At 35.7% G+C, this 144,179-nt stretch overlaps 2 pseudogenes across 2 annotated transcripts; one reads left to right on the top strand and one right to left on the bottom strand.

Annotated features, from left to right (window-relative positions):
- Positions 1-25,529: 25,529 nt before the first annotated feature.
- LOC309624351 (zinc finger CCHC domain-containing protein 17 pseudogene) lies at positions 25,530-94,733 on the bottom strand (annotated as a pseudogene). The gene is made up of 2 exons (XR_014249926.1): positions 73,671-94,733; positions 25,530-34,788 (listed from the first exon to the last, which is right to left on the bottom strand). The product of XR_014249926.1 is annotated as a zinc finger CCHC domain-containing protein 17 pseudogene (transcript).
- On the top strand, positions 71,225-72,930 carry LOC309624341 (mortality factor 4-like protein 1 pseudogene; annotated as a pseudogene). The gene has a single exon. The product of its transcript is annotated as a mortality factor 4-like protein 1 pseudogene (transcript).
- Positions 94,734-144,179: the final 49,446 nt, after the last annotated feature.

The following is a 144,179-nucleotide window of genomic DNA, read 5'->3' as shown; positions in this document are numbered from 1 at the left end:
CTAATATTACAACTACTACTATTATTCTGTAGGATTCTTGTGAGGATTAAATAAGTTTTACATGTGGATAACTTGATACAATGTTTGGAACAAAAAAATTGCTAAATAAACAATAGCTGTTATTTTTTGCTTTTATGCCTACAAGGGCCTTCTACCTCCGATATTTTTAAAAATTTAGAGTATCTTCCCATCATTTTATTGTTTTGTGTTTTATATTCAGTTCTTAAATTCATGTCCAATTATTTTGGTATATGCTCTGAAGGAAAGATTTCACCTAATTTTATTTGGTGTCCAAACGACCCCAACACTATTTAGAGAAGAATTATCCCTGCTCCACTAATTTGGAATTCCACCATTTTAACACTATAATCTATTAAGTATATCTGAGTCTATTTGAGAGCACTTTATTATATTCCATTTTTTGACAAATACTACCCTGTTGTAAAACAATAAGTATTTCTCTAAGTATTCATTGTCATCTCATACAGTGAGTTTTCTCTCATTTTTCTTCTTATTCTTTGTTGACTACTTTTACCAATTTATTTTTCCACATTAGTTTCACTTTATAAAATTATCTTTCCCTCACCCCCAAATATACCTAAGAAATTTTTTTACATAACTTCTATTATGATGATTTTATGTCTTTATGATATTGTCTTTTCATCCAAAAACATCTATTGACATTTTTTTCTTTTTATATGTCTGTGATTGCAATTTCCTCCAGGGAAAAATAGTCTTTCCTTACTTTCTACCCTCTAAATCTCACCTGAGTGCTTCCCATTTGCATTTTCTAATGCAGACCCATGTGGAAAAGGTGTTCAGGGATTTGTAGTTCCTGACTTCTCCTTGGCAACGTGCAAAAGCGACCTCAGAAGGGAGTTGGGGTAGCTGCCAAGTTGTTTTTAGATAATTCAGCACATGAGGCACCTTCCTATGATTAATGATTTACAGGATTAACTCAAATATTTTCTTGAGCATGAATTTTGGTCACTCTTGGTTTGATACAGATATCACTATTATGTTACAAAAGCTTCATTCTAATCTTTACTTCCAAGTTTGCTAAGACATTTTTTACCAGAAATAAATGTTGAATTATACCAAATTTCTCCCTTCTTGAAACTCTCTCCTCCTGTGGTTACAATGACTCCACTCTCTCCTTTTTCCTTCCTATTTCTTAATCCATTCTTTCTCACTACCTTTTGTTTGCTCTTCATTCTTCATTTTCCTTTTTGCTATCTGTGTTAGCAAGGATTCCACGCTTGGTTTGCTTTTCATGTATTTGCTCACCATTATTATAGTTTCTGTATCCCCAGCCCAGGTTTACTGAATTCTAAACATATTTCCAACTCTCTATGAAGCTTCTTTTCAAACTCTGTCACAGAATGAAGACCTTATTTTTTTGCTACAAATGACTTACTCTTCATTTATTTCCTGGCTCTGCTAACACCAAGAATTCACCTTTTTCGTAGCTCAGTTAAGGACAAAACCACCTACTCAATGGCTGGAAACATCAGCATAACCTTCATTCCCTTCTGTATCCATAAATCACAATTTTACCTTACAAATGTAGTCTAAATATGCTTTCGCTACTATCTTTATGTTCAAAATCTCATTGTCTCTACTTAAGGTTTATTGCAGCAATCTCCTAAGAGCTCTGTCTTCTCTCCACATCACTCTCACCCACCCAATACGTATCTCATACCAGGGTTATCTTTCACACATGCAAAAGAGATCCTGTGTTTTCCTTATTCAAAAACTTTCTTGACTTGTTATCAGTATCAGGATAAAATTCAAGCTTATTAACTACATATAAAAGGCCTGAAGAATTTGAATCCTTCCATAATTGACAATAGCTCTCCCTGGTCTATAGCCATTGCTCCACACTGACTCACATTCTATTTCACATTTCAATAATGTGCCCCTCCCTTTTTTCTCCATATGGAAACTTCTTATCGCTCCTTCAAGACTGTGTTAAAAATCAACTCCTCTCTGAAGTCTTTCTGAGTCTCTAGGTATAGTCTTTCCCAAATTCCTTTTTCCACTTACCTAATTTTACTATAATCATTTCTTTACATGTTTGACTTCTTCATTAGACTATAAGTTCTAAGGCCATTAGAAGTCTAATGCTTCTCTATGCCTCTAGGACATGGCAAAATTTAAGGGCTCGATAAGCATTTGACAACTAAACATACCTGATATACGTATGCCTTAAAGATCTACAACCTATTTCAAATATTAAGTTTAGTTAATAAAATGTATAGAAGGAAAATTCATAAAAGATTGATAAAAGAAAGACTGCAATTTTTCCAAGGGCTATCACCTGTGGCCACATGACTTTAGCCATGTGATGGAATAATTAAATTGGAATTGAAATGTCCAAATAAGTTATACAGTCTTTTTCCATCGCTAACCTCCCTGAACTTGAGTTTTCATCTATGTAATAAACATAACATTCTTCCTATTCGTCAGAATTGTTCTGGCAATTAAATGAGGCTGTGTGTAGGAAAGCTCCTTTAAATTTGGAAAAGATGTGTAGATGCAAAGTGTTTTTATTATCCATATTGAGTCATGTAAGTAAATCTTTTATTTTTAAAAAATTCTTTAGTTAAATCAAAGTTTTTATATAAAAAAATTATTGGCCCTCATCTGTTGGTACTCCCTCAGCTCATAGCCTAATAAATAAGAAATAATCACATATTCACATGAGATATGGAAAGAACATATCCTCAGTTTCAGTTTAATTAAATCATATTTAATGAGAAACAGAATATCTGTATTCTAGACCCTTTCCAGATAACATAACAAACTCCCTAATGCCAGATCCCTCAAAAAAATTTTAAGAAATAATTTATTTACTATTGGTCTGGGATATATGGCCAATGTAATAAAACATTAGACATACATGAGATGTAAATATTAAAATAAAGGATGTTTATCATTATCTAAATTAATATATTTGTATCCTAGAAAGGCAAGGAAAATCTGCTCAAAATCTATTACAATCAGTAAGAGACTCAACAAAATGGCTGGATATAACATAAATACCTTGAAAAAAATGGAAGTTTATTTATCGGCAATGACAATAGATAATACATGGGAAAGGACTCATTTTATACTTTAAACCAAACGGTTAGCATACATTTGGTCCATACCAAAAGGTCCTTGATATTTGGTCCTATACAAAACAACCATAAGAAATTTGGTCCATAAGACAATCTGTCCACACCAAAAGGTCCTTGATATTTGCAGGACCATTTGGTCCTGTCCAGACATCCATGGAGACATTTGGCCCACACCATAAGGTCCTTGATATTTGGTCCTGTCTAAAACCATTTGGCATGGACCAAATATGCTCATGGACATTTTAGATAGGACCAAGTTTCAAGGACCTTTTGGTTTGGACCACATGTCTTTTGGACCAAATGTCTTATAGACGTTTTGAACAGGACCAAATGCGCTATAGGAAACCAAGTGTATAAAATAGTTAGAAATAAGCCTACTTAGTAAGAGAAACAAAAAAATTCTACAAAACTTTTAAGAAGGGAAATATGCAGTGTTCTTAAATGGCGTACTGAATAAAAGAGGTGACTTTTTTAAATAAACAAAATTATAACAATCTATTCTAAACAAAATCTCAATTTTGAGGGATTGGGAAGAGGCTGAACTTAATAAAATAACTCTAAAATTCTTCTGAAAGGATACTGAACAAGACTAACCATGAATCATTTATTTTAAAAAGAGATTTGATGAATTTTCTTTAGCAGGTATTAAAACATAAAAGTACAATTAATAAAGTAAAGTGGTACTTCTGTAAGAATAGACTAATCTTAGTTGAGAACAGTGGAAAAAGTGTCACACAGATAACTGCTTAAATAATACATTCTCTCAGGAACAAGACAAGGTTGTCCACTCTTACCACTGTTATTCAACATAGTTTTGGAATATTTAGCCACAGCAATCAGAGAAGAAAAAGAAATAAAAGGAATCCAAATTGGAAAAGAAGAAGTAAAGCTGTCACTGTTTGCAGATGACATGATACTATACATAGAGAATCCTAAAGATGCTACCAGAAAACTACTAGAGCTAATCAATGAATTTGGTAAAGTAGCAGGATACAAAATTAATGCACAGAAATCTCTTGCATTCCTATACACTAATGATGAAAAATCTGAAAATCAAGGAAACACTCCCATTTACCACTGCAACAAAAAGAATAAAATACCTAGGAATAAACCTGCCTAAGGAGACAAAAGACCTGTATGCAGAAAACTATAAGACACTGATGAAAGAAATTAAAGATGATACAAAGAGATGGAGAGATATACCATGTTCTTGGATTGGAAGAATCAACAGTGTGAAAATGACTATACTACTCAAAGCAATCTACAGATTCAATGCAATCCCTATCAAACTACCAATGGCATTTTTCACAGAACTAGAACAAAACATTTCACAATTGGTATGGAAACACAAAAGACCCTGAAAAGCCAAAGCAATCTTGAGAAAGAAAAACAGAGCTGGAGGAATCAGGCTCCCAGACTTCAGACTATACTACAAAGCTACAGTAATCAAGACAGCATGGTACTGGCACAAAAACAGAAATATAGATCAATGGAACAGGATAGAAAGGCCAGAGATAAACCCACGCACATATGGTCACCTTATTTTTGATAAAGGAGGCAAGAGTATACAATGGAGAAAAGACAGCCCCTTCAATAAGTGGTGCTGGGAAAACTGGACAGCTACATGGAAAAGAATGAAATTAGAACCCTCCCTACACAATACACAAAAATAAACTCAAAATGGATTAAAGACCTAAATGTAAGGCCAGACACTATAAAACTCTTAGAGGAAAACATAAGCAGAACACTCTATGACATAAATCACAGCAAGACCCTTTTTGACCCACCTCCAAGAGAAATGGAAATAAAAACGAAAATAAACAAATGGGACCTAATGAAACTTAAAAGCTTTTGCACAGCAAAGGAAACCATAACAAGATGAAAAGACAACCCTCAGAATGGGAGAAAATATTTGCAAATGAAGCATCTGACAAAGGATTAATCTCCAAAATTTACAAGCAGCTCTTGCAGCTCAATATTAAAAAAACAAACAACCCATTCCAAAAGTGGGCAGAAGACCTAAAGAGACATTTCTCCAAAGGAGATATGCAGATTGCCAACAAACACATGAAAGGATGCTCAACATCACTAATCATTAGAGAAATGCAAATCAAAACTACAATGAGGTATCACCTCACACCAGTCAGAATGGCCATCATCAAAAAATCTACAAACAATAAATGCTGGAGAGGGTTTGGAGAAAAGGGAACCCTCTTGCACTGTTGGTAGGAATGTAAATTGATACAGCCATTATGGAGAACAGTATGGAGGTTCCTTAAAAAACTAGAAATAGAACTACCATACGACCCAGCAATCCCACTACTGGGCATATACCCCAAGAAAACCATAATTCAAAAAGAGTCATGCACCACAATGTTCATTGCAGCTCTATTTACAATAGCCAGTACATGGAAGCAACCTAAGTGTCCATCAGCAGATGAATGGATAAAGATGTGGCACATATATACAATGGAATATTACTCAGCCATAAAAGGAAATGAAATTGAGTTATTTGTAGTGAAGTGGTAGAGTCTGTCATACAGAGTGAAGTAAGTCAGAAAGAGAAAAACAAATACCATATGCTAACACATATATATGGAATCTAAAAAAAAAAAATGGTTCTGAAGAACCTAGGGGCAGGACAGGAATAAAGACGCAGATGTAGAGAATGGACTTGAGGACACGGGGAGGGGGAGGGGGAAGGGTAAGCTGGGACGAACTGAGAGAGTGTCATGGACTTATATATACTACCAAATGTAAAATAGATAGCTAGCGGGAAGCAGCCGCATAGCACAGGGAGATCAGCTTGGTGCTTTGTGACCATCTAGAGGGGTGGGATAGGGAGGATGGGAGGGAGACGCAAGAGGGAGGAGATATGGGGATATATGTATATGTATAGCTGATTCACTTTGTTATACAGCAGAAACTAACACACCACTATAAAGCAATTATACTCCAATAAAGATGTTAAAAAAATAATAATCATAATAATAATACATTCTCTCTGAAACTTCAATTTCCTCATGCAACTTTCTCTCACCTTCTTCTGTGTTGTTTTATTATTTTGTATTTGGCTGGTTCACATAATATTATCAATATTCAATCAGTTTTACCACAAAAAAAAAAGGCAAATTTATGTATCTATTGCATCCCTTCATGCTTGGGTATTGCAATTTGTGTTTTACATGTCTGTGTCACACTGTGCTTTCCTTAAAGTCAGAAAACTTTAGAAAATTTATCCATGTATCCCTATCACCTAGGCAGTGCCCAGCCCATTATAAAAGCATAAAAAACATTTAATTAAGTAAATACTTTTTAAAATATTTTTTTAAACTGTGTGACTCTAGCATGTAAGCACACCATTTCTTAATACAAACAAACTTTTCCTAGAAATCAAGATTGCCACTGACCCAAATCTGTCTTGAGTATGTTCACTATAGATTAAATATCCTATAGAAATATGATGACAGTGAGAAATCAGGGAAACCAAACCAGTAAGAAAAATCAGAAATAGAAACTAGGCTTTTCATCTATAACCAGTCTAGCAATATCAGTGTTTAGAAACCAGAGCCCTTCACATGTATTTCATATGACAAATATTTTATCTGGAAACTTCAGAGTTTCAATTAAAATATAGGTTTACTGTTAAAGAAATTAGGAGTTATTAGCAAAATCTGTAATTAATTTGGATGGTTTTAAGTGTGGATCATCACCACTGCTATATCTTTCATTTGGAAAAACATAAACTCCATTACCATTCCTATTAAAGAAAGGAATTTAAACCTCAAAAACCTAATTGTATTTAAGCAATGTTAAGGAAAGGAATTTTTTTTTAAATTTTTATTGGAGTATAATTGATTTACAGTGTTGTCTTAGTTTCAGGTGTACAGCAAAGTGAATCAGTTATACATATACACGTATCCCCATGTCTCTTCTCTCTTGCGTCTCCCTCCCTCCCAGGAAAGGAATTTTGACCTAACAAACATGAAGACAATAAAACTTAATTTTATAGAGCTATGTTTGGCCTTGACTCTTATTACATCAAAGAAAATGAAAAACTAATAAGACATTACAATAAAATCTACATGATTATAGACAACATTTTGCCAGGAAACAATTGTGCATGTTTGTTTAGGCAACACCAACATAATAGCAAAATGGTATCCCTATGGCTATTACCCCAATTAAATTTTTTTAACTCTGTCTTTTAAATTAAAAAATTATCATATGCTAATGGAAGTTCTTCTAACCAAATTCTCATTTGCCTTGGAAAGCACAAAGCAGTTAGCCAAAATACGTTACAAAAACCAGAAAGAGTGTAAAGGAATTTATAATAATGCTGCAAATAAGGTTAACTGTCATTGAAAATGGTTACTTTTTCCTTTGATAATAGGATCCTAAGAAATAACTTCCTTTCACTGTGAAATTCATAGGATTTAATAATTGTTAACACAGAAAATTACAAATTGTACTAAATGAGTCAGTTTGTTAAAGATGCATCTAGAACAGAAGTGAAATTTTAGAGCCCAAACTTGGATCGCAAATTCCCACAAATATGTCTGGATACCAGTTTGATACGTTACATAACAAAATGTGTAAGTCTTTTCATCCTAAATATTACATTTTTTAAAAAACAGGAGAGGATCTTAAGAGTTATTTACTGATCACAGCATAAAATAAGTGATCTCTCTGAAAGTACCTGAAATGAACTGGTCAATAAAATGAAATGCCAATGTGGAAAAGATACACTACCTGATGTACCATCTTGCTGGCCATTCTTTCTATTCTGACAAGTTTTAAAGTTAGTTACAGGCTCCATTAAAAAAGGCAAGACTCCTGGGGACACTGGGTGACAGAGTTTCACAAGGCCACTAGTTACAACCCCAGTCTTTGGTTAGAAAGGGTTGTTTTCTTTAGCTTTCTTATATATGTGCCCAACCAGTGCTGTGGACTTGAGGATGTTTCATGATGTGTTCAGGGCAACAGTGAGCAAAATTAAGCTGTGAAATGTTTTTCGTCTTCTGTAGTTCAGTTTTTATACATAAATTATTTTTAGAAGAAATTTTAAAACCTTAGCCAATATTTTGTTTCCATTTTAACTAATTTATCTTTTTTGTATAATGCAGGTGTAAAGTGATCTTCGGAGTATAAATGATACATTCTATAATAAGTGCCACATTTATAGGTGAAAAGTTTCTTTCTGTGACCATTTGGAGACCTTGAATGAGGCAGATTCTAAGCTTCAGCCTTACTCTCAAACTATGTTACTATTAAAAATTCTTTTCAGAGTCAAAAAGTCAACCTTATAACCTCAAACTCTATGTCTCCCTCCCTATTTTAACTCTAATATTCTGATGCTCACAGTACTTCTGTCTTCTGGAAGGCAAAAGGGAGTTGTTGAAGAGGAAATTCTTAAAATTAACAACCCCCAAACCCTAGACCTTGAGCCTATGAATATGAAAGAACACTGTTGCCAAATTGACACCAGTCACAAAAGACTTTGAAAATTAATTCAAAAAGAGTTTGCACATGTTGTCAAATCCCTGAATAATACTGCCCTGATCCAAGTGAGCCATTATGGAGGAGTGGGAAATCTCCTATAACAAGCAAATGATTATGGGTGGAATGAGCTGAATTGATTGAAGCAGACATTTGACATCTGGGCATATTTCCTCAGGCCTTGAATAAAGAGATAGTTCATGTTTTTTTAAAAGTCCAACTACTATTTCCTGCAAGAACTTTCCCTCCAGCAGATTTACCATGGAGGGTGGGCAGCCTAAGACCATCTCTATCCAGCAGGATACAAGGTAAAGTCACACTGTGAATTCTCCCACATCCACATTTTTAAAGTGTATATAAAATCATATACAGGCAATCTGAAGATCAGAGGACAGTTATATGCCTGCTTCTTCATTGTCTGGAAGATGATAGCAGTGGTTTACACACTAACTGCCCATACATAAAACTCAGGTCTTCTTTTAGCACATGCTGATTGAACATGTGCTTTCTCCTTCTCAACCACTCCCAGAACATAGGCACAAAAATGATTTTTGTCATCAGCCATATTCCACGTGTGTTTCTGTCAACATACATACAACTTTTCAGAGATTTATCTCATCATCCACTGAAAAGTGGAGCAAAAGATAAAATAAAACCTTACTCAAATATCTGGCAAGCCAACAGTGGCCAACCTGTGGCCCTCTCCTATGATCTTTGCATGATCAGTAAAGAGTAATGTAGTCAATAAGGCCAAAAAAAGAAAAAATATGCTTGGGCTCTGAAATTCAGATAAGATGGTTTTATGGTTTTAATTATATTGTAATAACTACATAGAAGTAAATATACTCTTCCTGTTTTAAGTTAGGTGAACATCTGTCGTAAATAACTCCAATGCTCTTTCTTTTGTAAACTAATTACACAATAGACCCTATAAATTCATGGAGTGTTAGGATGCAGAATTTAATTATATAATTCACTTAACCAAAGTTTTACTCTTGCTTCAGCGCAGTTCACAATTCTCCACTTTCACAGAATGTAGCAGGAGTGCATTACATAATGCCCATGTTGATTTCAGGTTAGAAAGGAAGGTAAAGAAAAGCTTTGTGACTGTACTTTTCTACCTCTCTCTCTTAACCTGAACAAGGTGAACTAATGCCATTTATTCTGAACAGAAGCTAAAGTATTCAATTTAAAAATATAGGTGCACTATTTTTAAGTCACTTAACTTGTGACAGTCCTTTTCTGAGTTCTGTAGGAAGAATAAGCAAGAATTCATTCATTTATTACTCATAAATCAGTACTCATTCATCACCTGCTCTATGTCAGAGAATAGATTATGTGCTAGAACTATAAAGAAGGATGGAAATTCTCATTATGTTGGGACAAATAATAGAGATTATTAGAATATGTTCTATAAGGGATATATATACAAAGTATTCTGGGACCCCAAAGAAGCTACTCCTAGGAAGAGTCAGAAGAGCACTCTGAAAGGTAACATATGAGGCACATCTTCAAGTTGGTTGCAAGGAGCAGAGGCTCAGTACTGTGTTGAGCCTCAGAGATTTTTTTTTTTTTTTTTTTTTTTTGGTACGGAGTACATTAACTACAAAGATAACTAGAAAGTCACCTGGAACCAAAAAAGGCCCAGATGCCAACTACCTTCTCTGTCCTTTTCCAAGGGATTCGTAGCCTGAGGACTTTGCTTTGTATTCCTGTTTCATGGCCATCTCCATACTCTCAGTTCTTTTACTATAGATTGACCACTTACTACTGATAGACAATCCTATCCATATTTTCTAGTCCAGATCCTAGAAGCCACTAGAGTATTGGACAGAACCCTTCACACAAATCCACTTCATAATCATTAGCCAATCTGAAGATGTATTGTTTTGGATTTTAGTTCACCCTTGATCCAGTCAATAGTATAACCTATACAAGAACCATTCATATTGTGTCAGTGAGTAAAGTACTAAGGAACAAGGTAATTTTTCAAGAAGGGCAAGTTGAAGAGAATAGGCATTGAGAACTGTGTAATTCTAAAGTATGAATATGAATTTGCCCGGTAAATAAGGTTAGAAATGTCATGTCTAAGCAACATTGTTGATATGGATATGAAGATACAATAACAATGATGATAACTACCACTTATGAAAACTCTACTATGCTCCAGTTACTGTGATAAGTACTGTACATATATCAACCCTAATACTCAAAGTAATTATGTGAATCATGACTATCATTCCCATTGAATAGAGGATAAAACAGATGTTCAGAGAGTTTAGGTAGTTTGTTCAAGGTCAAGTAGCTCATAATTGTCAAGTACAGGATTTGAATCTAGATATACCTGATCCCCAAAATCTGTGCCTTTCCACTGCTCCATGCTGATTCTTTGGAGCCTTGAAAGAACCTGATACACATTTATATGATTGCAGACTTGGCTTTGATGAGTATAGCAGAAAGTTAAACTAGGAAGTAAAAGTGGGTCACTTTTAGAACAACTTTGATAATTACACTAGTAGTTTGCACTTGTCCTATACAAGAGCTCCCTGGAAAGTGACAGAACAACAAGATGAACAGAGATTCAAAGCAGAGAGACTTAGGAGGCAAGTGAATTATAGTCTCAGGGAGCAACTTGAATGTCTGAAGTAAAGCCACTGCCATGGGGCAACTGAAGGGGGGGAAAAGATTTGGAAATTTTGGAAGTGAAGGGAAGCAACGGAAAGTGGGTGAAATGTTAACACTGATGGGGCGGGGACAGGAAGACAAGCAAATGAAAGAACTTGAGTAAGAGTATCTAGCAAGACAGGAAAGAATAGTATCATGGAACCCATGAGGGGACAACGTTTCAAGACAGTGGGAGTGGCCAAGAGTGTTAAATGATGCAGAGTGGTCCATCGTAATAAGGACCAAATGGAAAGCTCATAACAAAATCTACTTCCCATGGGGCTGATTAGAAAGCATTAAGCAAAAGAAATGCTAAAAGTACTTGTAATGATCCCTTTCACATAGTATTCAGGAAAATTTCCTTCTCAAAGTCAAGGTTATTTGTGTAGCTATTACTGATTCTTCAGAGACGGAAACCTTTCTCCAGAGCAACAGAACCACAGGTTACACTACTGAAGGAAAGTTCCATGAAGGGAGTCCAATAAGACACAGCTTCAAGACCAGTTTATCCCATTCCAGGCTGAGGGTCATTCAGGTCCAAATATCACATATTTTCTCTCCAAAAGCTATTGTATGTTAACCCCTCAAATTAATTGTAAATATAATCTACCTTTTAGTTCCAAAAGCTTCCAGAATATCATCCAGATGATGGAATACTTGGAATGACTTGAGAAACTGATATTGTTATTTTATTGATTAAAAAGACAAATGGCTATTTCAGTGTATTATTCTTTGTTATTCTTATCATATAGAGTAAAACCATAGGATATTTTTAAGTTTCAAATCTTTCATACATTTATATCCCTTCATGCAGGGTGTTTGGAGGGTGAAGGGGGACTGAGGTAGTCTTTAGTGCTGGTCACCAAATACTTATGTCTCTCCCTCCAGAAACATGGAGGATTGCAATTGTCTGCTTCCTTACAGCTGTGTGTGGCCATATGACTTACCTCAGCAAATGAAATGTGGCAAATGGCAGTCTGGGTGTATATATGAACTAGTACATGATTCACCATGCTCTTGCTTTGCTGTGCCACACCAACTGGCCAGTTTCCAGAGATTTACTCTCTCGGTCTAGGATCCGAGTGAGAATAACACGGATCAGCATCTCTAGTCCATCCATGATGGACACATAACATGAGCAAGAATAACTTTTGTTGTTTAAAGCTGCGAGATGTGGGTGTTTGTTACTACAGAGTAATCTATATAGCTTGTCTGAATGGATATACATAGTGTGTATAGTTTGTGCAATGGTGAGAAAGATGTGGCAGAAGAGCAAGAAGGAAGGTTTGGTAGAATTCACCATCACAAACAAAACAATTAGTGCTGACTTTATTCTATTCATGATGAATAGCCACATGGGATGGGAGAGAAAAACACACAGGCTAGGCCAGTATAAGAGACTCAGGCAAGGCTACCTATAATCATTCACCTTGGGTAGCCATCACAGCACCCAAATACTAACTATGTTGGAAGAAACTCATCATATAGTTTCTTACAACCACAAGAAAACAAGAACCAAATTCTTCATCTTGCTTAAGATAACACATGGTAAAACCATGGAGAAGTAGCAGCCCTCATAATCTTTATGGTGTGGATCTGGAACACCAGGGATTGCTTAGGGCCTGTTAAGTCTCCCGAGTTCAATTGATTTTTATCAGCTAGTAAGCATAAAGCTTTACTCTGTGGCCTCAAAACTGGCAAGAATAGTTTCAGCCAAAGGCAACGTTTTCTCACCACATGGTTAAAAATATACATATTGGTTTGGCAATTTCTTAGTTGCATATGGGTAGAATGTATTTTAAAATTTTGTGAATTTTGAAGGCTAATATCTTTTAAAACTCTGGAAGAAATTGTGAATTTAGAAAATTTCATGTTAATGTTAAAGGAAGTTAATATATTTAATCTTAAAGAATAATGAAGTAAATGTTCAATAAGTTATTAAATAGTATATACATGTCACACAATATTTTAAATGATTCCAACACTTACATACATTAAAAGAACTTCTGCAAACAAAACATTGGCCTCCAGCAATACAAGATTTTTGTTTTCTTATTGTTTATCTATTTTCTGAACATAAATTGCCTGTGAAAAAATCAGATTTCCTTAAAGAATGAAATAGTATAAATGGGCTATCAATAGTATTTTAGTTAGAGAAAACTACTTACTCTTTTAGAATAATTGAATATGAGATGTATTGCTGGTACAAGGGAAACAAAATGTAATAATATGTGAAAAATTTATAGGCTAATTTGTAATTAATTCTAGAGCAACTACTAATGTTTTACAGGCAGGTGTTCTAAATTCACTTAGAATTTAGCCTTATTAATCCTGTAGTATATTGCAAGAGCGGCAGTATGTCTAAGTAGTGAAATACTTGGTTCATATTTGATAGAATTATCCATAATTACCTTTAAACCCCCATGTACTATGTAAAGGAAACTTGCCTTGAGTTGTTTCATACATTGAACCTTGAGGCTAAAAAGCCCCTGAAACAGAAATAGTTTTCCCCAGAATTTATAGCCCTAATTCTTATAATCTTCTCCTTCTCTTTACTAGCCCCCACCTTCCAAGTTCTTCAGTCTGTACCTCAAATGTTGACATGATTTTATTTGAGAGGATAAGAACAAAATACTTTACAGTACCAAGGGAATTCATGAGTCCTGAGTTGAACAGCCAAAAGTCCATTTTCCTACTGCTACAGAAATGTATCTATGTACCATATATATAGATTTAAATCTACATTTCATTTATATATACTTAACATATTATTTATACTGGATATGTATAAATATAAAGAAATACCAGATATTAAATATTATATTAAATATTTACTAAATACATATCAATAACATATCATACTAAACAAATATTTAACATTAGAATATATGTAAGCATGATAGATCACAACTAACCTAGAACAATGTTTGGTATATAACAGGCATCCAATAAATATTTGTTGAATGTGTAGCTAAGAAACTTCAAATTCATGAATTAATTCATATCTATGAAAAAGTAAGCCTTTGATGTCAAATAGCTATCGGAAGATATCTAAAAGATAAAACTATTACTGCCTGTGAGCCATTATTAAAACAATATGGAGGGACTACCCATATGTTACAGCAAACATGGGAGATTCCTTTTAATTTTAAAGGACTGTGGGAACAGACATTCAAAATAGAAATTTTTTTTTTTTTTTTAAGTGTGATTTGACTAGATTTGAAGTAGCTAAGCTGGGTGTAGCATCAATTTAAAAAAAATCACAAATCTTTCACAGTTCTTAGAAGTGGGCCCTGAACTTGTGCTCACTGAATAAATTTTTATTATACCATATAGATCAATCCCAATCTAAGAATGAAAGTATGGAATCAACATTTCTGATGCTATTCGCATAATGAATAATCACTCATACATGATTAGAAATGATTTAGTTATTGGAATTTCTGGATCTCTGTATTGAGATTTCTCATTTCCAATATTAGGCATACAACACATCTACATGTATCAAATCATCATGTTGTACACCTTAAACTTACACAATGTTATATGTCCATTATATTTCAATAAAACTGGGAAAATAAGAAAAAAGTCTCACTTAACTAAACAGAATCTTCAATTAGCCACATTTTTTGCTTTCCCCATTCAAATCAGAGAGACAAGAAAACAAGCTTATGTCTGTTTTTTATTTTTTTTAATGTAAATTTCAGTGTATATTCTGAAGTCAATGTAGGTTTGAATCAAGTCTTTATGACTTCTACATCCACAATAATATCAAGATATGCAATGACAACTGAAGTTTATAGAAATGACCCTGGATCCTGTAGGATCAAGGAAATTTCAATCCAAGGTCATTGTGCTCTGTTTATTAAGACAAAAAAATAGATTTTTATATCTTATTAAGATTTACAGCATCAAATAGTTAAAAAAACATTTTTCCTCAATTAATCAAAAAATGCCAGTATCAAGATATCCAATTCCCTAGCCATTCTGATTAGCTGAATTTGCAACAATCAGATCTTTGCATTAAAGTTTTAACTCTTCCTATCAGTGTTTTCTTTCTAGAAGAGCATATGCTGCTGCTTAATTCCATCACCAGACCACCTTCTAGGTTTTCTTCTAATAGTACTGACTTAACAGAGACCATAGCAAATGCTCTTGGACTGGGTTCTGAAAAATCTCTCAAAATCATAAAATTACCACCATACATAGAAATATGAACTTTTTTGCAATAGATGCACCTTTTTTTAGAAAGCTGAATTTTCTAGGATTAAGGCAGAGAAGGAGATGCCATCAATGAAGATTTTGCTTTTTAAATTGTTTAATTTTTTAATGAACAACATAGTGCAGGTACACAACTTTCAGTTTTGCTGAGCACATTTCCAAACAGCCATAATTTCACAGAATATAAGAAATAAAATAGCTTTAGTAATTATCTAATACTACCAAATTTAAACAGGTTAATACTGACAGAACTAGAAAAGAGTAATTTAGAATGAAAAATATACTAATATACTTATCTAAAAAAAAACATCAAATGTATCACTAATACAGAAATCTCGTGATCTAACAATGATTAATTTCTCCACAGAGTAAGTCATGATTCAAGATATCATATTAGCCTTAAAGATGACAAATTCTACATTAAATGAAATGTTATCCCATTCAAAAACCTAAAAGTGATCCTTGATTCCTTTTTCTCACCCTACATATCACAAAGGCCTGATGATTTTACCTTCTAAATCTCTCTCCTTGCCATCACTTTCTCTATTCCACCCACTCCCTCCATTGCCATCTACCTAGTTCATCTTCCCTGACATCTCCACTCCTGCTCTGCTGAGAGAGAGCTGAGTGGTTTACATAAATCTACTCTTACCCATCCAGAGTGATCTGTAAAATATGGTAATTTGATTGTCATCTACTTCATGCTTGACCCGCTCCCTTGCTTCAATTATTTTAATTGTTTCCTATTGCACTTATAATAAGGATAAACATTCTTTGCATAGTCTAGGAGGATGACTATTTCTAAAGTTTCATCATCTTTTCCTTCCTCTCTATACTTTGGCCACACTAGTATCTTTTAGGTCTCATTTATGTGTTGCATGGACTCTCACATTGAGGACTTGGTGCGTGTTGTTCTCTCTATTAGGATTCCATTTCCACCTCTATTTATGTAAATAGCTCCTACTGAGTTGTCATTTATCAGCTCAATCATCAGCTCCTCACTTTCCTCATCTTCCTAACTATGTCAAAACCTTCTATTATATGCACTCAAAGCACCAGTCATCTGTCATTAATGGTGCCTCTCACAATTGCAATTTTATATTTAATTTTATGACTATTTGGTTAATATCTCTCTCACTATTACAGTAAATTCCATTAGAGCAAGGACCATGTTTGGTTTCTTCACCACTGGGTCTTTGACTTACTATGCACTAGGTATGCAATTAATATTTGTTGAAGAAATTAAAACTGAAGGAAAGTCTCCATCTCAACAGATTCCAGTGATGCCAACTGCTCAGAACATTTTTCAAACTCTTCCTTTATTTACAGAATGTACACATTCATATGATTTTCTTGTTCACTTACCTGCCATAACTCTCTAGAAAAACATAACACATTATGCTATTAAATCAGAAACACACACACACACAAATAATTGCATCTGCCAAAATTAACATTCAACTGCTAAACTACTGAAGTTTTAATGTGGAAAAAATGAATGATATTTTAAACAAGATTATTTTGCCATGCTTAACTGGAAGGAGAGAAGACATGAACTTTGAGTTCATACAAATTGCCAGATATTGTGCCAGGTTTCGTATATTTTCTTACATTTAATTGTGCCAAATATATAGAATTTTCACAATTTTATAGATGAGGAAACTGAAGCTCAGAGAATTTAAGCATCTTGTTCAAAGTTGTATGACCAGTAACTGATCAGTTCACATTGCTAATTAGAATTATGTAATTCTATAGTTCTTCCTCTTAAAAAAAATAAGATTTTCCGACAAGACACAATCAAAGCAACTCTGAAACAATGAGGATTACAGGACTACCATCATCACTTCGTCTTCAAAACATAATATGTTATTTTTCATTTGGATCATTTCATCTGGCAAAATATATTAAGCAATTACAACATATTTGGAGTCAGGAGACCTATTTAGCAAACAGAAAGGAGGAGTAAGAATGGCCACTGAATTTTGGCTTATGAGCAATATCCTTTCTGTGATCTGTATTCCTATTCATTAACATATGGTTTAAATTTTGGCTTTCCAGTGAGTTGTAGTCAAAGTACGTTCAATACATTTGAAGTGAAAATTAGTGTCTTCAATATTCAAATGCATCAATGGGGAGAAAGTGTTTTGATGAAATCCAAGCAAATTGACTGAATTTTCTATTTTCATAAACTGTGGCACTTTTATGTATGTAAATGCTTAGGGCTAGGGTCAGTTTCAGGAAAACTGGCATTTTCTTCCTGCTATTTTCCAAAACTTTGTTTCTGGTAAAAATTTAAAATGAGTTATGCAAGAAAAATATTAAATAACAGAATTCTCTTAGATATCTGAAAGCTTTACCATATTTATTACTAAATACATTTAATAATTTATGGAATAACTCTTCAGAAAATAAGGTGGTAATTGGATTTTGTCAAAAGTAGAATGTTTATTTTGAAATACAGGTCAGAACTAGTCTTACTCAACTTAGAAAATATCTAGAAAAATAATTATTTGTCTGATGCCTCTCAACACCAAAGGCATGTCCACTACACTAAAAGGAAAAGTTTTGAACCAAGTCATGCAATACTTTCAACATTTTCACATTTTAAAAATGATAAATTATTTGTACCATAGAGCAAATACTAAGTCATGATATTTAGTCAATATAGAACATTAACTTTTGAGTTCAAAGATAAATATTTTTTCTCATTCTCACTTTTTTTTAAACTATAAACCATATATGAACAATGAAAGATGGAAAATATAAGCTGTACTTGTAAAGGGATTACAGCAAATAAATTCTAGGGAAGATCCACTTTGATAATGATGGTGTGAGGAGCTCTTTTGACCCTCTCCCTAGTAAAACAACCAAAACTGGCCAAAGTTATTTTTAAATATCATTTAAGTTTGCATTTTAATGGAACTTTTTCCATTCCTAACTCCATCTCAGAGTCTGCTTCCAGGAGAACTCAAAACTGTGACAGTTCGCACCAGAGGTAATCCAGAAAAGCAGGTGGTAAAATGGAATTTGTGGACTAGTTCACTCAGTATCTGCTTAATAATGAGAACTCCAGCCCCAAGAGTAAATTATGCTCAGTTGACCCCTTGCATGAGGTGGCCATCCAATTGTTGACCTGCCTACGGAGGGGAATTCAGTGGCAAGTTGCTGAAATGAAGGAGTTAGAAATACATGGAAGAAATGATAAATCCAAGAATACTAAGATGATTGTTACTAAGTTAAAGGCTTGATCTTGAAAAGCTGAGAGGAATAAACAGACAACTGAGAATTAACTATGAAAGCCAGAGAATTTTTTCTGGTGACCTGCCAAATTAAGGGGGCCAGAACATTAGACTATATAAGGAACATTTTATTGGTATGGTGGTAGTTTCCTCAATTAAAAGATTTAACACCATAGTAAGAACCTCAGGGGATGGTACAAATGTTCTGCTAGGATGTCTCCTAGTCTGAAAAAATCAATGGCCCATGCTGGAAAAGTTGAAATGCCAGAATTACTGTGGCAGACAGTAAACAGGATTAAAAGAATCAAGGACATTAGCATGCTAGAGTGGACATGTTTCTTAAGGCCAAAGACTCACCAAAGGATTACATTCCACAGGAGGAACCATAAATCTGAGGTCACACCATTCAGTAAGGCCACATGAATGCACTGGTGAGAAAGGCACCAACATCACTAAGAAACTGAGTGGTGGCTCTTCTCTGTAGGCCAGGGCTAATGGTAGGGAAGGCTGTCACAGAACTGGGCTCACTGATAGCCATGAAGCAACCAGCACCCCAAAGCAACAGCAGTCAAGTAAAGTGGGCTTAACTACCAGCCGCCAGTGGGTTGTAATTATGGTAAGGACCAACAACTCTGAGTGGCAGCCAAGAGGGCCTTACCTGTAGAGAATAATAGAGTTAATAGAATACAGCATTCTAGGGGCAAACTAGATGGGTAATTAACAAAGGAACTAAGTATATATAATCCAGAGAACCCAAGAGCCAATGAGCAGTTGTCCCAATAAAAGTTCTTAATTCCTTACCCCATTTCTGGACCTGAGTTAGTTTTCAAACCCAGGATTCGTTGATAAAAGATCCAATCCCCAGATCCCCAAGAGAAAGGGTCATAGAACACCATGGCAAGTAAACATTAATGGATTTTTCCAGTTCTTCTTCAAGGGGACCTAGAGCCATTTATCTGTGTGATTGTACACTGAAAAAGGTAATACCCTGACATTTAGAAGACATTTGGCACAGGGTCCAAGGTGACATTGAAACCTGGAGACCCAAAATGTCACTATTTTGCATCTGGTAGAGTCAGGGCTTTGGGGAGCTAGGAAATAAATAGGATACTGGCCAAAGTCTGGTATTCAGTGGGTCTATTGGGGTTCACAGACCCACCCAGGGGTATTTCTCCAAACCCCAAATATGTAGTTGAGATTGAGGTACAAGAATGCACTGGGTCCTGAGCTTATGGGATGAGAGTCATTACTATGCATAAGGCCAAGTAGAAGATTTTGAATGTGCCCATGCACATACTTGAGCTTAAAGAGTAAATTCAAAGCAGTATCACAACCTGGGAAGATGGTGAAGATTTATGCCACCTTTAAATATCTAAAGGATGCAGAGTAATAGTCATTTAATATTCACATTTAATTCACCAGTCTGGACCCTGCAGAAACAAGATAGGTCCTGGAGAATGATTTTGTGCTACTGCAAGCTCAACCAAGTAGAAGTTAGTTCTGATTGCAGCTGCCAAGCAGACATGGTATTGTTGCTAGGGCAAATTAATATGGTCCCAACACATGGTATGTGGCCACTGATATCAGGAATGCATTCTTTCTATCTAAATCAAGAAAGGGGATTATGGGACTTCCCTGGTGGCGCAGTGGTTGAGAATCCGCCTGCCAATGCAGGGCACACGGGTTCGAGCCCTGGTCCGGGAGGATCCCACATGTCGCGGAGCAGCTAAGCCCGTGTGCCACAACTACTGAGCCTGCGCTCTGGAGCCCATGAGCCACAACTACTGAGGCCACGTGCCACAACTACTGAAGCCTGCGTGCCTAGAGCCCGAGCTCTGCAACAAGAGAAGCCACTGCAATGAGAAGCCCGCGCACCGCAACAAGGAGTAGCCCCTGCTCACTGCAACTAGAGAAAGCTTGTGCGCAGCCATGAAGACCCAACATCGAAAACCCAATGCAGCCAAAAAATAAATAAACAAATAAATAAATGAATTTATTTTTTTAAAAAGGGGGATTAGAAATAGTTTCCATATGTAGGTAATTAACAAGACTATTTATTTACAGTTTGGCCTATACTGTCCTCTGTCATAATTTTATCCAAAGAGATATGGAGCCTATAGACAGACATCCATCAGCATGTCAATCCCACAGATTATATTGATCCATTATATCAGTGAGGTTGTTAGCATGTTGGAGGCCTTAATGAGATACACGTATTCCAGATAGTAGGGACAAATTTTGTGGAGATTTAGGCCTCTGTAATTTCAATATATTTTAGGGCTCCACTGTGTAAGGATGCCATGATATCCCCTCCAAAGTAAGAGACAAAATTGCTTCACCTTCCATTCCCTATCATGAAGAAGGAAGCACAAGACCTGGAGGCAGCACAGTCCACACTTAGAAATATTGCTCTAGCCCATATATGGGTATCATAGAGGACTACTAGCTTTGAGTGGGGTCTGTAGCAGGAAGGAGCTCTGCACAAAGTCTGACTACAATGAAAGCAGCCCTGCCACTTGGACCAATACTATCCAGCAGACACTATGGTGCTGGAGGTAGCAGTGAAGGAAAAAAAATTTAGTGTGGATTTTATGGCAAGCCCCAGTGAGAGAATGACAAAGTAAGCTCCTGGGGTTTTGGAGGAGGTCCGTGACATCTGCAGTGGAGAGTTACACACTATTAGAAAAATAGCCTCTGGCATGCTACTGGACGCTGGTAATAATGGAATGCTAGAACACTTAGACAGAAGTGACCATGCATCTGGAACTGTCCTATGGACCAAGTCGTAAAGTCAGGCAGGCCAAGCATATTCCATCATAATACAGAAATGGTACATCCAGGACCAAGCATGAGCAGGACCCTGCAAGAGTAGGGTAGTCCAGACCTCATGTCACCCATCACAGTTGCATCAACGCCTTTGTCTCAGTTCACAGTGACAGATTAAGGGGGACTACTATGAAATCACCCTAAGGAGCATGAGGAAAACTAAACTTGGATTATGGGTAGATATGTCTGGTAAGTAGGTGAAAGCCAGAAATTATTAGAATCTGCATCACAGTCCCACTCAGGAGTGGTGTTTTTTGTTTTTTAATTTTTATTTATTTTTGGCTGTGTTGGGTCTTCATGGCTGTGCGCGGGCTTTCTCTCGGTGCCGTGAGTGGGGGCTACTCATTGTTGCGGTGCGTGGGCTTCTCATTGCGGTGGCTTCTCTTGTAGCAGAGCACGGGCTCTAGGCGTGTGGGCTTCAGCAGTTGTGGCACGTGGGCTCAGTAGTTGTTACTCACACTCTCTAGAGTGCAGGCTCAGTAGTTGTGGCGCACGGGCTTAGGTGCTTCGCGGCATGTGGGATCTTTCCAGACGAGGTCTCAAACCCGTGTCCTCTGCATTGGCAGGCAGATTCTTAACCAATGCACCACCAGGGAAGTCCCTCAGGAGTGGTTTTGAAGGACAGTGGCAAGGGAAAAATCCTAATACACAGAGATTTGGGTGGTGGACCTGGTCATCTCCTTTATATGCATAAAACAGTGCTGTCCAATAAAAATTTAATGTGAGCCACAAATGTAGTTTTCAATTTTCTATACCCACATGTAAAAAAGATTTCTTTAACCCAATGTATCTAAAATGTTATCGTTTAACATATAATCAATATTTTTAAATTAGTGAGATATTTTATTTTCATAATAAGTTTCTACATCTGGTCTGTATTCCGCATTTACAGTACGTCTCAATTTGGACGGTCACATTTCAAGAGCTCAATAGCAATTAGATATGTGGACTAGTGGCTACCCTATCAGACAGTGTAGGGTTAGAATAAACATAGACATGTGGGCAGCAGCAAGTGACCTGGCCAGCAAGTCAGGGACCTAGAAGCAAAAAGCCTGGAAGATTAGAGGTAAGAAGGTCTGGCGTAGAGGCATGTGGACCAACATCTGAAAAATGGGCACAAAGGGAAAAGATCCTTGTATTACATATTAATGCCAACCAGAAACTACTCACTATGGAAGAGGCACTATACACTTTGTATACTAGTAGACAAAATGTCTTGACCATTTGATGTTGGCCAGCCTTTGTCTACAACCACCCAGTGCTAATACAATTAGCACATGAACCAGCTATTCAGTGGTAGAGCTGAAGGCTATACATGTGCCCAGTGACCATGACTCCCACTAACCAAGGTTGATCTAACTTGCCAGCAACAGAGACCAATGTGAACCCTTGGTATGGCACTATTCCTAGAAGTGTCCTACCACTTGATGACATTTGGTGGTTCATGATCATGGAATAAACACCTATTACAGTAGATTTGCTTTTCCTGCTCACAAGGCCTCACTATACCACGTGATATAGCACTGACCCCTCTCTTCTAAGTTTAGCCTCATGCTTAAAAAAATAAACTAGTTAATATATGGTATTTAATATATATTCATGTACAGTTTCATATATATATATATATATATATATATATATATCTCACCATACTATGATGAGACATTTATGTGTAATTTACAGACATCACAAAAGCTTGGATTAGGAGGAAGTAAAGAAAATTATTGGGGTTATGTGTTAAAAATTCCTTTCTCCAAATTCTACATGAAGTTTTAAATTTGATTATATTTTTACAAAAATGAAATTTTGTGAATCTTTGTTCCAATGTGAAATATGGTTAGTGCATTATTTATAGAGAAAGCCATCACCTTTCAACTTTTATTCTCAGCATACCAGTATCAGGGCACTTTTGCTCTCAGTGCCAGAACTCAATTGTGTCTCCCTCAAATAATCTGTCATGCAAGATGGTAGGCAGAGCTCCAAAAGGACAGAAATCAAGGATTTCATCAAACTTGTGGAATAAGGTGTATAAACTATTTTTTGCTTGCTTACTAATAACTGTGAGCTTAATAAATTTCTGTATATGTTACAGATTTTTGTCTAAAACTTACTTTATTTAAACCAGGGAAGGAGTGGTAGGGAAGTAGCTAAAACTTACTCTAAAATTTTCAGACTACCATTATATACCCACCTCCACAAAACTAAGAGTTGTTCATGAAAAGATTTGCAGTTTGTAATTTAAGTCTTCTAGCACCTTTTTACATAAATCTAAGATGACTGGAGAAGGAAGAAACACTTGATACAATTCATTCCAATGATACAAAATAGAGACCAAATAAAAGATCCAAAAGTTGCATTGAAAAATATTAATGGGCTTGCGGTTTTCTCTTTGAGTTGGGGAATATTAAATACTTTAAATAAAAATCTCCTTAAGTCCATATAAACATATGACTTATGCAGAATAATTTTAGAGAAATTTGCCAAACTTAAATACGTAATTTTTACCCAAACAGATATAAATTGGGTTAGTCTATTGAGGCAGTGTTTTTTTGTTTGTTTGTTTTTTTAACATCTTTATTGGAGTATAATTGCTTTACAATGGTGTGTTAGTTTCTGCTTTATAACAAAGTGAATCAGTTATACATATACATATGTCCCCATATCTCTTCCCTCTTGTGTCTCCCTCCCTCCCACCCTCCCTATCCCACCCTTCTAGGTGGTCACAAAGCACTGAGCTGATCTCCCTGTGCTATGCGGCTGCTTCCCACTAGCTACTTATTTTATGTTTGGTAGTGTATACATGTCCAAGAGGCAGTGTTTGTTGACTTTAAAAGTGAGTATAGTCAAATCCTGATGTATAGGTACAATATGTTTTACGTATACTTCTAGAATAATTTTGATATCTAATTGCTAATCTTAAGGTTAATCTTTAAAAATAACTAAGTAACATGTCTTTCAATTCAGAAAATAGATATTGAAGAGCACATCTGCAAACTCTCATAGATTTACAACGAAATTAATTTCTGTAATCTTCTTTGATGTCTCAGAAATGGGACACAGTTTAACCTGCTGGGGTCATAAATACTCTAACAGGAGGGGCTCATTCAATAACCCTTTAACAGATCCTAAATTCCTGTAGTCTATGGTGGGAACACTGTAATGATTAGGCCATATGCAAAGCAGTTACATCCTAGTTAAAAGTTTGTAAGGCTGTGAACAATGAAAATATTAACAGACCTAGAGGAAAGCTCTAAGTTTAAGGAGTACATAATAAGGCAGTTAGAAGGTTCCCGAGGGATATATTTTGAACAGAGTTTTATTGTAAGTCTGAAAATAAACAATTGATAAACACTGAGAAAATAACATCAAATACTTATTTTTTAACAATATCACATTTTTGGTAACTACTGTATATTTTAATAAAATTCTGGACAATATGTACAGTTGATCCTTGAATAATGCAGGGGTTAAGTGTGCCCATCCACCCAACAGCTGAAAATCTGCCAATAACTCTACAGTCAGCCCTCCATATTCATGACTGTGCATCCGTGGATTCAACCAAGTGCAGATTGTGTAGTACAGTAGTAGGTACTTACTGAAAAAAATCCATGTATAAGTGAACCCATGCAATTCAAACCCATGTTGTTCAAGGGTTAATTGTAATTTCAAATTAAAGTGTACTCAATTTTACAAAGACAAGGTTAAAAAACATTGTGAGGCATGTATACGTATATGTGTGTGTTTAATTAACCCACTGTTCAAATATAAAGCAATTATAATGGACTGAGAAATTGACAATGAATGTTATAAAAGTCTTCAAAGTTATGTTATTGCTTAGCCTCTGAGCATGAAAATGTTTGCTAGAAGCAACAGAACTCTATAGGAAGCTTTAATCTTTTGTAGATTGTTGGAGGACAGCTTAGTTTTCTGTTAATATATTTATGATACATATAGTATATATATTATATTTATGATGTTTATATTTATGATACATGAATATTTATGATGTCTATTCAGTTAATTGAGTATATGTATAATATAGTATATTATGATAAACAATAAAGTAAGTTGTTTATTCAGAGGGGTTTGGAACCAGAGACCTTGCTCTAGTCTGAGCTCTACCACTTACTAAATAGGTGATGTTGAGGAAGCTCTTTAACTCCTTTAATTCTGTTTTCTCAACTCTAATGCAGAGATGATAGTAGTAACATCATAAGGTTCTTATGGAGATAAGATTAATAAAGTACTTTCATAGAGTGCTTTATAAAATACTACTTTAATAAATGTGACATTATTCACCACTATCATCATTATCATTCTCAACTGAAACCCACTCCATGCAGAGCACAAGATACAGAAAGTTAGAAGGAGGAGATTTGGCTCATGCCATCGAAATGTTTTAAAAATCAACTCAGCAGGCTCTGGCAGCACATTTATTAAAGTGGAACAATATAGAGTAAACTGGCATGGCCTAGCCTAAAGATGCCACCAAACTTCATGAAGCATTTTATATATGTCAGAACCCTGACAGATTTAACTGCGAAGACATAAACTAGAAATTTTGTCTTAAAACCAGAATATGGGACATAAGATTGAAAGCAGAGGTAATTTGAAATACATATACAACAGTGACTGAACAAATTCTTCAAAAAGTATCTCTAAGATGTTAACTATCCTTTAGAAATTACAATTTAATAAAGCACAATTAACTGGCTCTTTGGATTAGCTGTCAGTTGTGAATATGTATATAGTATTGAAAAATGCAAATTTTTGGCATCTGATAATACAAAAATTGTTGACAATACAGCTTAAAAAATAAATTTAAATATAAATATTCCTGATTTTGAAACTGGTATAATGGTTTCGGCTAAATGTCAGTTTTGTTGCCCTGATGATTATGCGGAAATGCATTAGTGCATTTTGCTTTTTCGATCAGGAATGTTTATATCAAATGCAGTTGTTCAGTTCAGACAAGCACATTTAGATTTTGACACAGGAGATGCATTTCTTCCATCACTGCATAAAGAACACAGAACACAAACAAAAATTAATGAAGTCATTATAGCTGTCCCAGCAATTATTGCTGATCCAAAGACAAACCACAGGCTGGAAAAAGTTGGAAGATGAACATTTAGGATTTCAGCTTTTCATCTAACTAGTATAGTGAGAGCCTACGCACAATTCTGGCATGTGTAAGAAAATCAAATGTTATTTTTTCAGGAAATGAAACCCCATAAATTTGACCAGATACTCTGCCATTTGGGTTTTTTTCCCTCTAGTAAGTACTGAGGAAAATGAGAAGTTAAATTAAGAGAAGGAAAATACTATGTATACAAAGATATTCACTTTAATTTATCTGCAGTAGCTAAAGTTGGGAGAAATTCAATGCCCAACAGAGTGAAATAATGTAAGCATAGGACAATAACGGCTCATTGAACTGCCTGTACCCCAGTTCTGACCTCTTGTAAAATGCCAATAATACAGAGAAAACTATCTACTCGACTATCTAATATTCCACTGCACCTTATACCCAAAAGTACTAAGTACTTTTATATATTCTAAATCATAATCCTCAGAACAATTCTTTGAGACAACTACTATTAACATCATTTTAACATATGATGAGTGAATTTAGAAAGACTTGGTGAGGTTATACAATGTACTCAATACAGCTCTTAAGTGATGAAACTGGAACTGCAGCCACATCTACCAAGCCCAAACACTTCCCCTAGCACATTCCTAAACTAAATATTCTCCCCCTAAACGTTCTTTTTCCCTAACTTCCTTTTTCTGCTACCTGGACAACTACATTCAAATTCTTGGCTTCATTTCCTTCCCCTAACAGTAAACTGAAATAACTCTTGTATCTTTCCTCCTCCATCATTCTCCCACTTCAAAAATCCTTATTACCTCTGTGCTTGGAAATTGAAATTGTTCTGTTTCCTGTCTCGTTGACCCCAGTCTCTGCATGTCTTCAATCCATTCTATGACTATCTCATCTTCTTCCAGCTGATCCCCTCCACTGGCTTTGTTCCCTAAACCCTAACATGTAGAGGCTGAAGTGACTTGTTTGCTGTTCAAACCCCTCTTTAGTCTGTCCTCAAACAACATGGCAAAATTTATCACCTACTGCTTTCATTTATACATTCTAATTTCCAAGTAAATTTGAAAAGGCATTGTTTTATTTACATCCTAAGTTTTTCTTCTTGTATGCTTTATTCTATTTCCTCATTCTGGAATTCTTCCTCATTTTACCCAATTCCTAATTTTCTCAGGTAAATGTAAATACCCTATAGAATAAAGATTTAAACAAATTGCAATCAAAGTCACAGTGGGTGTCTCCAAATGGTGGGTAGGATTATGTTTATTTTAAATTTTCTTTTTTATATTCTAAGTTGTATATAATGAGCATTTATTTTCATCATTTGAAAATTATGTTATTAATGACTGTCAATATACAGTGAACTGAGTAGAAATTAAAGGGAAAGGTTGACTGGAGCCATACATGTCTTCTTTTAAAAGACTTCAATGAAATCTAAAGCATATCTAAAGGCATATGTCAGTCGAGAAAGATGTGTTATAGATGTTACAATAGATCATCCTGTTGAGAGGCTCTGGAATGTAAGAAGGAAGAGTAATTGGTTTGCTTGCTTGTTGTTTGGAAGAATGCATCATGGGATACTTAGTGTGGTTAGACGGCAGGTCTAAGAATGTAGTCTGGGCACAGTGAGTTCATACATAGACTTGAGAGTAATCCAAGTGGAATAGATTTGGTTGTTCAATTATGGACACAGAAAATAATAGTGCAATTTGATTTGCACTTTATAAAATCAATAGAAAGGTGTTAGATGACATCAGAAAAGAGATGGAAGTGATGATAAACTGTGCAGTAGCACAAGGCCATTCTTGCTGCTGTGCCCTCCTGAATACAGAGCAGGGACATTTGCCTAATTATAATAGATTAAATTCACATTTGCAAATGTGGAATGAGAAACACCACGTACGGCTATCAAAAATAAATACTAGCCATTAGACTTCATAAATGATCTAGAGTAGCATATTCAAATATAAGTTTGAAATGAACAGAGGAAAGGCCACATGAGCTTTAATATCAAATTATAGACCTCTAAGAACTTCAGGAATAAGGACTGCCACTTTCATTACATGATATGGGGAGGAGCAAATCATACCTCTGAGGATAATAGGCCTTTCTCACTGGTTACTTAGTTATTTGAAAGAAGTGTAAGGAAAAGAGGACTTTCTGCATAGATGTATATACAATATATCAGAGAACAAATATATTACAATGCATTATACATTCATGAAGTTGTACCTAAAATTTTTCATTTTGTTCTCTCTACTGGTCATGGGCTCAGAAGAAAGTGGCAATATTGAATTCTATTCAGATAGTGAGTCAAGCAATTAATGTAAGAGCTAATATTGTAAAATTTATTTTAAAAACATAGGAGATAAAAAATATAAAAATCTTAGAGAAAAATACATTAGAACACAAGTAATAGTAACCATGAAAGCAAAAAGGATACATTTAATTTTATCCAAGCTTGAAACTATTCATCAAAAATTATCATTAATAAAATGAAATGGTAAGCTAGACACTGATGAAAATATTTATAATAGATACACTTGTCAAAGAGCTCTTATAAATTAATAACAAAAAGACAAACCCACACTCAGTAAATCTCACCCTTCTGTAAGTAGGAAAGAAAAAAAAAAAAAAAAAAGGCAAACCCAATTTTTCAAAATGGGCAAAACCTTGAATAGACATTCACAGAAAAACCTAAATGAATGAATGGCCAATCAGCATATAAAAAGGTACCCAACATCATTAGTCATGAGGGAAATGCAAATCAAAACCACAGTGAGATCTCACTACATACCAACCAGAAGGTCCAAAATTAAGACTAACAATATCAAGTTAGGGCAAAAATGTGGAGCAATGGAAGCATTCATATATTGTTGGTGGGAGTTTAAAAAGGTACAACCACTTTGGAAAACTGTGTGGCAGTGTCTAAGAAAGTTAAGCATCACCTATGTTATGACTCAGCAATTCCATTCCTAGGTATATTCCCAAGATCAATAAATGTATATGTCAGTCATAAGCCCTATACAAAAATATTCACAGCAACTTTATTCATAATAAGCCCAAAATGAAAACAACACAGATGTTTATCAGCAGGAGAATGGATAAACAAATGGTGGTGTAATTTACACAAAGGATATTATGGAGAAAATAAAAGGAAAAAACTACTGATACAACTGCTACTTGAAAAATCTCAAAATATTTTGTCAAGCAAAAGCAGCAACAAAAGAGTACATAGTGTATGATTTCATTTATGTGAATTCTGGAAACAAGCAAAAACATCTATGATGATAGAAATCAGAATAGTGATGGCCTCTGGTGGGGGTAAAAGATGTGGACTGACAGCAAAGAGGCACAGGAAACCTTCTGCGGCGATGGGTGTTCCATATCTTGATTTGGCTGATGAATGCATGGATGTATATATTTATACAAATTTCAGATATATACTTAAGATCTGTGCATTTTGCTGTATTTACATTGTCCCTCAACAACAACAAAATCAGAAAAAACTACTGAAGAGTGAACTTTAAGTAAACCAAGGCTTGTAAAAAAATACTAAAACAAACAAACAAACAAAAAAGATTTTAAATCCATGATCTAAATGAGAATAATGAATAGTTATACCTCACTACTTGGCCTATTTCCACCTGCTCACCACTTTTGCTTCCATCTGTTCGGCAAACTTGAACAACCCTTACACAGTGGAACAGACATTAGTAAGAGGGAACTGAAGCCCAAGGGAACAGATTATTAAGTGCTGGCTTTGCCACTAACATGTTTCGTGATCTTGGGCAAGTCACTTCCTCTGGACCTCTGCTTCCTCATCAGTAATATGAGGACCAGACTAGGTAATTTCTAAGGCTACTTCCAGCTCTAACTTTCTGTATATAACTCCAAATGTGAGTTCTGCTTCTTAATACAAAGAACAGCACCAGAGTTCTATGGTGACCTAATGAAAACATTTGGCAGCATCAGCAGACCTGAAATCTGGCAGATATTTCAAAATGTTGGGCTGCCAAGAAAAGCTTACCAAGGTCAGAAGCCTATTCCACAATGATATATTGGTCATGCTAGTGTTGACAGCATCTCATATGATCCCGTCCCAAATGCTGGTAAAGTAAAGCAAGGCTATGAATGAGATCCAGGGATACCTAATTCTTTGTATGTAACCCTGTTAAGAGATTCAAGAAAAGATTTGGAAGCTGATATTAAGATCTGTTCCCAGTCCTTTGGAAAACCTTTTCAACTCATCTGAGCAAGCACTCAAGAAGGAACAAGCAACCAATGTTCTAAATAAAAGTATTCCTGTGGGCTTAAAAAAGTTAAAATACCATTAAATAAAACTCCTTTTTTTTAGGTTAGCCATTTAATTTCCAATAGTAATAATAGGTTTGAGTGTCTTGAATGACTATATAAGATGCTGATTATTCTTCTCATTTACCAGATACTAATGTCTTCTATAGATTGGAAAAGGGATAGCTTGCCCACCTCCCAAAGCTATATGAAACCAATACAAAAGTACACTGAGTTCTGAAGACAAGACACATATTTATTCATTCCTCAAGGGCATTATTTAGTACATTTCAAAAATTGACTGTCCCTGGGTAGTCTACATAATTTATCACTCATCTCCCAGATCCCTTTTAGTCCAAGGAATAACAGGACCTTCTCATTCCTAAGGCTTTCATGGTTAATGACTAAAGAATAAAGAACATTTTTAAAGCAAATCCAAAAGCGATTTCATAAAGGGCAAAGAACTGGATTTCATATTTTTCTGCTAATCACATACATTCATCCTGGAGGCATCCTAAGTGTAATAAATAATACATATATCATTTTCTGCAAGGGCTGTTTGTTTGTCTATTCATTTGTTTTGTAGTGAAAATAGCTTTCATTTTCTGGAGTATACCCTAACATCCCACTAATAAAAATGACTCCAAATGTATGAGAAAGAATAGGAGAATGGAAAAACTTAAGACAAACACCTGATGATATTTCAATGCTGTGATGCAGAAATGATGGAGAGGCACAAAACTAGATCAAAATGTGCCAAGTAAATCTGATGGTTCTTGAAGCAGGATGTATTTCAAATTTAGACTTAAGTGCAGTCACTGAACAATAAAAATTATTTTGAAAAGAAGATATTTGGGGGTCTTCTCATAATTAAGCTCAAAGAAGAATGAATTCTCACCAAATAAAATATTTCCATTTCATATATCACAATATGGAATTATAACTGAGAGCCACCTTAGGAAGATGAACTGTTTTAAGTACATCCTAGTTCTATTCCCTTTGTATTACATGGAACTTTTCTTGGCTACTTCCAACTAACTTTAGAGGCTTTTGCAAATATACATTGCTTTATTCAAAAAACATGTCTAAAAACCTTACTAAAGCAGGAACTCATTCAAAGCAAATTTCTTTAAGGACTGTTTTGTTTGTCTTTTCCCCATCCTGAAGGCTGTGGGCAGTGGAAGGAAAATCTGTGTCACTTCAGAATTTAAGCGAGGTTCAAAAGCATTCTTAACACTGTCTTCCAATTGTACGCATGTGTACAAGGAAGCTTGTATAACTTCCAGGCTTCAATCGCAAAGACTTGAATTTTTTTTCCAGAAATTATAAGATTCTCTACAAAGCCAGTGTTAGTAACAGGATAGAGATGATGAATCCTAGGAAAGTGATTGGGGCAGTAGAAGGATACCAAAAACAAGATAGCTTATTATGACTCTTAGAACAAGTAAGACTAATATGATAACAACTGCACTGATTATAATTTGCTAGCTGTTGAGGCCCCCAGAAGAACCTGAATAACAGGATGTATCATGGAGTTTTCATAGTATAGCTTATTCTCATTATTTGGGGATTCCATATCTGCACATTCACCTACTCACTAAAAAGTACTTATAAACCCCAACACCAATACCTGTGATGCTTTTGTAGTACTTTGTGGACATACACAGAGCTGTGAAAAATTTGAGGCATCCTACATCACATTCTCAGCTGAGGTCAACAAGACAATACTCTGCCTTCTCGTTTTAGGTGCAATGTAAACAAATATCTCTTTCATTGTCTATTTAGTACAACTTTTTTGCATTTTTGTCCTTTTTGTTGGTGATATTACTTTTTTTTTGTTTTGTGTGCCAGGAATTTAAGCAGAGACCTAAAATGGAACCAACTGACTAACACTGTAGTAAAAAGAAAATAAAGCAATGATCTTGGCTTGAGCTGTCTGGTTCAGTGGTCTGGAGGAACGTCACACACAAGCTCAGTCACTACAATCAATGGTTTTCTGGCTGTCACTTCTAACATAGTAGAATCATGTTAAGGGGAATGGAAAAAGTGAGCACCACTTCTTCCCATGTTCTCCCTCCTACTGCCAGTCTCCCTCTGTCCCTGTGTTGGATGCAGCAGAGATCACCCACCAATCAGCCCAGGGCAGGCCAACAGGGAAGGGCTAATCACTCTGTTCTGCAACTACAGCCAGACTCACCTCCAAAGCAGTACCTGTGGCTCTAGCCTGGACTCCTGTACAGGAATCTGGCTCTGGCAGTGGCAGCTAGAGAGGGTAATAGGACTCCTGCTGAATGAAGGAAGTTGGATGAATAAATGGGTGAGCTGCAGGGGTCACTTGCAAAGGGACCAGGAGTGATAAGAAAACAACTCGTTCAGGCAGATGCTTTTGATATCTATCTCCCAAACCTGTCTGCGTCACGAAGGGAAGCCATCTCCCATGGGAGAGAAGTCAGTGGGGTGGGAGGCCATATTCTCACGACTGAGTCTTTCCAGGAGCCAGGGCTTCAAGGTACAAGGCTCCTGGTTCCTTCTCTCGACCAACCCCTCTACTCTTTCCACTCTCCCTCATTGTACTTCTTCTTCTTTTTCTTCTTCTTTGCTGCCTTGCTGTCTTTTGACGCATGCCTTGCCCTCTTGCTTATATCATTCTCAGAGTCTGAGCTGTCAGAGTCAGATGACTTCCTGTCTATATGTTTCTTTTTTTTCTTTTCTTTCTTTTTCTAGAATAATTTCTCATGGGGTCAGGCTTTTCAAACTCTGCTAACTTTGCCTCTTCCTTCTCCTTTTCCTCATCAGGTATCAGAGAGTACTTGGTCCCACCTCGTTGCATGAAATAATCCTTTGCAAAGTGGCCTTTACAGCCACACTTCTTGAAGGTAGTGTTCAGGACAGCCTCAAGGGTGATCTTCTGCCCAGTGTAATCCTGGAAGGCCACCTCTCTTCTTGCTCAGTGATAACACTGTTGGGGGTCAAGGTCCTTCCCAGTCCCTTGGTTGACAACCTTCATGGAGAAGAATACTTTTATCCTATCATTTTTCATCTCTCAGCCACTAAGCTTCACCCACACTTTGTCTCCAACATCTACTATCTCAGAGGGCTTACCTATGTGACAGGATGACATGTGAGCTCCATGGACCAGACCTTGCTCCCAACAGCCTGGGATTTTGATAAAGTCTCCATAGTCTGTCACCATAGCAACCTCTCCTTGGAAAATAGTGTAGGGAGAAGGCAAGTTCTCCATGGTCTTGGGTCTTCTTGAATTCATCCTTAATGTTCTGTGGTTCCTCCATTTCTCTTCTGCTAAAGCTAATTCAAGTGTCTTGGTGTCAGCGTCAGGTCTCCCAGCTGCAGCACTGCTCAAAACACCCTGATATTGCTTCTTAAAATGCCTTCCAAGCATGTGCTGAAGTGTCGTCTGGTGCTCCTAAGCACAAGAAGGCTGTTATATGCCTTACAGAGAAAATAAGTGTGTTAAATAAGCTTCATAAAGACATGAGTTATAGTTCTATAGCCAGTGAGTTCAATGTTAATGAAATAACAATATATATTAAATTAGGGACAGGACAGGAATAAAGATGCAGATGTAGAGAATGGACTTGAGGACACAGGGAGGGGGAAGGGTAAGGTGGGACGAAGTGAGAGAGTGACATGGACTAATATATACTACCAAATGTAAAATAGATAGCTAGTGGGAAGCAGCCACATAGCACAGGGAGATCAGCTTGGTACTTTGTGAGCACCTAGAGGGGTGGGATAGGGAGGGTGGGAGGGAGACGCAAGAGGGAGGAGATATGGGGATATATGTATATGTATAGCTGTTTCACTTTGTTATAAAGCAGAAACTAACATACCTTTGTAAAGCAATTATACTCCAATAAAGATGGTTAAAAAAATTAGGTATTTTTATATAGAAACATACATAAAACAATGATATGTATTGCTTATTTGATGAAAATGTTGAGAGCAGAAGCTCACAGGAACTTACTCCCATATTTCTCCTAGGAGCAATGATTGAGTATTCATTAATTCAGTGTTTGCAAACACTTTTTATAAAATATGACTACAGCAAATAATGAGATCAACTGTAAATATATCCATTACAATAAAAATAATAATAGTGTAAAAATTATTCTCATGCCTAGAAGGCTTAGTCAACTGTTGATAGAAACTAAAATTATTTTTAAATATTGTTATTTTATTGTATAATAAAATTATGCCCATAGTAAAAAATATTTAAAATGGAGATAAACAACAAAAGATCAGAAAGAGAAATTAAGGAAACAATCCCATTTACCATCTCAACAAAAAGAATAAAATACCTAGGAATAAACCTACCTAAGGAGGCAAAACACCTGTACCCAGAAAACTATAAGATACTGATGAAAGAAATCAAAGATGACACAAACAGATGGAGAGATATACCATGTTCTTGGATTGGAAGAATCAATATTGTGAAAATGACTATACTACCCAAAGCAATCTACAGAATCAATGTAATCCCTATCAAATTACCAATAGCATTTTTCACAGAATTAGAAAAAAAATTTTTACAATTTATATGGAAGCACAAAAGACCCTGAATAGCCAAAGCAATCTTGAGAAAGAAGAATGGACCTGGAGGAATCAGGCTCCCTGGCTTCAGACTATACTACAAAGCTACAATAATCAAGACAGTATGGCACTGGCACAAAAATAGAAATATAGACCACGGGTACAGGATAGAAAGCCCAGAGATAAACCCACACACCTATGGTCACCTAATCTATGACAAAGGAGGCAAGAATATACAACAGAGAAAAGACAGTCTTGTCAGTAAGTGGTGCTGGGAAAACTGGACAGCTACATGGAAAAGAATGAAATTAGAACACTCCCTAACACCACACACAAAAATAAACTCAAAGTGGATTAAAGACCTAAATGTAAGGCCAGACACCATAAAACTCTTAGAGAAAAACATAGGCAGAACACTCTTTGACATAAATCGCAGCAAGAGCTTTTTTATCCACCTCCTACAGTAATGAAAATAAAAACAAAAATAAACAAATGGGAACTAATTAAACTTAAAAGCTTTTGTACAGCAAAGGAAACCATAAACAAAACAAAAAGACAACCCTCAGAATGGGAGAAAATATTTGCAAACGAAGCAACCAACAAGGGATTAATCTCTAGAATATACAAACACTCATGCAGTTTAATATCAAAAAACAAAAACAAAGAAAACAAATAACCCAATCAAAAATTGGGGAAAGATCTAAATAGACATTTCTCCGAAGAAGACATACAGATGGCCAAAAGGCACATGAAAAGATTCTCAACATCACTAATTATTAGAGAAATGCAAATTAAAACTACAGTGAGGTATCACCTCACACTGGTCAGAATGGCCACCATCAAAAATCTACAAACAATAAATGCTGGAGAGGCTGTGGAGAAAAGGGAACCTTCCTACACTGTTGGTGGGAACGTAAACTGGTATGGACACTATGGAGAACAGTATGGAGGTTCCTTAAAAAACTAAAAATAGAACGACCATATGACCCAGAAATCCCAGTCCTGGGCATATATCTAGAGAAAACCACAATTCAAAAAAAGATACATGCACCCCAACGTTCATTGCAGCACTATTTACAATAGCCAGGTCATGGAAACAATCTAAATGTGCATCAACAGAGAACTAGACAAAGAAGATGTAGTACATATATACAATGGAATATTACTCAGCTTTAAAAAAAGAACAAAATAATGCCATTTGCAGCAACATGGATAGACCTAGAGATTGTCATCCTGAGTGAAGTAAGTTAGACACAGAAAGACAAATATCACATGATATCATTTATATGTGGAATCTAAAAAAAGAGGGAATACAAATGAACTTATTTACAAAACAGAAGTAGAGTGATGGATGTAGAAAACAAACACGATTATGAGGGGATTGGGGGGAGGGAGGGATAAATTGGGAGACTGGGACTGACATATACACACTACTATATATAAATAGATAACTAATAATAACCTGCTGTATAGCACAGGGAACTCTATTCAATACTCCGTAATTTCCTACATGGGAAAAGAATCTTAAAAAAAAAAGAGTGGATATTTGCATATGTATAACTGATTCACTTTACTGCACACCTGAAACTAACACAACATTGTAAATCAACCATACCACTAAAAATTAAGAAAATTAACTTTAAAAAATAAACTGTTGTTTTAAATAACTTTAAAACAACAAAATAAATGGAAAAGTTTTCATAATGCTACCATCAGAGAAAACTACTGCTAACGTTTTGATGTTTAAATTTAGAGAAGAGTTTACATGTATATATATATATACACACACACACATACACATACATATGCATATAGTGATATAGCTGATATTTTCACTTAACTTCTTGTGTATCTTTCTATCAATAAATAGTTTAATGGTTACCTGGTATTTTACATAGTTTATTTTACTATTCTTCATACTATATGTATTTAAGTGGTTTCACAGAGCAATACACACACCCTTTTTGTTATTATAAATAAGACATTATAATAAAGGTACTTGTTTATATAATTTGGTAAACTTGTACAATTGTTTGCTTGGGGGGAAAATTAGAAATGAACTTGTTAGGTTGTTTCAGAGGTTTTGATAGTTGTCAAAATATACTCAATGTCAGACCAAACTCATTCCCACTTCAGTGCGTAAAAGTGGCTTCCCTACACTGTAACTAAATCTATACATTGAAATTAATGTTTTCTTATATACCCTGATGGACAAAAATGTGGCTCTAATTTGAAGATTAATTCTATTAATTTGAACATATTTCCATACTTATTTGGACACTTTTACATTCCTGTTAAACGTGTTTTCACGAATTTCTACTAGTCAGCTGTTGAATTCATCTTTTGTTCATTAGTTTGTAAGAAATCATTTTATATTAGTGGATATTCTTACCATATATGTTGCAAGCATTTTTTTTCAGTGTAGTGGTTAACTTACTTTAATAATACCTGTATTTTGTTTATTTATATTTGGTGGTAAAGAATTAAATTATCATATAGTCAAAATCATTTAAACTTTTTTGTTGTTACTTTTGACATCATGTTTCCCAAATTATACAAATATCTCACTACATATTTCTGGTACTTTTGTGATTTAAATTTTTATATTTAATAACTTGTAACTAACATTAATTCATCTGCAAGTAACTACTGAGTAAAATACGTAATGTTGAGAATCTAGGGTTTCATCAAGAGTTTATTTCCGGGTTAATAAGAGTTTTAATTAGGAATTAAATCAATTTAGTTAACTTAAAGATTATTAAATGCATTTTCAGCATCTGTCATTGGATCACAAGGGGTTTCTTCCTCTCATTTATATTTATGTGATGACTTATTTAAATACTTTTTCTCAAACTATTCCAAAAAACTGCAGAGGAAAAAACCAAATAAGTCCAAATTTATTCTACAAGGCCATCATCACCCTGATACCAAAAGCAGAAAGAGAGAAGGAAGAAAGGAAGGAAGAAAGGGAGGGAGGGAGGGAGGGGGGGGAGGAAAAAAAGAAAAGATGTTCTAGAATATAGTGACCAATCCTCTTCACAAGGGTCAAGACCATAAAATACAAAGTAAGACTGAGAAACTTATACATTGTAGGAGACTAGGGAAACATGATAATTATTTGCAATATGAGATGCTGGGTTGGATCCTGAACCAGAAAAACAGAAATAAATGAAATATCTGGTGAAATCTGAATAAATTTTGTAGTTTATCTAATAATATCGTACCATGGTTAATTTCTTATCTTTGATAGAGTCTTGTGATTATATAAGATGTTAACATAAGGGGAAACTGGGTGAAAAGTTTCAGAAACTCTATTACTTTTGTAATTCTTCCATTAATCTAAAATTATCTCAAAATTTAAAAATTTAAAATCACCTTAATTTGATAAAAATATAAATTTCACATAGATATATATACCTAATAAAATACTAATCTAATAACAAATCTACATTCAATTAGTCCTCAACATTCTAACCACTCAAAATTCTAAAATTTCTCTCAGCCATAAAGATTTGTTCCTGATCTGGAATGCATGAAAACAGAATCTGTATGTAGGTCAGATTTTATTCAATATCATACACAAATCACCCTGTAGGAATTTGGGTTCACAGAATTGGTAAAAGAAAATGCTGATACTGTAGCTACTGCTATTAATAAAGTCCTTTGTCTTTGACCCAAGAGTCTCGTGTCTTCTGCCAGCATTCGTAAAACTGCAGCAAGCCTAACTTGCTAGCTTGCAAGTTGAGTAAAAATATCATCCTCTTAAGAGTTCTTAACATGTTCAGTTCTACTTTCTTGCACACAAAGAACAGTAATACAGGTGCTAAAATAATCAAATGCCTAAAGGTGCTTAGCAAGTAATGTAAATAAATGAAGAAGGCCAGATGGAGATGGTGACAAACTAGAGAGTTCACTGCTTTTTAAAAGGCACAATTGCCTTTTCAATTAATTATTGTGGACCCAGTGCTACCAAATTGTCCGATATTTTTATGAGAAGACAAACCTTTTATATAAGTAACACCTAAGTTTCAAATGTTGATAAACTAATTTTAAAAATTCTAAATCATGTCGTGGACTCAACAAATAGGTCTATAGATCAATGCTGCCATAGATATTTCTACCTTGGTCTACATGTTAGATGTCAAAAGACAAAGGTCTAGTTTCTTCTGCTTATGGACTACAAAAGGTAATCCATTTACAAACTTTCTATATTTTCCCTCATTTCAAATCAGTTCCATATTGATAGAATATGCAGAAGAGGTCCTTTCACAATTTGTTCATTAGACTCACCCTACTTTTGGTAGAGAAAATGACAGAAACATACAGGATAGTAGAGAAATTCAGGAAAAAGAAATTAAACAATCAAATTCTCAGGATAGACATATTTTTTGCCTTCATGATCTGTCTTTGCAAAAATAAGGCCTGCAGTTTCAGGGAAAATGAAACACTGTATTTTGTTTATTGGTTATTCAATCAGATATGCACCACTGAGTCTTTAATGTTGTATTTTAGCTGCTCTACATTTGCTGGCTAAAGATACAGTATATTAAAATAAGATGCTGGTAAGAACATCAAAGATTGAATGAAAATTTGGGCTGCTCCATTTTGCAGTATAAAAATGCCTAAGTCTAGAATTTTCTCACAATTTGGATATCTGATTTTGTATTGATGCTTTTTATATAATATAGTAATCTCCCATAACAAATGGAAATATTGTCTAAGATTTTCTAAGATTTTCATAAAAACTATTCCACACTAAATCTGTGGGATTTCAAAGAAGATATGATATCATTCAAGTATTATTTATTTCAAACGCTTTAAACCCAAAAGCAATACTTACAAAGAAATAACAAATTATAATAACAAAGTCATATCCAAGGAAACCAAATTTTGCATTTTAAAAACAAACTTACATTCTGAGTTATTGGGTAGCTCAATGGGTCAGCAAAACAAGCCTCTTTTTTATTTGTCAAGTGTACTCTGCTCTCTTCAACCACAGATCTGCTGCTATTCTACTCCATCAGATACTCTCTCCACCCCTCCCTACCTGTGCTTGGTCTTCCATCAGAACTCAGCTCACTTGCCATTGTCACAAGAAAGCCTTCTATGACTTCCCTCTGCTGTCAAATTACTTTCACTCTATCACAGCACTGCCAGTCCACTCTTTATAACACTCACCACAGTTGTGGTTATTAGAATACTGTCCTTATTCCCACTGGACTGTAATACCCAAGAAGACAGGATCCATTTCTGTTTTTATTTTCCACTGAATCCTCAATTCCAAGTAGAGTTTTTTTACATATAGTAGACAGTCAAGTCAAAATTAAGTATATAAATAAACCAAGTCCAAATTCTAAGATGCTAGTCCTAAGTCTCTCATTATCAACTGATCTCAGGAAAATCACTTAGTTTCTTCATCTGACGAAAGAAGAGTAAAATAATAGCGTTGTTTTGATGAATATAAAAATTTTAGACTGTGGATGACAGTTGCCATCTTTTTAGCCTCATGTTGGTATTTAAATTATTTTGCTTTGGGTGAATATTTTCAATATAATCCTAATGCATTTAGAGGGATCATATACGACTAGTAAAAATACAATCCATACATTTATAAACTGTACAATGTTTTTTAGTATATTCAAGATGTGTAGAACTGCCACCACAACTTTAGAACATTTTTAACACTAAAGCCTATTTTGTCTGATATTAAGGTAGCCAGCGCACTTTTCTTATGGTTGCAGTTTGCATGATAAATCTTTTTCCCTTTCTTTTACTTTTAATCTGTTTGTATCTTTGAAGCTAAAGTGTTTCTCCTGTAGATAACATACAGTTGGATCTCAATTTAATTAAACTGTCCTTGCAAGAATGGTTTTTGATTTCAGTATTTGAGATTTGTTCTAATCCAAAGTGAGTTTTTCTTTTAGACATATCTGGAATAACATTAAGCATATCAACATTTACATTAGCCAGGGTCCCAGAAGGAGAAGAGAGAGAAGAGCATCAAAAAAGTATTTTATGAAATTGTGGCTGAAAACTCTCCAAACCTGAAGAAGGAAACAGATATCCGGCTACAGGAAGCACAGATGGTCCCAAACAAGATGAACCCAAGGCATTTAATTAAAATAGCAAACATTAAAAAATAAAGAGAATTCTAAAGGCAACAAGAGAAAAAGTCATATAAAAGGGAACCCCCTAAAGCTATCTTTTCTGCAGAAACTTTGCAGGCCAGAAGAGAGTAGCATGATATATTTAAAGGGCTGAAAGGGAAAAACCTGAAACCTAGGATGCTCTACCCAGCAAGATATTCACTTAGAATTGAAGGAGAGATAAAGGCACTTCTCAGACAAGCAAAAACTGAAAGAGTTCATCAATAATAAACCTACCCTAAAAGAAATGTTAAAGGAGCTTCTTGAAGTGAAAAAGAAGAAAGAATCTACAGGAAAGGAAAAACCTCACCGGAAGAGGCAAATATATAGTAAGGACAGAGGATCAACCATTTAAATAAGTTAGTAGAAAGATAAAAAGTCAAAAAAAATTGTCAAAGCAACTATAACTACAACAAACAGTTAAGAAATAAACACGAAAGTGTAAAATATGACATAAAAAACACAAAATGTGGGGAGCAGGGTAAAAAATGTTAATCTTTTAGAATGTGTCTGAACTTAAATGACAACCAGTTTAAAACAAAAAGATATAGGTCAACATATATGAACACTATGGTAACCACAAATCAAAAACCTACAATAGATACAAAAAAAAAAAAAACTAAAAAGAAAAACATAAGCATACGACCAAAGAAAATCATCAAACCACAAGGGAAGAAACAGAAATGAACAGAGAAGAACTTCAAGAACAACTGGAAAACAAGTAATAACATGGCAGTAAGTACATACCTATCAGTAATTACTTTAAACATCAATGGACTAAATGCACCAATCAAAAGACATAGGTTGGCTGATTGGATAAAATACAAGACCCATCTATATGCTGCTTACAAGAGACTCATTTCAGAGCTAAAGAGACACAGAGACAAAGTGAGGGGATGGAAAAAGACATTTCATCCAAAAGGAAATGACAAGAAAGTGAGCATAGCAATACTCATATCAGACAAAGTAGACTTTGAAACAAAGGTTATATCAAAAGAAAAGAAGGGCATTATTTAATAATAAAGGGATCAATACAAGAGGAGGATATTATACTCATTAACAAATACACACAATATAAGAACACCTAAATATATAAAACAAATATTAACAGACATGAAGGGAGAAATTGAAAATAATACAATAATAGTAAAGGACTTTAGCACTCCACTTACATCAATGGACAAAACATCCAGACAGAAAATCAATAAGGAAACAGAAGCTTTAAATGACACAATAGACCAGTTGGACTTAATGGATATCTACAGGACATTCCATCTAAAAACAGCAGAATACACATTCTTTTCAAGTGCACATGAAATATTCTCTAGGACAGATCACATGCTAGGCCACAAAACAAGTCTCAACAAATTTAAGAAGACAGAAATTATATTAAGCATTTTTTCCATCCACAAGGGTATGAAACTAGAAATCAATTACAGAAATAAAAATGGAAAAAGAACAAACATATGGAGACCAAACATGATACTAAGGAACCAATGTGTCAATGAAAAAAATCAAAGAGGAAATCCAAAAAAAACTTGACACAAATGAAAATGGAAACACAATTTTCAAAAATTGATGGGATACAGCAAAAGCAGTGATAAGAGGGAAGTTTATAGCAGTACAGGTCTTTCTCAAAAAACAAGAATAATCTCACATAAACAACCTAATCTACCATCTAAAGGAATTCAAAAAAGAAGAACAAAGCCCCAGCAGAAGGAAGGAAAAAATAAAGATCAGAGAAGAAATAAACAGAGGCAAAAATAACAATAGAAAATATCAATGAAACTAAGAGCTGCATTTTTGAAAATAAAATTGATAAATATTTAGCCAGGCTTACCAAGGAGAAAAGAGAGAGGACCCAAAAAACAAAGTAAGAAATAAAAAGAGTAGAAATAAAAACTACTACCACAGACATACAAAAAAAAATCATTAGAGAATGCTACAAAAAGTTATGTACAAACAAACTGGACAACCTATAAGAAATGGACAAATTTCTAGAAACATACAACCTGCCAAGACTGAATCAAGAAGAAACAGACAATCTGAACAGACCAATTACTAATAGAAAAATTGAATTTGTAATAATAATTTTTTAAAAAACTCCCAGCAAACAAAAGTCCAGGACCAAACAGCTTCACAGGAGAATTCTACCAAACATATAAAGGAGAGCTAACACCTATTCTTCTAAAACTATTGCAAAAAATTTGAAGAGGATGAAATACTCCCAAATTCATTCTACAAAACCACCATTATCCTGATACCAAAATCAGACAAAGATAATACAAAGAAAGAAAATTACAGGCCAGTATCTTTGATTAATATAGATTCAAAAATTCTCAACAAAATATTAGCAAATCAGATCCAAATATATATAAAAACACACTATATTCTAAAAGATATATGTACCCCAATGTTCATAGCAGCACTATTTACAATAGCCAAGATATGAAAGCAGACTAAGGGTCCATCAACAGATGAATGGATACAGAAGATGTGGTGTGTGTGTGTGTGTGTATAAACACACACACACACACACACACAGAGGAATATTACTGAGCCATAAAAAAAGAATAAAATTTTGCTATTTGCAACAACATGGATGGATTTGGAGCGTTATTATGCTAAGTGAAATAAGTCAGAGAAAGACAAATTCTGTATAATATCACTTATATGTGTAATCTAAAAAATAAAACAAACAAATGTATATAGCAAAACAGAAACAGACTCAGATATAGAAAACAAACTAGTGGTTACCACAGAGGAGAGGGAAGGGGGGAGGGGCATGATAGGGGTATGGGATTAAGAGGTACACACTATCAATACTATGTATAAAATAGATAAGAAACAAGGATATATTGTACAGCACAGGAAATTATAGTCATTATTTTGTAATAACCTTTAATGGAGTATAGTCTGTAAAAATACTGAAGCACTATGCCATATACCTGAAACTAATATAATATTGTAAATCAACTATGCTTTAATACAAATTTTTTTTACAGTGCCCAACCTTCTGCCTCTATCACATGAGTGGGGGCTATGTGGAAGAAGAAAGACCATACCTCTTCGTGGCGCTATCTATGAACTTAGCCTCTAGAGCAGGTTGGAGAATGGGTTAAGAAATGCTGATGCCCTGCCTTGCCTTGCCCTTCCCAGGAATACACTGTAGCCCTCAACTGAGAGCCTGAGGAAAAGGGAGCCTTGTGTTCTTGGCCACACCCACTTGGAGTGGAGTTTCCTCTCACTAGATTCAGAGGAAATGGGTTGTGGTTCAAATGCCAGAAATTCGGTATTCTGAGTTTTAGTAGATTTTCTTGAATAAAGTTACTTCATTTGCTGTATGTCCATAGGACCATTTCCAGAGACTTTAATTGGTTGAGGTTTTTTAATAATTTTTGAGTAAGTCTATGAACTGCTCATATTGTCATAACATAAATGGAACTTGCAATCAATTTCTCTATAACCCACAATATCTGTGGTTCTCCTTGTCACTGCTTTTCTACCATCAGTAAAGAATGTTTTTAACTTAAACACTAAGAATTTTATTGTCTTCACATTCGTTTCTGTGGAAATTTCATACCACGCAAATTTGAAAGACAGTAGCCAGACATTAATATTTCAGATAATTTCATTCTTCAATACATCAAATATAGATGTGTATTTTTGGATTCTTTGACTATATTATCCTATGTATTATGCAATGGTAATGATTACACTTATGTAGAAGTTTATACATTTAAAATACCCGTGGCAAAGTCAGCTTTGGGTTTAACAGGTTGATCTCTCCTCATAGCCTGTCCTTCTTCCATATATGACTTATTTTTAATTATTTTTTAAAAATATTATTTTTATAATATAATTTAAAATAAATATAAAATTAATTATAATATTTTTTAAAATGTTTTTTAAACATTTCATTGCCATATTTAAATATTTTACAGACATTTTTTATTTATTTATTTATTTATTTATTTATTTATTTATTTATTTATTTATGGCTGTGTTGGGTCTTCATTTCTGTGCGAGGGCTTTCTCCAGTTGTGGCAAGCAGGGGCCACTCTTCATCGTGGTGTGCGGGCCTCTCACTATCATGGCCTCTCCTGTTGCGGAGCAACAGGCTCCAGACGCGCAGTCTCAGTAGTTGTGGCTCACGGGCCTAGTTGCTCCGCGGCATGTGGGATCTTCCTGGACCAGGGCTCGAACCCGTGTCCCCTGCATTAGCAGGCAGATTCTCAACCACTGCGCCACCAGGGAAGCCCAGGAATTCTTGATATTAGTAAGCTGTTCCATTTACAAAGAAGGTAGGAAACCTATTTTTGTACTTTGTTTTGTGTCCAATCAAAATTGCAGTTTTAGAGCGAGTAACCTCAGAATTATTTTGCAAAATTTTGCTGCATAAAATATAGTGAGGAATTTTTTTTAATCAACAAAATGAACCCCACAGAAATGAAAGTCACCTACCATTGTAATTTCTTACCTTTGACTTTTGCATGATACTTATTTTTAATGGAAGGAATGGTGGCTTGGTTGGTTGTTGATTGGTTTGGAGTTGTTATGTATTGCTTTTGTCTTGTTTTGGCATAGTGATTTCATTCCTACCATTGCTGTTAGTTTGGTCCACACTAACTGAAGAATCAGTTTATCTTGAGCTATTCAATCTCATCACATCCAATTCTAAATTTTCAAAATTCCTGTTTTTAATCATTTGTCTACAGGTTTTAGAGTATTTTGTCTCTCCTTAAATAAAATATAACATGCATTTTAAAAAGCAGATAAAATATAACATGCACACACACACACACACACACACACACATATTAAAGTCAAAGAATGAGCAAAAGACTTAAATAGGAATCTCACAAGGGAAGATATACAATTGGCCAATATGGTCATATGAAAATGCTCAACATTATTAGCCAGAAAGAAATGCAAGTTAAAACCATGATGAAATACCACTACACACCCTCAGAAATAGCTACAATCAAAAAGACTGATACCATAAAGTGCTGGTTAGGCTGTGGAATCATCAGAATCTTTGTATATTACTGGTGGGAGTATAAAGTTAATTTTAACCCATGTTTACTTGAAAAAAAATATCAACATATATTTATTTAGCACAAATTCTGTACCAAACATAATCCTGGTTATTGATGATACATAGTTAAAAGGTTGGCTTCAGGGTAGTAGATGAGAGATGTGAAAACAGACAGTAATAACATAGAATAATAAGTTCTGTGATGTACTGAGTGTAGGAGATTGTGAAAGCATTTTTTTGGGAAAAAATATTTAAAATTTTGTGCCAACTATCCCTTAAATGTTTGATAGACTTCATAAGCGAAGCTATCTTGGGTTTGGAGTTTTCTTTGTGGGAAGGTTTTTAATCTTAAGGTTAATTTCTTTTAAAATATAGGGCTATTCAGATGTTTCTTATTATGTCAGTTTTGGTTATTGTATATTTTAAGGAATTTATTCATTTCATCCAAGTTAGCAAATGTATTTATATAAAATTGTTCATTATGTTTCTTATTAACCTACTATGCTAGTAGATTCTAGAGTGATGTCTCTTATTCCTGATATAGTAATTTCTATTTCCTTTATTTTTATCTAGATCAGTCTAGATAGGAGCTCCCTAATGATTTATTCTTTGATCAGTGGGTTATTTAGAAGTATGCTGCTTAATTTCCAAATATTTAGGGATTCTCTACATCTTTTGTTATTAATTTTCAACAACATAATTGTTGTCAGAGAACATACTATATATAATTTCAATCCTTTCAAATTTAGACACATTGGTAATGTTTTGCATACATGGAAAAAAATGTATATTCTGCAGTTGTGGGGCCATAGTGTTCTATGGTGATTGGTTTGAGTATATTAATGGTATTATTCAAGTTTTTATAATTATATTCTTTCTACTTCTCCATCAATTACTTAAAGAAGAATGTTGAAATATCCAACTGTAACTTTTCTATTTATTCCTTCAGTTTTGTCTTCCCTGTGTGTATTTTGAAGCCCTGTTATTAAGGAAATATACATCTAGGGTTGTTATATCTTCTGGATGAATTAATACAGCCAGTCCCACATTTTTATGATTAGTGTTTTCATGGTATGTGTTTTTCTATCCTTTACTTTTAACCCAAGTTTTATGCGTAATGTGTTTCTCTTATAAATAGCAAATAATTAGGTTTTGTTTTTTTCCCAAACTGAAAATGTCTTTTAGTAGTAGTGGCTAGATTATTAACATTTAATGTAGTAATTTATATTAAGTAATACCATCTTGCAATTTGATTTTTATTGTTCCATCTACTCTTTATTCCTTTTCCTTCTTTCCTACCTTTAGATAAATTGAATAATTTTTACATTTCATTTTATGTTCTCTATTGGCTTTTAACCTGTCCTGTTTTGTTTTTTTTAGTGGTTGTGCTGAAATGCACAATATGCATCTTAAACTTTCATAATTATATCATTCTATATGTAAACTTTATATTTCCATTTATAACCCCCAATGCTTTGTAGTGATGTTTTTATAATTTTTTTCCACATATGGTAAATCGTATAATACATTGTTACTGTTCTGCATTAAAGTCAATTGTCTCTTAAATAAATTAGTAACTAGGAAAAAATATTTCATTGTCTGCATATTACCTATTTCTGGAACCCTTTATTCCTTCTTCTAATACAAATTTTCATCTGGTATCATTTTTCTTCTGCCAGAAGAACTTCCTTTAACATTTCTTTTAGCACAGGCCTACAAGAAACAAATCCTTGGAGGTTTTGTGTGTGTGACTATGTCCTTATTTCACTCTTGTTTTTGAAAAATATTTTTACAGAATATAGAATTCTAGGTTGACCTTTTTTCTGTTAGGACTTTGAAAAGTCATTGTTGTCTTTTGGCTTGCATAGTTCCTGATGAGATGTCAGTGGTTATCTTTAATTGTTGTTCTACTATGTGCAGTGCATCTTATTTCCCTGACTGCTTTTAAGATTATGTCACTGATTTCCAGCAATTTGATTATGATGTTTCTTGTATTTCACTTTGTGTCAATGCTACTTGGGGCTTGCTGAGCTTCTTGGATTAGTGAGTTTATAGTTTTCACCAAACATGGAAAACGTTTATTATTTCTTGAAAATTTTTCAATTTATCTCCTCATTTTCTGTTGCTGCAATTACACATATGATAGATGTACTGATATTGCCCATGGGTCACTGAGGCACTAAGATTTGTTTTCAGACTTTTCCTGTCATTCATTTTGAACAGTTTCTATTGCCCACCTGCACATTAAATGTTTTCTTCTGCAATGTTTAATCTAGTGAAAATTTCAATTCAGATATTGTGTTTTAAGTTCTAGAATTATCAGTTGGTATTTTATATATATACATATATGTATATATGTGTATATATATTTATTCCAATTCTCTATTGAGATTTCCTATTTGTTCTGTCATTTTCATATTTTTCCTTAAATCCTTGAAGAAATTTATAATAACTTTTCTAAAGCCTTATCTTTTCTTCTCATTCTCTCTCATTACAACTGAATCAATCTTTATTGAATGGTTTTAATCCTGATCAGGAGTCATAATTTTCTGCGTATGTCTAGTGAATTTTTAGTAGTCATTTCATGTCGTGGATGCTACATTGTTGAGTGTCTGGATATTTTGCGTTCCTTAACAAAGTACTGAGTTTTGTTCCAAGAGGTTATCAATTTACTTGCACATCAGTTTGATCCTTTCAAGGCTTGCATTTTAACTTGGTTAGTGAGAGTCTAGTATAGATTTTACTTTAGAGATATGTTAGCTCTACTCTTTATGTATGGTTTTTCTGCAGATGCTACTAAATGCTGAGAGTTTTCAATGATTACTCTTCAGTCAGAGTGAAGTCTGGTCTGAACTTGATCATCCAGCCTTGTGTGAGCTCCAAACATTGTTTTTACTACTCCCTCGTGGTTGTTTCCTCCCAACAGTTGGCATTTTGCCTGGCTTCACAGGGTCTCAGTCTGTACATGCACAGGTAAGTCCTCAGCCAAAGCCCCCGCAGATTGCCCGACACAGAATTCTGGAGCTTCCTCTTAGCAAAGCTCCTTTATTCCCAGTACCCTACTCTGCAAATTCTAAATGCCTCTGTAGCCTGGAACTCTGATATCTCTTGGTGACAGTACCATGCTCTGTTTCAGCCCCACTCCCAGGAAGACCCTCCAGACAGAAAACCAGATGATCATAGTGCTCAGCTCATTTGTTTCCCTTCTCAGAGATTTCAGTCCCTCACTGCATATTGCCCAGTATCTTAAAAACAGTTAAAGATTCTGTCTAGTTTTCTAGTCATGAAGACAAGGGCATTGTTGGGTACTCCCTTAGGCCCAAAGCAGAATCGTGTTTTAAAAGGAATACAGGACATAAACCATCCATGCAGGGCCTGGTGAACCAGCTAAGAAGTCTGGATTTCACTATGAGCTACAGAAGGGTTCCAGGTAGAGAAGAGACATGAAATTATCTACATGTTCTATTTAGTTAAATATAACTGTTAATAAGGAATGGATTGTAGATAAGAATGGGAGCAAGTAGATCAGTTAGTAGACTAGTTCAATATTCCAGATAATATATTGTAGTGGCTTAGACTTCCTACCAGTAGTAGTAATGAAGAGAAGCAATGGCATTCGAGAAATATTTGGTAATAGTTTGGATAAGAGTAAAAAAAAAAAAAAATGGGTAACGTAAACACCAGAAATTTATTGTCTCAGTTCTGGAGGCAAGAAGTATAAAATCAAGGTGTCAGCAGGATTAGTTCCTGCTAAGAGCTATGAGAAAAGGTAATGTTCCAGGCCTTTCTCCTTGGCTTATAGATAGTCGTCTTCTCCTTATGTCTCTTCAATTATCTTTCTGAGTGTCTGTGTCCAAATTTTCCCTTTCTCTAAGAACATCAGTCATATTGGATTAGGGCCCACCCCAATGACCTCATTTTAACTTGAATTACCTCTGTAAAGATCTTATCTCTAAATAAAGTCACTTTCTGACTGGAGGTTAGGACTTCAACATATGAGTTTGAGGAGACACAATTTAACCCATAACAATAGAAAAGTCTGAAAGAAAAGCAAAGACCCAAGGCTAAGATTTCTCTAATAAATTACACATTTATAAAATCTTCAAACATATGCACAGAGATGGCAATACAAGTTTTATTCCAAGGTCTGCAGGAGACATAGTATAATATATGCATTAATATTCACCAAAATGTCAAAACTTTGTAGATGATTTGGTATATGATTGTGTGGTGCTTCTAATGTGCTGTATATGTATGTGTATTAATTGACTCAAATAATATCTCAGTAACACTTGGTGCCTCTTTAAAAAACCACATTTTTAAAATCATCTTAGTAAGAGGTTTGTACTGGGAAGTATAGAGAACTAAGATTGCATAATTGGGGTGGGGATAGGCAAAAATAAAAGGTCTTGAATACAAAGGGAAAATAATTTTATGTGATTAAACTAATTCCTTGTTTTCTGTTTCATGAACAATGTCTTTGCATAATGAAAATAGTTGTACAAACTCAAGTAGGAAAAAAAATCTTTCATACTTGGTAGTATTAATAAAATACATGGGAATGAAGAACATTGAGGAAAAGAGACCACACAAGTAAAAATGTCACTAAGTGAAATTGTGTCTCCCAATAGTCAATGAGATGGTCTCTGAACTAAAAAAAAAAGATGATTTGCCCTATGAATTTTCCTTATACGATGAGGCTATCTATAATATGATTATCTTGAGAACAGAAAATATCCTAAGATGTTTTACACGCGTTCTAATTTTTGAGTTATTATAGATAATAACTTTGTGTAGTTAAAGCCCCTCATAATTATCAGTTTATTATTCACTGAGCTACAAATATTGTGAGATATTCTACCTTAAAGAGAAAATCAAGACAGGAAAAGATAAATTTATCCCTAAATCAAATACAGAAATCAGGTCTCTAAACTGCCAAGCCTTATGTCTGAGAGTCTCATTTTGAAATTTAGGCCACCCAGACCATGTTTTCAAGCAACTTATATTAATCATGCTTTCTTGAAAACATTATTACGGCACTATATAGTGAGTTCTATATGTTTTTAAGTCTATTTAGCATTTATTCTGAAAACAATGAAGTATCTGTGGTTTGTTACTCAAAAATCCAGCTCTTAGGAACAAGAAGGAAGATCTAGCTTGTGTTATACTTATTCCACGAGTTTAAATTTTTTCTCCCAAAATTATTAAACTTCATGTATTATTGCACTTGATTCCCACAACTACCCTTGAAGACATGTTATTCTTATTTTATAATTGAACAAATTTACAGAATAAGTAACTTGCCCAAGGGAAATCAGATCAACTAGAACTTAAATTAAACCAGTGTATCAGTTAGCATATGGTAATGCTGCTAAGACAAAGAGAGTCACTTCTCTTTTCTTCCTTCTACTCCCCAAACAAAACAAGTAACCTAAAGAAGGTCAAATCTGTTTCTCATGTAGTAATCCAGAGATGTCTGGTTCAGGGCTAGCAGGATGGATTGCATCCTCAAAACCAAACTTCCAACTCTTGGTTCAATACTCCAGTTGTCTCCATTTCCCAGCCATCAGGAAGAAAGAAAAAAAAAGGAGGTGCTGTCAATTGCTTTCTTTTAAGAGAACCTCACTCCTAATCATATTCCAAGGACCAGAACTTAATCAGCTATACCAAGCTATAAGGGAAACAAAAAGTCTAGCTGGGAGGCCATGCACTGGCGGTGGAATATTATCAGGGTTGATTATTAGAAGCAGAATATGTCAAGTGAAAGAATTCAGAGAAACTCAAAGATCAGCCAGACAATGCAGGAAAAGAGATATGGTAATAAGGAGACTAAATAATACCTATTTTCTTAAAAAATGTAAGTGACATGAACCAAGAACTCAATTGAGAGTCTATGAAGTAAAAATAGGATAAAGACTGTCCTACACTTGCACCATCCCCAGTCACCTAGGTACAATGTCCGTTTCTTGTGTTAATATTATATTCAGAACTTTCTATGCAAATAGGTTAATAGTAATCAGAAGAGGATTAGCACAAGGCTGGTTAATTCCTGCTTGGAGTGGCAGAGGGCTATTGAGATTGCTTTAGCATCTTGCAAAGGGTATAATAGATAATAAGGGACTTGAATTGTAGATAAAAGATTTCAATTAAGGCTGTGACTTTGTGACCTTCATGAGTTCTGCAAAACTCCCTCTGAATGGGTAAGGGTCAAAGTAGATATAGATTTGCATTGTCATTGCTGCATGGCAGGAAGTCCTAGCTGGAGCACATTTAAGAGAGTCACATAAGTGCTTTTGTTTAAAGAGAAAAACAAACAAACAAACAAAAAACCTCTGCCAGGTAGATCATTAAATAGAGCATTTATATATCAGAAACAAAGAACATGCACCCTTGAGGTAACAACACACGCTCAAGACAACTGAAGTCCAGGAGTATATTCTGAAGCAATAAGGATATAGTTCAAATGGAGAGGAGATATTTGGTGGAAGAACTTAAATATTATTAGGTATAGATGAAACTCAATAGGTAATAGAGAATCTCAATAGGTTTGGATAGAAGTATTGCTTGAAGCTGATGATTTTGGTAGCTGCATATGTTATGGATTTAAATAAAAATATATCACGTGTAACTGTAATTCAAAAAAAGTCCCTTCTACCTCCACCCCAATTTTTGTTTCTTTAAAACTCTCCATTTTCATCTTCAAGGTTCTTCAGTGATATTCACAGAGAAGCACTTTCCTTGTGTTCCCATATTACTCACATCTCCTACTCTGTTGTTCTCATGGAAGATGTACTCATTACCAATTTTCTTTCCTGGTATATATTCCATTTATCCAGTTAAGTCAAATTTTACATTGGAAAGATTCTAGATTCTCAAACTCTTTCATTTCTTTACTTCCAAGAGCTCCTGGATAGTCCTCCCATGAGCTCAGGTAAGCAGTGTCCATCGAGTGATAGAAGTTAGGAAGAGAAAGTTTTGCAAAGAGGTAAGTGGTAGGAGTGGGTAGACAAAGAAGCAGACACTCAAGCTGGTGTTAGCATGATCTTTGCAACCTGTCAGGGAACAAATATATAGAGAATACAGTATGTGTCATGTGTTTGTACCTAAACGTTCTTCTCTTCCACGAGTTTAAAATAGATGTATCAGGCAGTGATGTCTCATTGCCTATCTAATATCTACCCTTCACTTTTTCATTACTAACAGAAATGAAGTATATTCAGGGTGGTAATATTCTAAGCCTCACTTGCAATGAAGGATGGCTTTGTGACTAAGTTCTGGCCCATGATATGTAAGTAGAAGTTTACCTTGGTTTTCTAGGGAAGCATCTTTAAAGGACAACTGACAACTGGTACATCCCACTTTTGCCCAGCCACCTTTCTTCCTGTTGGCTAGCTAGAAAGCTTATGTGAAAGATGGACTTCCTTAAAACTATAGCAAACTCAGGAATGGAATTCACATGTTAAATAAGGTGGATAGAAAGATAGGAGGAGACTTTAGACTCTGATAAGCTGTCATGCCAATTCTAAACTATCCGCAGCTTTCTGTTACTTGAGAGAGAACTAATTCTCTAGCTTGATCAAGTCACTTTGAGGTTACTCTTAAATGCAGAACTTAATTGTATCTGATACAATCGAGTTAAATTCTTTTCATTAAATGATCATGGAGTGGGAGGGGGCAATAATATTAACAAAGATTCCACCAAGCCACTATAATGTTTTAAGAGTTTAACAAAGTTCACATTATAATCTGTAATATTTTCTAGACCTTAGTTGTGTGGTATGTTGTCAAGATTACTGAAGCACCAATTTTATCTTAAGTTGCCTTGAAAGGATAATTCTCACTCTTCAGAGCATTATTACTATATATACTTTTCAGCACCATTACACAAATAAGATATTAATGGGAAAGAAAAATGTTCAAAAATATTTTTGCATTGAGAATATCTCATTTTCCTTGTTTGTTATTGTTGTGGGGAGGGAGTTACTTGCTGCTTTGTTTGAGGAACATTTGAGCAACCAACCTTATCAGGTTAAAAAGTAATGTAAAACTGAAGTTTCCTAACAGAATTATTTTACTCAAAAAAATAATTTGAAGGAGTTATATCATTTTCTTTACAAGAACATATTCAGAATGCAGTGATCACAATTTTAGTCACTATTGTGTGACCAAAGATTCCAGTTGGATTCTCCTTGTCCAAATGTGACATTCACATCTTAAACAACTTGGGGTCCTCAAAGTAAAAAATGAAATAACGTGACATTGTTATATCCAGAAAATACAATACCTGTAACATTTATAGAACAGAAGGGGGGAAAAAGCATATGATCTCCAGGGGCATACGGCCTGAATTATAGCACATGAATTAAATGTTTGCAAACAATTTTGAGTAAGTAAAAGACACCATGGAATGAAAATATAATATACACTGTAAAGCCATATGTACCCTAAGGCTGAAGTCCTTTTAGTTTTCCTTTATGGGACCATAGCAGAAATATTAGATGTGGGAGGTGAGTCTTTTGCCATTGGTTTTTTGTTCCTTGCTAAATTCTCACAAGTGGTTTATTTTCTACAATATACATCCTTTCTCACTGCAAGAGTCACAATCAGTGTATTTCAACAGCTTGATGAAATTACCTCCTCTCCTTCATTCAGTTCAAAATCTTCTTTGTCTTCTTTCTGCCCTTTTCTATTAAAAGTCACGTGTTATAAAATTACCAACTGCTAATGAGGGATAAGCATCTATCTAGGCATTTTAGGTCTAAAAATTAGTCAGAGTCACTTGAGTTTAAATTGTTCCCCCACATCATCAGCCCCAACCAGAAGCGCATCCAGTAGTGCTTCCAATAGCTTCTCTCCTCTGTTTTGCTTTTGTTATATGCCTGTCCTCAAAACATCTTCTCAAGCTCCGCTTCAAAAACATTTTGAAAAGCTACTTTATGCAATTATTTAGAAGTCAGGAAGTGCAAAAGTTAAGGTCTTCACAACAACCAAAACTCTCACACTGCATAGATTGTATAGATTAAGCTTGAAATTTTAATCACCTAACCTATGATGGAAAATATATGAATCCAGCATATGGGGAGTTGTTTTTATGACATTCTATGACATCTAATGCTTCTATTAAAACTTGATCACGATGAAGTAACAAAATCAATTAAAATCAAAATTCTAGGATTTGCAGTGTTAATAAGTTAATATTTCCCCAACACACACACACACAAAACATAAATTTTGTGTCACTCTGATATTCTCCTAAGTATTTGCTTAAAGGTGGGTATTTTGAGTCTGACACCTAAAAGAACCTTTTCTCCTTCTAGATGACCTCGAAAACAAATTTTTAAAGATTCAGATTTTTATGTTACCATAGTATCTTGGCATCTAGTTTCAATCTCTATTTTTTTTAAATATATGTTTTTTGAGCATGAAATGTTTTTAAATTTCTCACAGTTGCACTTACTATTACAGGATGCAAAGACTGAAGGCAAAGTATGTGGTTTTCCTATTATAAAAATAAAACCATATTTAAAACATCTTCCACCTCAAGTTTATCTTTTATATAAATTTTTATTTCAATTTAAAAATTTCTAAAAAATAGCTAATGGCTTACAAGAGAAAATGCTACCTTATTTTTTAAATGTTTAATGTTTGAGACAATAAAAATTATAAATTTGAATATATACCTTTTTACCTATCAAATTGACAAAGATTTCCAAATTGTATATAAGCCTGGGTCCATGAAATGGTAGTAAATTTGATATTCTCAGACACTGCTCCCGATAATATAATTGCTTCAATTTTTCTGGCGAGTAGTTAGGCAATCTTTATCAAGAGCTTCAAGATTATTTATATAAATCAATCCAGTAATATGCACCAAAATCAAAGATTGAGTTTTTTTCTTTTTAGAATAGAGAAATATTAAAAGTCACCTAGCATTTTTAGTAGGGAAGTACATAAATTATAGTACAACCACATATTTTAATATTATGCAACCATTAAGAATATTTCTGAAGAATATTTAATAGAAAAATTACAGTATGAAAACTTACCTAAGTGGAAACTGTAAGACACAATGCTGAATATAAATTATGACCCAAATGTCTTTTTATGTTATTTGTAAAACTGGCCACAGTAAGTGCCTTTCCAATTGACTACTCTTCAGTAATATCATCTCATCTGACTCCCAACCTGGCCACAAGACTTCCTTTAGCCAATTAGGCATTGGTTAATGTGAAACAAGCAGAGGCTTAATAAGTGCTCACATGTGGGACTTTGCCCTCATGTTACTTTCTGGAACACTGAGACTGCCATGTAAAGAAGCCTGGGATAGTGGGAGGAAAGTGGGAGGCCACATGAAACAGAGACAAGCCATCCCAGCTAAGGCCCCCTAAACCAACCAGCCAGCCAACTGCCAGACATATGAATGAGGTTACCCAAGATCAGCCATCACACGCCAAACTTCCAGCTGACCACTTCAGCCCAGAACAGAAATATAACCAGCCATCCCACAGAATTATGAATTAAATAAATGGGGATTTTTTAAGCCATTAAATTTTGGATTTGTTTTTTCACAAAGCAAAAACTAACAGACACAGTAAGATGACTATAGACTTTGATAGTTTCCTTTAAAGCCTTCCAAGTTTTCTAAATGCAGTAAAATCAGTATGAGCTTCTTTTATAATCAGAAGATCATCCTGTTTTATAATAAGAAAAATAGATATAAATCAGAAAAACAGTAAAACCAGCTGAAGAAAAATTAGGAAAAATGAGTTGTATTCTTTATGTGCAACCTTCAGTTATCAGCTTTCCCTGTAAAAAAAAGTTGGACAGTATCATCTCTGGGAATGCTTTTTTACGAAACTTTTGTTCATATCTTTTCTTTTTGGTTGCATTCCAGTGAATCTGGTTTCATCATAGCTCATTTCTGTAGTTTTGGTGTCCTTTCCTAATGCCTACCACTTTTTAATAATTGGAAAGCACCCAGTCAGTAACACATAAGTTGGAAGTCACCCTTTGAAAGTTTCATTATGGGAGTGAGGTCAGCACAATGGCAGTGTGAAACACTCCCGTTGTCTCTCCTCTTCAATCCACACCTAGTTAAACATGCAGAACTCAAAGGTTCCTCTGCCCAGCATACCAGGATACCAGAGTGATTCACACATCTGTACATCTGAAGGCAGGTGAATTGGAACACATAGAGGAGACAGCAGCCATGATTCTGGTCTCCTGGCTTCAGCAGCACCCACAGCCACAGGAAACAGGGCAGCAGAAGCTGAGGCACACACAACCCTCCCCTAACTTCTCCCTCCTCACTTCTACAACAGCAACACTGGCAGCAGCAAAGCACCAGCAACTCTGAAGACACTGGGAACACCTCCGGCAGAGGCGGTGGAGGGTGGAAAGTGCCAATTCTCAAATATAGCCAGAGGCAGCTCAGACAAGAGAAATCAGAAAATTATGCTGTAGTGCTACCTACTGATAAAACAAATTCCTCTAATTACCAACCTGCTGAATTATGAGAAGCAAAGTAAACAAAGCTTTACCTAAGTAAGAAAGGTTTTCACTACTTCAAATGCCCTAGCAGAGAAACAACCCATCAAGCACCATGAAAAGCTATGGTAATATGGTATCACAAAGAGAAAGTGACAGTTCTCCAGAAATCAAACTTAAAGTCACAGAAAATTGTGATATAGCTGATAGAGAATTCAAAATAACTGTCACAAAGAAACTCAATGAGCTACAAGAAAACTCAAAAAGGCAGTTCAATGAACTCAGGAATAAAATTAATGGACAAAACTAATACTTTACCAAAGAGACTGAAACTCTAAAAAAGAATCAAAATGGAATTCTGGAGCTTAAGAACTCAATAAATGAAGGATGCATTAGAAAGCACTGGAAATAGAGCAGACCATATATATGGAAGAGAAAATTACCAAGCTCAAAGATAGAAATCTAGAAAATATTCAAGTAGGAGAGAGAACTATGATGTTTTAAAAATAAAGAAACTCTATGAAAACTATATGACTCCATTAGATAAGGCAACATAAGGATAACAAGTATCCCAGAGGAGAAGAGACGTAGAAGGAAACAGAGAGCTTATTTAAAGAAATAATAGCTGAGAACTTCTCTAACCTAGGGAAGAACTGGATATTCAAGTCCACAAAGCTAATAGAACACCTAATAATCCCAAAGCAAAAAAACCTCTCCAAGACACATTATTTTAAAACTGTCAAAACTCAGTGATAAAGAATTTTAAAGGCAGCTAGGGAAAAAGGACAGTAACCTACAAAGGTAGCCCCACTAGGCTATCAGCAGATTTCTCAGCATCAACTTGATAGGCCAGGAGAGAGTGAATGACATACTCATAATATTGAAAGGTTAAAAGCTGTCAGCCAAGAATGCTCTGCCCAGCAAAGTTATCCATTAGATATAAAGGAGAAATAAAGGCTTTCTCAGAAAACCAAAGCTGAAGGAGATTACCACCACTAGACCTGCCTTACAAGAAATGTTCAAAGGAGCACTTCTACCTGAAATGAAAAAACAAAAGTACACAAAACTTTGACTAGGGCGATAAGTACACAGAATCAGAAAATTCCAACTCCGTATCAGAATAGATTGTCAAACAATTATAACTTAAATGGTGGGGGAGCATTATGAATAACTATAGCTACTTTAATTCGGTAACAAACTCACAACATAAAAACAGACAATGTGACAAAAAAAACATAGAGGGGGGAAGGGGAAAAGAAGAGAACCTGTAAAGGCAAATGAAGAAAAGATGCTATCAGCAGAAAAAGGACTATTTTATCTATGAGACATTTCATACAAAGCCCATGATAATAACAAAAATCTAAAGCAGCAACAAAAAAGAGGAAACTGAGAAAAAAAATCATAGAAAACCACAAAACTAAAATGGTAGACAGAAACACAAGGAAAAAGAAATGATATAGCAATCAGAAAACAAAATATAAAACAGCAGCACTAAGTCCTCAAACATCAATAGTCACCCTAAATGTAAGTGTGTATTGATTTCACCAATCAAAAGACAGAGTGGCTGGATGGATTAAAAACAAGACCCAACTATATGCTGTCACCAGGAGATTCATCTCAGCTCTAAAGAAAACACAGGCTCAAAGTGAAGGGATGGAAGATGATACTCCAGGCAAATGGCAGCCAAAAGAAATTGGGTGTAGCCATACTTATTAGACAAAACAGATTTCAAACCCCAAAAAGGTAACAAGAGACAAAGATGGGCATTATTTAATGATAAGGGGAACAATCCATTAATAAGACAATGTAACATTTATTAATATATATGCACCTAACATGAGAACACCAAAATATATAAAGGACTTGTTAACAGACCTAAAGTGAGAAATCATCAGCAAGACAATAATAGCAGGGGATTTTAACACCCCACTTATATCAATGGATATATCAGACAAAGTCAACAACAACAAAAATGAGCCTTAAATGAAACATTAGATCAGATAGTCTCAATAGATATCTAAAGAACATTCCATCCAAAAGCAGTAGAATACATATTCTTCAAGTGTACATGGAACATTCTCAAGGATAGACCATATTTTGGGACACAAAACAAGTCTCAAATTTAAGACCAAAATCATATCAAGTATCTTTTCTAACCACAAGGGTATAAAACTAGAAACCAACTACAAGAAAGCTGGAAAAATTACAAACATGTGAAGACTAAATAACATGCTACTGAACAACTATTGGGTAAAAAGCAATCAAAGGAGAAATCCAAAAATACCTGAAGACAAAAGAAAATGAAAATATGACATACTAAAACCTACGGAATGCAGCAAAAGCAGTACCAAGAGTGAAGTTTATAGCTACACAGGCCAACTCAAGAAACAAGAAAAACCTCAGTCTAACCTTACAACTAAAGGAACAAGAAAAAGAAGAATAAAGCCCAAAGTCAGAAGGAAGGAAGGAAATAATAAAAATCAGAGCAGAAATAAATGAAAGAGCCTAAAAAGACAATAGAAAAGATAAGTGAAACTAAGAACTGGTTCTTTGAAAATTTTAACGAAATTGACAAACCTTTACCTAGACTAAGAAAAAGAGAGAGAAGACTCAAATAAAACAATCAAAAATGAAAGAGGAGAAGTAACAGATATAACAGAAATGCAAAGGATTATAAGAGACTATTAACAGCTATACACCAACAAATTGGACAATCTAGAAGAAATGGATAAATTCTTAGAATCATACAACCTTCCAAGACTGAATCATAAACAGAAAATCTGAATAGACTGATCACTAGTAAGGAGATTGAAACATCAATAGAAACCTGTCAAAAAAACAACAGTCCAGGATCAGACAGCTTCACTGGTAAGTTCTACCAAATATTCAAAGAAGATTTGATACCTATTCTCAAATTCTTCCTAAAAAATGAAGATGAGGGAACTCTTCTGAACTCATTTTATAATGCCATAATATATCCTAACACCAAAACCAGGCAAGGACAAAACAACAACAACAAAAAAAGGAATTATAGGCCAGTATCTCTGATGAACATAAATGCAAAAATCCTCAACAAAATATCAGCAAACTGAATTCAACAATACTTTAAAAGGATTATACACCATGATCAAGCGAGATTCATTCCAAGGATGCAAAGATGGTTCAACACCCCTAAATCAATGTGATATACCACATTAACAAAGGATAAAAATTATATGATCATCTCAATAAATGTGGACAAAGCATTTGACAATATTCAACGTCAATTTATGATAAAAACTCTCAAAAAAATGGGTATAGAAGGGACATACTTGAACATAAAAAAGACCACATATGAAAAAACCCTCAGCTAACATCGTACTCAATGGTGAAAAACTGAAAGCTATCCCTCTAAGATGAGGAACAAAATAAGGATGCCCACTCTCACCACTCTTATTAAACATTGCATTGAAGTCCTAGCCAGAGAAATTAGGTAAGAAAAAGAAAAAGCATTCAAATTGAAAACAAAGAAAAACCGTCCGTTCTTGCAGATAACATGATTTTAAATAGAAAGAACTCTAAAGACTCCACCAAAAAAACTATTGGAACTAATATATACAGTAAAGTTGCAGGGCACAAAATAAATATGCAAAAATCTGTTGTGTTTCTATACACTAACAATGGCCTATCAGAAAGAGAAACTAAGAAAAACGATCCCATTTACAACTGCAACAAAAAGAATACCTGGAAATAAATCTAACAAAGGAGGTGAAAAACATGTACACTAAAAACTGTAAGACACTGCTGAAAGAAATTAAAGGCACAAAGAAAAGGAAAGATATTCTGTGTTCACAGATTGGAAGAATTAATATTTTTAAAATATCCACATTACCTAAAGCAATCTACAGATTCAATGCAATCTTGCACCAAAATCCCAACAATATTTTTCACAGAAATAGAACAAAAATGCTAAAATTTATATGGAACCACAAAAGACGCCAAATAGCCAAAACAATCTTGAGAAAAACAAAGCTGGAGGTATCACAGTCTCTGATTTTGAATTATAGTACAGAGCTATAGTAACGAAAATAGCATGGTATTGGCAGAAAACATACACGTAGCAGTAGAACAGAATTGAGAGTCCAGAAATAAACCTACACATATATGGAAAACTAATTTACAACAAAAAAGCCAAGAACAATATAATGAGAATGAAAAGTCCCTTCAGTAAAAGGCATTGGGAAAACTGGATAGCCACATGCAAAATAAACAAATGGAACGATGTCAAACTAAAACTCTTCTGCACATCAAATGAAACTCAAAACAAAAAGACAACCTACTGGATGGGAGAAGATATTTGCAAATCATATCCAATAAGGGGTTAATATCCAAAATATATAAAGAATTCATACAACAACAACAAAAAAGAAACCTGATGAAAAATGGTCAGAGGAACTGAATAGATAATTTTCCAAAGACTTACAGATGGCTAACAGGTACATGGAAATGTGCTCAACATTACTAATCATCGTGGAAATACAAATCAAAACCATGATGAGCTATCACCTCACACCTGTTAGAATTGCTCTTATCAAAAAAGATAAGAAATAACACTTGTGGAAGAGGATGTGGAGAAAAGGGAACACTTGTACACGCTTGGTGAGAATGTAAATTAGTGGAGCCACTATGGAAAACAATGTGAAGATGCCTCAAAAAATTAAGAATGGAACTTTCAAATGATCCAGCTATTCCACTTCTGGGTATCCAAAGAATACAACACTAATTCAAAAAGCATCTCCATACTGATTACAGCATTATTTACAATAGCCAAGATATGGAAATAACCTCAGTGGCCATTGATGGATGAATGGATAAAGATGTGGTATACACATATACACACAAACACTGGAATATTACTCAACCATACGATGAAATATTGCCATTTGCTACAACATGGATGGATTTTAAGGGTACTATGCTAAGTGAAACAAGTCAGACAGAGAAAAACAAATACTGTATGATTTCACTCACATGTGGAATATAAAAGAAGTAAATGAAGAAACAAGAGCAAAAACACAGATACAGAAAACATCAATGGTTATCAGAGGGGAAGGAGGGAGGGAAGGGGGAAGGCAAAATGGGTAAAAGAGGTCAACTGTATGGTAACAAATGGAAACTAGACTTTTAGTAGTATATACAGAAGTCGAATTATGATGTTGTACACATGAAACTTGTATAAAGTTATAAACCAATGTTACCCCAATAAATAAAATCTCATTATAATAGCCAGTAAAAGACTAACTTATTATCTTCTTTTTAAACAAACTAACATTTCTATCATTTTATACTAGCATTTAATTACAGAATATTTAAGAAAACACCATCAGGAAATCAACTATTACATCATTTTTATCATTCATCCTATACTCAGTGTAGATTTTATAGGAGTTGAATTTAACTTATGATTACGGCCAAATAGTCACTAATCTGAAATACATTCTGTGTGATATGTACGTTAAAAGATACACCATCTTTTTGTAAAGGTAAGTGGCTAGAAAAATTTTTACTTAAAAGAACTTTAGCCAGCAAAGGAAACCATAAACAAGACGAAAAGACAACCCTCAGAATCGGAGAAAATATTTGCAAACGAAACAATTAACAAAGGATTAATCTCCAAAATATACAAGCAGCTCATGCAGCTCAATATCACACACAAAAAAACAACCCAATCCGAAAGTGGGCAGAAGACCTAAATAGACATTTCTCCAAAGAAGACATACAGATGGCCAAGAAGCACATGAAAAGATGCTCAGCATCACTAATCATTAGAGAAATGCAAATCAAAACCACAATGAGGTATCACCTCACACCTGTCAGAATGGCCATCATCAAAAAATCTACAAACAATTAATGCTGGAGAGGGTGTGGAAAAAAGGGAACCCTTCTGCACTGTTGGTGGGAATGTAAATTGATAAAGCCACTATGGAGAACAGTATGGAGGTTCCTCAAAAAACTAAAAATAGAACTACCATATGACCCAGAAATCCCACTCCTGGGCATATACCCTGAGAAAACCATAATTCAAAAAGAGTCATGTACCACAGTGTTCACTGCAGCACTATTTACAATAGCCAGGACATGGAAGCAACCTAAATGTCCATCAACAGATAAATGGATAAAGAAGATGTGGCACATATATACAATGGAATATTACTCAGCCATAAAAAGAAATGAAATTGAGTTATTTGTAATGAGGTGGATGGACCTAGAGTCTGTCATACAGAGTGAAGTAAGTCAGAAAGAGAAAAACAAATACCATATGCTAACGCACATATATGGAATCTGAAAAAACGGTACTGATGAACCTAAGGAAAGGACAGGAATAAAGATGCAGATGTAGAGAATGGACTTGAGGACATGGAGGCAGGGGGGTGGGAAGGGGAAGCTGGGACGAAATGAGAGAGTAGCACTGACATAGATACACTACCAAATGTAAAATCGATGGCTAGTGGGAAGCTGCTGTATAGCACAAGTTCAGCTTGATGCTTTGTGACGACCTAGAGGGGTGGAACAGGGAGGATGGGAGGGAGGCTCAAGAGGGAGGGGATATGGGGATATATGTATACTTATAGCTGATTCACTTTGTTGTACAACAGAAACTAACACAACATTCTAAAGCAATTATACTCCAATAAGGATACTAAAAAAATACTTTTTCAAGAACTAAATATTTATATGGTAGAAACAATTCAATAACTAACCAATAAATTCAGTATTTACTTGGTAGATGTAATTCAATAAAATATCAAAAGATGGTGGGTAAATGACCATGCAATAATACTAGGAGTTTAATGTACATGCTAAGTGCGAGAGGAGAAGAATGAGAGAAAAATACATGAAAAAAGAACCAATTAAGATGAGTGTGATTCATTTTATACATCAATTTAAGTGAGCCACATGTGCCCAGATTCAACCTTGTTTCTGGGGGTTTCTGGATGAAATTAGCCTTTGGAACAGTGGTCTTGGTAGACTGCTCTCCCCAGTGTGGCTGGGAGTCATCCAATCCACTGAGGGCCGGAATAGAATGAAATGTAGAGGAAGGAGTAATTTGTTCCTTTCCCTGCCTCATGGATTGAGCTAGGACATCTCACCTCATTTCACTTGCCCTTGGATTGGGATTTACATCATTGACTCCCCTGGTTCTCAGGCCTTCAGACTCAGACTGAAGTATACCACCAGCTTTCCAGTTTCCAGAGGGCTGATCATAATACTTCTCAGCCTCCATAACTGCATGAGCCAATTCCTCATTCTAAATCTCCTTTGATACATATATCTCCATCCTATTGGTTCTTTTCCCTGGAGAACCCTCACTAATACAATGAGATCACATGTAATTCTCTGGGATATCTTCTTGTGAACTACCCCCCAAATATGCACACTGCTCACCTCAACAATGCACCCCACACTCCTACCGTCAAATATGAAACTTTAGTAAAAGTCTCCTGAAACCAACCAGGACTTGGTATGAGAGGCTTTTAATGAAGTTGGATAAATGGCTGCCTTTTGCACCAAGGTAAAGCAGCAGACTCAGAGGCAGAAGCCAGATGGACAGGGAACACTTGCATTCAACTCCTCTGCCTGCCAATCCATCTCTGGGGTGCCCAGTGAACTAAGCACAGGTGCTAGCACAGGTAACCTAAAACCCAGCCGAGTCCCCAACCTGGCCCCTTCTTTGCTTCAGAGAATCAGCTCACTAAGGCTGCCCCTCCCCTGCCTCATTTCTCCAAACAAGGGAAAGGAAAAAACAACAAAACTGAGAAAAATCTCTAGGAAGGATGGGACCAGAGACAAAGTGTGAAAATAGATGAAGTTTTCTTTTGTCACTTCCTCTTCCTCACTCAGGGACATGCCCTCCCCACCACACTCCCATGGTCTCCATCCCTGCCACTATGGCAGAGTGATTTGTTCCACTCTCGCCTCACTTCTCCCTGGACAACTGTCAGATATCTTGACCCTTTAGTGCTTGGTGCCTACAAAAACGATTTACCTATGTTAGATTTTGCGCTTTTCTGAAAATTGTTTTTCCCCTGCTGTTCCTCAATTCCCTTATTCTTGTTCCCTCTTCCCTTAGGTCTGCTCCTGCTGTTTCCAAATGACAGAAAGCCTCCAGATAGGTGTTGGCTTGCTGCATGCTGAATCCAATGGAGCAGGACCCATGTCCTTACACTAACAGTGAACCAAAAATTAAATGCTCCCTTCTCATTCTTGAGAAATGATCAAGGCCCTCTCTCAGTTTGAATATTCTTAGAATTTCCAGATGCAGACCTCGAATGTTGGGAACTGCAACATTTAGTCACTGGGGATCCAGCACCAGACTAACTTAGCAGTGGGGAGGGGCAATGGCGTAAGGTTCATCTTTGTGGCAGTCACTTTTCTAAGCAGTTCCCATGCATTAATATCAATACAACAGCCCTACAAAGTAGTGCTACTTTGAAGATGGACAAAGAAAATTAGAGAAATTTTTTAAGACTCCCACAAAGGTTAAGTGGCAGTAGTGGGACGTGAAACCCAACTATTTCCCCAATAGCCAATACTAATCCAATTTCCTCACTTTACAGTTTAAAAATTGTTACCCTAAATGTATTTTTTAAAAGTGTTCAAATAAACAGCTATTTAAAATGTGCTGAATGTGTTTTCAAATACTGGAAGTTACAACATATCTGCATTGTCAAAACAAGGCTTACAAGAGTATAAGAGCAAAGACTAAAACCCAGTTCTTTTCAGGTCTATGTCGCTTTATAAATTAAAAATATGCTAATTGTTTTCATTTTTTGCCATTAATGTGTACTTATTTTCTGGCTTATGGAAAGTGTTCAAGACAGTTTTGATGGGTGACTGAATGAATTATGCTTCAATAATTTGATTTCATGTCATTAAGTACCTGTAGGAACTTTGAATTGGCAAACTTGAATCTACTGGAATCTCTTCTTTAAGGATGCTCCGCCTGCAAAATTTGTTAATCATACAACATGGACTTCTGCTCAGAACTTTAAAAGTTCTTCAGAACATGACATCAAAAAGTGCTAGCACAAATATTGCAATCATGTGACTATCTGGAATGGTGATAAATGAACTTCTTTAGGTCTCTGATAGACTCAGGGCATACGGTTCTGCCCAATGGGCAAAATTGTTATTGGGTATGTTTTTTCTTAACAGCATGGGTATGCTACACTTAACAGCTCCTTTAAAATGTTTAAGAGACGGCATTAGTTCTGCTCCCCCAGACCACAGGGAAGGATGCCACCTTCTTTATGCAGAGCAAACTTTCACGTATTTACTCTCCAGTCTCACCATAAGCCGTGCTGGATTGTTCCTTCGTCACCCACAAGAACATGTTACTCACGTGCAGTCCTTCCCTGCTCAAGTTTGCATTGCCTTGTAAAGTCCAATCTTCTCTAATTGCATCATGCCATGCACTATAAGTCACATTTGCATCCCATTTAAAAGTTAAACCACAACAGACACTGAAGAACAAAAGGAACCACAAGCCCAGGTTTTTTGACAAAACTCCCACACATTGATAACTGGAAGCACATAAATCTACACAGACAAGGTCCGAAATTCCTGCCACGACTTACGCTGACGTCTCACAGCCTAACCCACTTTCAATGCTGCCACCAAGTACCCTGGAAAGGTATGAAGGGCAAGAAAACACTAACAAAACTTTCTGGGGAGCAATAGAAAAGAAAATAAATAATATGGATTGCCTAACAAATTGTACTTCTGGAGTCTGCATTTAACCATCATTGAGATATGTCTGGTTGGTTGATGTCATAAAAATCTCATTGTTAGAATTCAATATTTAGGTCAGTTCTGAAACAACAGTTAGTTACTAACAGGTTAAGGTACACATTTGGGTAAACAAGGCTCATTTAAGAAGTCCAAATTATTTTCAGAACTAAGAAAAAATGATTTTGCCCCCCAGTTTATATAAAAACTCCCATGAACAGTGTGGGGTTTTCTGTATGTGTTTAATTATCCACCAAAATTCCATAGTTCTAAGCTAAACCAAATTCCTTTACAATATGGGTTCCTAAACTTAATTACCATTTTAGGTGCAAATCTAACAGAAACTGAAAGGCCTTTACTATGATGTAAAGTAGCTGATTCTGATTTGCTGATGAAAACGATTTTGTCTCTTCCACACACATAGGTATATTACACAGCCAATGGACTCTCTACTTCAGAATGACAGAAATAGCCCCTTAATGACTAGAAAAAACTAATATAATCTCTCTTTAAAAATCAATAAGAATAGAGGGAACTTACCTTAAGATAACAAAGGCCATATATGACAAACCCACAGCCAACATCATTCTCAATGATTAAAAACTGAAACCCTTTCCTCTAAGATCAGGAACAAGACAAGGTTGTCCACGCTCACCACTACTATTCAACATAGTTTTGGAAGTTTTAGCCACAGCAATCAGAGAAGAAAAAGAAATAAAAGCAATCCAAATCGGAAAAGAAGAAGCAAAGCTGTCACTGTTTGCAGATGACATGATACTATACATAGAGAAACCTAAAGATGCTACCAGAAAACTACTAGAGCTAATCAATGAATTTGGTAAAGTAGCAGGATACAAAATTAATGCACAGAAATCTCTTGCATTCCTATACACTAATGATGAAAAATCTGAATATCAAGGAAACACTCCCATTTACCATTGCAACAAAAACAATAAAATACCTAGGAATAAACCTACCTAAGGAGACAAAAGACCTATATGCAGAAAACTATAAGACACTGATGAAAGAAATTAAAGATGATACAAAGAGATGGAGAGGTACATATGATGTTCTTGGATTGGAAGAATCAACATTGTGAAAATGACTCTACTACCCAAAGCAATCAACAGATTCAATGCAATCCCTATCAAACTACCAATGGCATTTTTCGCAGACCTAGAACAAAAAATTTCACAATTTGTATGCCAACACAAAAGACCCCGAATAGCCAAAGCAATCTTGAGAAAGAAAAATGGAGCTGGAGGAATCAGGTTCCCAGACTTCAGACTATAGTACAAAGCTACAGTAATCAAGACAGTATGGCACTGGCACAAAAACAGAAATATAGATAATGGAACAGGATAGAAAGCCCAGAGATAAACCCACGCACATATGGACACCTTATTTTTGATAAAAAAGGCAAGAATATACAATGGAGAAAAGACAGTCTCTTCAGTAAGTGGTGCTGGGAAAACTGGACAGCTACATGTAAAAGAATGAAATTAGAACACTTCTTAACACCATACACAAGAATAAACTCAAAATGGATTAAAGAGCTAAATGTAAGGCCAGACACTATAAAACTCTTAGAGGAAAACATAGGTAGAACACTCCCTGACATAAATCACAGCAAGATCCTTTTTGACCCACCTCCTAGAGAAATGGAAATAAGAACAAAAATAAACAAATGGGACCTAATGACACTTAAAAGCTTTTGCACAGCAAAGGAAACCATAAACAATATGAAAAGACAACCCTCAGAATGGGAGAAAATATTTGCAAATGAAGCAACTGACAAAGGATTAACCTCCAAAATTTATAAGCAGCTCATGCAACTCAATATCAAAAAAACAAGCAACCCAATAAAAAAAAAAGGCAGAAGACCTAAATAGACATTTCTCCAAAGAAGATACACAGACTGCCAACAAACACGTGAAAGAATGCTCAAAATCACTAATCATTAGAGAAATGCAAATCAAAACTACAATGAGGTATCACCTCACACCAGTCAGAAAGGTCATCATCAAAAAATCTACAAACAGTAAATGCTGGAGAGGGTGTGGAGAAAAGGGAACCTTCTTGCACTGTTGGTGGGAATGTAAATGGATACAGTCACTATGGAGACCAGTATGAAGGTTCCTTAAAAAACTAAAAATAGAACTACCATATGACCCAGCAATCCCACTCCTGGGCATATACCCTGAGAAAACCATAATTCAAAAAGAGTCATGTACCACAATGTTCATCGTAGCTCTACTTACAATAGCCAGGACATGGAAGCAACCTAAGTGTCCGTTGACAGATGAATGGATAAAGAAGATGTGGCACATGTATACAATGGAATATTACTCAGCTATAAAAAGAAATGAAACTGAGTTATTTGTAGTGAGGTGGATGGACCTACAGTCTGTCATACAGAGTGAAGTAAGTCAGAAAGAGAAAAATAAATACCAAATGCTAACACATATATATGGAATGTAAAAAACAAACAAACAAAAAAAGTTGTTCTGAAGAACCTAGGGGCAGGACAGGAGTAAAGACACGGACATAAAGAATGGAGTTGAGGACACGGGGAGGGAGAAGGGTAAGCTGCGATGAAGTGAGAGAGTGGTATGGACATATATACACTACCAAATATAAAATAGATAGCTAGTGGGAAGCAGCTACATAGCACAGGGAGATCAGCTCGGTGCTTTGTGACCACCTAGAGGGGTGGGATATGGAGGGTGGGAGGGAGACGCAAGAGCAAGGAGACATGGGGATATATGTATATGTATAGCTGATTCACTTTGTTATAAAGTAGAAACTAACACACCATTGTAAAGCAATTATACTCCAATAAAGATGTTAAAAAAAAAAATCAATAAGAAGGCAGACCTGATCACTGTAGATCATCCTCCTCCAGGGAACAACATGAATATTATTAATACAGGCCAACTTCTGTTTCTGAATTGTCAGAAACAGCTTAAATGGATAAGGGTTTGATACAAGAGGTTGAACAAGTATCTGGCTTGAAATAGTCTGGCATCAAAAGTAGGATTTTATCATGCAACTCAATATCAAAAAAACAAACAACCCAATCCAAAAATGGGCAGAAGATCTAAATAGACATTTCTCCAAAGAAGATATACAGATGGCCAACAAACATATGAAAGGCTGCTCAACATCGCTAATCATTAGAGAAATGCAAATCAAAACTACAAGGAGGTGTATCACCTCACACCAGTCAGAATGGCCATCATCAAAAAAAATCTACAAACAGAGAGTAGGGGGCGGTAGTTGGGGGTGGTGGGAGAAGGAGGAGGCAGTGGCGGCAGCGAATCACTTATAAATGGCACCGAAGCAGGACCCGAAGCCTAAATTCCAGGAGGGTGAGAGAGTGCTGTGCTTCCATGGGCCTCTTCTTTATGAAGCTAAGTGTGTAAAGGTTGCCATAAAGGATAAACAAGTGAAATACTTTATACATTACAGGGGTTGGAATAAAAATTGGGATGAATGGGTTCCAGAAAGCAGAGTACTCAAATACGTGGACACCAATTTGCAGCAACAACGAGAACTTCAAAAAGCCAATCAGGAGCAGTGTGCAGAGGGGAAGATGAGAGGGGCTGCCCCTGGAAGGAAGACTTCTGGTCTGCAACAGAAAAATGTTGAAGTGAAAACAAAAAAGAACAAACAGAAAACACCTGGAAATGGAGATGGTGGCAGTACCAGTGAGACACCTCAGCCTCCTCGCAAGAAAAGGGCCCGCGTAGATCCTACTGTTGAAAATGAGGAAACATTCATGAACAGAGTTGAAGTTAAAGTAAAGATTCCTGAAGAACTAAAACCATGGCTTGTTGATGATTGGGACTTAATTACCCGGCAAAAACAGCTCTTTTATCTTCCTGCCAAGAAGAATGTGGATTCCATTCTAGAGGATTATGCAAATTACAAGAAATCTCGAGGAAACACAGATAATAAGGAGTATGCTGTTAATGAAGTTGTGGCAGGGATCAAGGAATACTTCAATGTAATGTTGGGCACTCAGCTTCTCTACAAATTTGAGAGACCACAGTATGCTGAAATCCTCGCAGATCACCCTGATGCGCCCATGTCCCAGGTGTATGGAGCACCACATCTACTGAGATTATTTGTACGTATTGGAGCAATGTTGGCCTATACACCTCTGGATGAGAAGAGCCTTGCTTTATTACCGAATTATCTTCATGATTTCCTAAAATACCTGGCAAAGAACTCTGCAACTTTGTTTAGTGCCAACGATTATGAAGTGGCTCCTCCTGAGTACCATCGGAAAGCTGTGTGAGGCGCTTATACTCACTCTTGTTTGGATCTCTGTAAACACATTTTTGTTTCCTAGTCCTTCTCTTGTACAAATGATGTACTTTGGAAATGTTAGTGTATAACAGAAGTGATGTTTGTTTTCTGTTTGATTTTAAACAGAAAATAAAAGGGGTTACAGCTCCTTTTTTCTTTCTTTTTTTTTTTTTTTCTTCATTTCAAAGTTGCTACCAGTGTATTCAATGATGGACAACAGAGAGACGTAGAGTGTTTTATTGCTTAGTTGACAAAGCTGCTTTTGAATGCTGCTGGTTCTATTCCTTTGACACTACGCACTTTTATAACATGTGTTAATGCTATATGACAAAATGCTCTGATTCCTAGTGCCAAAGGTTCAATTCAGTGTGTATAACTGAACACACTCGTCCCTTTGTGCTCCCCCCTTTTTTTTATGGTGCTTACAGTAAAGAGCCCATCCTTTGCAAGTCATCCATGTTGTTCCTTAGGCATTTTATCTTTGCTCAGATTGTCAAAGAATGGTGGCTTGTTTCATGGTTTTTGTATTTGTGTCTAATGCACGTTTTAACATGATAGACGCAATGCATTGTGTAGCTACGGTTTTCTGGAAAAGTCAATCTTTTAGAAATTGTTTTTCAGATCTTCAATAAATTTTTTCTTTAAATTTCAAAAAAAAAAATCTACAAACAATAAATGCTGGAGAGCGTGTGGAGAAAAGGGAATCTTCTTGCACTGTTGGTGGGAATGTAAGTTGATAAAGCCACTATGGAGAACAGTATGGAGGTTCCTTAAAAAACTAAAAATAGAACTACCATATGACCCAGCAATCCCACTACTGGGCATATACCCTGAGAAAACCATAATTCAAAAAGAGTCATGTGCCACAATGTTCATCGTAGCTCTACTTACAATAGCCAGGACATGGAAGCAACCTGTCTGTCGACAGATGAATGGGTAAAGAAGATGTGGCACATATATACAATGGAATATTACTCAGCCATAAAAAGAAACAAAATTGAGTTATTTGTAGTGAGGTGGATGGACCTAGAGTCTGTCATACAGAGTGAAGTAAGTCAGAAAGAGGAAAACAAATACCGTATGCTAACACATATATATGGAATCTAAAAAAAAAAAAAAAAAAGGTTCTGAAGAACCTATGGGCAGGATAGGAATAAAGACGCAGACATAGAGAATGGACTTGAGAACACGGGGAGGGGGAAGGGTAAGCTGGGACAAAGTGGGAGAGTAGCATGGACACCTATACACTACCAAACGTAAAATAGCTAGCTAGTGGGAAGCAGTCGCAAGCACAGGGAGATCAGCTCAGTGCTTTGTGATCACCTAGAGGAGTAGGATAGGGAAGGTGGGAGGGAGACGCAAGAGGGAGGGGATATGGGGATATATGTATAGCTGATTCACTTTGTTATCCAGCAGAAACTAACACACCATTGTAAAGCAATTATACTCCAACAAAGATGTTAAAAAAAAAAAAAAGTAGGATTTTAATTAGATTATCAGAGAGCCTTTTGTTAAATTTTGGAATGCTCATAAATTTTTTAAAGCCCTCTAATCTGGGAGATATTTACCTTCAATCATTAAACTTGTTCTTGACTAAGAATCTGAAAATGAGCCTGTTAAGCCTTCAGCAAAATAGTATGCCCAATAAAACACTGCAAATAACACTGCCAAGCCACCAGGAAACTCAAACAGCTACTACTCCTAGAGTCTGCACAACTGGTGGAAATTAAACTAATGCTTGAAAAGAGACCAAAGCATCTTGAATGAATTCTGACCTTGGGCAAGTTTTTGAGTCCTGCTTCAGAAAAATATCAAAAGAAAGATTTATATTTGAATAAATCTTTGAAAAGTACCCATAGGACAAACCTTTCTTATGCTTCAAAGTGACAGAAGTGATAAAGACAAAGGATAATGTTGATTTAACTCCTCAGCATAGATTCTAGGTATTGGAGAAACTGATTACAAAGAAAAAAATCAGGGCCAACTATAACATGTGCAAGATTGATAACCATCAACTATACTTGGTTGGTGATCATAAGACATTCTGCTTATAATCTTTCCTCTGTAAGCTCCGGCCTTAACTAGCTGGGAACTCAATTGGGTGAATCATTGAAGGTGACATGGATGTCTCCATTGTTCCAAAAGCAAAAGATGGCAAAACTGAACATTGTTAAATGGTACTGACTATCTAAGATTTTCTTTATTACATACACAATGCTTCTCTTTCTGGTGTCTTGATAAAAATTATTACTGTTGGCCTAACAGTCACTATCACAAGTAAAAGGCAAGTGTTACTAATTATCTTATTACATAGTAAGGGAAACCAGGTATAAAAAGAACCTGACTTTTCCAAGTTTTCCTAGTAAGTTTAGTGGTAAAATTTAATGAAAGCCACATTCTGTCAATACGTAAACTAATCTCTATCTGGAACTAGGGGATCCTGTTTTAACTCAGCCTATCAATAGACTATTTATTAAATTGTTGCTACAATTATCTGCTGCCAAAAAAATAGTTCACAAAGATTCATAGGTATGGCATGGCTTGGGCACACATTTATTCTATAAATTATTGAGCACCTTACAATGTGCCAGGCAGTGTGCTTGTGAACACTGGGGATACAATGGATGACCCAGAAAGAACCAGTACTTGTGCTCTTGAACTTTCATTTTAGTGTGGGAGATGGACAAATAAAGCAATCAATAAACAATTCCAAACTGTTCTAAATATATCAGAAGGAACTGAATCTCTACTGGGGCAGTAACAACTCCCTAGGTGGCATCAGGGATTGTCAAATGACTTCAGGGATTATTGGCATTGAGTATTAAAGCCAAGGATGTTACAAATCTTGCAATATGGCAGTACAGGGGTCAAAGTCCCACAAAACAAAGATCTATCATATCCAAAGTGCCAACAGTATTCCACTGAGAAATAATATGCCTGGTTGAATTATCTAACAAAGCACCACAGGTGAATATTCCTACTATGGGGAGGTTATTGAACTGGGTTATATAAAAGGAATAGGAAGAAAAAATAGTTTCTGCCCCCAGTGAACTTGATCTACCAGCTCAATTATACACACATGCAATAACTAAAGAGGATAGGTCAATAAATGCAGAGCTATGCCACATTAATAAAGCATGTGCTGTTACAGAAGTTAATAGCTTGCGGAGATTTTGTCAAAAGGAAAAACTTAAGCCAAAATTAAAAGAGGGCATGAATTAGCATATATGAGGAGAGAGGGCTTTCATAAGCAAAGGAAGAAATCATGTGAAAACAAGAAGACATCAAGTCCAGCCCTTAGGTCGTTAACCTAATGAGTGTGATAGGAGTGTGATAACTATCTGTAAATATAAACTAAATCCAACACAACACACAAGTACTAGGTTTCTTGGATTTACATTCTCTTTATTTTGTATCTAAAATTTCCTGTATATTAGGGTGATCTCTATTTCCAAAGCACCTGATATTATTGGTTCTTCTTACTATTCCACTTTTCCTCACTTTTAAATCTTCTTCAGTTACTTTTGATTCTGTTTGTTTAAGGCCGTAAGACCAGTTAATAGACTTCATTAACTTTCATATAAATGGTCCGCAGGCAGGTTCATACACATATCCTCTAAAACAGATTTCATTTGCCAATGATCATAGGAGGCAAGTTCTTCCACAGTCATTAAAATTCGTGGGCAGTCTAAGAAACAAAAGATCAAGTTTTTTTTTTTCTTTTCCAAGGGCTGACAGTAAAATTTTAAAAAATCATTGATTCTGGAAAAGCATTATTCAAACAATGAAAAGAGCAATTTTGTGAAATGTTACAAATCCTTGATAAAATTCTCAAAGTTTTACATTGAGTCTTTCCTGTGGTTACCCAGTGAAACCCTCTACTGGAGAGGATATGCCACATTTCAGTTCATACAATAGGATATGGAGCACTGGCCAAAAGAATGGGGTTTGGAAGTCCCCCATTATGTGGTCAATCAATGGTTTATGGAAGGAGAATTCAAAGGTATTTAAATTACATGTAATTCAGACGCTTTAAACCACTAAGGTTGCTTAGCAAGCCACACACACACACAAAAATATGTTTGTTACAAACCAGTTTGGAAGCTGATCTGAAAATAATGATACCACACTAAGATTCTTACGTAAACATTTATTTAAGTTTTATAAGGAAGTAAGCCGAAACGTTTGTGCTTATACAGTTAAGGATGGTCAGGTTCTCTAGGATTTGCAGGGATTTTGTTATATCTTTTACGTATTTCTTGAAGATTTATTTTTTTGAGGGAAAGTTTAAATCTAGAGAAACAGAAAAGTGAACGAAGTTTAAAGAAAGTATTAAATATTTTCTGGGAGGAAGCTGTGAAAAATTAGAAAACCCAGAGAAATGGAGGCAAGATGGGCTTTTAAAATGTAGCCATTCAGTCACTGGCTCACTGCCAACTCAAAACCTGGAAAGACATCTTGAAACCTTTAAATACCATAATTTTCAGCTGTAAGGAATTCTCTCCATGTTATCAATGTACTGAAAAAAAGTATTCTTTTATAGATTTCCAGATCCAAGGTTAAAATGCATTTTAGGAGATGTTTATTTGCAAGTATTTTGCTGCTTTCCTATACAGTCCATTTCAAGTAAGATGAGGTCAAATGGAGTTCAGATGAGACTGTACCAGTAAATTGTGTGAACGGAGCAAACCCAAAACTTCTGCCTCATGGTAACAAGACATTGTTACACAAAAGCTATTTTTCATAAATAGCTTATTAATTTTATTTCACTTGTAACTGTTATATATCTCAATTATCCACTAAATTACAAAACAATTGAATTTTAAAATGCTTTTGATTTAAGGTTTTTAACTCATTATCATTTCCATAGCCAAGTGGACATTTTAGTCCTATATAAGAGAAAAGATGTCATAAATATTGAAAACCTTCTTGAATATATATATATTCTGCAAGGACAATTTATTCAGTTTAAAGTGATGCCAACATAGGGTCTTGTTTGGCTAGGGATTCATAAAATCTAAACTCCCTTTTTTAAAAAGCCTGAATAACCCTTCATTGTGGCTTAATTGATAAATTAGTAATAATTGCAACTATAGTTATCACTTGTACCATAGGTAGCAGCTAATAACAGATTCCAGGATAAGGATCTCGGGCCAAAATGGCTGAAAGATGAACAGGAATCAGGGCAAGTAATGGGCATGATGGAGGGCTGGATCTATGTAAGGATTCAAATAATGGATCTGGACATCTGAAATCTGGAAAGCAGTACATAAGGAAGGTGCATCGGTACCAAGCAGACAAGTATGAGTCTTTGAAACTCAGGATGACCAGGCGCAAAGACTCATCAAACCAAAGAGGATGCCAGGAGGCCTCAACAACAAGAACAAAATTAGCAGCATAGGTTCCAAAGAACTGTCTAGCAACCTGAAAACACTCCTCACCCACCCTATGCTACAAGCTGGCAAATCTTGTTGGTTCTACAGAACATATTCAGAATCTGGCCACTATTGACCACATTCACCACGATCCAAGCCTCTATCATTTATTGCCTGGATTTTTAACCTTATCCCCTACAGTGTAATCTCAACACAGAAGCTAGAATGCAGCTCAGCTCAAGTCACTCCTCTGCTCAAAACTCTGCAGTGGTACCCAATCTCACTCAGAATAAAATCCAAAGTCGTTGTGGTAGCTGATAAGACCCTATGTGATTTGTTCCCCTTCTCCATTGGCTCTCTGAATTACCTGCTTCTCCACTGTTCTCTGATCACTTCATTATAGGCTGTTTCTAACATGCTCCCACAGTAGGCTTCTCTCTAGCTATTCCTTCTGCTTACAATATTCTTGCCACAGATGACTCTTACTAACTCACCTCTTGAGTCTTTGCTCAAAACTTACCTTCTCAACAGGGCCTATTTAATACTGAAAATGTCTCCCCTTCCCCCACATAGGCTCCGAATCCTCTCTAGCTTTTCTAATTTCAATTCTGTCCATAGCATTTACTTTCTAATATGCATTACAACTGACTTATTAATCATGTTTATTGTTCATGTTCTTCTGTCCTCACCAGAATGCAAGTACAACAATGGCAGAAATCTTTCTTCTTATTACCTAGGACAGTGTCCAACACAGAAAATCTCAATAATTATTTGTTTAATAAAGGGGCACACAAGCATAAAATGATTTTTGTTTGCATAAAATTTTTGTCATTTATTAGCTCAACCTTTTAACAAGGTTTTGTAATTATTCACCATGAAAAACTCTCTTTTCCCTAATCTAGTATGGTACTTAAAATCCTATATCAAGAGAATCCCTCCAGCTTCTGAATCTACTCCTCCCTGGATTTGTTTTGCTGAGTCACACTCATTCCCTCTTTGGAAATTCTTACTTACTCACTTATTTATTTATGGCTGTGTTGGGTCTTTGTTTCTGTGTGAGGGCTTTCTCTAGTTGTGGCGAGCGGGGGCCACTCTTCATCGCGGTGCACGGGCCTCTCACTGTCGCGGCCTCTCTTGTTGCGGAGCACAGGCTCCAGACGCGCAGGCTCAGTAATTGTGGCTCACGGGCCCAGTTGCTCCGCGGCATGTGGGATCTTCCCAGACCGGGGCTCGAACCCGTGTCCCCTGCATTGGCAGGCAGATTCTCAACCACTGCGCCACCAGGGAAGCCCTGGAAATTCTTATTAAACATTTGTAATGGTGACAACTAACATTTGTCTAGCAATTTATAGCTTTTAACACACTTTTATGCACATGAACTCATTTGATTCAATAAAGAGAAATTCTATTGCCAAAAGAGTTGTTTCTTGGTTTAAACAAAATATAATTACATTTTTAGAGATTATAAACATAAAAGATTATTCATCAATGCATGGTTATTTAGAGGAAGTGACATGGTTCCAATTTCCCACACTTAACATATGCTTCTATTTATATTTTTTGGTAAAATATTTTTAGGATTAAATCACCAGGGCAAAATAACAGCATAGTATAAGTAGTTTAATATCCTTTGCTCAACTGAAAATAAGTAATGTTCAGTCTTAGCGCTAAGACTACTGTTTCTAAATTCTACTTCTTTTATACTTTTGATTAAATATCAGGTGCATGTGGTAATACATATTCCTAAGTCATTTAAACATCTCATCACAAATGCACACCTAATTAAATTTCCATCTTAAAAAGGATACACTGAGTAAAAGCTATAACTGACATTGTAGGTAGATCATAAAGGAAATATGAATTACTAAACGAACCTTTGATGAAAAGTAAATTCCTCCCCTCCAGGGAAATATAAACCCTTAAACAATTTCTGAAAACCTCTAGGACAGTAGCAGGAGTGGATGAAGTTACAAATGAAGCTGCACACGCTCTCTTGTCTATCTTTGGTTAAATCTCTCTCTTAGGCAGCTGGCTAGTCTCAGCCACTTGCCCTCAACAGAAGTAGTAAGCTGTAAGTGTTGCAGACAACCATGAAAGACATCCTTATTAAGACACTTTTTCCGTTTGTGCAACTTAACCCAAATAAAAGACTTATAACGGAAATCACTAACAATCTGTTTTCTAAAATCAATTATGCTCTGAAGATAATTTTTTGCATTTCAAATAAGAGCCTGAAAAAGGAAATACAGAGGGCTGAGAAGTGTTTGAACAAACTTCCTATCTCACTAGTAGTCAAAGAAATGCAAATCAAAACAGGATACCATTTTTCATCAATTAAGTGATAATACCCAAAGCTAATCAGACAGGCAAACTTTAGATTGCTTATAGAAATCTAAATTGGTATTAACCATTCTAGTAAGCCAATTTGAAATACACACCAAGGGCTTCATAAATGAGCATATTTCCTACTTGGGGACCAATTCTGAAAAATAATCTGGAATGAAATAAACATATATATTTTTTCAAAGATGTTTATTACAACATGAATTGGAATGGCAAATTATCCACAAACTATTGTCTAACTATAAATTACTTACATATACTAAGGTATATTGGAATGTTACACAGCCATTTAGCTTAATGTTTATAATGTTACATAACTTGAGAAAGCTAGAACCTACTAGGAAAGACAGCAACAAACTAAGGCTTATAACACCCGCCTAACAGAAACTGAAAATCCAAAACAAAATTTTGAGAAAGAAAAAGTAAAAACTACATCACAAGGGATAATGAATTATGACACCCATATATTTTAACCTTTGAGTGATTTTTTTTTTCCACATCTAGCTCAAGTTTGATCAAATTTACATTCTCAAGAGTAATGTGCTATTGAAAATATGTGAAGGGAAATGGATCAAAGTTCATTAACTTCCCTCAATTAGAAGAGAAAGAAAGGATGAGAGACTAGGTGAATAACAGCAGAACCACAAAGCATATTTGGAAGAGAAAGCAAGGAGTCAAAATTCCCTGAATTTCTTTGACCCAACTTCCGATGAGCTGTTTTGGCTCCTCCTACAGGACAGAAAAGCTATTACCCCTAATCTGAAAATGTGTGGTCTGGAGGGCGGTGCAAAGATGGGCGAGGCAGAAAACTGTCTACTTAGACCTATGGACACGTTTGATACTAACAGTATCAAAAGTAGCTTCAAGAAAAAAAGTACTTTTTCTCACCACCCAAAGCAGGATAGTGGTGGGCTTTTCCTAACTGGAGCTTATATTATCATGACAAACTCATGCCAAAAAAGAGCAATCACAAATCTTTAATGAAGGCATCGCTGTCTCCTTAAGTCATTGCTCAGTACAATTCTGTGAATTTACGAAGTGGAGTTTGTCCACACTACTGTGGATTCAACAGTCAAAAAGAATCAGTTGTACAGAAACAAAGATCCCTGGAGTTACTCCTGTTATCCGCACAAATTAGGCAGATGAATGACCACACTGATAAATCGAACCTATACCACCAGCCCTCTAGGGTATAGGTTCTAAAAGAAGGGATCTGAAGAGCTAGGTACATAAATTGCAAAGCCCAGTACAAAATAAAAATGGGGGCTGTGTTCAAAAAGCCAGAAAGAAAGCTCCGTTAAAGGTACTAAAATGTAAAATATTTCTTCTTTTGTGTTCTCTCAAACTGTATCGTGGTGTTTTTTATTTGCTATTTAATATCATGCTTCCTGGAGTACAAGGATAATATCTAAGCTAGCTCAGACTCTCACAGCACCAGAGGGGACACAGACCCATGATTCCTCATGAATTTACTGTTGAATTTCCCCCTCTGCCAGCTTTCCAACCAACATGCTGTGCCCCAGGCTATTGTGGACAAGTCAATCTCCACATCACAAAGGCCTACCAACCTAACCCATCACATGGTAGTAATCTTGAGGAATTGCAACCTCCACGTGAGGATGTACTAGTTATCTAGATTGGAGTTGGTCAAGAGGACACCTGCTCAGTGGCTCCCCAAATGTGGGACTGCCATATTGAGAAGGGTCAGGCACTTCCATTCCCCATGCCCAGAGACCACATGTTGTATACCACCTGACCATAGCCTGACCTTCACCTCCCTCACGCCCTTGCCCAGGCACCCACTAAAGGCAACAGGCAGCAGTGTTCACTGAACAAAGGTGAAGAAAAAGTGAGGAAAGTGGAGAATGAGTGCCAAGGAGTGAGGGAACAGGTGACCAACACTGGGAGGCCCAGACCTGTGAGCTGAGGTTTCATGCATGCTTCATTATTCCACTGCATTCATTATTCACATATAAAACACAAAATTAAACATAAAATTATTAAGAATTTCAAAATGACAACTGTAGAGAATTAAATCTTAGACTCTCCTGAACATGAGACTATGGCACTGGTCATATATCCACAAAGTTGGCCCTAACTCACAGGAATAGTCCAAGGAGCCAATGAAAAGTCAGTACATGATTCTGGGGAAAGTAGCAAGCCCATAAAGGCTTTCCTCATAACAAAGCAGAAAAAAACCCCAAAAAACTATAGGACATGTAAAAAAAAAATCTACAATCAAATAAAGAAAGGCAGATAGCATGCAAAAGTTAGATCTGGTCATACATTTAAGTATCTTTGCCCCCAGAAAGAGAAGAAAATTTTTAGGTCACAACTGCATTGTACTCTTAAAACTAGATAAGAGATGAGAAATAACATAATACAAACTAAAATGTAATAATTAAAGATTTAAGTGAAAGAGTAAAGCAAGAGCAAATTTTTAAACCTTTAGAAAATAGCAGAAAAAAATACAAGAGAAAAGTGAATGGGTGTCAGATTCAGTGCCAAAAACTTGAGAAAAGGGCTTCCCTGGTGGCGCAGTGGTTGAGAGTCTGCCTGCCAGTGCGGGGGACGCGGGTTCGAGCCTTGGTCTGGGAGGATCCCACATGCCGCGGAGCAACTGGGCCCGTGAGCCACGGCTGCTGAGCCTGCGTGTCTGGAGCCTGTGCTCCGCAGCAAGAGAGGCCGCGACAGTGAGAGGCCTGCGCACCGTGATGAAGAGTGGCCCCTGCTCGCCGCAACTAGAGAGAGCCCTCGAAGAGAAACGAAGACCCAACACAGCCAAAAATAATAAATAAATAAACAAATAAAAATTTTAAAAAAAAAAAAACTTGAGAAAAAAGTCAAAATGCAGAGAAAAGGAACAAAAAAATAAAGTGAGAATAAATAATCTATATGGAAAATACTCAGTGGAGTTGAAATATGCAGATAGTTTTCTTCTTGAATAGAACATATAGAAGAAAATATTCAAAGATAATAGAAAAAAGCATCACCTAATGTGAAGGAAAACTTAAATGCACAGATCAAAGGGATTCAACAGGATTTCTGATTCAAGTCAACTGATAGAGTTCACTCAAGAAGGATGCCACCAACAGTCAAGAATATGGAGAAATTTTTGGAAAATATAAAGCAGATGAAACAAAATTGATGGAAAAGCTGAAGACAGGCAAATATGAGTATTCTCATATGAGCAGACCAAGATGCCAAGATCAGTGGCAATGAGAACTCGGAGTAAGATTAGGCTACAAAGTTTTGAGCTGGCAAAGTTTTTAACTAAGGGACTGTGGAACAGGTGAACCCACGCCCTTCAGAGTACCTAGGCCCATATTTTTACCTCAGGTCAAAATCTTCTAAACAAATCTCCAAATAAAAGAGAATACAAAAGAAACCCAATGTATTTTAAGATTTAGAAATAGAAAATTTCTGGATATCTCACCCATTTATTCATACATTCAGTAAAAAATATATTGACACCTAATATATACTAGACACCATTTTAAGCACTGGGCATGTAATATACCAAGAAAATATGTTATAAACATATATCCAAACAAAATATCATTAAATTATTTAAAGCAAGTATATTAGAAATACATTGTATTAGACTTTAAGGCACCTTTTTCATAAATGGTCATATTAAGTAAAAAAACATAAGATCAGAAATAATCTTAACAACAAAATCAGTAGGTTTGACTTTTTTCCTTAGTTTCTTTTGTATATATTTTAAAATATTTCTAATTTTTGTTACAGACAATTCATAAATGCATTATTTTTCAATTTCAAATAAAAGAATATAGAGTAAAATTTGAAGTCCCTCTTCATTCCCATAACTGCAAATTATTGCTAACATATTGCTGTGTATCCCTCTCTCATTTCTAAGCATTAATACACATATATGTACTTATTACACATACATAGATTTTCCCAGAATATATCATTAAAAGAGCAAGAGATAGAAAATATGAGAGAAATAACAGCGATCTCTAAGTCTAGACATCATCCATTTAATAGGAATTCCCAGTGAAGAATGGAGAGGAAGAAATAATCAAGCAAACAATTGAATAAAATGTACAGTCACTGAGTCTTCCCAATGGTTGAAAAGACCACTGAGAACCATGCAAAATGTGATCTACATCTAGCAAATTAAAAATGGTTACAGTGTAAAACATCAAGAGAAAAGAGAAAAAAGAAATTCTCCAAAGGTACTGTAACTGCTCACAAACCAGTAAGCAAAGAAAATAGATTGTGTCGGGTTGTTTCCTCTAGTGCCATTTGCACAGAGATGGAGAATTCAATTTATTACAAGGCACTTTTATTTTTTTCATATATGTGCATTTTTTAATGTCACAACTAAACTAGAGGGAGTATTTTAACTGCCTAAATATTTGGCTTTAATTTTTCCATTGGGACACCATAAGGAGAATGCATCTTGTTTCATAAAGAATGCAAGGAGATACCAATTACCTAAAAATATATAGATGCCTACAAAAAATGAAAAGAACTTATTATATTTAATTTATCTGGAAATTAAGAAAATACAGTTAGCTTGAATGGCTACCAGAAAAAAAAATTTTTTTTAATTGGAGAGAACTGTATAATTCTTAGAAGTCAACATAGAGTACAGAATGATCATGAGGGCTATTAAACATATATGGGCAACCAATCTCTCTTAGGAATGAATTAGCAATAGATACCACAACTGCAAGCCATAGGACTACTGTAGTTTAGGTAAAAAGGAACAGGTGGATCTGTAGTGTGAAGTTTCTAAATATGGAAGAGCTTATTTCATGATCCTGTTGACTGCAATGCAAGACTCATAACTCTACAGGAATGAGCTAGCATCATTAGACAAAAAGAAAGCTGTTCATGACCATGAGTGAAAAGTACTGTCTGAAGACTAACCTTTTATTTTACAAATATTGACCCAAAGAATCACCTTTAAGTAGAGGACACAATCATATTCTTCAAGGAAACCTTAAGATCCGTTTGTCTAATATTTTGCTCCAGACAGGTACTCATGAATACCTTAGATGTTCTGTTCATCTGAGCACCTTTTAAGCATTCACAAAATAAATATTTCAGGTCCCTTAATACCTTGTTTCAGTTACTAGCATCAGAATCATCATCCCATACAATCTCAGAGTTGGAAAGGACCTTTGATGTTATCTAGTCCCCCCTCAGGTGGATGTACCAATTTCACTGGTAGCATCTGGCCAAGTGGTCAGCCAGCTTCCCAGCATGTGCATGAATGAAGGTGTCCACTTATTTAAGGCCATTCTCTCAAGACAATCTTTTCCATTCTTCAACAATTCAAACCAATAGAAATATCTTCAGTATGTACACTCAAATCACACTTTGTCACCTTTTTGTTGCATCTCTCCATGAAAACCATTCAAATAAATGCAAGTGAACATCTAGTTGCATCCTGTTCCCTCAACTGTTCTCAAAAGAAGATGCCATGTTCTCTGCCCATCTTCACTGGTATCCTCTGTACCCACTCCAGTTTGCCCGTCCCTCTTAAAGAAAATACAGCTTTCTTGGAGTTTGAGGCAACCATATCAGAATGATTACTTCACTTATTTTAGGTTACATACACAAAATAAAACAATAATAATAAAGACCACAATGACATTTTAGTAATTAAAATTCCTATCCCATAGAAGAGGATTTTGTGCTTCAAAATTAGCCTATTAAGAATAGGCTAATCAAGCCATAGCCATTGTATGAACTATGTATGGTTTCCAAGAGATAAGCCAGATCTAGCTACAAGAAAAGCAGGAACAACAGTGGCATAAAGGAGAGAGACCAACTCAACCAAGATGAGACTGACAGATTTCCTGACCTTTTCCAAGACTCACCACCTTTTCTTGAGTCCTGGGTAAACTAACAAGCTAAATATAGAAACAAGGGAAACTCCAGGATTCTCCTGTCTATGTGGAAAAAGATATATAGGATCAGCAATTGCCAGGGGATGAATTGTTTTTCAGTCTGCCCTTACCCAGGAAGTCTCAGTATTTCTGCAGTGTCACACTTAGGTTTAACGTATGTATACTATAGCTTTTATGATAATTAAATTCCCAGTGGAGTTGTTTTGCCTTGAACTCTTGTCCCCTAATTCAAATGTTTCTGTGAGTGCCAAGAAAGGGGAATATGCAACTGGCAACATTCCATAAATATAACTACATGGAAATATTCATGAAAATTTTAATGAACAGAGGTATATACAATGTGACAGTAATAAGATTTGCTAGATTTCCCTACTTAAAATATTAAAAAAAAACAACAAAAAAACAGAGCACTGACCTCAGCTAATTCCGAAACCGAAGAGGATAGTTTAAATATGCAAACACTAGGTAAAGAACCACACAAATATCCTTACTGTGTCAACAGGATTTTAGCGAATTTTTACTGCCCACTTCTATGAAAACAAACCCTAAGTAATCTCCTCAAAGGGACTTTCATTGACCAAGCTTCATTCCCCTCGGCAAGCTTCTCACTGGCCATTGACCATATTAGTAAATGTAAACAATCCAAGCTTATCAGTTAGTTGTAGTCCCCTAGAAGTTTTCCTGGGGATCCTACTTCTGGGACAGCTGCCTCAGCCATAGGGTCTTTCCCATCTCTGAACAGGTGCTAGACCACGAAAGTGCTGTGCCCTTCCTAGCAGCATTGTCTTTGAGATCCAGGCTCATTAACAGTGGTGGAAGTAGAAAGGACCCACCCTGACAGGCGCATCAATTCAGCCACAGTATTCTACATGAGATCTTATGGATTTTGCTACCAGAGAGTGGCATGGAAGCTGAATTTGCTTTAAATGCCACCACTCCCTCTCTCAAGTCTTAATGAAAGGTTCAATTGTCAGTCTTCATGGGAATAAATCTTGATCATCTCTGAAAGTTTCCATTCTTAAAATGTTATGTTCATTCTTTCCCTTCCTCCTTCCCCAGTATGTAGAAGGGGAACTCTGTAAATTTATTTTAGGAAATCTCATAAATCTTTAGAAAACAAGCAGATAAACTTCTGTAACAATATATTTAAAACAATGTGTCCCTGGAATAAAAAATCTCAACTCCATATAAAATGTATTGAACTCTGTAATATCAGGAAAAAGACCTTGGTACAAGGACATGCATTTCTCAGGGATACATGGCCAATGTGTTGCTACAGGCAAAACAAAAATAAAAATGTTGATAATGCTCAATTTGGGAAATGAAATAAGAAAAAAAAATAAAACACGTTTTCTTACCCTTATATAAAACCGTGATGCAGACTCGCCAAGATGATCATGTGCAACTCAGGTCACCATATAGGGGTCTGTAAGCTCTGCTTTCCACATAGGTGCCATTCTAAATGCCTTGGATGATACTTCCCTTCTTAATCTGTAAGCAGGAATATGGCCTCAATTCCCAGTCCAGCAAAATATTAGCACAATTTTTCTGCAAAAGTAGAAAGCAAGGAAGTATCATTCCTCCAAAATATTCTCTGGTAATCTTTCTGACTTCCCTGCCCATTTGCGATGTCAATCAATGCAGCAACTGGCAACCAATGGAAGCAATGGGAGCAAGCAATCTAGAACTTGCCCCACAGCCTGAAATCTAGTCATTTGTTATCTGTGTGATCCCCTCCTTGCTTACTAGCACTTGAAGAAACCACTGTATCACAAACTTGACTGACCAGTGAACACAAGGCAAGGGATCATTTCTGTTTGTTGCCTCCTATTTCTACAAAAACCATAATCTGATCCGCCAAAATAAATTGTTTAGGTAGCTGGAGTCAGGTATTATAAATATGTCAATTCAACATTATCTCAACATCTGAACATTCTTTTCTGGATGTAATATAGGTGTTTGATGGACTAATTGATAACAGTGAGGTAAATGTCACACTGTGGATAATTAGGTGTGAGAGAATGGTTGAAACCATTACAAGCTAGCACCATCTTGGTTAACTGAAAGTATCTTGGCTATAATAAGTATACTTTAAGAATAATTAACCTCTGATCTAAATCACAGGTATTTGAGATTATTATATTAGCTCCCTGAAAATGAACTCAGGAGGTTTAGAAGGTAGATGTTTCATCAAATTCCAAGATTTGGCTTGAATTCCTTATCACCGATGCCACAAATGCAGAGACAGTAACACATATAAAAAAGACATAATAGGACAGGAAAATATCTCCAATGTTGCTTAAAAAGAATAAGAGTATGGGAACAATACTGCATAAAGAAGAGCAAGAGGGTAAATATGTGTAGAGGGCCATAGCATGCTTGATCAATAAAAAGAGCTTCACTTTTCTCTTTGGAATAATAAAGTCTATGAAGGAAGAATCAAAATATTTACAATTCCAAATGTATTGATAGCGTATACTCGTTTACCAATCTCAACATTCTAGAACTGGAGTTGGAGACAAATAATGGAGGGTGGATGCAGACCCTTGAAATTTAAAAGTGGAAAGTCTGAATCAATTTGAAAGTTGTTATTGTTTGGCAAAGATGTGTTAGAAACACACATATTTGCCACATATATATTCACTAGACAAATGAGACCAAAGAAAATTTTCTTTGTGTTCACTGCTGCTTTCCAGCACTTTGAACAGTGCCTGGAACTTATTAGACTCAATAAATATTTGTGAAATGAGTAACAAAATAATGAATGACTAATCAAGTTTTTAAATAAATTCAGAAACAAAGCCTTGCTGAATACAGAAAGAAAATTTGGATGTGTTTCAGCAACTGACAGTGTACATTAGTATTATATAGGAAGATCCCTGGAAGGGGAAAACACTGAAATGTTCAGTATTTCCTAGCTTGAAAGTCATACAAACATCTAACCACTGGAGAATATCATGATTTCCCATTAGGATGGAAGCATTTGATTTTGGATACCTGTCATTCACTGAGGATTAGTCATTGGCAGAATTATGATAAAAAGTAAATTATATCAGCTGTCATACTTTAGGACGTACTAAAGTATACCTCCACTCACTTTAACACATTTCCTTCCTTAAGAACAAGATGCTCTGTTAGAAGATTTTTTTCTGTTGGAAAGAGAGTTGAACATACAATAGGGGAATCTGAATTAAAATTCCAACTCTATGGCATGGACATATATACACTACCAAATGTAAAATAGATAGCTAGTGGGAAGCAGCCGCATAGCACAGGGAGATCAGCTCTGTGCTTTGTGACCACCTAGAGGGGTGGGATAGGGAGGGTGGGAGGGAGGGAGACGCAAGAGGGAAGAGATATGGGGATGTATGTATATGTATAACTGATTCACTTTGTTATAAAGCAGAAACTAACACACCATTGTAAAGCAATTATACTCCAATAAAGATGTTAAAAAAATAAAAAATAAAATTCCAACTCTGCCACTTGCTATATGCTCTTGGGCAAATTAACCTCTCAACTGCTCTGAATTTCAGTTTTCTTTTTTGCAAAATGGAATGTGAGAAATAAATTTGCACATGCATGTGAAAGCATCTTCTTTGGTCTTCTTTCTTTCCTTCCAAATACATCATTCTATGTCTTCTCCTTTCCATGTATCTTATATCTTGTGATGTTCCCTGTCAGCCCATAGTCAACCATTCAGGTAAGTGTCACTCAATGCCCAGTAGTTGCTACATCTTAGTAATTCAACATATATATTAATAGAAGAGAATTATTAACTGGCATGAAAGTGTTTATGACTGCCAGCACCAATGTATTGGCTTGCCTCTATTCTATAGCTTTTAAAAAGGCAAATCTAATCATGCCACAGCCCTGCAGGAAGTTTAATTGTTCCCCCATTTCCCTTAGGATAAATAGACTCCTGCACAAGGCTTTTAACATCCCATGTTGCCTGGTGTCTCTCGGACTCTTCAGCTTCATCTCAAACTGCATGCCCCCTTGACCTCTATGATTCACCAGTACAGGGTTTCTTTGAGTCCCTTGGTTAATTTCTACTCATGTTTCAGGTCTCAGTCTAGACATTTCTTCACCAGGAGGCCTTCGTGACCCTTAGATGAGATCCCTCTACTACCCGTACCTATAGCATTTCATATGTTCTCTTTTGCTTTGCTTCTAGTGTTTGTTAACACAGCATAATTTTTGACTTCCTAAGTACAGGAATTGGGTGCCTTAATCCAAAAAAAGTCACTAACTCAGCATAATTTCTAGGTATCATCAGCAGGCTACAGTTAAAATACTTTGGAAAAGATGCTAGGCAGTGTGTTTCACTCCTCATCCCACCTGAAAGCCACTTCCATGGCACTCCCCACCCTGTCTGAATAGACTGAAATAGCCATCTGAATTAGATACAAAGGTAAGTTGCATTATCTCAAGCAAGTAGGATATTTTATTTAATATTTTTGGACAACTACAACCTATTATACTTTGCTCTCTCTCCACTGAAAGTGATTTTTTTAATACTATGGAGCCCATTCTCCTAGAGTTTATATTTTACAGAGAACACACTAAGAGTGTGTCTATCCTCCAGCCTTCTCTCTGTAGCACATCAATAAAAGAGAATGGCACCCTAGACACCCACATGTCCCAGGAGAAGGGCTAGGCCAAGAAGGAACAACATAGGGGAACAGAACAGCATGAAGCCAACAGGCTTGGCCAAATGAAAACTAAGACCTGGTCTATTAAGTGTATTAGGCCAAGGAGACCAAACCCAGGTAATGAGCCTAGAAGACAAAAAAGGAATAGTTAGTGAGAAAGTAGTATAAATATATCTGAGGGGAGAAAAGATCGCTGGAAGAACAGCGCCTACTTTCCACTTCTGCCTAGAGTAAGATATATTTAAACTAATAAATATTCAGAGTTTTAAGACCACTGTCATTATAACTGTCATCTCTGGGGAAGATATCAACTCCCTCAGTGACTGCTGGACTGGTAGAGAAAGTGAAACTCAGAGCAGGGAATGTAGATTAAGCCTGGCAGTGCTCAAAAAATAAAATCACTTATGATCTGTTACATCCTTTATTCTTAAGCATAAATTCTGACATCTTAAAAAGGAGTTTGAGACTTCGAGGAAACGGAAAAACAAAGACATATGGTCTGGAAATTTTTAAAACACTAATTGTATGACCAGTTGAGGGAGCAAAGTCTTAAATAGTTGACACCTGATAACCAACAAGAAGTCCACTTCAGCTAATGAAACTTTGACTTTTCATTTGGTCATTTGTTTACAGCAAATGAACCCTGAAAGTGAATATTAGAGAACTTTTTCCAACAAATATACAACACATGCCAGTGCATAGATACATAATAAACTTATAAGGAACCATGTTGACAGTTTCATTGCCTTTGGTAAGACCCTACAAATTCTTGGACTGTATTTTAGTAAACATTCCAGTTTTCTTTTTTTCCATTTTTTGATCCCAAGATTCTTGATTGGGGTAGGGAAGGGGTGGTGACACAAATTAGGAGAAGGCATTATCTCTCTTTTAATATTAAGTGACTCTTTAGGGGAAATTATGTAGACTCAAAATAATTTATGAATTACACACAACTTCCATTGAATCCAAAAATTTTGTTCTTTGGTTGCTGTAATTTTTATTGTTGCAGAAAGTTCTTTTCTCTTCTCAAAAGTGTTAAAATTGTTTATCGAACGCATCTGCTGTCTCATTCTATATCAACAATAACAGACTTTGTTTATAAACTATTACACATAGCACACATTGGAAATTTTGGGTATGTTGGAAAGATCTAAAAAGCATAATCAAACAGCCAGAAGGGTTTTTATAATTTAGCTTTTTATCAATAAACTTTCATAACGATAATAGAAAAATGATTACAGAAACCCAGAGGGCCACTTGAATCCAATTCATACATGGCTCTCTCTCCCGTAACACTGTTTTAATATCCCAGTCTCACTTAGCACAGGTAACAATTTTTAGATAAGCTTGCATAAAATTTCTGGTCTTAAGAACTAGCCCCTTTACTTCCTAAGGCCGCCAAGCTTTAGAAGTTGCAGAAATATCTTTTCCAAGTAGTGTAATCACCCCGTTTTTTTGCTTTTTTTTTTTTTAAAGATCCATGACTAATATATTCCAGGTCTGTTTAACCTACGCTGATTACACTGAGTCTCCTTTTGCCTTTCATTAAAGGAATGCTACTTCCACAAGCTTTGCTGCTCTCGGGTTTTGTAGGCTCTTCTCCACGTACTCTTCATTTGACCTTCTGGGCACTGACCAACCTGTGTGGTTCTAGAGCTGCTGCTGGCAATCCAGGTGGTCCTGGATTCCAGCCCTCTCTCCGCTTTGTTAATTTATATGCCTGCAACACCCCTGTAGGCCTTAAAAGGTTGACTTTGGCTGTGAGACAGGAAACATTGCATCCATGTGGAATCAGATGAAAAGGGAACCTTCTAACAAAGTACTAAACATAAATCAAGGGAAAAAAAACAGAATGCTGTAGATTAGGGTCTCGGCTGAGTGCATTTTATGTTACACCAAAACACTCAAGTCTGAAGATGAAATGTTTAGTTATCACTTCACTCAAGTTAGAGAAACTCACGCTCATTGGGCTTGATGGTTGGATTAAATGCCAGGTACAAGAAAACACAATTTGCTCCTCTACAACACGAAGAGGTCTCTCTCTTTCTGGAGTTCACTTCTGTTTAAGATAAATGAGATGTCCTTTGCACAACAGATGCACGCCAAATCACCCCAAAGACACCTGCTTTCCTCAAAGTATTTTTAGTGCAATCAGCTATCACTCAGAAGTGATGAAAAAATACAGGGATAACTTTTATTTAACTCTCTACATTTTCTCATGTAACAAGGACCTCTAAAGTTTACTTTTGTTTTAGTCAACACATAAATGAACAAACTCTAAATTAAATTTAAAAATTCAACTAATTAATTTAAAAATGATTTTGTACAGATAATTGATATTCATCTTGTGGGTCCTCTAGCTCCTCATTCCTATGCTGACAGATCACCAGCTCTCTTAGGTGAGGCCAAAGCAATAATTGATGGTTTCCAGAACAAGCTGACCCATGGAATATATCAAATATTCCTTTTTTTATTTATTTTTTTTGGCCCATTCTGTATGAAAAGAATAAGAAAATATTTTCATGTACAGCAGTAGTTCTCAAAGTATGTCCTCAGGGCAGTGGCATCAGTATCACCCAGGAGCTTGTTAGAAATGTAAATTCTCAGGCCCCACTCTAGACTTACTGAATCAGAAATCTCAGGAGTTGAGCCCAGACATCTGTGTCTTAACAACCCCTCTATAAGATTCTGAGACATGCTCAAAGATGAGAATCGCTGGTGTGGAGTTAGCACCTAGAGGTCTACTCCCCACCCCCTCTCTCCATTAAGAATAGGGTTTCTCTGCCTAACCGGAATGCAAACCTGTTTGCAGCAAGTTCGAATATAACTCTCCCAGAAGTTCTAATTTTAAATAATTATAGTCTGGAAAATGAATATCTCTAACATGAACTAGATCCTTACTTATATTGCAGTCTCCATCAAATACTCTTAGCCCACAAGAGTGCAGCAAGAAGCGTTTGTGATCCATCACAAATCATTACCATCAATTAAGTTTTAATGCACAGTAAAATTCTTATATTTGGACAGAGTATCATTATATGAGAAAAGATCTCTCCTCCCTTCAGCCATAATAGTTTATATTAATTTTTAATTGCCATCTATCATTCAAAAATATGTACTGAACATTTCTCTATCCTTACAATTCAGCATAGTGTCTGGCATAGAATAAATAATGAATATGTATTCTTGAATAAATGATATAAGAAAGCAGTAGTATAATTTAGTGGGAAAATCATGAATTTTTCCACAAAGAGAATTAGGTTCATTTTCTGGTACATTTATTCATTCACTATGTAAATTGGGATTTGAAAAGATACTCAACCTCTGTAGGTTTTATTTTTTTAATCTATAAAATGGAGACAGTAAATATGTGTTTACAGCTTTTAAATAAAGATTTAAAGAGAAAAATCTGTGTAAGCACTTCACACAGTGTTCAGCTTCCTAATAAGTATTTCAGTGAATTACAGTTTCTTATCTTCCCTTTTCTAGGATAAACATGGCACTTTTCTCCCCCATATATGGGGCTTTCCCTCTCAGTGATCATGTAATACAGATTACATATAAAAGCCATATATGTTAAAAACAAAAATACACATTACACTGTCAGGAATTCTGGTTGAATTTTGTGTGATGAGTTCACATCTCCTCTTATCTGGCGCAGTGACGACATAGCAAAGAGGAACCAATAATAAAAGTCAGAATCGTTGCCTTGTATACAATTCACTGAAGCTATGTATATTGTTGAACCCCTATTGGATCTTTTAAAGTACCAACAATGCGTTTATTTTGAAGGAAGTTTTGCCCAACCCATTCTGGTGATTCTTTCCTTATGGCAAAAGAATGTAGGCAGTTCTCTTAATATGGCAACTTAGGACTTCCCTGGTGGCACAGTGGTTAAGAATCCGCCTGCTAATGCAGGGGACACAGGTTCTATCCCTGGTCCAGGAAGATCCCATATGCCGCAGAGCAACTAAACCCGTGTGCCACAACTACTGAGCCTGTGCTCTAGAGCCCGCGAGCCACAACTACGGAAGCCCGCCCGCCCAGAGCCCGTGCTCCGCAGCAAGAGAAGCCACCGCAGTGAGAAGCCCGTGCACCGCAACGAAGAGTAGCCCCTGCTCGCCACAACTAGAGAAAGCCCGCGAGCAGCAATGAAGACCCAACGCAGCCAAAAATAAATTAATTAATTAATTAAAAATATATATATATATGGCAACATAGAAAGGAGTCCTTTCTGCAGACTGTCCCAGAAATATGCAGTGAAGTGAATGTTCAAAAACTACAGTATTTACCAGGCAACAGCAGCCAGGAAATTATTGTAGGTTTTCCTCAGAATCCAAGTAAATTCAACTTCCCGAAGAGAAGCCAAAAAACAGTAAATTGGAAGGATAGAGAAGAAAGCAAGGGCCAGACACTGTACACACATGCATGGGGAGGAAAAGCTGTGTCAAAAAAGCACATAAAAGTTTCCAAGCCATTCAGATACCTGCCCTGGATATCTGGGTTCACACGTCCCCACTCAGCAGGTCATATATCCACAAACACTACTTGAAATACGACTTTGACCTCCCCACTCTGGGATGCAGATCCCTAGTCCAGTGTTCTAGGCCAGAACAAGAAAAGGACTTCAGGGATTATGGCCAGGAACTCTGGAAGGCTTCTCTGGATCAAGAGAATCCCAAACAGTTACTGATTCTTCGAAGAGTCCCAAAATCAACCAGAAGTGAAAGTGGGTAGTTCTCAATGAGACTCTAACTGAAACCCTAATGGAGGGTTACCAGCTTTCTGTTACCTTAGTGTTTATCTTTTTGATCAAGTACTGGTCCTTTTAACACTACTTGGATTTTCCTACCTCCAACCACTCTACTTGCTTCTATGGAGAAGTGGAAAACATTTGAGAGATTTGACCTCACCATGCCTCAGTTTTATTATTTGTAGAACAGAGCTATCATCTTCACTGGGTTGAGACAGTAAGACAAATACTATGAAAAGCAATTTGCTCTGATCCTAGCACATATCTTAATATATGCAGCTGAATCTACAGTCATTTCCACATATTTCCCTGATAATATACTTTCCTTTAAACCAAAGAACTCTAGAAATCTATCAAAAAAAAATCATATTCATATTAAACTAAAATTTCATCATCATGCTATATGTTTGGAAAAACAAACCACAACTATATATCATACATCCTATTTTCCAACTTAGACTGTAGGCTTCTATACAACTTAATATAAGCTAATTTTAAAACAAGTAAAAGGAAGTGGACACACAAACAATTATTCTGTTTCAGATCCAGCCAATTATATTCCTGCCTGGCCTCTTAAATATAAACCTGTGTTTGTGTAATCCACAAAATTTAGCCCTACATGAATTTCTATCAAATATTTTTATTATAAAATGAATGATATTGATAAACAGTAATACATAAATGATGAACTCATCATTTAGATTTGAGTTCGTGACTATTATAGGATTTATGGGAAATATTTTCCTTTTTTTCAAAATTGGTAAATCACACGATTTAAAATATCTATCTACATTTGTGAAAACTCAGCTGCTGGTGATATGAAGCACCTAAAGACAGAGGTAAGTTGAATTACTTAGGGAAGGTAAGTCCGATCCTTTATTAGATTATAAATTCAAACAAATACCACTAACAACCCTAAATATAACATTCAATAAGAAATAGAAATTAGCTGAGTTTAGGTCAGATACACATGTTCAAGATTTTAAAAGTAAATTTCCCCAGACTTGGTTCATGTGGAGACATATTTATAAATAGAGCATTTTCAACCTTCTCTTTAAAAATATAAAATATATAGCATCAACATCAATAAATTAAGTGATTCAAAGTAACTTGTAGGGGAAAGAATCAACATTTGTTATCTTAGAACATCTGAGTTGGTATTAATCATGTATTCTTTAACCAGAGGTTTACCCTTTCACTTCAACTTTTTTCAAAATAAAAACAATAGAATTCACAAAAATTCACAGAACAATTGCAAAATAGAAAATGACATTAAAATTATATTGTATTTTACCCAAAGAAATCAAGGTCATTTTCAAATCTTATCAAAATATACAACTGTCTGGAGTAGGAAATAAAAACCTTCAAGAATAATCCAGCCTTAGTTCAAGTTCAAAACTCTTTTCCGAAACTTCTCCCCATCACTCAATTTTAAAAATTTATAACAACAACTTACTGTGATCAGTTAATTTTGAATGTGTAACACCATTGAATCTGCTCAGCCACCCAAGAGGAGGAGCCAAGGATGCAGATTGTTTTTATTTGTTAAATGTGATGTAACTGGAGACCACAGTCATAGTAAAGAATTTATACCCACCTCTTACCACCACACAAACACATGCAAAGCAGGTGCCTTTCTATTCATTAAAATCAGATTGGGAGGGATCATTTTTATCTCATGTTATTATGTATCTAAGAAACCAGACATAATAGGGAAAAGATATGCCAAACAGGAGAACAAACAATAGGGTGCCACACATTTAAATCTTTTGCAACCAAAGGGAACTACGTAGCATCAAGCTTCCAAATGGATTTATTTTGGTACATGGCTTTCTCTACACAGAGGCAAATTTTTAATTTTTCTACAAACTCCAAGGAGGAATTGAGTTCCACACAGTAACCCAACTCCATAAACCCAAATTTCCTGAGCTTCTCAGAGTCCAAAGGGAAATTTCATATGAAAGACAAAAGTGAACTCAGCCCGTGACTTTGCTCTTGCACATGTTCCATAAGTCTTTCATTGGCTTCATAAGCAAGAGCTACCTTGCCAGAATCTCACCAACACTGAGCCCATAGCATAGCACAGAAGTAAATATTTATGTGTACTCTGTTCTGCTATGAGTTCTACAAGGCCAACCTGAGGTTCACTATTTCAAAATGAGAAATTATAACAAGTAGGAAGAGGAATTATCACTAACCAAAGAGTACAGTTATCCTCAAAACACATAGGTGGAAGCCATCTACTTCTTTCAATCAACTGGAGAAGACTGGGATGTGTTCCTCAATCTCTAACAGCAATCATGCATTAACTCTGACATTTGCAATGGGTTCAATATTGCAATGGAAAGCCAGCGGGAAAAGAGATCTCTACAAGATTTTGAGCAGCATTCATTAAAGACTGAATCCTATTAAGCTAATACAAAAGATTTACCAAAATTATGTAATGTAAGTATGGCCTTCCTTCACTGGAGGCCAAATAGAAATGAGAGTGCTATTGCTAATCTTCTTTGGCAAACGTATTTTTGTTCTTGTTCTCATCACATGAAAATTCCTCTTGGAAGACTCTTCTGCTTCCCCTTTCATCTCGCCTGCCTTTGCTTCTCTTCTTACTGTTGTGAAGCAAACAAAGATTAGAAGATACTGGTTTTAGGGTTGATGGAGGTTGTGGAAGAATGAGAGAAAAGAATTCTAATTTCTTTTTCCTCACCTCAAATTTATATGATTTATTAGTCAACATGGAAAGTGTTGAAATAGTGTTTGAAAAATGTAAAATAGGATCATTCTATTATGTGAATGTTAAGAATAACATTTACATAGTATTATGTAAACATAGTAACATTACCTTTAAAAACTATTGTCTCTCACTGTGGATGTTTCATGTGAGAAAAACTGGATGACCTGATGATTATTGTTGTTATTTGTATTTTTAGTAATTAACACAGTGACTAAGCCATGGCAGGCATTCTATAATAAATAAAAGTGAATGAATGAATAAATTAATGAACATTTTAGACACAGAACTATCAAAAACAAGTAAGGCTTGCTAGTTTCTGGCTCCTCCTGGTTCAAAAGGAATGCCAAACACATGCATCCCACATATGGTTCTCTGTATGTGCCTCTCACTCCCATCTTCTTCTTAATGACTTGCTTTTCCTGAAGGGAACAGTTTTAGATAAATACCAGGTGAAAGATGGTGCCTAAATAAAGTTCTGGAAGTGATTTTTTGAGGTGCTAGAAGCTCCCACACATTGAGACCTCCCACAAACAATTTTCTTAGGGCAGATTCCAAATAACAAGGATTGGTGAGGACTGCTTCCTGTAATACCAACTAGTCATCCATCTTAATCTAGATTTAGCTTAAGGAGTTTGCTAGATCAGCTTTCCTACCACTCCCCCCCAAAGAAGACAAAGAAAGGCATGAATTGAGAGTAGAACATTTGTTATGACCCTGATGAGGAAATAATGTGGCAGTCAGAAGGTGTCACCCTTCCCTGGCAGATGCCTTTCCCCTGCCCTTCCCTGGCAGTAGAGTGTACACACTCACACCACATAGATATTGCCTTAAATCAAATAAAAATGATGGAAGATAAAGAAAAAAATAGATAAATGTAGGAGAAATATTAGGCTTGTTCTGACATTAAAATTAATTTGAGGAGAAAAATTATCTGAAGCCAAAATTTTACCTACAGTTTACCCTTGAACAATTCAGGGGTTAGGGGAGGCCAATCCTTCATACAGTTGAAAATCCGTGGGCCCTCCACATCTGCTGGCCCAACCAACCTCAGATCGTGTAGTACTATGGTATTCACTATTGGAAAAAATACATGTGTAAGTGGACCTGTGCAGTTCAAATTCCTGTTGTTCAAGGGTCAACCGTGTTTATTCCAATGCTGCATTTCCTAAGACTTGTTTGGCACATAAAATTCTAAGCAACTTTCTCAAAAACTTGCCATATTTGTCTCAATCTGTGAAATTTGCTGTTCTGATCAGAGTACAAAAATGTTAGTAGTCCAATATTTGGAAATTAACTGCTCAAAGGAATGGCTTTCTTGTTCTCAGTTAAGGTGATTGAATTGAAATAATTGTGTGGTAAGGTGTTGTTTGGCCAAAGGGCTGGCACTGGGTGTTGTGGCTAGTTATCTAATTTGGGGGCTCCTTTCCCCATAATTCAACCTTCCCTTTCTCTCTTCCTTCTACTTTAAGAAAAAAGGTAAACAAATTAGAAGCATACCGCAATATTCCAGAAATAGTAAGGTTTGAAACAGCTAGTGGTTCTGATCCCCAGTATCAAATGCCCTTTCCAAATTTTGAAGATGTCTCCATTTTATGAGTCATAGGATAAGACAAGGACCCACCTCATTCTATGGAAGCCAAAAAAGTATCAGAAACTCCCATATCTGATACATATCTGATTCTGCCCCACCTCCCAAATCTGGCTTGAGTTCAGCTAGTAAAAAATTCTTACCTTGGATTTGAATTTCGAGTGAGTGGTGCTATCTTAGGTTGGGTTCCACCAGAAGCAGGCTCTGAGACAAGGATTCAAGAGCCAATAGTTTGTTCGGAAAATTTAAGAACACCAGTAGGAGAGAGGGGAGGTGAAACAAAGGAAGGAGAGGCAGTCAGTGATGAGGTATTATCAAGCCAGCTACCACTGTATGGTGACCAGAGCCAATTTCCTTGGGCAAGTGGTATAAAATAAACATTAGAGTAATTCCACCTGAAAAGAGAGGAAGCTTGTGTGTACACCAGCTCTCATCAGTCTTTGCTTGAGGGCTGAGGGATATTAACTCACTAGTGCTTTCAGCCTGCCACTTGCAAATTGAACAGCCTTTGTAGATTCAAAGAAAGCTCTTAGGCAAAAAGATGCAGATACCAGCAGGCAGAGGTTAGTCTGAGCAAACCCAGGAAATAAAGGATATGGGCAGATATCCAAAATGCTGGGACAGTTTTTAAGATGACTCACTGTGGTGGCCTTCGGTGCCAATGACAGTATCAAATGTCCAACAGTGTCCAGCAACAGAAGTGAAAACAGTGGCATTGTAACCAGTGTGTTCCTACAGCTATATCAGTTTTGATATCTGCTGCCTCACCTACCCATTTTCGAAGCCTTATTTTCCCTTTAATTCTGCATGATTCACCCAGTATCTTTCAAATGAATTCATTTTCTACTTAACTTAGCCAGTGCTAGTTTCTCTGGCTTGCAACAAAGAACCCAGATGCCTTATCCAACGGTGCTTACAGTGCGGTGAAGATCAGATGGTGACTGCTGCCAGTGGCAAATCCTGAGCCAAAGCAACGTCTCTAAAGGTTTTAGAGCAAAGTCATGCCATCTTCAGAATGTGATTATTTCAGCAACTGTGTAGTCTCCTTTTGAGAACATCTTCTGACTTACCATTCGGCCCTGATGGATACAAATGCCTTACTATGAGACACTAAGTGATCAGGGGATTAGAGCTGCCAAAAATAAGTTGGATGTATCCAGTGCAGTACAGTACAAGCTGCTATAACAAAGAAACCTAACATTAAGTGGCTTATTTTCTCTTACATTTAATTATCCAGTGGTATACAGAGGCACCTAGAAGTGATCCACATCTAAGAGGTAGCTCTGTTCTAGAAGGTTCTCCATCTTGTTTCTCTATTATCTCAAAGTATAAATACTCATATTTACATCAAAAATTGGCTCAACAACATACCCACATACCAGCCTATGAAAAATGGCAAAGAAAGTCCAGGACAAACAACTTCTTTTTAAGCAAGTGAAATAAAACATTACTTTCACTCACATTCCATTAGCAAGAACTTAGACACACAGCCGTATTAGCTGCAAAGGAAACTAAGAAATATATTCCCTAGTTAAAAGGAGCCTTGTGCCCAGATACACACTGATAATATGGAAAAGGGAGAGAATGCACCTGGGAAGACAACTAGCAGTCTTTTCTGAACAAACTAGGCATAAAATCAGGTATGTACAACAACATTCTTTCATCAAATAGATGTACTAAATCAGCTAGATGTAGGTTTTAGGGGCAGGTCATTGATACCCTCCATATGCCCAACACTGCAACACAATTATTCAGCTCACACTTAAAGCCTCAAAGGGTGACCCATATAACCAATTAACTGAGGACACTCTCAAACCTAGTTTCCAGGCATCTGTGATGCTGAAAGTGGCTTGCTGTGGAGATATAGTGCCACTGAAAACTGGCTCTGAGAAAGGCAGAACTTAGAGCAACACAATTTGAAGAGCACATCTACACGGATTTCTGGCTGGGAGCTAAAGGTTTAATAAAATAGTCAAGGATATGAAAGAAACAACATTGGAAGACTATTGACAAGAAGGTTTGGGAATGTGTTATGTGAGTGGATTTCTTAGAATAAGCATAAAAATGTGTGCCAGGAGAATATCCACCCAAAAAAAAAAAAAAATCCTGAAGAGCAAGTTCGTAATAATCAGGTGGACAAGATTTGGTTATGGTTTCAGCCTGGAAACAAGGCCTTGCAAGGCTGGAATATGGCCAGGATAAGACAGATGATCTGGACCAAGGACCAATATTATTCTCTCATAACAAGCTTGTTTGACTCTGGAAACCAAGTGACAGAAGTGAGAGTGATGCTTCTCAACAATCAGATGACAAATTTGTAATTTTTTATGTTTTTTCATCTCTTTAAAGATTTACGAGTATGAAAAAAAAAGTGTTGATACTTAAAAGAATAGTACTTCCAACAGGGAACAGGGAGCACGACAAAAGTTCCATTGATTTAGAAGCTGAGAGTACCATCTAACCGTTACTGGCCCTTTATAGCACTGGGTGAACTCGGAAAAATTGAATTACAGTGTGGGTTGAGGAGACAGCCCCTTAACTATCAGGAGGAAATAGTATAGCTGCCCACCCGCTTCTCTTGGATACCACCTCCACTAAGATCACACCAAACTACACACAATTGCCCAAACTGGCTGCTTACTTTCATGCCTTTGGGCCTTGGTACTTGCCAACCCTTCTGGCCTCGAGTGCCCTCCACTCAGCTTTCAGAGCCCAGGTCAAAAATCACCTTCTGTTTAAAGTCTTCCTTAATAGCCTCAGACAGAGCTGGTTACCATATCCTTTAGGCATAAGCTCACAGAGCAGTCACAGCTCTTTTCACATCACACTGTAACTATTTGTTTACATGTTCATGGCCCTCATTACACTGCAAATGTCTAACCAAGCAAATTATTTCAAGAACTGCAAACTTAAGGAATTGCACATTTCTGACCAAGAAAGTTGATTTTAACAAGATATATTCAATTTAGCCTGTAGCCAAGAATTGTAACACTCACCATGATACTTGGCATAGAGAAAGCTCTGAATATATGTTGTTTAAATCAGCTAAAACCTTTTACAAAATACATACAGCAACTAAAAGTGTGAGAAAGTTTTCACTTAGGAATTACATCAGCGTTAAGATATGCATTGAGAATCAATCAAAAAGAGGTGATTCTCTTGGTCATTTGATTGGGGTTGTTGGCTTACATAGTTTCAAATAGGCTCTCTGTGTTGTGTACTAGACCACCTCTCGTTGATAGGTATCTGGCATCTCTAGAACCCAGCCTGTGCTGGAAACAAAGTAGATACTCATTAAATGTTTGTATAATAGATGAATGAATGGATGAACAAATGTATCAAACTATGGATGGTATGATAGCATAGTCCATCAGTTTTATATATACTTGGATAGTATTTATGCCAATATATATCTTATATACACTTGCATAGTGGAATTCTGCTTAAAATCATAACATTAAACTCCTTTATCAGAATGCAATTAACATTCATTCCTTTTAACTTTTATAACCAAAAGTGATTTCTACAATAGAGCACATAAACATCATTAAGAGACTAAAACAACTATTGATTGCATTTTATTAACATCATATACAGACTATACAAAAAACACATTCATACTCCAACCTACTCTGTATACATTTGCGTTCATTACACACAAGGTAAAAATGTGAGTAACTATTTCCCTAGGCAAGATTTTTCAAGGTGTTATCTGTTCCTTGCATTTCCATATTTACTATTTTGGATTTTTTTTTTTTTTTAATAATAGGAAAAGCTATTTTCTTCCATCCAAGAATCACTTCCAATATGTAAATCATTAGTGCACTAGGATATGGAATTCAGAAACAGGAAAACGAAGTCATAAGCTAAACATACTATTTGACAATGAGATTAATAACCTGAAGCCCAGAAACAACTTGATTTTCTTCCTTATAAAGTCTCACGTACTAATATGAACAGTACTGCTTAATTCTCATGGCTATGCAATATTTGGTGTTTGTATGGCCAGTCACTCTCCAACTCTTTAGCAAAGGGATTTTCAGAAGTTCTGGTAACAAAGGAGTTAAGGGAGTGGCATTACTATTAAAAGATCTATGCTAACCAGGTGTTTAAGTTGCCAGAAAAGTCAACCATTTAACATTACAACCTTTCTGGTGTAAATACTATACCACCAGAAGACAGATTAAACAGTTTTGTATAAAACCATGGTTTTAAAAAAACAGGGGTAATGAAAAAAACATTGCGTTCAACTTTTCTTGAGTAAATTGCCAAGCTTGTGACCCCGAGAATGCCACAGTGTCCTTATACCAGCAATTCACTTAAATTGTCTCATGCAGAGACAAAGGTGGTATTGGGGGCTTTAAAACATAAATGTAGAATATGCATACCAGAAACAGATTAATGACTATGCTAATCACATATACAATTATGTGTCACGTGCAAAAACTCATTCAAAGGACTCCAAGGTTATCGTGGCCTATACCGTCATACTCAGAGACTTTCAGCTTGTCTGAATAATGAGTTTAACCTGATAACCCTGTCGCTTTCACACTATTTCACTGGAAATCCTGCCTGTTTGGGAAAATTGTGGTTTTTCAGGCTTACAGTCTTGAGCTTGCTTTATGCAAACTAACCACTAAAACTGGGGGTGGGGGAGGCTTTTCGTGAAATGAGCATTATAGGAACTAACCTCAGGGTTAAATACTACAATCATTCACAGGTGGGATTTCCTGGGGTTTTGTAACTTTCCATGAAGGGATTCACATATGCCCAAAAGAAGCCACTGCTGAAATAGGTTTTTTTTTTCCTTGGTGGGGGGGGTGTGGTTTGGGTGTGCAGTTTCAACTAAGCAGTGAAGTAACCGTATCTGTTTATAGTTACCGAGCTGTTGTGCTTTTTGTTTATTAGGTCAACAAACTGTCGTCGTCTTAATTTGCATCTGGGCCTATCACGCAAGGGCCATCGCCTCACAGAAGGTTTTAATCGAAGCAGCCAAACCAACAAAATAGGACATCCTGGTCAGAATTAGTCTCTCTAAACCTCATTTTGAACTGTTGCTTTTTCAGAGGTTTGGCAAATTTCATGATAAGCCACTTAGCAAAGTGTTCACATTTAATGAGGCAATTTTTACATAAAAAATAATCTTCCGTCACCCAGTCCTTTAAAATGTCAAATATCCATAGTTAAAAGAAGAGCAGTGCTACATTTTCAACCAGTCTGCCATGAAAATTTAAGCACAGAGTCTAAAACTGTGCTGCCCTTTAAAAAGACTTCTCTACTCATACCCCTATACCCTGGATGTCAATCTTTAAAAAAAAATTAAGATTTTCTTTCCTTCCTTTTGAGCTTCCCATAAACATTAGGACCGTAAGCATTGTTTAGTATTAAGCTTTTGAGTATCTGTATCCATCTTTTTGCTCTATGTTGCTTGGATCTCACAGACAAAACAACTTGTAGGTTACTATAGAGCCCACTACTATAAAATGAAACAGAAGAACTACCCACTGTCATCAAGAGTTACTAGATTCCCATCTGGCTTTCCCATGAATCACAGAGTTAAACATACAGTTACAACCCAGAAATTTCTAGATTGTTCACAAATAGCCCAATAGGTCAAGGCTGATGCATTTTTAACATCATGTCATTTGAAGACCATCCTATCTTCATTCACATATTCATGGCATCATCTTTCTCTGCCAATGGTTCACTAAAGTCAGGGGTTTTTTCCTTAAAACAAACCAAAACTAAAGACTCATTTCTCTCATAGATAGATATGAGGTTCATGTTAATTTTTAAAAGCCCAGTTTGCAGACACATTCTAGGCTTTACAAAGAGGCAGTGTGTATGTACACGTGTGCAAGCAAGTGCAACAGCTGCCATATGTCAAATTAGGGTTCAGGCCTCCTAGCCCTGCCTCATGGCACATGTGCCTATTAACTTAGACCTCTGCGTGCTTGTCAGACTCCTAACTCTGGCATAGCTTCCTCTGGTCACTGCTACTACTTAAACCATGGTGGCTGCAATGACAGGGAGCCAGAAAGGAGATCCCTCATAAATCCTTCCCTTCTCCCAATCTAGAAGCACAGATAAGAAGATCAAAGTGCAGAGCAGATTGGTGGTAGATGGACAGCCTTCTGAAAAGAGTATTCCAATTAGAGCAGCATAGAACATTTGAATTGGTCCATACACCCAAATAGATTCAGTGAGTAAGATTTCTGGCAACCTAAGAGAGAGAGAGAGAGAGAGAGAGAGAAAGGGAGGGAGGGAGGGAGAGGGGGAGGAGGGAGAGAGAGGGAGGAAGACAGAGAAGAGAGAGGGAGGGAGAGTAGGCTAGTTCTGTGTATACATGCCTGTATGAGTATTTGTAGGGCAGTCTCCTTTTTTATCTTTTTTTTCTCATTGAAGTCTACATACAAATATTCCACAATGTACTTAGTGCTTTACTGAATAGTTATAATTTCTCTCTTTAAAAAATTAAAACAAGTCAAACTTTGGACAATTAAAATTGGTCGATAGAATTTCTGGAGTAAGGTAATTTTAATTATGCCACAGAACAATCCATTTTTTAAATCATTCTGTGGTAGTTCACATTTTATAACAGTTCTTCCATCCCTATACCTTTGTGTATTTAAAAAATTAGTTACTAAGCAAATTTTTATTAAGCACTTACTATGACTTTGTCAGGTCTTAGAAATAGAGCACAGAAGAAAACAGGTGTCATCCCTGCCCTCAAATACTTAAACTTTTAGATGAGGCAATATGTCTTTCAAGAACAGAGCATTACAGAGTTCTCTCTATTCACAAAATGGTATCCTGATATCTGAACAAGAAAAAAATGAAAACTGTTCAGCAAAGCCTATAGTGTTGTTAACTATATTCTAAAATTCCTTCTGGTATGGGTTGAATTATGTTCCACCAAAATTTGTATGCAACAGTCCTAAACCTCAGTACCTCAAAATGTGAGGTTATTGGGAAGTAGGGTCTTTACTGAGGTAATAAGTTAAAATGAGGTTATTAAAGTGACTGTAATCCAATGTGACAGGTGTCATATATTGGGTGATGCTTCTAAATGCCAAGGAATGCCAAAGATTGCCAGAAAACCACCAGAAACTAGGAAAGAAGCATGAAACACATTCTCTGACAGCCCTCAAAAGGAACCAACTCTGCTGACACCTTGATCTCAGATTTCCCACCCCCAGAACTAATAAAATTTCTCTTTTTAAGCCACCAAGTTTGTGGTACTTTGCTATGGAAAATTACTACATCTTCTGAAACCAAATATTTCTAGTCCTTCTTTAAAATTTGATAAATCAGGGGGCTTCCCTGGTGGCGCAGTGGTTGAGAATCCGCCTGCCAATGCAGGGGACACGGGTTCAAGCCCCGGTCCGGGAAGATCCCACATGCCGCGGAGCAACTAGGCCCGTGAGCCACAATTACTGAGCCTGCGTGTCTGGAGCCTGTACTCCGCAACAAGAGAGGCCGCGATAGTGAAAGGCCCGCGCACCGCGATGAAGAGTGGCCCCCGCTCGCCACAACTAGAGAAAGCCCTTGCACAGAAACGAAGACCCAACACAGACAAAAATAAATAAATAAATTTTAAAAAAATTTGATAAATCATACATAGAAGGAATATGGTGGTAGGCAAAAATTCTAAGTGGGAGAAATTTTAATTAACAATTTTTAATGCTTTTACAAAAATAGAGACAACTGCTCAACTGAATCTCAATCTAATTATGCTAAGAATGTATATTCCCAAATTAAAGGGATTTATTTTTTATTCTAATGTAAAATAAAATGCAAGGAACACACTACTGGGACATTTGGAACTGTAGTTCACAAATGTAATTATTGTTTCATAATACACACAAAAATTACAACAGAGAGGAGAGAAAATAGCATTCAATTCTGGTTAGGGCAGGGTCTTTAAACATACACCTAAACTCTAAGTCTAAGTATGCATGTCCAAAATCAAAAAAAGTAAGGAAAGACACTGTTCTTACTTAGTGTAAAAATTTAGCCATATTGTATTTCAGAAGATAAGGGTTTTTGAGAAATCACAATTTCTCTCTGTAACTTTGTCAAAAGTGTCCAACAAAGTGACAGAAGTTAAATGACTCAAAAACATTTGTTTAAGTTGATAGAAGAACCACAATGTAAATTCTGTTTGAATCCATCATCTTCTATAATGCACTAGTGGAAAAATACCTAAAGACAAAATAAACAAGTTGCAAGTTGTTTTGAATCAAACGTTCCAATAATATCCTTGAACCATCATTCTTGAATGGCTCCTCTTTCTCCCAAATCTTGTCATCCTTTGTATTTGGAAACTTTCCCATATTTTCCCATATTTATATTTATTTAGGGTGATTCAATGAAATAGAAAAATTACACAGACACAGGCTTTATGACTAAATATTTAAAGTAATCTGTCCTTTAAGATAGTTGTAGCTGAATTAGAATGCATCCTGTTAGTTTTATTTCTCCTATGACATAGTAAATAGCCATAATTTTCCCTCATCTATCCACTATTAGACAAAAATTTTTTATTTTCCTAATTATTTATATATTCATATATCCTTCTAAATATTAGCAATTACATAGCATCAAGTAGTTTAGATGATTTTTCAATACTCATCTACACAATTTGGGTTTTTTTGTTGGTTTTTTGTTGTTGTTGTTTTTGAGTTTTTTTGTTTTTTTAACATCTTTATTGGAGTATAATTGCTTTACAAAGGTGTGTTAGCTTCTGCTGTATAACAAAGTGAATCAGCTATATGTATACATATATCCCCATATCTCCACCCTCTTGTATCTCCCTCCCACCCCACAATTTGTTAATAGAAAAGTAGAATTCTAGACCCATGACCAAGGCAAAAAAAGATTAATTTTTTATATATTTTAAATATAGCTCTGAACTGAATGTTCAAAATTCAGTTGTTGAAGCCCTAATCCCTAATGTGATGGTATTTGGGGGTGGGGCCTTCAGGAAGTGATTTGGTCATGAGGATGGAGCCTTCATGAAGAGGATTAGTGCCCTTGTAAGAAGGGACACAAGTGAAAAAAATCTGTCATGTGAGGACACAGACAGAAGATGGTTGTCTGCAAAACAGCCAGAGAGCTCTCACCAGACACTGAATCTGCCAGTATGGATCTTGGACTTCTCAGCCACTAGAACTATGAGACAATAAATGTTTGTTGTTTAAGCCACCCAATATACGGTATTTTTGTTATAATAGCCCAAAATGCCTAAGCAAATATTGTTTTTAAAAAAATATATCCTGATAAAAGTACAATTTACAACATGAATTCCAACCTAATACAGTTGTCCCTTGGTATCCACAGGTGATTAGTTCCAGGACGGCCCATAGATACCAAAATCCGAGGATGTTCAAGTCGCTTATATGACAGGGCATAGTATTTGCATATAAGCTACACATTTCCTTCCATACATGCTTCAAATCATCTCCAGATTTCTTATAATACCTACTACAATGTAAATGCTATGTAAATAGTTGTTGGTGTGTAGCAATTTCAAGTTTTACTTTTTGGAATTTTCTAGAAATTTTTTTAAACATTTTCAATTCTCAGTTGGTGAATCTGCAGATGCAGAACCCAGAGATATGGAGCGCCAACTGTATTCATGTTCTGTTAACATTAGAGCAGAGGTCCCTACAGGGTGACAGAAGAGGTGCGAGCCTAAGATGAGGCAGTTTCTGTACAAGATTCAGTTGCTGTTTAATAACATAAGATCTGGCAAGCTAGGAATTCAAGTAGGAAACAGGAAGCCAGTGACTTCATCATAGCCAATAGAAGCCAGTAGATTAACAAGGAGAAGTAGCAGGAAATGGTAAAAATCAAAGCTGGCTATTCTCACAAGTCTAGAACACAAGCTCTGTTCCATGAAACAGAGGTTCTTTGTTAGGTGATCCCTTTTACACTTCTTACATACCAAAAGTGTAGCCTCAGAAGCTAAACCTGGAGAAAGCATTTGCAGCTGATCAAAGAATGATTGAAGGGAAAATAAAGGCCTGATTAGGTCTTGATCATTGAAATGGTAGAACAAAGGTATCTTAAAAGCAAGAGATGGTACAAAGAGAAATAAAAAGAAATAACATGGTCATGGTCTAATGGAGTTTCATCCATAATGGAGTAGCTATTATTGGACTTAACTTCTTGCTATAAACAAGTATAAAATCTAGACAAAACATATATAACAACTGTTTGCAGGCACTGGACAGCAGCCACTGCAGGGCTAGGGTCCTTGAGAGAAAAGAGGCAAACAAAATAAACGTCACATAAACCCCAGATTTCTTCCTTGGGGCATTTTCCAAACCACAGCTGAAGGAAATAGAGCCTAAGTAAAGACAATAGTCTTGTTGGACAGCAAAAACAGAGATCAGAGTTCAGGGCAGCCAAGAAAACTGGAATGGAGTGGCTAAAAACTAAAAACTAAAGAGAAGGAGCCCTAATAATGTGTGTAAAATTTCCCCTCTGGCCCTTAGTTACCCTCTAAGATGCACTTATGGAAGTAAAAGCTTTGGAAAGCCAAGCAAGATAGTCACTGGGATGCTGGCAATCAGAGCAAAGATTTCCAAGGCCATGGAGTTCAGGTACAAGAGTTAGAGACTGGAGCATTCAACTGAGATTCCAGATATGCCACCTTCTAGGATGTGGAGTAAAAATCTCCCCCTAGGTACAAGGGCCATGAGCAAAACTGAAATAGACTTGCCCTTGCAAAGCTTAAAACTACCTTGGCAAAATAAAGGTGATCCACAAGTAATTTTACTCCCTGCTACAACAAAATGAAGCATTTTTTAGAACATAACTCTGAGCATCTTGAACATACACACAATGTTAGTTATACAATCAAAAATTACTAAATATTAAGAATTTTAAAAGTCTAATAATTGACAGATAAAATAGAATCAGAATCAGAAAGTAGTTAACATATGAAGAATTTAAAATAACTATGATTAATGTATTTAAGAGAGATGGACAAAAAGGATAAGAGAATACAGATTTTCAATAGTGGATTTAAATCTATAACAAAGTAAAATGGACATTCTAGAATTAAAAAATATATTATCTGAACTTAAGAAAGCATTATATAGTCTTAACAACAAACTCTGAACTCTGGATGATAATTATCCAGAGTATTAGTGTAACTAATTAGTATTAGTGGAGCTTCATGAATTATAAGAATCTACCTCTCTGGTAAGGGATGTTGATAATGGGGAGACTATGCATGTGTGGTTGCAGGAGATAAAGGAGAAATCTCTGTACCTTCAGCTCAATTTTTCTGTGAACCTAAAACTACTATAAAGTCTGTTAAACACACAATTGTGCATGTGCACACATGGACATGCACACACAAAGATGGCACAAATAAAAAGCAAGTAGCAAGCCAGTAGATTTAAACACAATCCTATCTATGGTAACCAAATTCTAAAAGTAAGCCCCTAAGAATCCATACCCTAATCCATAGATTCCCTATGAATATGTCCATAGGTCATAGGTTTCTTTTGTGACTATTCTATTCCATTATTGTAGTCAGAACTCTAACATTCTAGACAATATGTAAATGAATGGGCATGGCTGTGTTCCAATAAAACTTTACTTAACAAAATTAGACAGTAGGTTGGATTTGATCTGTAGGCTACAGTTTACCAACGTCTAACACAGAAAATCCTAAGGAAGCTACAGAAAAGATTCTAAAGTTAATACATGAATTTAGCAAGGTCACAGTATAAAAAGGTCAATCTACCAAAATTCAATTGTATTTTTAAATATTAGCAGCAAACAACTGAAATTTTTATATTATTGCCAATAGCATTAAAAATATGATATATTTAGGGATGGATTTTAACAAAGTATTTAATGTACAAAATCTGTACAGTAAAAACCACAAAACATTGCCAAGATAACTAAAGAAGGCCTAAATAAACAGATATATTGTGCTTGTGGTTTGGAAGACTGAATATCACTAATTATTTCAGTTCTTTCCTATTTGATCTACACCCTGTATATGCTGTGTTTTTTCCTATACAAACATACCTATGATAAAGTTTAAATTTATAGATTAAGCACAGCAAGAGATTAATGATAATATAATAGAACAATTATAACAAATCACTGTAAGAAAAGTTGTGTGAATGTAATCTGCCTCTCTCTCAGAATATATTATTGTCTTAGCCAAGACACGGAAGCAACCTAAGTGTCCATCAATAGATGAAAGGATAAATATGTGGTATATATATACCACAGAATATTACTCAGCCATAAAAAGAATGAAATATTGCCATTTGCAGCAACATGGATGAACCTAGAATTATCATATTAAGTGAAGTAAGTCCACCAGAAAGACAAATATAATATGATATCAGTTATATGTGGAATCTAGAAAATACAAATGAACTTATTTACAAAACAGAAACAGACTCACAGACATAGAAAACAAACTTATGGTTACCAAAGTGGAAACTGGGGGAGGAATGAATTAGGAGTAAGGGATTAACAGATACACACCACTATATATAAAATAAACAACAAAGATTTACTCTATAGCACAGGTAACTATATTCAATACCTTATAATAACCTATAACAAAGAAGAATCAGGAAAAAATATTTATGTGTGTATAACTGAATCACTTTGCTGATACAGCTGATACCTGAAATACAATATTGTAGATCAACTATACTTCAACACAAAATAAAAATAAAATATCTTATTTTAAAGATGTAATGCCTTTTGCATCTGAACAAAAGCACTTATCACCCACTGTAGCCATAACTTTTGCAGTTTGAGGTGAGACAGCAGAACTAGCACGAATTTCTTTTTTCCTTTTACACACTTTCAGGGATTGAAGATTCATTCTTACCATAGATCTTAGCAACATCAGCATACAATTTTTCTTCTTATGAAGGAGAGAACTTTCACCTTTTCACTTAAATGAAGCACTCTGGCTTCTCTTTGGTGTATCTGAATTGCTAGCATCACTACTCTTGTGCTTTGGGGCCATTATTATATAAATTAAGGGTTCCTTGAACCCAAGCACTGCGTGAGATACTGTGACAGAGGCCATCTCAGTTAATCAAAGAGACGATGCCTGTCCCAAGCAGGATGGAGGCAGGAAGGTGCAAGATTTCATCATGCTACTAACAGTGGCGCACAATGTAAAACTTCTGAATTATTTCTGAAGTTTTCAGTTCAGTAGTTTTACAGACTGTGGTTGACCACAGGTAGCTGAAACCAAAGCAAGCAAAACCATGGATAAGGAGGAACTACTATCTAAGAATCAATTTAGTTACTTGTAAGACAGTTGGCTTAAACACGGCACATGGTAAGCATTCAATTGATAGTAGTTACATTATTTTTCCTGGAGGAGATTCCAGAAAACTTTTCAGGTGCAGACAGATTCTATATATAAAATTACTTTGATTTTAATGTTGGAATTAATGTTATAGTGTTAAAAGTCAAAAGGATCTAGTATATTGATCTGATGGAAACTCAGTCATTTTAAATAAAGGGCATGGATAAACAAGTAATTCCTTAATGTTTCACCTGGAAATAATTCCTAACTATTCCAAGAACAGGAATAAAGTAGTCCAAGATGAGGTTCTACATATAACCAAGAACATGTTTTTTGATTTCATCACTGACCCCATTGGAAAAATTATTTTTCTCTCAAATGGGATTAGGCAGATTGTGGAGAAAGAGATACTTATTGGCTGATAGAGACTATCAGTACATGTAAGGATTTTAAAATGAATAACAGAGTCATAAAAATACATGGAAAATATTTTTTAAATTCCAAGAAACAGATCATTTTAATCCTACTACCATGCTTACAGTAATAACACTGAAATTAAAGAATTTCCTTTCCTACATTCTCCAGACTATTTTGTAACTTTGGTCCAGAAGCAAAGTACAATATTGGGGAAATATTTTTATAACAAACAAATTGAGTAAATTTTTTGGAACACATGAAACGGACTTTAAAAGAAATTTTAAATAGAAAATCTGGAAAAAATAGAGAAGAGACCCCTTTGTATCTAAAATCATGGCTTGACCTTTCTAAAGAACAGAAAATTTTACATGTATATAATACTTAAACTATGAAAATCAAAAAGATCTAGATGCAAAGGATTTGATTTGAAAAATTTCTTCCTTAAAAGAACACTCATATTCACTTATGTTCAAGCCACCTTCTACTAAGGAAATTAGCGATGAAAACAAGGAAATACTGGGTTAAAGAATCTACTTTGTCTTCAGGTTGGTAAGAAAAAACATAGGACATAAATCTAAAATGGAAAGTTGTTAATCATTTTTATTCATTGATACAACCAATACGTATTGATTATCTTTTGTGACATGTGGAGAAAAATAATTCCTGTCCTTAAGGAATTAGCAATTCAAAAGGATACCTGGACATTTACATGATGAACTATAATACATGGTGAAATGAAATAAATGCCATGCTAGTAATACAAAGCCCTGCAGATGTTCAGAAAAGAGCAAATTAGGAGAACTGGGAAGGAAGCATCCATAGTGCACCAGGGACTGTGGGGACACTTATTGACTTTATTGATGTTACACATAGGAGATAGTGTTGGGACTGGAGCTTGAAGTACAGATGGGATACTGGTCAGTATAGATGACTGCAAAGGCATCCTAAGGAAAGGAAAAAGTTTATACAAATGTAGGGCAGTGTGGGGTTGTTCAGGATTCATTAAAGGAAACAATAGTTCAAGTTGCATGGGGATATAGAATCAATGAGGAGAAATCCTTTGGAAATAAAGCTGCAAAATTCAGGTCAAATGAGGAATTGTCCTGAAATGAGGCTGCAGAGTTCACATTTCATTACATACAGGGAGGTAGTAAAGGTTTTTAAAGTAAGAATTGCATTTTTTTTTTAATGGGGTACGAAGGTATGATTGTGGGAATGACTGAAGGCTGGAGCATGGAGCTCTGAAGAGTCCAAATGAAATGTAGTAAGTACTCAACCTCAGGTGGTACCCACAGGATAAGAAAGGAGTTGACACAAGTAGTCATAACTTGGGAGCATTCCTGACTTAAGTTTAAGGGGATAATAAACAATGAAAAGTCTGAGTTTATTTCAACAAATTTTATTAAGAACTTTCTAAAAGTTAGGTGTAAAAAGTTACACCTAACATGAATCTAGCCTCTGAAGAGCCTCTGGTGACAAAATAATTATTATCATGCAAGATGGTAAGTCCACTGATAGCAAGTAATGCTTGAGTATTAGAGAAATAAAGAAAAGCAGCAAGAGCAGGTATGGGTGATAGTCAGATATTTCCCTGAAGGGAATAACAATTAAGCCAAGTTGTAAAGATTTAATAGGAGTCAGTCAGGCAAAAATCAATCAATCAATCAATCAATCAATCAATAGAGAAAGGGCACATAATATTAGGTAGAAGGTAGGAATAGAGGATTGGGAGAATCAAGAAACAGTTCAAAACTGAATGGAGTTCCAATTCCTCCATATCCTCTCCAACACTCTTATTTTCTGTTTTAGAATAGTCATCCTAATGGGTGTGAAGAGATATGTCCTTGTGGTTGTAAATATATTTTTAAGCCTGCATGAAATGGATGATTTTCTGGAAAAAAAAATATATACCATTTATAATAACTGACACCAGAAAACACAGTAAATCTAAATAGACAAATTACCAATGGAAAAATACAGAAAACTTCAGTGAACTAATTTCCACATGGTTTCATTGGGGTAGTCCATGAAGCCTTTAAAAAGCCAGTAATTCCAAAGCCATTTAAACTTAGAGCACAAGAAAATAAGAAAAACGTATTAGATTGTGAATAATAACTCTGTCAAAGCTCAAAAGATGAGCGCACACACACACACACACACACACACACAAAGCTACAGACTAATCTCATATAAATATTGATGAAAAGTCAATTAAAAATAGGAAACAAAAACCTGCATCACATTAAATAAAACACAGCCAAGGAGAACGTAAGGATGTTTCAATATTAGATGTCAGGGGAAATTACATACTTATCATTATAGATTCTGGAAAAGCATTTGATATATTCAACATCATTAAATTTTTTAAATATCAATAAAATAGGAATGGAAAGGTTTTATACCTCAACCTCAAAACCAGCACCATATCTAATAGAGAAATAGTATGTGTTTTCCCGCTAAAGGCAGAAATAAGAATGATATCCACTCTCATCATTGTTTGACTGAATTAAAGGAAAAACATCAAGTTTTTTAAAAAAAAAAGTCAGAAACAACTAAAAAGATTGCCATTGTGGATGACATTGGATAACTTGAAAACCTGAGACATTCAGGCTTGAAAAACTGAAACTACTGTAGCTGAAAAACTACCACAGGTGATATGGGCAATTAGTAAGGTTGTATGGTACAAAACTAGTATATACACATAGTGTTTATATGAAAAAAGAAAAATGCAAGTTAAGGCATATTTATAATAGCAACAGAAAATAGCTTTAAAAAATTTAAGGAACATACAGATATCCGTGAGGATACATTAAATTTCCTTGAAAACACAGGAGACCTGAACAAGCATATAAAATGTCAAATTCTGCTAATTGATAAATCTAATGCAATTCAAATAAAAGCATCAACATTTTGTGGGGGGGAATAGACAAGCTGATTTTAAAGTTAATTTAATTTTTAAAAAAACACAGTATCTGGAAAAATCAGAAAAAGGAGTTAGGAGAGGGTAGTAGCTCTATCAGATTTAAGACATAAAATAATGTAAATAATTAAAATTGCATGATCATAGACCCATGAATAGCAAATACATAAATGACTTACAATTCAAAGTCCAGATCTACATCCAATTTTTTTCATAAGCTTCCCAGTTTTCTCAACATTATTTATTAATACGTCATTTCCTCACTGAGTTCAGACACTATCACAAATAGTTACTCTCAAAAATTGTGGATAGGAGTGTAAATTTGTACATCTACAGGCAATATGTATTATATTATAATGTACATATCTTTTAAACCAGAAATTTTTCTTGTAAGAACATCTCACAGGTATACACAGAAAGAAAAAAATGATATGCAGATTATTTGCTGCTATATGTTTTGTGACAGCAAAAGTTTAGAAATAATCTAAATGTACAAAAATAAGGAACTGGTCAAGTAAATTTATACAATGGAATAATATGCATCCATAAGAATTAATAAGGGTGCTCTTATATGGAAAGATCTCCAAGATTTTTTTAAGCTTGATAAGAGTATAGAATCCTACCAATTTCACCTAAAAATGAGGGGGGGTAAAAAGTGTGTGTATATGGTATATAACATACACAAAATATATCAAAGGAAACACAGTGGTTGCCTGTGGGAAGAGGAGAAATTGTTGAGGTTCAGGAGGAAGAGGTAAATGTTTTCTTAACTTTGTAGTCTGAATTTTGAATCCTATAAATATATATTACATAATTGGAAAAATTAAATAATTTTTTTATAGAGAAAAAAAAGCAAGCAAACAAAAAACAACAACAAAACCGGTAAGAGGCCACTTGAAATTCTAAACTCTAGTCAATATAATCTAAAGGTATTTGGCAGAGGACTTTAAAGAACAACCACAATTTGAACATTTTATTATTTTTTAATATTTCTCAATTTCCAATTATTACCCAACAACATGTATTGAGCACTTGAGTTAATAATAAAAGCATCACAGACAAAAGCTTTCTAGTGAACTAAGTTGAATCTTAAAACTCTATTGTGGTTCTGTCTGATGAGAGTTTTTGTTTTTGTTTTTTTTTTAATCAAAGAGAGATGCTGATTTTTCTAGCTACCCAAAAGCTTACTTTGAAGTTTACTTGTACCTAGTACTGAATTAAGTTAGCAAAAATCAGCAAATACAGATCTTAACTCTTTTTCTACCCAGTAAGACTTATCTCCTATAACCCCAAACATTATTCAGTATAACTCTCTCACACCATCTCTGAATCCTTGTTCTTTCTCTTCCCTGAGAGCTTCCAGAAGTCAGATCAAGGAGCAATTAGGCATTGTGAGCTAACAGGCACTGAGCAAAGTCTTTTCTGTTTGTTTTTAATTCAAGAATTCTGCTTCCAAACTTAATGTATTGGAACTTTTTCCTAACCCTTGGTGTTCACCATTTCATATTTCATCATGATCTCATGAATTTTGTTGGTATAAAATTAATTCTTTAAATTTAGAAAACAACAATTATTGGTTAAGAAAACTATGAATTTCTTAATTCTAGTTTGTCCTTCTTAATTAACATGATGGCAAATACATATACATCTGCCTTCCATTTATCTTACAAAATCTAACGTAATGTTCTAAAACTTGAAAGACTCCATCATCACAAGGGACTAGGGATTAGCTAACAAATCTTTTGGTTTGAGGGTTTTCCAAATGATAATTTAGGTGGACAAAAACAATCAAGTGAACCTGTTGGTTTTAAGCAGTTTTCACAGCCCAGTGCTGTGAAATAAAGTAGGATCTAGGGGGAAGAAAAGACTTCAAATAATGGCATGAAATTGGAGATGTTGCAAACCTCCTAAAATAGTTGATATCTGGTAGATTACAAGGTTTTGTTTTGTTTTTTATGGTGGGCAAGTTCAAACATACTTTTTTCAAAAAGGCAGAAATAATATTTTGATGACTGTACCTGTTCTTTTTCTTTAAAACCAAACAAAACACACTTATTAGTAAAACAATTTGTCACTTATAAATCTAAAAGCCATTTCTTCAGACAGGACACACTAAAAAATATTCTTATTACCATCCTCAAATTAATCATCCTATTTTTCTTAAAAAATTGCTCATGTTGAAACTAAGTTTTAACTTAGTTTCCTCATCATTTTCTTTGAATGATAACACTAATACTGGATTAACACTCTAAATGCATGTTATCTAAATATTTTTTCTTCCAGTTTTACTGAGATATAACTGACAAACAGCACTGTATACTGTGTACAGCATAATGATTTGCTTTACATACATCATAGTGATTATCATAGTAAGTTTAGTGCACATCCATGATCTCATAGATACAAAATTAAAGGAAATAGAAAAAATTGTTGAATAGTTATTTAATGAAACAGACAAGGAGAGAGTAAGTCTAAATGTGCCTGTGATTCTCATAACACAGATGAACATTGATACTACTGAATTGCAGGGAAATTTTTCTAACAAATCTATAGCCAAGAACTGACCAACTAAAGATGAAAACAAATTTAGGTCAGCTAAAATGGTTACTAAGAAAATCCTACTTATGTATGCTCACTCTTGCATAGCCCATGCATCTCAGACCTCGCCCACCAATAACTGGATAACAATGTATTATGTCATTTTTCTAACTTTACTGTTATGACAGGAACTCCTACCAGAGTAATTGCTTTAAGTTATTGCTTTCCACTGTCTTCCAGTTACCCAAGAGTATTCATCTGAAGTTGTTTTCCCCTGAGGAAATAATATTTAAGCTTACATCCTAAGGCCAAATAAAGTTTTACCTCCTTGGTCAACTTCAGGCTTTTGTGAACATTTTTATCCCAAAATTATATTCCCTGAAACCAAAATCTAAGGAGAGAATTTCATCTTTTAACTCAGGTTGTTTTCCTCCCTCTGCCTTCCCTCCTACCTCTCATCTAGATTTCCCCATGAGCCCATCTGTAGGCTTAGGTCTAACCTTGTCTCAGGGCCATAATGGAAAGGATGGGGATAATATTACCACCTGGAGTCCAACATACCAGTCAGGCTAGGAATGAGGTCACATTTCACAGACTTGAACCGCTGGGGTCTCTTTATACCCGTCCACCCGACCCAGAGGAAATGTCATGGCCAAGGCTTACCTGGGCATATGTATGGGCCCAGAACAAGTGCTCTTCACTCACTCATTGTCCCATTGGACTTTGGCTTTCATTTCTCTTCCATGGTGACCTCAGTTAGCATGCCTGTTACCCAGGTCCCCCTGTAAAACTGAACCCTTCACACTCTGTTTAAATCTTCTCTAGGGCTAGACCACCCTGGCAGACTTCCTACCATATAATGACTTCTGCCCATGGCCACCTTCCCATCCTATTTCTGGACGAAGACCACACCTTTAATTCTTTCTGCTCAGCCTCCTAGTCCTGGATGTCCATGAACTTGCTAAGTGAGCCCCAAGGATATGCCTTGGGCTACGTGATCCCTCTGGTAGAACCTTTCTCTATAGCTGGGTTTGGTGAATTCTAGCATTGAGTCATCCAGCTTTTATTTTTTTGCCCTCCTGCCACAAAACTCAATAAGAAAGGGGAAAAAATGCATCCTCCGTACAGAAAACCCCATGTATTTTGAGTTGTTAATACAAGTTGTCTCTAGTAAGATAGGATTTATGTGGACTTGAATACACCTCTGTTCAATCATTTCTCAAGTTTTTACTCAGGGGGAAAACAAGGCATTAAAATAAAGACACCTGAATCCTTCATGAGTCCTACATCATCTATAATACCTACTGACGCACATATTTAGTAATATTTTCCAAATCTTAATAAGTCTTTGCAAACCTAAGTTTGGATAGCTATATAAAGATGAATTTGGCTTAGAAGAGCTAATAAAAAAATCTGTGGCCATTTTTATAGACCCTACTTTCTTAGAACTGATCTTGTCTACCTTTTAGAGATCTGGCAAAAGCCAAATTCAACAGGGTGGAGAACAAAAACTGGGAAAGTTCTGGGAAGCAGTGCTCAAATAGAATTTTTTTTTAAAAAAATCACTTCAGGAAAAAACAAAAGGGAGTAAAGGAATATGTTAGAATGAATACTTAACTGCCTTTCCTGTACTTTTCTTGAAAGTGATTACTTTCTAATGTAGCCATTCTCTCTTCTCTAGTGCCTACCTTATCTTAGAGTATTAAAGGGGTGAAGTGCTGATTGATAACTTTTCCTAGTCAAATAATGCAGGCATTACAGCACACTATTAGGAAAATGTTACTAGTAATTCCTTCAATGCTGATAGAGGACAGATGGCCAGCATACATCCACACCCCAGCCTTGGAGCCCAGTGGGTAAATCAGATTTTGTAGTCTTGAAGCCTGACAGGATACTTTGAAGGTGGGGAAAGCAGTGCCTGAATCAGAAACACTATCTGGGGGCTAGTAGGAAGATGTAACTGAAGATCATGAAATCTACGAAGCTGCTCAAGATTGAGTGCCTTATTAGCGGAGCTGGAGGTACTGCCATCTAGTCACATCAAGCCACAAGCAGCCTGATAGAAATGCCAAAGAGCAGCCACAACCCACCAAAGAAAAAAAATGGTATTACCAAGAAAAAGCCCATAAGGAGAAAACTGTCCCTCTCCTCCCATTCCACAAACACAAGAGGGATAAGCCAGGAAAGACGCAGGGCAGGTTACGGGGGCAAGGTTACACACTGTGAAAAAGCACATGCACCCCAAGCCACTAGTGTAGCTTGCACTGAGCATGACTGTGGGACACAGTGGAAGAGGAAGGAAGCTCTGAATCAAAAGAGACAGTTCTCAATTCTTCAGGCCCTGAAATTAAGTCAAACTTTGCAGAATCAAAATGGGACATCATTAAAGGAGCCAACACATAACAGAAAATGCAGAGGGAGTTAAGAGACTACAGTAGGAGTTGAAAAAAAAAAAAGTCCATGTTTATATCCCAGTGAGTTGAGACTGCTCAAAATGGACATAATGATGTATGAAAAATAAATGTTACTATCAATCAGTTAAAATACGGTAAACCTCTAAAATCTTTCTATCGTCTATATTTTTACATTATCGAAGAGTTTCAGAAAGGAGAAAAGCCCATCTATTCTAAAATACCGCTTACAGGGGTCTTCTTAATGCTTAATAACTATTGACAGAGCACTTCATGAAGTTGAAAATCTTTTATAAAGGGCAAATGCCTATATACTACTCCTAAGTCATCATAACAATTTTAGGTTCCCCACTCTAAAAGAGCAGGTCTTAGTCAACAACATGACTGCAGTTTCTGGTCTCTCATGCTAACCTACATAAGCACAATGTAAAAGTCAAAATCTTTATGTGCTCTTTCCTTTTAGCAAATCTCTTTACCGCCGAGCATGCACTTCGTACGTACACCTTCAAAAGGCCAACAAGACTAAACATGTCAATAAACCTCCAGATAATTTCTAAACTTGATGCAACATAAAGCTAACACATCAGCAGAGATATTGATTAAATTGATTTTTCCCAAAAGGGACAGTATGTTGCAATGCCATGTATAAAAAGACATAGGTAATATCAAATTAGGTGAGAATTGGGAGCTTGGAGGATAGGATAAGTGGCAGTAGCTAAGAATTCCTGTCTCCTAGCATTTGATGGAATAAACACATCTCAAGAGGGTTACAGTCACTTCAGGAACTAAAGTAATTTACACTTTGGGAGCAGGACAAAGTAAAAAGCACACGGGATATTTGGAAGATAGTAACAAAGAAAAACTGCCATTGTAGATTAAATTTACAGAAACAGATTTGCTAGCACAACTGTCACTGTTTACCTAAAAATGGTTTTTGTCAATGATTGGTCAACATAAAGTTGTGCTGTCATCACTGCATAAAAATAAACAGACAGCAGAACCAGCACCCAGAATTACTTTGGAGGAAGGAAGAGGGAAGCCCTTGCCCCAGAATAAAATGTTGCAACTTTCAACAGTGTCCTAAGCTAAATATTCACAAAAAGATCTCTTGCCAAGAAAAAAATACTGTCCTAATTTGTTTCTTTTGTTGTGTTTTGCTTTGAATTTTAAAATTTTTTTGTTTTGTTTTAAAGGGCAAACTCATAAATATTTAGAGATCTTACTAAGCAGAAAAAGAGATTAGAGAACGTTTTTGAATGAATGCAACATATTTCATGTAAATTGAATTATACAATTAATGTTATACTGAGGAGAAAGAAATTATAAATCACAATATAATCTGGTTTATAAGACAACATTTTAAACGATGGGAGAAGTTAAATCCAGAGTGTTTTATATTTGTTGTGGTTCAAGTTAAATTTAATAAACATACTGGCACCTAAGACAGTAAGCAAAATTATGTAGTAATATTAAATGTCACCAAGTAAAAATATTAATAGTTAAGTCTTTATCTTAAAATTTTCAACATACATCACACATACTACTAACCATGTAAAATTCTGTTTATTACAGGGTCTTATAACCTTTGCTTTTCTATTTTTTGTATGTCTGAGATAGTAAAAGTTTATCAATTACCACTTCATAAATTAAAAGTTGAATATTTGTGTTTTATTAGACAGAGATAATTTGTACAAAACTACATTTGTGTTTTATTGAAAAACAAAATGGTTTCAAAAAACTACTTTCACTGTAGTCATTAAAAACCTTCTTGGCAGCAACATCATCACAAATACATTTGTTTGTGATAGTCTTATTCATTATTAAGTACTAAATAGGGAAAACAGCCTTAGCCCTTAGCCACCAATGGTGAAAAGCTATGGACTGTGTGATTCATCAAAGTTCAGCTATAAATTAAGCATCAGAAATACTCATACCACCCACATAAATTTTAGACATAACATCTTCAAATATGTACTTCCTTGGTCTCTGGTTTAATGGTAAAATGACAACTCATGAAGTGCCTCACAGACCCTGGCAAGAAAAGCAAAATAGAAAAAGTATGAACAAAAAGAAGCCTCCACTGTCTTCCCAAAATCCTGCATTTCCTCTTAATAAAAATGATAAGGAAATTATCCTATACCTATAAAAAACAAACATCTATAGACCAGAGGTGTTTGAGTTATCTATGTTTAGTCCTTAAATTCCAGAAAAATGTGGAAAGAGAAATTGATAGCTAATAATCCATTTATTCAAATACTAATTGAGGGATCTCTAGAAAATAAGTTACCATAGCATTCATTATCTCTGAAAAGGGGGATGCAATGATAAAAAACACTTACATTTCTTCATATCCTAGAAGATTATGTGTTCCCACAAAAACATCAAAAAAGAGCAATCTCCACAGTTGCTTTAAGAAATCCAGCATTAAGGTAATTGTTAGGATACTAAGAAGAGCGTGATAGTTTTCCCTGATAAATAGAACACTCCCATAACAATGAAAGCTATGAATTCTCCAAAATCTCTCATAGTTTTTCCCCTTTTTCTAATGTCTAGTAGATAGAATTCCATAATTTAGATCACTCGCTTTAAGCATAGGAGGTAAATTATGTTTTATACACCTAAAAGTCAATACTTATGGGATAGAATAACCAATTAAGGTACATTTTCAATAACATCATATTAAGGGTTATGTTAAGGTTAGGGTTAAAATTTAAATACCCTTATTTGTGATTTTTACACAAAGTCTAAACAGGTCAAAAAAGGTGTTTTTAAAAGCAGAAGTTAAATATGTATTTCTCTAGCAAGCTATCACTAGTTAATAACTTCCATCTTACCCTTTAAATTATGTTGAGTACTTAAACACATCTGCAACAGCAGAAGTTATTTAACAAGAATTAGAAAAAATTAATGAACATATAATGAGAAATCTAAAAGGCAGCATGATTATTTGGAAAAACAGAAACTAGGAAATTATTATTAATCCTAATTCTCCTATAATTATTTGGTACAGTACTTAATCTTTTATTTTTCTTAACTGTGAGACAAAAATATACATATCAGCTTTTTTACTAGGGTTTCATGAAAAATAATTTTGTTCCCAATCATTTTAAAAGCAATTTAAAAGTGGGACAATAATTGTTTTGACATGGATGACGTTTATTGAAAACAAAAGGATACAGTAGTTGCAATGACCTAATCCAATGCTGTAATAAATGCCCTTTGATAAGAAGTTCTAAAAATGCAGGTTCAAAGGTAGAAGTTATCACTTACATGCACACACTATCGAGTTCCTTTAATATTCTCAATTCCCATTTCAAAATTCCCATCTGTATTTATGATTCTCAACTTGGTATCAAACTCTGCCCTTGGCTATGAAGTCATAATTTTTTATTGTCTTAGAAAACATCCATGTACAAAGAGAAAAACAAAATGTTATAATTTGTATTTTTTTCATTCTTCTTTCTAATCACCGCCCAAATCCAGAATTGCTCCCTATTTCCTTGTACAGCCCTTTTCTGGTCACAAAGATGTTATTAATTCAAAGGTTCAAAAATCATCAGTTTTAATAAAAGAAACCCAAAAATCTAAATGCTAATTAGATTTCTTTTAGATGCTTTTATTTCCATAAAGAGGTCATAATTGCTTTAAAAGTAACTATTTCAGAAAATGAAAGTTGCAAAATTTAACATTCTATTAAAGAAATTGTATATTAAATATAAATTAGCGTTAAAAAAGCTCTTCATTAAAAGTGCGGAGGGGGGGTAAAAGCTAGGGAGGCAAACTGATCAGCAATGTCTGCTGAGAGAATGAATGGTCAGGAGGAAGTTCCCCTGCAGCCTCCTAGCTGGGATGGGAGAGAATTCCCATCATCCTGCACCCTCTGGAGGGTCCCTGGTGAGATACCATGGAATATGACCAAACCCCCGCAATCATTACCTAGCAATTATAATTTCTCTCTGCAAAGCCAGAAGAGAAAAGAAAGTACTGGAATAAATACAGAGAATTACCCCAGCATTTAAGCGAGGAAAAGACAAAGCTGAGTAAAAAACACCGCTATTTAAAAACATCCACATGGAGAATCATCAGAAGTCACAAGTAAACCTAGGATTCTTGACTCATTAAGTTCCAAAGTTGGGGGAGAGAGACAGTTTTCTTTCAGCTATGAAATTTGAATAGGAAACAGTAGTTTAGTGTAGGGATAAAGTATCTAGTTGTACCTTAACTTGTGCACCTAAATATTGCTAGATTATGCTAATATTTATCAATAATTATGCTTTTCCATTACTAAGTTGCTTTTACTGTTATAATTAGCAGAATTAGAATTCCTAGAGTTCAGGATGAAAGTGTGTCCTATAGAACACTAGACCACGAAGACATCTTACTAGAGGCATGGAGATGTGCTACTCACACTCCTTTTCAAGAAGGAACACTTTATCCAGCACCAAAGAATACAGTTAGCTGCCAGTCTAAGGGAGTCAGCTCCTTCATGTCTGCCTCAGCTTTTGCACCCAGGTTATGTCCTTCTCAAGGTGGCATTAGACAAATTCTGAGCAAGACCATGGTAAAGGACCCATGGTAATATGCAATGCAAGACTCCTCTAAAACTAGCAATCTTTGCTTTAGGTTTCATTGGGCTGAGAGACTTGTCAAATTTGCATTGTAATCCTATTTGTCCCTGCCCAGTGCTATTTTCTCCCTTTTCCTTTCATAGCTGTTAATTCCCAATAAACTTGTTACATCCCAACTCTGGCTCAGCATCTGTTTCTCAGAGAATCCAAGTAACATAGTAGACAGTTAGTGGTCCAAGAAAGCAGTCAGTAAAATGAGGCTTTGGGACTAGATAACTTACTAACCGGATAGCAAACTTACTAACCAGATAGCAATAAGGGCCCATCCCAGGTGATATGCATGGCACAGGTACGCCCATCTTGAAGCATTGGCCCAATGGCTAAAACTTGGAAAACTGTACTTGTGGAGAAGATGTACTCTCTGAAGAAGAGCATTTTGGCCAGTGTGATATGATTCAGAGGTTTGAAAAGTATAGGGACAGAATGCACATAAAGTCAATGGAAGTGGCTGATAGTTATTAAATTACATTGACTCCTATAAGAGATTATGACAAGCTGAAGACAATTAACAAGCAATTGAAAGCAGAATGGGAAGGTCATAGGGCGTCTTTAGCAGCTTACAAAGGCCTTTATTCCCTTCTTTCCTGAAGTGGGAGAACAGGAAAAGCTAAAGGACCAAACTTGGGATTTAATAGCAAGAGCTACTGATAGAAAACAAACTTATGGTTACCAAAGAGGAAAGGTGATGGTGGAGGGATAAATTAGGAGTTGGGATTAGCAGATACAAACAACAAGGTCCTACTAGATAGCATAGGGAACTATACCCAATATCCTATAATAAACCAATAAACCATAATATAAAAGAATATGAAAAAGAATATATATACACACGTATACACATCTATATACACATATGTAACTGAATCACTTTGCTGTACACCAGACTAACACAACATTGTAAATCAACTAAAATTCAACAACAAAAAAATTTTTTTAATAGTAAGAGTCTACCAGTTTGAAAGAAGATTGAATGCTCAGGTGAACTAGAACAGTTATGCCTAAATGAGGACCCTGATTGGGAAAACCTGGGACCCTGACACATGAAATGTGAGCAGCTGGGTGGAAGCCTGTGAAGATTTTATTTCCCTAGACTACTCTTACGTCCAGACCCTGCAGTGGCAACCGAGCCCTCCCTATCAAGATTTAGCACTTCTCCAAAGTAAGAATAACCTGCAGAAGCCCCTGCCCTACTAACAGAGGATCTTTCCTCACCTCTTCTTATGTCAAGTCACCAATAGATAGGATTAAGTGGCAGCAATAATCCAGTCTGGGCAAACTGGACCTGATAAGAGAGAAAAGGGGACTATATCCAAAAAACCATGCAAGAATTAGCCAGCATGTACTAACAGGGACTGAAATAATAACTTTGACTGGGTTTTGAGGAGGCTTGACCAAGGAGGCTGGACCATAGGCCTGGATTCACTGAGTGTTAATTAATGTAAGGACACTCTCTCAGGATATAGGTTTAATGCTCTGGAAAGGGCCCTAGGAGGTAGTGTAAATTAGCAGCAAGGGTGGTTTCTAGGAGCCTGGAGAAACTGATAACTCATGCTGAGCAAGGTTAAAATGCCTGAATTGCCATAGCAGATGGTATAGGAAAGGAATAAAAGGCTTAGGGAACCAGGCATATTGGCCACGTCTATATTATATAAGGCCCGACAACCCACCTGAGGATCCTATGCCACAAGAAGACCCAGAGGGCACACTATTCATCAAAGCCATCAGGAATACACCAATTAGAGGGGCACCATCATTATTAAGAAGTTTACAGTGGCTCTCCTCTACAGATCAGAGTTGATAGGAGACACCACAACAGAATTTGGCTCATTGATAGCAATGGAGATGATGGGGCTCATGCAATTAAGACCAAGTGAGGGTACTTAACCACCAGAAGCCAGGGTTGAAGTCAACATAACAAACGGCAAGGCCAAATGGCTATATATGAACTTTTCAACAAATGGTGTTGAAACAATTCAGTAACCATATGCAAAATAAAGAATATCAACTCTTACACTATAAACAGAAGCTGAGGGGCAAGGCTTGCTCCCCAATTCCCATGGGGCTAGCAGAAACTTTGTCAGATATACCTAACATTCCGAGAGTTCCCATTGCCCAATCCTATTTTTGCTCCTCTTCTTTCACAGGTATAAATACATCTTATGCTCTCCTAACTTCATCTCAGTATCCACTTCCAATTTTTTTGATTTTTTTTAAAAGCAAATGCCTATCTTTCAAAAAGTGCTACAAATGTTCCCAGTTCTGCATGTAAGGACTTTGGAAACCCTCCATCCTAACAACAAGTAAGAAGCTAAACAGACTGAAAAATCAACAACTCTTCTTGGATTCATAAAACAGAGGAAGACACAGAGCAAACCAACTGGCCCCAGTATTGGAGAGACAAGCAAATACGGGGAGTCACAACTTACCAGAGCAGAAATTGGTGAGCAGAAACCTCCACAGGAACAAAAATCTGAAATGTAATTCACAAATTGCTGGAGGTTCAGTGTGGACAATTCTGAGAGTCAAGAACTTCAGGGAGACCCAGTCGTAGGAAGGCAGCCATGATATTGTGAGAATCACCTCCAGACCGACCGCTTCCCCACAGAGAAAAATTCCCTTATGCTTCCAGCAGAAGAGAGAAAGAACCATTTCTGAGCTGCGTGAGAGCACTCTTCTTCTAAATAGGGCCTTCGCACAGGGGAAACCAGTTAACCAGAGCCAGAATTAACCACAGCTGGGGTATTATCAGAGCCTAAACGACCTAAGAGAAGGGAAATACCCGACTCCAGCTTCCACTAGCCTCCTAAGTGGGAGAAGAAAAACGCCCACCACCACCCATTCCGCCATCCTGTCTCACCCAAGGGAGTAGAAAAAAACTGAGAATCGCTTGTAAATTTCACATTTCAGAGGCATAGGCTCACTAAAAGACTGAGACCTAATCATAGGGCTATAGAACACTTGCCCTCCTCTCAAACTCACTATCACATTACTGAAGGCCTATTTACAGCAGTTCCTTTCATCTGACACATCCTGTCTGACAATCAAGAAAAATCACAAGGCATAGCGACAGGCAAAATCACAACCTGAAGAGAGAGAGCAAGCGTCAGAACCAGACATAGCAGGGATGTTGGAATTTTATATTGAAAACTAGGGCAACAATTAAAGTTTAAAAAAAAAAAAGGTATAACTGATATGTAAGAAAGGAGAGAAAATGGAATCATATAAAATGTTCAATTAAAACCACAAGACAGAAAAAGAATGGAAGGCAAAAATAGAACAAGGGGAACAAATAGAAAATAGTAACAAATCTGGTAAATATTAATCCAACTATATCAATAATCAACTTACAGATCAATAGTCTAAATGCACCTGTTGAAAGACAGAGATTGTCAGAGTGGATAAAAAAACATGATTCCAACTATATGACATTCTGAAAGAGGCAAAACCATGGAAACAGTAAAAAGATCAGTGGTTGCTAGGGGTTGTAGGGGAGAGATGAATAGGTAGAGCATAGAGGACTTTTAGAGCAGTGAAAAGTACTCTATATGGTACCACAATGATGGATACATATCATTATACATTTTTCCAAACCCATACAATATACAACCATATGTAAACCATAATGTAACCGTAATGTAAGCTATGGACTTCAGGTGTTTATAATGTGTCAATGCAGGTTCGTCAACTGTAACAAACGTACCACTCTGGTGGGGGAGGTTGATAATAGGAAACGCTGTGTATTTTGTGGGGAACAGGGAGTATATGAGAAATCTCTGTACCTTCCCCTCAGTTTTGCTGTGAGCATAAAACTGCTCTTAAAAAAATTGCCTTAATAAAAACAAATGCTAGAAACTCTGCATCTTGCATCTTATTCTTAAAATTACAAGATAAATTAACATATTAAAGTTGCTAAGAACTCTTCCAAAAAGAAATCTGATCAAATTTGTTTACTCCAGAGTTTCCTAAAATAATTTGACCATAATTTTCCTCCTAACACCTATAATATCTCACAGAAATAATGTTCTATAGAACACACTTCGGGAAATACTAACCAAGTGGCAGCTTACCTAATTCCAGATATGGCCTTTAAGAAAAAATAAACAATCTCTTAAAACTTGTCCTGAAGTTAAAAGTCTATAAAATAAAAGTACAACATGAAAATGAATTAGAAACTTATATAGTTAGCTAATTCTAATTTATTGCATCCTTGAAAATGATGGGAAAAGTGTTGAGATCAAAATTTTCCAATTTTTTACAAGTATTTGCATCAGGAATTTTCAAAACTAGAACAGCTAACTATCTTAAACTCCGTCATGTTTTTGACTGAATTTACTTCTGGGTCATTCAATCAAATACCCTGAGGGGAGAAAGTTTGGTTAAGTGAGAAAATGAAGAAAATTTTCTTGCTTATAATTTAGTGAAGAAAAGAATGAGTGTCTAGAGCAGACGGGGGAAGTCAGAAGTCCTGCATTCCTTATCTAGAATTCTCAGATAAAAGAATAGCTGTCTGCCAATGCACACAGCTCAGCTGTGTAAGTAAGTGTTTACTCTTCTGCCCCTTCTTAGCATAAGCTCACCCAAAGAGGTAAATTAAGTCAAAGATGGAAAAAGGATACTGACATTTAGGAAAAAAACAACTAAGCTCATTTCCTCCTCTATCACCATGGCAAAATGAGGAAGGTGGAAAAGGAGTGGACATACTCTTCACAGCAGCAGAACAGGTACAGAACCATCCTCACCACACAAGCTTCCTCATTGGGTGTCACTACATTTACCTCTGTAAAATGGGAGCCTGATGTCTCTTTACTCTGCATCTTCAAAAGTCTTTCTAGTTTGTGCCTTTTCCAAGTGACCACAGCATGGGTGAAAATTCTAAACAACTTACATAGTAATTTTAAGTTTGAATAAGAGGTAAAATTAAGATTACACAATTATAAGACATGGATGGACCTAGAGACTGTCATACAGAGTGAAGTCAGAGAAACAAATATCATATATTAACACATATATGTGGAACCTAGAAAAATGGTACAGATGAACCGGCTTGCAAGGCAGAAATAGAGACACAGATGTAGAGAACAAATGTATGGACACCAAGGGGGGAAAGCGTTGGAGGGGGTGGGATAAACTGGGAGATTGGGATTGACATATATACACTAATATGTATAAAATAGATAACTAATAAGAACCTGCTGTATAAAAATTAAAATAAAATTCAAAACAAAAAGAGGGAGAGAGAATTAAAGTATCTGTGGCAGCATACAACACTGTATTTACATAAAGGATGTATGGATATTAATTGCACTGTTCTTTCAGCTTTTGTGTACGTTTGGACATTTTTTAAATAAAAATTTGGAAAAAAGTGAAGAGCCATAAAGTAATAATAATGAAAAAAAAGATTACACAATTATCGACAGGAAAGCAAAATGCATTTCTTCTATGGAAAGTCTGATGACACATGAACATAAAGTTGGATGCATACTTCTAAGTGTCAGGGGTTTTATCAAAAACAAAAGAAAGCACAAATCCAGAGAAGTAGTTAGAGGTCAAAGTAAAGCCATTTTCAATTTTTGAAAAATAAGCTGTATTAAGCCTAAACATGAATTAATTTTTAAAGAAAAGAGACTCCAGCATAATTTGGGGGTCCAGGAAAACACTGAGCTTTATCCTAGTGTTTTGGGTTCAGCAAAATACATTTTGCCAAACATTTCCCCCCTTAATTCAGAAAAGGCACGCATATTTCAAAGGAAATTTAATCCATATGTTTCTGATTCATTTACACTTAATTCATCAAAATGCTGTTTTGTAAGAGTTATTTGGTGTCCAAGAAGTCTTATAAGACTCCTCTCTTTGAACCAGAAAGTCTTGCATTGCCAGAACTAAACGGAACTTTCTATGTAAAAAGAGTAGGACCTGTGTTCCTCTAGGAGGTTTGGCCCCAAAACTAGACTCTACTCCTACAGGGATGAGGTCAAGAGTAACAGGTAATGCTGAGAATTAGCAGGGTCCTTTAGTTAGATAAAGAGAAAACTGCCAAACAACACTCTCCAGTGAAACAAACTGATCATTCTGTTATTGAGAAGTAGTTTTTGTTTTCATTTTTTATTATGGAAACCATTCCCAGGTTTCAACAAGAAAATGAAGGACTTTGGTCCTTAGCATGGAATGTTGTAATTAGTTATTAACCATGAATAAATATGTTATTTTATAAAACGATAGCAAAAGTGTATTTCCTCTGGTATTTCAAGTATTTTGTTATACAAATTGTGAGCTTCTGCAATGCCTTCATGTACTTCGTTACTTGTTTCGGACCTTGAGAATGCTTTCTTTTAATATAATTGATGTTCAAGTTTTTCCACTAACCAGTAGGCTTTTTTCCTTTGGGCATGTACTTGCTTTGCTTCCAAGACTTCAGATACTGGTTCTTCTGTCCTCTTTTTTTTTTTTTTTTTTTTTAATAAACATGCAAAGTCTCTACATTTAAAGCCATATTATCCTATGATGCATTTACTGTGCTTATTAACTTGATTGTGCATATATTATGGCAACAGTTCAAAACATCCTTTCCAATGATCCAAACATCATGATGCAGTTACAATGCTATCCCTTGATAGATATGGGAGAGCCCAGTCACTTGAATGACAATGAGACACAGGGATCTAAAACTACAGACCTCATCAGATTTAAAATGACTGTGAAAATTTCCTGTGATTGAAACCATGAAATAGTTCAGTGAAAATAACTTGAGTAAAATATTAAGCAGTAACAAAAGTTACTGTTAATGATTTTAATAATCAATTTAAACTAAAAAAGTGTTTTGAAAAATGCACACTATAGACATATTATTTGATAGTATTGATTATGAACCTTCATATAATGACACTCTAGTGATATAATTTCTTTTAACTTTTTTTACTCTAAAATATTAGTGTTATATAACTTAAATAAATCTTAATTTTCATTGGAAAAAACTATCTGAATTATCATCACAAAAATTTTGCTGAGTACAACCTACAAACTAAAGACACAGGTTGATGAATACAGGAATTTATTGAAATCTTAGTATGCAAACAATATTTTTTTTAATCCTAAAGGGCGTGTAACTGTGTAGTGCAAAGTATAAGATTTGGAGCTTACAGAATTGTCTTATTTCTTACTGGTAATTATAACATAAGAAAGAGGCATCTACAAACAGAATCTGGATCAAGTCCTAGCTCTACCATTTAGGAACTATGTTCCATTTTAAAAAATCATTTTTAAATGAGTCATCATTTTAAAAAATCTCTATGAGCCAGCTTCCTCATCCATAAAATGGGTAAAATAATATTCCTATCCCAAAGAGCAAAGAATTAAATAATATATATGTGTTAAAGTAATGCTAGCTGTTACAACAAATAAATGTCCAAATACATAATGACTCTAACATGACAAAAATTTATTTCCCACACACATACAATCCCAAAAGGGTATTCCTGATTATCAGGGGGCTCTACTTCAAACAGGGGTATTGGAACCAAATCTCTTTTCATCTTGTAACCATACCCTTTTCAACACATCACTTCTAACATTATCATTCTTCTCTGCATCAAGCCAGCAGAAAAGGAAAGAGCACAGAGTATCACATGTGAGACAATTTTATGGACTAGACCCGGAAGTGGTACACATCACTGTTATTCACAGTCCCTTGGCAAGAACTAACTCACATGGCCACACCTAACTACAAATGAGGGTGGAAATGTACTAGTTGGTTTGCCAGGAAGAAGAGGAAACAGGATGGGAGAAAACAGCCACTCTTTGCCACATGTAAAATGCCTAGCACTCTTCTGTCATGTAATAAGTATTCAATAAATGTGAGCTATCACCACTATTAATAAAGTTTCTCTTAAGTGAAGACATTTAGTTTGGGAAACAATAGCTTCATTGGCAGGGCAGGTGAATACATATTTATCTATATATTTATTATACAGCTAAGAGAAGCTCATCAAAATACAATAGTAAAGTGTTTTATAGAAAAAGCTTAATACATTTAATGGCTGGATATACCAAATAGGGTTCTAAACAGAAGACTACTGTATATTCTTTAATAATACTATGTATATTCTTTAATAATACTATGGTAAAAAGAATCAAATGGGTTTTTCTCAGACTTCCAATGTTCAAAGATCCAAACTTAGCAGATTAGAAAAAAATCTTTAGATAGTTGCATTTCAAAGAACATTACAGCAAACCTCAGACTGTTGTCTAAATTCCTTAGCTGCATTATCATCCTGTAGTAAAGCACACAGCTTCCATGGTGTACAAGTCAAAAATAGTTTTTGTTGTATGCATAGGGTTCCCAGTGCATTATTTTTTTCTATCATGGAATAAGGCCCATGCAGATATAAAAATATCTTCACATATTTTTCTTCAAGTAAAGATCTAAAACTCTACCTGTCTCTCAAGGGCAATGTGGAAAACCTTGTAAAAAGATCATTCCTTAAAAAAAAAAAATCTAAAGAAAAAGAAAAGTTAAAGTTTTTTCAGGGCCTGTCTGGTTCTAATGGTGAAGCATTGCCAATCCAAGGGGCAGATTTCAGCAGCTTTAAAAAGAGTTAGTTAATTAAAATCACCCTTCCCTTAATTTGCTGCTTTTTCTGTCTCTTTAGTTGGCCCAACTTGTCCATTAGTATAATATTAAACAAATGAAAACAAAAGGAAAAACGAAGCAAGGTTCTTTCTATGCATATTTCTAAGACCAGGCAGGGTATGTTCCAAAACCATGTCTACAAAGCCAAAATTGTTGTGAAAATAAAGCAGCTTTTTAGCTGATTGAAAATTACTTGAATTCGATGCTTGTTTTACATACCGAAAACTGCAGTTTGAAAAGTAATGGCAAAGCAGATGCTACTAAAATACAGCACTCTTTTCCACATACAAGGCTCTGAGGGGCCTCTGAAATATACCCAAGAAAGCAGGTTGCCTCATAATTCTTCTGAGGCAATGTCTAACGAAGCCTCATATTATTTTCCCCCAGTAATTTGTTGACCTTGAGAAGTAAAGCTTTCCTGAATGTCCCCAACAACCTTGGCTTTCTGATCATGTGATCAGAGAAAGAAATACTCTCTGGCTTTCATTAGTTTGAGGACATCTGCAAGTAGAACACAAAACAATCTCGGTTGCTGATCTTGTTCTCTCATCTGGACGGAACAGTGTTAGTGTCAACAACTGCAGTAGATGGCATGGCTAGAGCTAATGTAAACATTTCAGAAATCATAAGCTTAATATCGTCGTTCAGAAGTTGGACCAAGCTATGACTAAACTCTCCTACACTCTAGACATCAGGCTAGAGACTGACTTTGATATATCTCCAGAAAGGAAGTATATCCAAACTTGAACACTGGGAGAAAAGTAAATGCTCCTGGCATGGGAAACAGATGTGGCAATAGGTACATTTGGTGGGTGGATAAATGCAGAAAGTGAAACAAAGGGTGGTAATGACCTGCCTGTAGCGGGTGGGAGACATTCTGTGGGTCCCATTGTTACTAAAGTCAAGTCATAAAAGTAGATACTGTTTATTTCTGCAGTGGCAGTTCTTAGGCTTTAGCTCCTCCTCTGGCCACATTTTTTAAAATAGCTCCATGCCATTCCTATTATGTGCAGGCTTTCTTTAGACCCAGGGCAAGACAATGGAAAAACCAACCTAAACAAAAACAAACAGAAACTAAACGCTTTGGGTTTACTTTATAAACATGTCAGCCACAAGGTAGGTAATTGCCTTCAAATAAAGGAATTATTTGCTGGGTCACTGTGCCCAAGTGAGAATTTTAACATCTATAAGACCATACATTATTTTTTAAAATTTTTTGTAGAATCTAGTTTTATGCAGCTAAAGATACTTTTGAGCTTCATGTTTATTCCCAGGGCCAATTCCATGATTAAAAATAGAGTAAATTGAATGGCACTTACTCAACTGTATCTTCAATGGAATGCTTAACATCACTGGACTGAAACTAAATGATTAGGCTGTAACCCCTTCTATTTATAGATTTTCTAAGTTCTAGGAATAGGAATGCTTTCTCGTTTTTATAATTACATTTGGGCAACTCTTTACAATTGCAAAATTACTTTCTCATTGGCTCTGTCACTATTGCCCGTAGCAACCTCAAGAGATGGACCAACAGAGAATTATGACCCCTTATTTGGCAGATAAGGGAACAGGAGACAATAAGTGTCAGAGCTGGGACTTGAACCTAGGGTATCAGATACTAATCCCTGCATTCTTTCCACTACACCATGCTATTGCTATACAAATATAAGAAGCTGAATTATAATAATTACTGCTTTGACCTATGTAGCCTTCCCAGGGAGAGGGAGTGGCCAGAGCATGCCCAGAAAATGCATAAAAAACTGTTCACTTGGATCCTTCACACAATGGCCTTTTCTAGAAATCTGTGATCTTGGCCAAATAGTATTAGGCACCTATGATGTGTACTGTACATTATCTCCTCAAAACCCTTGATAGTCCTAAAAGGTCAGTATGATTGTGTTCTTCATTTATACATGATAAAATGGAATCTGAAAAAAACTAAATAATTTGTTCAAGATCCTCTTGCTAGGGAATGGCAGAGATAGCATTTGAACCTGAGTGTGTCTGAATCCAAAAACCCATGCTTTTGGCATCAGACTACACTGCCATAGCTCACAGTCGGCCAAAGACTACAGGTTTGCATTTAAAACTGGCTAAGTAAATATGAAACTATTAGAATTTCTTTTTTTTTCATATAGTATGTTGTTTCTTTTTTTATTCAAACAGAAAGTCACAAAAATTATAATCATCCTCATCAGTTCACTCAGTCCCATGTAATTAATTTTGTTTTCATCTTGATCTTTTGTTAGCACTTTTATGAATTCATCAGTTTTCCATTAGAGTTCTGAAAATGCTTATTCATTCAGTTCAGCAGTATAGTCAGTTACCAGAAACCTGTACTTGTCAGAGTCTTTTCCATAAATTCCTTGAAGATGAAACCCTTTTACAGGAACATTTTTGCAAAAGCATCACAGTACACCCAGAACTGTCTGTAAATGACAAAAGACTTAAAAATGACCACGGTTAAAGATTTGATGAAAGTTCATAATAATGCAATTGACAAGGAAATTTAATTATTTCTGAGATATACATTTTAAAATAATAACTAGAATTATGACTTATAACATTAGACCAGAACATATAAGATTTTTAGGAATTTCACGTAATGTCTGAAACATTTATATTAACATATTTCCATACAAATAACCGAAAGAAAGTTTAGTATTAGTTTTTTTTTAATATTTTAATTTAATTTATTTTTTTATACAGCATGTTCTTATTAGTCATCAATTTTATATACATCAGTGTATACATATCAATCCCAATCGCCCAATTCATCACACCACCATCCCCACCCCCCACGGCTTTCCCCCCTTGGTGTTCATACGTTTGTTCTCTACATCTGTGTCTCAATTTCTGCCCTGCAAACCAGTTCATCTGTACCATTTTTCTAGGTTCCACATATATGCGTTAATATACAATATTTGTTTTTCTCTTTCTGACTTACTTCACTCTGTATGACAGTCTCTAGATCCATCCACGTCTCAACAAATGATTCAATTTCGTTCCTTTTTATGGCTGAGTAATATTCCATTGTATATATGTACTGCATCTTCTTTATCCATTCGTCTGTTAATGGGCATTTAGGTTGCTTCCATGACCTGGCTATTGTAAATAGTGCTGCAATGAACACTGGGGTGCATGTGTCTTTTTGAATTATGGTTTTCTCTGGGTATATGCCCAGTAGTGGGACTGCTGGATCATATGGTAATTCTATTCTCAGTTTTCTAAGGAGCCTCCATACTGTTCTCCATAGTGGTTGTATCCATTTACATTCCCACCAACAGTGCAAGAGGGTTCCCTTTCCTCCACACCCTCTCCAGCATTTCTTGTTGGGAGATTTTCTGATGATGCCCATTCTAACTGCTGTGAGGTGATACCTCATTGTAGTTTTGATTTGCATTTCTCTAATGATTAGTGATGTTGAGCATTCTTTCATGTGTTTGTTGGCAATCTGTATATCTTCTTTGGAGAAATGTCTATTTAAGTCTTCTGCCTATTTTTGGATTGTGTTTTTTTTTTTGTTTTTGATATTGAGTTGCATGAGCTGCTTGTAAATTTTGGAGATTAATTCTTTGTCCATTGATTCGTTTACAAATATTTTCTCCCATTCTGAGGGTTGTCTTTTCGTCTTGTTTACAGTTTCCTTTGCTGTGCAAAAGCTTTGAAGTTTCATTAGGTCCCATTTGTTTATTTTTGTTTTTATTTCCATTACTCTAGGAGGTGGATCAAAAAAGATCTTGCTGTGATTTATGTCAAAGAGTGTTCTTCCTATGTTTTCCTCTAAGAGTTTTATAGTGTCTGGTCTTACATTTAGGTCTCGAATCCATTTTGAGTTTATTTTTCTGTATGGTGTTAGGGAGTGTTCTAATTTCATTCTTTTACATGTAGCTGTCCAGTTTTCCCAGCACCACTTATTGAAGAGACTGTCTTTTCTCCATTGTATATCTTTGCCTCCTTTGTCATAGATTAGTTGATCATAGGTGCGTGGGTTTATCTCTGGGCTTTCTATCTTGTTCCATTGATCTGTGTTTCTGTTTTTGGGCCAGTACCATATTGTCTTGATTACTGTACCTTTATAATATAGTCTGAAGTCAGGGAGTCTGATTTCTCCAGCTCCGTTTTTATCCCTCAAGACTGCTTTGGCTATTCGGAGTCCTTTGTGTCTCCATACAAATTTTAAGATTCTTTGTTCTAGTTCTGTAAAAAATGCCATTGGTAATTGGATAGGGATTGCATTGAATCTGTAGATTGCTTTGGGTAGTATAGTCATTTTCACAATATTGATTCTTCCAAACCAAGAACATGGTATATCTCTCCATCTGTTGGTATCATCTTTAATTTTTTTCAAAGTGTCTTATAGTTTTCTGCATACAGGTCTTTTGTCTCCCTAGGTAGGTTTATTCCTAGGTATTTTATTCTTTTTGGTGCAATGGTAAATGGGAGTGTTTCCTTAATTTCTCTTTCAGATTTTTCATCATTAGTGTATAGGAATGCAAGAGATTTCTGTCCCTTAATTTTGTATCCTGCAACTTTACCAAATTCATTGATTAGCTCTAGTAGTTTTCTGGTGGCATCTTTAGGATTCTCTATGTATAGTATCATGTCATCTGCAAACAGTGACAGATTTACTTCTTCTTTTCCAATTTGTATTCCTTGTATTCCTTTTTCTTTTCTGATTGCCATGGCTAGGACTTCCAAAACTATGTTGAATAATAATGGTGAGAGTGGACATCCTTGTCTCGTTCCTCATCTTAGAGGAAATGCTTTCAGTTTTTCGCCATTAAGAATGATGTTTGCTGTGGGTTTGTCGTATATGGCCTTTATTATGTTGAGGTAGGTTCCCTCTATGCCCACTTTCTGGACAGTTTTTATCATAAATGCATGCTGAATTTTGTCAAAAGCTTTTACTGCATCTATTGATATGATCGTATGGTTTTTATTCTTCAATATGTCAATATGGTATATCACATTGATTGATTTGCGTATACTGAAGAATCCTTGCATCCCTGGGATAAATCCCACTTGATCGTGGTGTATGATCCTTTTAATCAGTTGGATTCTGTTTGCTAGTATTTTGTTGAGGACTTTTGCATCTATATTCATCAGTGATATTGGTCTGTAATTTTCTTTTTTTGTAGTATCTTTGTCTGGTTTTGGTATCAGGGTGATGGTGGCCTCATAGAATGAGTTTGGGAGTGATCCTTCCTCTGCAATTTTTTGGAAGACTTTGAGAAGGATGGGTGTTAGCTCTTCTCTAAATGTTTGATAGAATTCACCTGTGAAGCCATCTGGTCCTGGACTTTTGTTTGTTGGAAGATTTTTAATCACAGTTTCAATTTCATTACCTGTGATTGGTCTGTTTATATTTTCTATTTCTTCCTGGTTCAGTCTTGGAAGGTTATACCTTTCTAAGAATTTGTCCATTTCTTCCAGGTTGTCCATTTTATTGGCATAGAGTTGCTTGTAGTAGTCTCTTAGGATGCTTTGTATTTCTGCGGTGTCTGTTGTAACTTCTCCTTTTTCATTTCTAATTTTATTGATATGTGTCCTCTCCCTCTTTTTCTTGATGAGTCTGGCTAATGGTTTATCAATTTTGTTTATCTTCTCAAAGAACCAGCTTTTAGTTTTATTGATCTTTGCTATTGTCTTCTTTGTTTCTATTTCATTTATTTCTGCTCTGATCTTTATGATTTCTTTCCTTCTGCTAACTTTGGGTTTTATTTGTTCTTCTTTCTCTAGTTCCTTTAGGTGTAAGGTTACATTGTTTATTTGAGATTTTTCTTGTTTCTTGAGGTAGGCTTGTATAGCTATAAACTTCCCTCTTAGAACTGCTTTTGCTGCATCCCATAGGTTTTGGATTGTTGTGTTTTCATTGTCATTTATCCCAAGGTATTTTTTGATTTCCTCTTTGATTTCTTCAGTGATCTCTTGGTTATTTAGTAACGTATTGTTTAGCCTCCATGTGTTTGTGTTTTTTACGTTTTTTTCCCTGTAATGCATTTCTAATCTCATAGCATTATGGTCAGAAAAGATGCTTGATATGATTTCAATTTTCTTAAATTTACTGAGGCTTGATTTGTGACCCAAGATGTGATCTATCCTGGAGAATGTTCCATGCGCACTTGAGAAGAAAGCGTAATCTGCTGTTTTTGGATGGAATGTCCTATATATATCAATTAAATCTATCTGGTCTATTGTGTCATTTAAAGCTTCTGTTTCCTTATTTATTTTCATGTTGGATGATGTGTCCATTGGTGTAAGTGAGGTGTTAAAGTCCCCCTCTGTTATTGTGTTACTGTCGATTTCCTCTTTTATAGCTGTTAGCATTTGCCTTATGTATTGAGGTGCTCCTATGTTGGGTGCATATATATTTATAATTGTTATATCTTCTTTTTGGATTGATCCCTTGATCATTATGTAGTGTCCTTCCTTGTGTCTTGTAACATTCTTTATTTTAAAGTCTATTTTATCTGATATGAGTATAGCTACTCCAGCTTTCTTTTGATTTCCATTTGCATGGAATATCTTTTTCCATCCCCTCACTTTCAGTCTGAATGTGTCCCTAGGTCTGATGTGGGTCTCTTGTAGACAGCATATATATGGGTCTTGTTTTTGTATCCATTCAGCAAGCCTCTGTCTTTTGGTTGGAGCATTTAATCCATTCACGTTTAGGGTAATTATCGATATGTATGTTCCTATGACCATTTTCTTAATTGTTTTGGGTTTGTTTTTGTAGGTCCTTTACTTCTCTTGTGTTTCCCAGTTAGAGAAGTTCCTTTAGCATTTGTTGTAGAGCTGGTTTGGTGGTGCTGCTGAATTCTCTTAGCTTTTGCTTGTCTGTAAAGCTTTTGATTTCTCCATCGAATCGGAATGAGATCCTTGCCAGGTAGAGTAATCTTGGTTTTAGTTTCTTCTCTTTCATCACTTTAAATATATCATGCCACTCCCCTCTGGCTTGTAGAGTTTCTGCTGAGAAATCAGCTGTTAACCTTATGGGAGTTCCCTTGTATGTTATTTGTCATTTTTCCCTTGCTGCTTTTAATAATTTTTCTTTGTCTTTAATTTTTGCCAATTTGAGTACTATGTGTCTCAGTGTGTTTCTCCTTGGGTTTATCCTGTATGGGACTCTCTGTGCCTCCTGGACTTGGGTAGCTATTTCCTTTCTTATGTTAGGGAAGTTTTCGACTATAATCTCTTCAAATATTTTCTCTGGTCCTTTCTCTCGCTTCTCCTTCTGGCACCCCTATAATGCAAATGTTGTTGTGTTTAATATTGTCCCAGAGGTCTCTTAGGCTGTCTTCATTTCTTTTCATTCTTTTTTCTTTATTCTGTTCCATAGCAGTGGATTCCACCATTCTGTCTTCCAGAATTTCTTATACTTCTTTAGCACCTTTTTCAGCTCATTACCTTATCCTAGACGTTTTTTTCTCTCCGCACTTAGATCTACCATGAGGTTTCAGCATAGCTTTTTCTTTGTCTTCAGTCTTATGAAGACAGTATTCAACTAATACCTGCTGAACTAGTTCTGCATCTTGTATCAAGTGACTATTTAATTCTTCTTTTCATCAGTCTGAAAAGTCAACTGAGAAGTATATATTAAGTGCTTACTATGGACCAAGCACTGTGCTACACATTGCAAAGTAAAAACAAACAAACAAACAAACAAAAAAAAGACAGTTAACCACCTCCAAGGAGCTTACAGTCCAGCTAGAAATGCATGATTTCAAATGACAGCAGAAAACATTTATATGCTCAACTCAAGAACACTTAAAAAGCGTAAATGCTCAAATTAGATTAGGCATAAAAAGCGTGATTATTCGTTCACATTTACAAAAATTTTCTGTAAATTCATCATAACTTGCAAACCTGACCTAAGACGCAAACTCTCTCTTAATGGAAATAGTTATCTATGTCACTATTCATTTTTTGTTTATGAAGAATAAAACACAGGCTTAATTTTAATTCCATCAAAACTTTTCAACCGGTAACTATGGAGGTGGAAATTTTCATTATGAATATATAATGAAAAAGGAATGACTGTTTTCCTTTGTTTTTTTCTGAAAGGAGAATCTATCTTTTCCAGCTGAAATGCCCTAACATAGGTAGTAGCCTTTCTGTCATTTAGCTGTCATGGTTTTTAGCCTTCGTCCATTAGAGTCATCTGGGAATATTTTAAAAAGAAATCAATGTCACCTTCCTTCCCCCTCAGCACCAGACCAATTCAGTCAGAAGTCTGGGAAGAGGAGTCTAGACAGCAGTATTTCTTAAATGCTCACCATGTGATTCTAATATGCAATGAGGATTGAAAACCCATCTTCTGTCTAGTACCTACATTATACTACCTACTCTGTCAAGGAGTTAGTGGTACTCCCCAGTTAGTGACAAAAGGACAGAAAGTTAATTTTGGCTACTATACAAGGACAAAACAAGAAGAAATGATTAACAGAAGAATTCACACATACTTATTTTTATCCCCAAATGTGGCAGTGATTCTTAGTCATGGAACCCAACAACAATTTGCAATTTTATTGCAAGGGTCACTTCCTGACCATAAAATTCTAGAATCTTTATATGTGTCCTCCATTCTTTGAGTTTTTGTTTGTGTTTTGTGGTTCTTTGAGTCATTTTGTGCTCATGAAATTAGCCAGGGAATTATTTACCATTATTCATAGACTTCACAGAAAATATGAATTGGAGGTTTAGACTACTACCTTCAGGCAGAAATAGTCAGAATTGAATGTATGGCCAGTGGATAGGCTGTTCCATGCGCTGTTCTGAAGCAGAAGCCCAACCACTTGAATTTGTTAAAGGACAGTTATTTGAAGGGACTTGTTAGTAAGCCACGTGAAATGACAGGAGCTATAAAGTTGGCCATAAATGTCACTTGTAATTAAAGATAATGCATGCATGTTGGTTCATCTAAGAAAATATAGGACTGCATTAGAAGGAGAAAAGCAGCTTAGCTACTGTTTTATTCATAGGTTTTTAGTAACAAAAAAAGTTAGAGCATTTTGTGGAAGAAGGGAGTCATTTACATTGACTGCATTGGAGGAAAAAGTCTTAAAAGGTGGCAGCTGGTTACTTAAGTGTTTATTTTCTGCCAACCAAAAGGGATCAGATGGCTGCTGCCCGTCTTTTCTTCACTTACCTTGACTCCTTAGCCACTGCTGACACATGAAGGAAATCTATGTCTTCAGAGTCAGTGACTTACTCTCAGTGGCCCAACTGGAAGAAAATAGAAATAAACAAACACAAAAACCTCTTATTTTGCAATATTAGCAAAGGAAACACTGACCTTCCACCTCCTACCTAATCTACTCCCAATTGCTTTACTGACACCACGCCTAGTAAAATGAAAAGTGGTTTTCAAAAGAAGGAAAGAAACATCTGGACTTCAGATTCCCCTCCAAAGCAGAAACCAAGCCTATAAAGGTTACATGTTTCAACGAGCCACGCAAGACAGAGAAAGTTCAACTGCTTATCCCGCTTGACCTTGGCTTTAACACAGGATCACGTTGATCCTGATGGAGAGATTAAAACGCCAAGTCCAGAACTGCTCACCAAGCAAATTCACAAGGGGAGTTCTAAGAGTTCTTTGGCACTCTTGCTTCATATGGAATTAGCAGAGACGATCCCAGGCCACAAATGTAGCAATATTTTAACTCAGTGTGCAAAATTTCAAAGATAAAGCCTAAGATTGGAAGCAGTACTGAACCTTT

This window comes from Balaenoptera borealis (assembly GCF_965194805.1).
Source record: "Balaenoptera borealis genome assembly, chromosome: 2".
NCBI lineage: Eukaryota > Metazoa > Chordata > Mammalia > Artiodactyla > Balaenopteridae > Balaenoptera > Balaenoptera borealis.
The sequence above is the reverse complement of the archived record's forward strand: the minus strand, read 5'-3'. Positions and strand labels throughout refer to the sequence as shown.